Source organism: Denticeps clupeoides, chromosome 4 (genome assembly GCF_900700375.1).
Source record: "Denticeps clupeoides chromosome 4, fDenClu1.1, whole genome shotgun sequence".
Taxonomy (NCBI): Eukaryota; Metazoa; Chordata; class Actinopteri; order Clupeiformes; family Denticipitidae; genus Denticeps; species Denticeps clupeoides.
This window is the reverse complement of record NC_041710.1, coordinates 25,027,988-25,172,166: the sequence shown is the minus strand read 5'-3', so window position 1 is coordinate 25,172,166 and position 144,179 is coordinate 25,027,988. Positions and strand designations below refer to the sequence as shown.

Here is a 144,179-nt window from a genome sequence, read left to right as displayed (position 1 = left end):
TGCCACATTTGGACTACCTAAGCTTTGAAGATACTTACATTTTAAGAGCCTTTGAAATTCACTCTCATTTTTGTTTGGCCCTAATTCTAATGTCATGACAACCATACAAGTGAGGTAAGCTGATTGATCGCCTAAAAGTTCATCATCCGCCACAGGTACACGTTTCCAACATGAGGATGTCATGAGGTTGGTTTTCCTGTGTAGTCATCAGGTCTGCAAATCTGCTTGTTTTAAGGAGACCAACACCTCCTGTTATGCACAAGCTCCAAATTTACAACTCTTCAGACAACAATTCTTCAGCTGATTCAGCAAACCACATAAGCAAGATTCAACTAGAACCGCATCCATCGTCAGCCTGTCCTGCCTAATCACTGACACAGGATGTGCTTGGGCGGAGAGTCATCGTGAACATGCCCAGCCAAGAGCAGCATGACTGGGAAAACACTATTGAGTGATGTTGCTCTTTAAGGCTCAGTGATCATGTACATAAAAGACCTGCTTGTCCTTAGATAAATACCATTTTCATGTCTTATATTAAAACACTGAGCACTTGCCATCTATTGCACTCAAACATTTCCATTCCACGCTTTCAGAGACAAGAGAATTTATTGAAAGCTAATATTTGAACAGATGATGACAAAATTGTGAGCAGGTAAACGGAAATATTTTCTTAATGGACATGACCTCTCCAAAGGCATCCAGCCCGCCGGCTGAGACCATCGAACGCTCCAGTCAGCTTCCACCTGAAGTGACGTGTGAAGGTGAAACCCAAGAGAGACGGATGCACCACCGCCTGCACTCTGTTTAACCCAAACTTTGTTACGTAAACCAGCAGCTGCCGTCAGCAGCCTCGGGGTTTACATTCAAGAAGGTGAAGAAATGTTCATTGTTCCCACGTAGAAGGGCCTCCTGTAATGAAAAAACAAAAGGCGCTGGCAAATGAACAGCCAAGCTAATTGTTTTACTCAAAGGCCTAAAACGTGTAGTTTTTGATTGGCTTGTTTTGGCATGTTAGGGAATTACATAATGGATCTCCTGCTTAAGGCCCCCATATCCTGGATTTAATGTCCCAACCTCGCGAGGGTTAAGCTCTCTGACACGAGTAGGGATGATTTAATTACTACAGCATAGGTTTTTTCCCCCCACTCAGCTGCGCGTGCATTTCCATATTCATGGGCCCATTCTTCCGACTCCGAATGTTGCCGCTGCCAACGCCCGTGCCATGCTGACAGCTCTTTGGCAGGCGAAGCTGCACTGCCGCTCAGGGTTGCTGGTCAGATGTTATTAGCTGCAAATCTGTCCCCCTGGGTGAAAAGCTGCAAGGAAATGGATTTCCCTCCTGACAGAGCCGGACCTATGGGTACGATTCCTATAGAAATCTATTCTGTGTGGTGACAGGAATCTGGCAAAAAAAAGAAAAAATGAATTGCAAAAAAATCACACCTTACCACCCAGTCCTCAGATCGGGACTGGGTGACCAGCATGTATACTGAGCTATCTAGCTAATTCAGTCTGTCAGTTGGACAGAGACTCCATTAATTGGCTCACTGGCGGAGAAGTCTATTATTTTCTTGTTGAGAGAATACCACACTCGCCGCATATGAATATGCGACACTCATCATTATTCTCTCATCATCCCAATGTGAGGGGGCACGTTACGAGAAACGATTACTCTGCTCCCTTCCTAGAGTACTCGCTTGAGTACTGCTGAACCAGAAGTATTTCCTCAAGCGAAAAAAATACAAAAAATTGGCCAAAGGGCTCATTAGCGCCACAATGACACAACACATATTTTCCTTATCACATTCTGCTGCTCTCAGTTTTAATTACACACTAATGTCGACACAGGCGGAGACTGTAGAAGAGCAAACTCCGGTACGGTGATAAGGCGATGAGAAAACGAGGGTGAAAGAGGGGAAATTAGTACGAAAGACATTTCCTTCAGTTTCTGCACTGCTGGGGATCCTGCACCATTGGCGACAGAGGAAAAAAGCAAACTGGAGAAAGAGAGGGAGAGAAATGATGGAGAAAGACAGGGATCCTGTGGAGAAGAGGCACTGAGAAGGAAAGACAAATGAGTCCGAGATGGTGAAAGAAAGATTGGGAGAACTGGAGATAAATACAATGATTTTTTTTTTTCATTGAACATTGCATGCTGGTGAGCAGTGGGATGCTATCACATGGGTAAAAATAGATAATGAATCGAGAGGATAGAAACAGGTAGAAAGCAAATACAATTGTCACTTAGATGAGCATTAATGATTTCTTTATGAATACATTTAGCATTCCCAATTTACTAATAGCCTAATAATATATGAAAATTGATTACTTGTTTGTTTTGCCTTAGAGCCATATGACATCACCAGGCATTAATTCATCAAAATTTGCAAGCTCCTCTCCTCAGCCGCGGGCTGGATGGGGATATGAGTGCAGGAGCTGCACATCATGGGAAAAGGGCCTGAAAAAAAGGGAACAGAAAGCAAATAAATCAAATCCGAAGGCATGTGACAACTGTCAGGAAAGAAATAAGCACAAGGTGGGCAGTTTTTCCACGTCTATGTATTTAACAGGACCTGTTAATCAGACGTGTGAGCGGCAGCTGAGTGAGCCCAGCCCCTGAGCATCACACCTCCAGTCACTAAACACTCCAGTCACTTTAAATGCATCTTGAAAAATGTTCCAAAAATGCAATTTTTTTTTTACCAGCTTATACAGGGTTGCAGGGAGCTTTAAACCGTCCCAGAGATTTTTTTCAGGCACAAATATTTAGGTTGACCAGTTCGCCTTACCTACATGTCTCAAGACTCCTCCTCCTTCCTTCTGGCTCTCCGGTACTGTCTGTCTGCACAATTGACCCGACCTGATGCAACCCTCTAAATTTCCCCAGGCTTGGGACCAAGAAATACACGGTCACGTGCATCCCCAGCAGCAGTGGATAAAATACACAAACTATGCACTTGAGTAAAAGTAGAGTTACCCAGGGTAAATTTTTACTAGAGGAAAAGTAAAAGTCTTCCATTTCAATTTCTTCTTGAGTCTACGTACATTTGCCTTCAAATGTATTAAGTATCAAAAGTAAAATTACAGTTATTTATTGTGGCTCTAATGTCTCATTTTAATTTAATCAATTCATTTATTCGGTTTTAGTGAAATGCCATTAATTACTGATAACTTTGGAAGCTGAATCTGGGCAAACTGGTGTAGGACTGAATGCTAGTACTGATATTGAGCCGATATTAAAAACAGATGGAAAGTTTTGGTTTTCATCTAATACTATATTCACAATCTAATCATTTTGGGTGATAATTTTATTGCTTTTTATCACTTTTATTGTTAGCAACGTTTATCACTGAAAAACATAGTGTTGCCAGAAGTATGATAATTATTGTATTTGTATGATAATTTTACCCTCTGTGCAATCAATAATTTAAAAAATCCCATAATGTACATAAATGTACCCCTTCATTTCATTTATTTCTTTAGCACAAAAGGGTACAGATCTCTTTTCATCTGGCTGCACAGACATACTTGGCCTGTTTATGCACAGTCACTTGCCTTTACAGCCAATCAATGAATGATGTGACACACAGTACAATTTCATCTGGCCTGGCATACAATTACATTTGGCCTGCGAGAACATTTAATATAGATCTATTATTATGGCCTGACGATATGAAGCACTGATAAAACACAAACTACAAATCCCATAAGGCAATGCTTCAGTTGCCTTGCCAAGCATGATCCCTTCAGTAGGTAAAAATTGTATTATACACTATAATATGTACAGTCTATGAGGATATTTGTTATTGAAGTGGAGCAATGTCTGAATGGAACTTGCGTATGTACAATAATTGTCCTCAAAATCCGATGATTTTCAGCTGCTGGTGCCATACTTCAACATTTAGGATCTGTCAACAATGAAAACAAACCATATTATAGAATGATATGAAACGAGTAACACAGCCATTGGTTTGAAAATAGATAAAATATTTTTTAGGCTGTTACTCCCGTTCTGGATTGCAGCATTTTCCCAACCTGCCTAGCTAACTTTATTGAGAAACATCAGAAGTTTCCATCAGAATTAAATTGTACCTCTACCTGTTTCCTTAGATTACACAGTGAATTCTTGTGAGACAAAATTGTAATGGGTTGACGTAGGAAGTCTGTCAAATAAGTCCATGAATGTTCTGACAGACTTGACTATAGTAGGTCAAAAGCTGCGCACTGTAATTCGATTGGTGCACTTATCCATTGTTTCCTTCTGAGGCATCATGGGAGATGCAGAATGCATGCATGTCTCCCACACCACAGACATCTTAGTTTTTACCAAACAGATCAAAGGTAAGATTTTTTACATAAAGGGATGACTGCATTTCGAGAAATTAGTGAAGTAAAAAATACGATTTTTGATATTGAAATGAACGAGAGTAAAAGTAAAAAGTCTCCTTGAATATAAATACTTTTCTAAAGTACAGATACACAAAGTAATGAATTACATCCCCAGTGGTTGGGTTTGCGTGTCTCAAGACTGTAGGATGAAAATTGAGGACCACACACAAACACATTAACCCAGTACTGGCTGACCATAAAACATTTCAAACAGAATTTTCACATCTCAACCCAAAGCAAACATTTCAAGTAACTTTATCATAGACAAGCCCGTAATTCTAACTTGAAGTCTGGTCATACTAGACCTACATAGCCATGTGCAACAAATGAGTAACCATTCTACCCCTTTAAAATTGCTTTTTCCTCCTTCTGGTCTCCAAACGTTTTTCTGCCAACCATATTAAATCTAAAGACAAATTAATTGATTGGAAATCATGCATGTCATACATCTAATTTAGCTTTTAGCTTATATGCATACAGTACAGGCCAAAGGTTTGGACACACCTTCTCATTCACTGTGTTTTCTTTATTTTCATGACCATTTACATTGGTAGATTCTCACTGAAGGCATCAAAACTATGAATGAACACATTTGTTAACATGTTCACTTCAGCATGCCTTAGCGACCTTTACCTGAAAATGAAACTAATTTAATTATGTTTCCCACAAAAAAGAAGTAATTAAGAAAAGTAAAAAAAAAAAATGGTGACCTATATGCACGACTCCACTTTCACAGGGTCTCTCTATGTTGTGGTGTATTTTACCTCATTAGTCACATACGATGTCTGATTGTGGGAGCCGCCTGGGAATCAGGTGGGAGTCGGCGCTGCTCTTTACCGGCTCTAATGAATTTGCTCTCTGTGCTCCCTCGCATTCATGGGCTAATGTGGCTGGAAAATAATCCTACGTGTCTAAGCGGAGCTAGACGTCTTGCCATTGTTTTCTGACTATAGCCTGCTCAGGAAAACAAGGCGAGGGTGACTTTTTACAGCAGTGCAAGGTCTCGTGAGGCCGCTCCAGTGTTGACGGCCTTTCTTTTCATTAGGAGCACCACAAGTGATTACGGAACTTGGTGTGCTGACGGCCAAATTAAGCAGAGTTGAAAGCGCCTCTGAGGTGGGCCATCTCCCGTTGTTGGGTAAATCTTGTTTCTGCGTGAATAAATTGATTTTGAGAATGTGTTCTCATCTGCACCGCACCACCGGCGTTTGCCTTTCTCTGTTTGGCTACAATATTGGATTTTTCTTTTTTAAGACCGTCTGGTCCCCAGATTCACTCCGGAGTTCCTCCTCTCCAGACTCGGTAATTGAACAATTAGTGCTATTGATTGGCGAGTGCTAAGCAGCTTTTTCCTACGACACAGACAAGGGGTAAAATGCGTTTTTTTTTTTTTTAAGGACAAAGGAGAAAGCGTCACAAAACTCGTGCTAATCCAATTCCCAGAGGTGACTGCCTGGTCACAGTCGGTTTCATGAAACACTCACCTGATAAAAAGCCATCAGTGTCCTGACACACAGCAACAGCTAAAAAGCATTGCAAATGAAGGTGCCTGTCAAACGTAAAAAAATGGAGATGTACTATTGTATTCTACTTCAGTTCTGTCTTGTGACACATTGTAGCCTCCATGCAAAAGGATTTTGCTATTTAGGAACCGTTGCAGCAGTATCTTTGTCGGACTGTGAAATTACTGATGCAAAAAAAGAAAAAGTGAAGTGATTGTCACATGTGATACACAGCAGCACAGCACACAGTGCACACAGTGAAATTTGTCCTCTGCATTTAACCCATCACCCTGAGTGGGCAGTGGGCAACCATGACAGGTGCCCGGGGAGCAGTGTGTGGGGACGGTGCTTTGCTCAGTGGCACCTCAGTGGCACCTTGGCGTCTCGGGATTCGAACCGGCAACCTTCTGATTACGGGGCCGCTTCCTTAACCGCTATAGTTATGTTGGACACTAGCAACTATCTTACAAAAAAAGATTTTACACGTGGTTGCACGCCAAATATCTCTCTGTCCGCATAATTTTTAGCGGTTAAAATCCGGTTCTTGCCTCAGAGCTCATTCGAGTTCAGAGAGCGATAGCTTACCATCTTTAGCCACATCTTTGTTTTAAATCTCTTTTGAGAACTGGTACCCTCTTCAGAACATTCAGAAATGTTTTCTATTACAGTGCATAGCGTCATGCATTCAAAATGCTTTTAGAAAAGAAATAAAATGCGTTTGCACAACAGCTGTGCTGGGTTAATTTGCCCGATGGCTTTTTGCATATCAGCAGTAGCGCGATCATTATTTGCTTTTGATATGATATCTACACCTACAAAGCAGAAATTAAAGCACGTGACTAGCGTCTGACTAACTAAACGTCTTAGCAGAGGCGCAGTCAGAATACGCAGCAATGGAAGTCCCGTGTGCGGCTAAACGATTTAAACGAAATATAATTGTTTTTATTAACTGTTTTACACAACTGTATTCTAAAGATTTCGGTATAAAATGTAACAGACAGAATAGCTACTATTTTTTTCATTTACATTTGTTAAATCCCAACCCTGCGTATAAACTGATTACGGTTACTGTATAATGATATTCTGGCATAATCGCTGATGGTTTATCGATGCTGAGGCAAGCAGCAGAGAAACCGCAGTAGGCCGAGCCAGTTCTCTCGTTAATGAAACCCCCTAATGATAGAGACGTTTGGGGCTGTTTATTTGCCTGCTGGATTCCGAACTGACCTCGTCCTGGACTCGTGTTTGCATTGCGCTTGCCAGTCATTTGATGAAGCTCTGGTTTGTTCCTGATGGTCGAGGAACTTTTGAACTCTGGTAGACTGAGTGATGTATGTCAGGGTCGGAGGTAGACATGTCCCTGCGGGGTCTTGGCAAAGCTGGGTTGCTTCGTTTTTCTTTACTTTCAAGCACCAACTGCGTTCATCATGATCTGGCCTGCGACTTACGAATCAAATGCTGGCTAATTGCTGCCCTATATCATGATCATGTACAGCATACTTTAACAGTGTATGCAGCGAATGCAGACGCTGCACTAGCTGACCAGTTTCACTTAGGCAGTGTGCATGTGTGCATTTCTCCCCAAACCGCCTCTGCAGAACCTGTTTGTGGAGGGTTGGCGGTACGGAGAGGTCACTCTGGACTTCCGCTGGCAGCTTTTCCAGGGTAAGTTGCTTGGCTTGCAATCAAGCGCCCGGGTCCTGTCCCCTTCTCGCACAGCATGTGGGGAATTCTGAAATCTCTGCGGTGTGAGCTAAATCCCGCCTCTAAACTTGTGCTGACGACCTCCCTCTCAGGAATTTTCATATCTTTTACCCAGACAAAAAAGGCACTCAACCGAAAACCCACAGCACAAAGTGAGAGGATTCAGTCGTGGGATATCCGCGCGTCCCTTTGAATGTTTGTGAAGGCGCTCCATGCCTGCAGCCGTGAGTGACTGCGGTAACCATGGACACATGGGCTAATTACTGCTTTGGGTTGAAGCTGTTGTTCTGTGACATGGAGCGCAGCACTTTATAGCTGCGCTGTCACCCCACAGTGCAGTAAAGTCTTTTATGTGGGAGACACAATGCTCATCGGCGCAGGTCTGTCCTGCATCTCGCACAATGGCGGTCAGCCCCTTGTCTGCCAACTTCAAATTTAGACAAGATCACTCACATGCACAGGAACACACACACGCACACTCCCTGACACACGCTACTAAATGCAGATTATACACGTTATATCATACACTCTCCCACACGCATTTCAATTTACATTGATATCATACCCACATTTTTGGTGGAGACTAGAAATCCTATAGAATCTCCTTGTACAGGCTTGGGATGAAACTGAATGTAACAGGCAATCGTGTTTGTTTTATGTTCATATATATATATATATATATGTGCCCAACCATGTTCATGTGTACAGTAATATGCTACAATTGTTACTGTAGATTATTACTGCTAACTATTATAATGCTCACTAGGAATGTTCTGTCCGCACAAGTTGTAAGTGGACAAATACATATGCTGATATTCACATGTATTATATGTGTACAAAATCTCATTACAAATAAAAATATATAGAAATGTATTTCTATTCTTAGGTCCCATTCAGAAAGCTATTGTGCTAACCTTCCCGTGATATTTATCCTTATCTCCTCCAGCACATTACATGACACAATACTGAATTAGATGAAAGTCTCTAAGCTGCATCCAAACTGCTTCACGCTGGCCCAGATCCACACTCTTCCATCTCTTCCATCTCCACACACATCTCTTTACACACTGGTCTCTCCAACCCATTTCCGCACCACCACTTGGCCCCATAAGTCTGTGGAGGGTGCTGGGGAGGGACTGGAAGAGAAACATACCATTTTTTAAATCTTTGTTTTCTTTAGTTGGGGAGCAGGGGAAACTGATGAGCAAATGGGAGGCGTGCTGCAAAGAGCGATTGGGGAGGCATGTGTGTGTTTGGAAGAGCTGCTGGCTCGTCAGGGAGATGGGCTGTTTGATTACAGCGGCTACAGCTGTGGGGATATCCAATGACACACACACACACACACACACACACACATATACACAGTTCTCAGGGAGGAAATGGGAAAAGCCTGAGACCCACTGCACTCGTTGCTTGTTATTGTCCTATACATCGTGCGCCGAGTGCATCAGAACTACGTAACTCCATTAAAATATCTGCGAAATGCCTGCCACCTCGGGGGAAGGGAACAGCAGCTCCGGGGTCAGCGATCCCTGTCATAAACATAGTACAGTCGGGGGGTGCACAAGTTGGGTGGTCCCAGTGTCAACTGGTGCACTTCACCATTTAAATCTCCCTACCTATAAACACAGACTTACAAGTGGAGCAAAAAGCAGACAAAGACGAGACATAGTGATCCTAAAGAAGAAAGGGTGCTGTCAGGACTTTTTAAAACCAACCCATACCTCAACCTTCTGATGAATGATTTCCTTTAAGTCTGCATAATATGCACTATTCCTTGAACACCAATCAGCCACAAAATAGAAACCCACCGGCCAAATGTTGCACAGTTGTGACCTGGAGAGGAATGGACTTCACAAGCCCTCTGAAGGCTCCCCATGGCGTAGCAGCAACTCCCTTAATTCTTTTCATTTGCAAGGTGGATCGTCCTGTTTGTTTCCAGCACATGCACTGTTTTCTTGGTGTGATTGATATCTGAGGAATTTGGAGGGCAAGTCAAAACCTCAAGCTCTTTGTCAGGTCCATCAAAGACATTTTGCAAAATATTGTGATTAGACAGATGGTTGACATCAATTGCCATCAAATACTAAAATCAATAATAATTAAAAAAAATTATTAATCAATATTGGACATGGGAGTAAATATTAGTGTTTGATCAGACTCCAATCTATCCAACTCTGTCTAGATGGATTGCATCAGCTGCATGTATTATGACCTTTTGCGCTATTTGGACGCCAAGGGCCAATTAATTTTAATTGGATGGTCTGTGGTTCAAACACATTAGAGGGAAATGTGTTTGAACCCTCTATTCCCTCTCATTTTTCTTTTTTTGCTGGAGGTACGTTGTTGCAATATTAACTTAATCTAAATGTGTCAGGTTAAATGGTAGGACTATGATAATAATGGCACAACAATGTGTTTTTTCCACATTTGACATTGTCACTGTACACAGGTCATCAGTCTGGTTGGCACACTGTTTTCTCTATTGCAGCTGTTCAGCTGAAGATATTTTCATTTTTGGAAGAATTGTTAAAAGTTTCGTTACTATGAAAGGGCCATTGAAAGGGATGAAAGCTTTTCCCAGGCCTGGTGCCTGAGACTTGTTGACAAAAATCAATTCTATTCATTTATCTTTTTTCCAGCGCCCAGTTCTTGTATCCACATGTTTCTTATAATTACCATCTGCAGGGATCAATAGAATATAAAGCTTTCTAAATTGAAAATAGACTTATGGGACACAGAAAAACCCAGAAATGAAAGGGCCTTAAGATTAGATTATTTCTTTTCTTACTTTGTTGTTTAATGCTTGAAAAAAAAAGTTTATAATTTTTTTTCTCCTTGACAGTGTAATTGTTTGCACGGCTTGTGGGCAATTTCATTTTAGTGCAACTGGCCCTAGTCTTTCTGTTTCTCCTAAAATGGAAGGATTTTGGACTGGTTTTAATTTCAGATCCTTATCTGGGTGTTGCCAGGTTTAGAGTCTTTAATAGCTTGATCTTTCACACTACAGATAAAGCATGGACTGCACTTAGCCATCTTGATCTTGATTTAAGCTTCCACAGTAAGGATGGTGCATTTTTCCAATGGCACTTCATAAAATGCAGTTTTAACACAGGAAAAGAGTCAACACTGAGGATGGGGATGAAAGTGTATAAACCCCAATAGACATTGCAGGACTATTCTGTGTAATGAAACTGAATTACATAACTCTTACATGTCTAGGAGGACATCATGTTGTGTCTATATCACTCAAAAAACAACATGGCTGCATGAACAGTGTATCCCTATTTACTGAGTGTGCTTGTCAGTTGGCTTTGTGGAGGTTAGGTCTTTTGCTCTGGTGCAAAACCCTTTTGGTAAATACCAAAGTTTACGTTTGTCCTACATGTGAGACAGAATTTGCACTAAGCTGTTTTTAAAGAACACTTCAATTCCACATTCCACAAGTCCCTCCCGCCATGTTATGAAGCAGATGTGTACATAATTGTATTTGTTACCAAGGAACCCTTAACACTGGCTACACTTTGGTCAAGAACAAAAGGAAATAATTTTTATTATTTCTATCATGAGCCCTTACGATCATAAATCATCTCACCACAAAGAGTACGAGACACAGTGAGGGGAAAGAAAGTTGCAGTTCGCACTTTGAATAGGACATGAAGGCACATTTAGCGATGGTGCTGTAATGCTTTCTCAGTGATATATTTGGCTAAATTAAAGTATTTTCTTCACCATGGCTAATCCTGGCCAAGTTTATGCATGGTGTGGTCTATTTTCAGAAATGGATTTATTAACGATCCTTAGTTATAATGAAACCAGAAGAAGCAGTACATTATCATAATTGTCACATTTAAATTAACAAAACAAAAGTATTAAAACTATACTAGTTACTATTAATGACATAAGCAGTTAATGTACTGCTGACAGGAGCTGGGACAGGATGCAGATGAGGATGGAGAGCAGGTCATGGAAGACAGGACCGGTGAGCTGGGGGGTGTGACACGCATAATCAACAAAATTACAAACGCAGGGGTGCTAGTAGCCTAGTGGGTAACACACGCCTATGAACCAGAAGACCCAGGTTCAAATCCCACTTACTACCATTGTGTCCCTTAGCAAGACACTTAACCCTGAGTGTCTCCAGGGTACTGTCCCTGTAACTACTGATTGTATGTCACTCTGGATAAGGGCGTCTGATAAATGCTGTAAACGTAAATGTAAATGCACATTCCAGTCATGTTAAATGTTGAAATCACACATAAAATTAAGACTGAATATGAAAACAACATAAAGGTAATGAAACAGTCATGTAGAAAATTGATAAGTAGCCAGTACATGATTTCTGAAAATGTATATAATGTACATTTATTTTAGCCATTGTGAATCATTATTGAGAAACTGAAAGGTTTTTGCGAAGAAACCTGTGAACTAAACGTAAGCTTCTACTAAAGACAAGTCTTTCCTCAGGCATTCTCCTGGGACAAAAAATGCTAATTCTCCATAGCCCAGGGCAGTGGGTTCAAAGTGGTGAGAGCCAACCTCTTCCCTGACCTCGGCCCTGATATGCACTGCTGACCATAGACGCACGGAAGTTCTAGAGTTTTAAAGGAGGAGCTCGGGGCAAAGATTGATGTGTGAGTGTGTTCTTGACCCGAACAGAAGATCCCATTATCATTACTCTACTGCTAATACCCCAGGTACCAGGCTGCTTATCAGCTGTTGAGGTTTTCATCCACCAGACCGTTACTGTGTTGTCATCTGCTTCAGGCAAAGAGGCCTGAAATGATCTTTCCCAAAGTTCTCTGTCTGGGATGCTTTATACCCCTGTCTTGATTTTGCACCTCCTGAAGTGCTGTCAGTGGCACCATGGCAAATTAAAACTGTTGGGTTCTCCTTTGTGAAGCACAATGCATCATCATTGACGTTTTGTCTTTTGTCCGGATGTAAAGGATGCGTCAGATTGTCCTCACAACAAGGAAACAACGAGAAAACGCAGGAGACCATTGTCATTGTTATTTCCACCACACTGAAAGGGACAAAAAAAAAACATTGCTTTGTGAAATTGCAAGAAAAGATTAAAAAAAATCTTTTCAACCACCTGTTGTCACAACTCTTTTAAGCTCAGGCGATTAAAACACTAAATTATGCAAGTGAATTGGCCGAAGGGGGTTGCACATCTTTGCTCTATTAGCAGATAATGAAAGACTCCACAGTGGGTTTATTTTTTTATTTGCTCTGGATGTGGTCCCCACAATGACCTCAAAGTCCAGCCTTCAGTACTCGTATAAGAGCTGGATGTTTTGTGAAGCCTGGAGATGTTTTGCAGGTGAACCGACTGGGAGCCGCTGTGGCTCTACCTGCTGAAAATGTTAATGCTGGTTCTGACTGAAAGATGTCAGCAGACACTGTGCTTGATGTGTATGGGGACGTTGTGGCTGCAGACTGGTCAGGATACCCATGTTGACCCTCAAATGCTCCTACATTGGGCATTTGAGCGTCAAAGATGTAATATGTTTTTTATGTATAAGGCCGGATACACTATGGGAAGAAGACAGGTGGGCAGGGACAGTGTGATACTCAGATGTTCTACTTTTGTTTGTGCATTTGTGTGGATATTTCTTTGAAAATTGTGTTCCCTGATGGCAGGCCTCTCTTTCAGCAGGATGATGCACCTTGCCATGCTGCAGATATGGTTTTGAGGACCATAACAATAAATATGGATTTGTAGAATATGCTGGAAAACACAACTAATCCATGCATGCACCACATCACAACAGGATTTATAAGATCTTCTACTAACAGTTTGGTACCGGATTCCACAGATAACCACTCTTTTGGTGGCCTGACCTAATCAATATTAGGCAAGTGGTTATAATGTTATGTCTGTTTATTTTCACCTCCCACCTGCATGCAGTATTCTGCTCTCATCTCGCCCTTTCTCACCTCTTTTACCCCGGGGAGGTGTCTCTCATTTGAATATAATCACTGCTCCACTGGCCCCAGTCGTTTGACACCATTTCAAATGGTATATATTTTATAGCGTGCCGCTTAGCTTTGCACCAACCGCTAAACTAACCCACCCCCCCCCCAGCGAGAACACAGCGCGCAAACTAAGCTCTTACGGATATCAAGGTACCCTGCACGTACACAGCGAGTCTCCTGGGGCTTCAGCTACCGTGCCGGCAGCCCGAGCTGACACGCCGACCAACATGATTCTCACATCCTGCCACTTCCGCAGACAAACACTGCGCTGATGACAGATAAATATATCACATCCCTGGAGGAGTGAGAGCCCTTACGCACTTTAGAATAACAATGCAACGGATACGGCCGGCCTGTCAGTCAAGCGTGATGCCGTGCTGCGATACTGACACCTTAACAATTTAATTGCAACTTCAAAGGATCCTTAAGTGGGGTCATTGTTTTCTTCAGATGCCTCGCTGTGAGCCTTTTCTTCATCTTATTCTAATGGAGTCACTGTCTTCTGTAGCACTTGGGTGTGCCACCCACGTTCCCAGGTGCAGCTGTGGGTGGAACTGCCCGTCCTCCATCCGTTTTGGCGATGGGGGGGTGGGGTGAGGTCTTCTTTGCGCCGGCAAGTTCATTGCTCTTTCAAAGCAAGCCGCCGCATCATGAATCAGGCTTTGTTTGTGCCTGCCTGGCTCTCTCCTCTCTCTTTGCCGGGGCGAGAGTGCTCTCTGAACGGCCCGCTGGAGTCCAGGAAGCTGAAGCAGATGGACTTCATCGGGCCGGTTTGCACGGACCTCTGCGGTGGAGAGGCTGACGCTGGCCTCCTCACTCCCTTGCAGCCAAGGAGAATTAGTTGGCTGGCATTTAAAGCCTGCGCTGTGCTGTCGGTGCTACCATGTAAACGCCCAGTGACAGCTGCACAAGTTTGGTTTTGGGTAGTTTGGATGAAGGGGCTCTGAAGCTGCCTCTGACCTTTCTCTACCTGAATGATGTGGTGTCTTCAGCCACGTAGCGCAGAGTGTTTTGCTGCATGCCTACTGATCAAGCTTTCTTTTATAAGGTCAAGAGTTTGTCACATTTTTTCAGTTTGCTGCATTTTTTTTTTTAAATATTTCCTTCTGAAGAATAAATGCACATAAAACACATCATTATTTATTCATAGTAGCCTCTTTTGTTCTGCATTTTGTTTTCATCAAGGTCAGTGTCTGCCTTGCTGTCAGTCAGGCCTACTTACTGCTAAGTGTACAAAACCATGCCAGACAAGGAAGGAATGGGATGAGGAAAAACTCACACCGGGGGAATTGTTTATGATCCATTATGAAATATTAGGTGAGTCAGTGTATTTATTTGCCTCTGAGGCTGGGCGGGAAGTGACACTGACTTGCAGAAGAGCCAAGATTCGGTGTGGCGCTCGCTCGACGTGAGTGAGCGAGCAGAAGCTGAGCCGATGGCTGGGTTTACCCTCAGCGGAGTTTAATTGGATTTGTGCTCCTGCATCATAATGGCTGCTGATTCTCTTGCTGCAGTCGGGATTGATCCCCTCACTGTGCTCTGTGGGCCGAGCACTGGCCAGGGCCTGCATCAGAGCACGAGCAGAATATTCATGGCGTCTCCGGGACAGGTGGCCAGGAACGGTGCAGAACTGTGCCGAATGACCCAGGCGCCCAGAGGATACAGTTGGACTGACCTGAATACCACTTAGAGTGGTTGCACGGACATCCCTTTGACTTCAGTGAAAAAAAAAAACTGCGTCATAAAAACTAGCCACTGATATTTTCCTAGATAAGAGACAAAGACATTGTTACATCTGGGTAGTGTCCTCTCAACATTTTAGTCCCTGCCTATTGTATGCCATACAGCATGATTGCTCCGTTGCATCAGTAATACTGATTCACAACTCGTTCATTTCTAACCCTTAAACTTGTCAGCCATTTAAATCGTCTCAACTGCAACGTCTTAAAGCAATTTGGTGAATGTTAATTATTGTTTAGTGAGGCCTGTTTGCCCTGAATGCCTTCTTGAGTGTGTCTCATTGGCAAGATCATATCATTGAAATGGGGGGATTTGAAATATACAATGCCTTTGGGGCCATCCCTAAGCTTCCTAAATCTGACAGATGATATACGTCCATAAGATAAGCAAAAGTGTGTGTAAATGCATTATTCATACTGGCTTGAGAATCCATTCGGCAGGGTTTATGAAGGTCACACTCATCTACATGTGTGTGAAATGCAGAAAGAAATGACGCTCCCTTATTTTTGTGATACACAGCGTCTTGCTTTAAAGGCAAAATGTTGTGACAATGAAACTGGAATGCTGAAAATTCAAAACTCTCTGGATACTTTCCACTTTTTGTTTCCCTAAGCCTTGGGGATGCAGGGTGGATTTGGTGTCTACTGAGTGGAATGGATTTCTGAAGCATGCTACTTTAGTTTCTAAAGGCAGATAATTGACTTCGGCATCTGCGTCCCCAGATAGAGAAGACAGATTCTTTTTTCTACATGAGCATGAGCTAAGATCATAGTCTCACAGAGATGCCTAGTCACTGTGCTTTGTGTTGATATGTCGCTAAGAACATACGCCTCTTTTGCATAGCAATGCTAATCCAACCGTCCAAATCCATGTCAGAAATGCTGCTTTGTGCCTAATCCTGAATATGATTAAAGGAAGAGTGCTTTTGGATGGCATGGTCAATGTGTTGTGTTGGTGCCCAGACAGAAACTGATCTGGCTGATAAAAAAAAAAAAATAGGCCTATTATTATAGGCATATAAGAAGAATCCTGGTCAAAATTAATTGAAGCTTTGCATCTTTACATTTTGAATCTGAGCATGCAGGCCAAAGCTGGTATACATACAACATGTTGAACAAAATACAGTACGCAAAACCCAAATTATGTTTAATTTGTTAGGTATTTTCATGGTACCTGAGACAGACATTGAGTGATATTTCAATTGTGTTAGGTAATACATAGAGAGTGTTTGTTAACACAGTGGTGGCCTAGTGGTTAAGGAAGCGGGTCCGTAATCAGAAGGTTGCCGGTTCAAATCCCGATCCACCAAGGTGCCACTGAGGTGCCACTGAGCAAAGCGCCGTCCCCACACACTGCTCCCCGGGCGCCTGTCATGGCTGCCCACTGCTCACTCAGGGTGATGGGTTAAATGCAGAGGACAAATTTCACTGTGTGTGTCAGGATTGCCTGCAGCTGGCCTCCACACCTGACTTTAATCCTGACGCCCCATAAATGCCGGAAGTTTCCGCCCGTTCGGGGTCGCTGGCATTTTCGTGAACTCGCTGCACGAACTTGACCTAGTTTTGTTTTCATGTGTTTTGAGTTCTGGCAATCGCCACACGCCTACGGGTTTGTTTAAGTTCTTTATTTACGTTAAACTGTTTTCGGCCACCGCGCCATTGTTTCTTTGAGTTTATTGTTTATTTGTTGTAGAATAAAAACCCCTCCCCAGTATGTCAGACCTCTGCGCTTCCTTCCCTCGTAAGTCCGTAGTCGTGACAGAATGCCAGCGACCCACCCAAAAGCGCAGAGGTAAAAAACAGAGGAGAAGAAACGCCGCGAAGGACGCAGCCCGGCGCGGCGAACGCGGACGGCAGGGGAGAGACGCGCCGCCCGTTCTGGTGGAGCGTTTTCTCCCCGAGAAGCCGTGGTACGCGGCGCCGCGTGATGACGTCACCCCCGGGAAACTCCGCGAAACCCGGAAGCGACAACGTCGGCGGGTGAGTGGGCGGAGCGAGGACGTTGGCGTCGGCAGCAGCGAGGAAGTGACGTGGGCAGCGAGCGCAGAAGATGCGACCCCCACGATCTTCGGCATGTCGAGCCAAGAACTCTGCGCTCTGCTGGCAAGGCTCCCCGTGGACTGGGACGACACGGACGACGACGAGAGCACGGGAGACGAGAGTTGGGCTCCGCCCATCGCACCAGTCTGCAATCGTCGCAAGGTCCGTGGGGACCCACGTCACTTCCAGGGGGGTGAGAAGCGACAACGGCGGCGTCCCTCCAGCGAGGAGGTGGGCAGGCTCCAGCCGGAATGGCCAGAGTACTGTCCCTGGGAGTTGATCGCACCCTGGGTCCAGGATGTCCGCAGGGTGGACGACCCTCGGAGTCACAGGTGGGAGGACACGGATGACGAAAGCGACAATGACGTGGATTTTCGTTGGGCAGTCGGGGCCGGGATGGCTCCACCCAGCGCGCGCGTCCGAGATTGTCGCGACATCCGTGAAGATCCACGTGACTTCCGAGGGTATGAGGTCGACACGGACCAACACGAGGATGACGCCGATTGGGCAGTCGGTGCCGGGATGGCTCCGCCCATCGTGCCCGTCCATGATCGTTGCGAGGTCCGTGGAAACCCACGTCAGTCCCAGAGGTGCGACAACAGTGAGGAGGAGGACAGCGATGCGGGGGTAAGCTGGTGGAACAGGGCAACAGGAGGTCGCCAGCCAGCAACTGCACTGCCGGAACTGCCTCACAGGGAAGATGCCCTCCCAGCTCCAGTCGCCGACCCGCCTTCCCTCTGCTCGGACGTTCCCCAGCTGAACTGCAGCGCATCACCAGCGCCCCCGCATGCTGGAGAAGACGTCTACCACCCCCCACGCTACAACACGCCCACCACCATCTCCAGCGACGTGCCCAGCCCCGTGTGGGACAGCCAAATGGTCCCAGGACCCTTCAGTGGGGCAGCAGACACTGATGAGACCACCACCATCCTCGCGTGTCTGCTTGGGTCAGCATGGGGCTGGAGCACAGCCCTCTGGCAGCAGGGAGAGACCGACAGGAGTTTTCGGGACTTCCAGCAGAGACTGAGGGCGGAGTTTGATCGGCCAGAGCCTGAGCCAGGGATCGAACTCTGCCCCTCCACCACATCCAGCGCCAGTCAGGATCCGGGGCAAGAAGACCAAGCACTGGCGGGCGACGAAAAGGTCGCACCTCCCGAGATCCTGGCTGTTTCCCCTGAGGAGGTCCCGGAGTGCTCAGAGAGGGAACTAGACGACCCTCTCTTCTGTCTGTCTCTGTCTGTGTGTGTGTGCGTGGCATATGTGTCCGTATGTCGCCCCCACTTCCCCTCTTTGTGTCCACCAGATGGTGACCCAGCAGCAGAGCCGAACCCCAGGGAGGGAGTTCCCAACCTGACTGCACCGGTCCAAGGCGAGGTGGACGAGCCCCAAGGTACCCCTAAGTCCAGCCGGGGGGGGTGCTCCCCCAAAGAATTTTTTGGGGGGGTGCAGTTCGGGTTGGGGACTCCTCCTGAGGGGAGGGGAGGTGGGGAAGCGATGGAGCTGGGTCCTCCGGTAGCCAGTGAGGAGGGCGGGCCAGGCATGGGCCTGCGTCTGCCTCCAGAGGGGTGGAGCGCCATAGAGCCCCCGGGTAGGCATGAGGACCCAGCTGGGACAGGCAGGAAGAGGGCCTGCTTGTCCCAACGGACGCAGAAGGGGCTAGCCGGATGGTCTGGCAATGCCCCCCCCCTTGGCACCAGGGCCGTGCAGCGAGAGGGGCTGCATAGTCCCAGAAGGCACCAGCCTGGGGTGCCTGGAACAGTCGCCGGAGGCTCTGGGACAATCTCCCTGCGCGGTGCAGGGGGTGACACAAGATGTGTCAGAGGGGACATGTGGAGACAGGGCCCACACGTACCCAGATGGATCGGCCCTGATTATTGTGTGCAGGTACGGGAGTCCGGGGCCGTCATGCGGGACCACGCCGGGGAGCCAGGCCGAGGGTCCGGGGCCGCCATGCGGGACCACGCCGGGGAGCCAGGCCGAGGGTCCGGGGCCGCCAAGCGGGACCACGCCGGGGAGCCAGGCCGAGGGTCCGGGGCCGCCAAGCGGGACCACGCCGGGGAGCCAGGCCGAGGGTCCGGGGCCGCCAAGCGGGACCACGCCGGGGAGCCAGGCCGAGGGTCCGGGGCCGCCAAGCGGGACCACGCCGGGGAGCCAGGCCGAGGGTCCGGGGCCGCCAAGCGGGACCACGCCGGGGAGCCAGGCCGAGGGTCCGGGGCCGCCACGCCTGACCACGCCGGGGAGCCAGCCCGAGGGACCGGGGCCGCCACGCCTGACCACGCCGGGGAGCCAGCCCGAGGGACCGGGGCCGCCACGCCTGACCACGCCGGGGAGCCAGCCCGAGGGACCGGGGCCGCCACGCCTGACCACGCCGGGGAGCCAGCCCGAGGGACCGGGTCCTCCAAGGGGAGGATACAGCAGGGCAGGAGCCCTGTGGTTGCCGCCGTCCACCCCGCCGCCTCCACTGATGGTACTGTTGGGGCTCCGAGGACGTAGCCCTTGGAGGGGGGGCTCTGTCAGGATTGCCTGCAGCTGGCCTCCACACCTGACTTTAATCCTGACGCCCCATAAATGCCGGAAGTTTCCGCCCGTTCGGGGTCGCTGGCATTTTCGTGAACTCGCTGCACGAACTTGACCTAGTTTTGTTTTCATGTGTTTTGAGTTCTGGCAATCGCCACACGCCTACGGGTTTGTTTAAGTTCTTTATTTACGTTAAACTGTTTTCGGCCACCGCGCCATTGTTTCTTTGAGTTTATTGTTTATTTGTTGTAGAATAAAAACCCCTCCCCAGTATGTCAGACCTCTGCGCTTCCTTCCCTCGTAAGTCCGTAGTCGTGACAGTGTGCACCATGTGCTGTGCTGCTGTGTATCACATGTGACAATCACTTCACTTTAATAGGAGTAGCTAATTTTTAATCAGTGAGTAAAATATTACTTCTGCTTTTTAAATGGATTTTAAAGGAAATCTTCTCTTGTGTGGCCCAGTAATAGCCAATTCAGACATCTGCAGTGTCCAACCTCATCCAGATATTCATTTCACACAATGAGACCAGTCCTTCTCCACTTATACACATATACCAGTAACAGGCTATGCCCACTTCTCAGTTTGTTCAGATTTCTTTATTCTTAGACATAAGTTTGAGTGGATAAAAGTGTAGAACTGTACCCATATAGTTGCCAAATAATAAGCATTCAGCTTAGTGTACTGTTGTGGATTTTATCCTAAAAAGTTAATGATATTTTTTTTATCTAAAAATGAGAACATTCATATTTGAATTCATAAAAATGCTGAGCCTGTACATGAATACCTAAGCAAAACCTCACTAAAGCAATGCTATTCATAAAAGCTATATCTAATATAACTCTGACAAGCCATCATGCCTGGCTGATCCTATCAAGCCCATTCTATAAAGGTACTTTTTAGTTTGATGCATTTATTATTCAGGAACTTTTTATTATTCGCTCCATCATCCTCTTGCATTTGCTTATTTCTCTGTGCCGTGCAATTCTCATTCTCTGAAGATTACTGCTTTTCTTTCCAGAGCGCTGACTTCTGCTGCCCTATTTGTTCTGGAACCAAACTCGGCCATTCTCTGGGATCACAAGAGAAGTCTCAAACTGCACAACCCGTTCATTATCTTGTTGCAAGAATTACATTTTGAAGTCTACTTTCTGAATAAACAAATGTCTGCACTCAAGTATTCCATCCGGCCAGGGTCTGGATCTCGGTAATAGGTGGGTGACAATGAAGTCAATATGTGAGAGAACTGCTCTGGCATTGTCACAGATTTTTCCACGGATGTGAGACCAGTTTTAGAAAAAGAGCCATGACATGTGGTTGCCATTGTCACTGTATCCAGAGTCTCACTGGGCTACCACACAGGCCTTGTGGGTAAACGGCCATCTCTGCACACGGACAGCAAGGATAGCACAATAGCATGCCACAGACACTGTCATTCACCATTACACTCTTGTGAGCAGGAAAGTACTGTGTTTCCGCGTTCATGCCCTTGAGAATTTGTTCAAATGTCGCTGTAGCACTTTCCTAACATTCCAAAAATGTACTTTTAATGTTTTCACAGCAAACATTGTGCTCTTTCAATCCACATTTACTTTTGGGATTCTTTGCTCTGACCCACCTTTCCCCCAGTTTGGAGCAGTACGCAAGGGATCAAGAACTCCATGGACACCCTCTGATGCCATCTGAAATGGCACTGGTGAAAAAAAAGTAAAATATCTAAATGTGTGCGAGTGTTGTGAGGCAATGTTGTTTTGGAAGTTTTCTATAAAAAATGAGAAACCTGACTTTGATGATATTGAGTAATTATTATTCATCATCTTTATTGATAATACTGACCATGGAAACATGGCGTCCTGCAGTTCTTGGGGCTTCGGTGTTGTAATAATGCCATAATGAGTGAAAGAACATCATGTCGGTTCCAGAGGAGACCTTTGAACTATGCACAGTTTTTATGCTACATTTTACATTGTGTCACTTTGGGGACACACTTGTCTCTTACCTGCAGCACAACACACCACCCTGTCATTTCAACTAAGAATCATTAAGCTTCTGTGTAAGACTGATACATCAAAACTCCCCTATCGAAAATACAGTATAAAAGATGTATCTTCGATGCTAACTCATACTACTCTTGCGTACAACTGTTTTCAATTTACTTTGTGTCCCTAAGTGCTTCCATAAAAAGTGATTTAGAGCCTTCAGGTCTTTTAGGAAAGTGAATGTCTGCCATAAATTTGGCTCCAAAGTCAAGCCTTTGTAGGGCCGTCTATATTTTTTCATTTTTTGAGGTCGGATTGTGTTCTCTACAATCTCTATCAAATGCTATGACAACAAAATCTAGTTTCATACACCAGGGAATTTGAAGTGGTCTGTTTGGAGAACGGCATGTCGCGGTCCACGGGCGGAAGCAACGTGATACACGTCTACAGCTTCCAGGGCTTCCGAATACAGCAGCGCTGGACTTCAGTGGGACCCCGGAAGCAGATTCTTCTCGTGCCTGCACTGTCTCTGCTTTCATGTGTGGCGGCCTGCTGGAAGTGGAGAGGGAGAGAGGTGCCGGGGAAGGTGTAGGTCTTCGTCTCGGAACACGGGCCGACTGGAATGCGCGCTGCTGGGAGGAAGTGGCCTTTTTTGGTGCTGTGCAAGAACTGGGGTGGCCTGATAATAATACCCCCTCTATTTTTTTTAATGTGTTAATGTCTATAACCTATAAGGAATATTACAAAAAGTATGATGACATTAAAAATAATAACCTTGGTCAGAATTGGCCATTCGAAAATCTGGATGCGACATTTCCATCTAGACTGAGGAAATATCCAAAGACTTTTTGTTGAATTGTTGTCTTCTCAGCACTCCAGCACTGCCTCGCTGCTTCATAAAACATCGAAGCCAGACCTCTGTGGATGAAAAGGCTCAGGCCAGCCCCCTTCTGCTCTACCTGACCGGAATCCAATTAACCCTTTACGAGTGGACCAGTGGCGGGACACCTCGGCTCCATGGAGAGGTGAAGGAAATACGGTGTGTGCATGAGCGCAGAGGTGTACTCGCTCTCTATCCCTCCCCACACTGCCACTCTCTCACACACATTTACACATTTAGATTAAACCTGCCGGTGTCTGTGTAATAAATGGGTAATACACTGGCTCATACAGTAAGTTGAAATATTACACAAAATCTAAACAAAATGTTTATTATAAGAAACAAGTTTACTACTGTTGTTATTGTAATTGTGATTATAGGGACCTGCTGTCCTTGTTGCATTTTTGTAGAATCCATTTATATGTTCCCAGGAAGAGGAATGTGGTTTTAATGAGCTTAAGGCTCCAATGTACAGAGACAGCATGGAAACCCCACTCGGGGTCAAGACACGGAGCGTTATATCTATTACTAGCAGATCATCTATTAGCATGGAAACAAACTGGATCGTGGCGACCTCCGGTCTGAACCGACTGGACACCGAGCCGTGACGTCGCGAGCGTGGCGCGCATCAGCATGCGGACGCCGACTTCGTCTCGTAACCCAACACCCCCCCCCCTTCTCCCCGGAATCACGGCGTGACACGAGGCTGGTGACGTCACGACCCCCGAAAGGCGAGCATCCCGGTCGGAGGCAGAGCGCCGCCGCCGCCGCGAACCGGAGCGGAGCGTTAACGGAGACGGGCTGTGTGCGGACAAAATGCGCTGCGTGGGGACTTCCGAGTCGGCCGACCGCGGACCTACCTGCGCGCCTCCTGCATTTCGCTCTCCTGCAATGATCGCGGACGCAGTTTGCACCGATTTGTCGGGATTTACTGTCTGATCGGAACTTTGGAGCGGCAACTTTATGCAGCAGATCTGGTAAGTGCTGAACCTGAATAAAAAAAAAATACTAGAATAATTGTTAATAATATTAGTCCAATAAGTCCAACAAATGAGCCGCAGTAGTAAACGAGAAACTATGAAAGCTGGAGTTCTTTGGTCAGCTGCGTGACCACGGACGCGTTTTCACGAACTTCCAGTAGCCTGGACCGCGCAGAACCGGGACGCGGGACGCGGGCGTGAATCGCGCGGAACGGCGGAGCGGGCAGCGCGCTCCCCGGCCCAGGTAACGGCGGGGAGAGAGCGCCATCAATCGCCGTGTGCAGCAGGGACAGATTTCTTTCAATTCCAGTCTCTTTTCTGGTGGCCGCTGGCGAAAAAACGCCACGTTGCGACCGCGTGTCGCCTTCTCTCGGCGTTTTGTCGGTTGTTAATAATAAAAAGTTCCAAGTTTAAAAAGCACTTTTTTTATGTTTTTTATATATTATTGCGTGTGGGGTTTTTTTTTTTACACGTTTGCCCGAGCAGGTGTGCCGTGGAAAGTGTGTCTGTCGGCTGGATAATAATAATAAAAAAAAAAATGTTGCACGTGATAATTTGTCGCAAGTAAGTTACCAAGACAACATCAACAACAGAAACGCGGTAATAAGTACGTCTAAAGAACGTATATGTAACGTTCCGGCGCGGCTCCACGTGCCCGGCGCCGGCAGCGGTCGGTCGGACTAAGTAGATCCGGACGAGCGGAGAGATACGCGCTGAGGGAGAGAGAGAGGGAGGGAGGGAGCTGAGAGAAAAGAGGGAGAGAGAGGGGGAGGGAGAGAGAGAGAGAGAGGGAGAGAGAGCGCTGAGGGAGAAGCGCAGGCTCTCGCGGCGAGGTGAGCTCGGCGACGGTAACATGCCGACACTCGGGACCGCTAAACCGCACGGAAATCCCGCCAGACCGACGCCGCCGACGAGCGGGTAGCAGGTGAGCGCCTCCACGTTCGACAAAACACGCACTTTGCGTAGTCGCGGTTGTGTGTGCGAGTGCGTGTTCGGCTTTTCAAAGTTTAGCAGCCCGCGGGCAGGCGCTTTGTGGTGCGAATCACGGTGGCCGCACAGTTCAGTTTTTTTTTTTTTTTTTTTTTCAAAAGTTTTACTAAAAAAAAAAAAAAACTAACACAACAGCGACTTTTGGAAGTTCGCGGAAGTTTTTTGTCGCGCCGCCGAGGTTTCTGGTCACTATTCTTCTCTCCATCCGTCCGTACATCTGGCTAACGCGCGGCTGTCGCCCCGACGTGAAGTGAATAGAAATGCTGGCGGATGGGGGATGGGGGGCGTCGAAAGTTAATAAAGGAGACGCGAGGCTGTCTTTAAACGACAGAAAAGCACGAACTTGTCGTCACCGCACATAACCGCGCGACGCGAGGCCGTTTTCTCTCTCCTTTCTGCCCGCACCGACCCACGCCGCCCCGCCGTTTCCAGCGAGCGACACCGCGGGGAGAGAAGTCGTCATTTTACACAGAAACGAGTTGAAACGGCAGCGGGGAGGGATCGTCGTTTTTTTTTTCTGTCCTACCGACTCGGGATGTCGACGATTGTCGTATTTTTATGCACAAAGGTTTCAAAAAGAACTGACGATTATGGGAAGATGCCAAACCGAGTCCATACTTCATTTCACCTCTAATCAAACACTTGCTATAACAGTGTAATTCATTTCATGCATACATTAAAACTCGATTTTTTTTTTTTACTTTGCAGGTGGTTTGCTGGAGAGCACTCTGCCAACATGGGGAAACACTTGACTCTAGTGCTCACGCTGCTGCTGCAGCTCTGCCACAGCTGCAGGGGACACCAGAGGCCGGAGACGGCGTCGCCTGTGCAGTTCACCCATCACGTTTACAACGCCACCATATATGAGAACTCTGCCGCCAAGACCTTTCTGGAAAGTCCAGTCAAAATGGGCATTTACGTCACAGACCCGAGCTGGGAGATACGGTACAAGATCGTCTCTGGGGATAACGAGAACCTCTTTAAAGCGGAGAATTATGAGCTGGGAGACTTTAGTTTTCTGCGGATAAGGACCAAAGGGGGCAGCAGTTCGATTCTCAACCGGGAGGTCAGAGACCAGTACCTGCTCACAGTAAAAGCAGTCGAAAAGAACACCAATGCTGAGGCACGCACAAGAATAAATGTCCAGGTTCTCGACACAAATGACCTAAGGCCATTGTTCTCACCAACCTCGTACTCGATCTCCTTACCAGAGAACACTGCCATCAGGACCAGCGTGGCCAAGGTCACCGCTACGGATGCGGACATCGGAACCAATGGAGAGTATTACTATAGCTTTAGAGAATGGACTGATATGTTCGCAGTCCACCCCACCAGTGGTGTGGTGACGCTGACAGGCAAGCTGGATTACTCAGAGACCAAGCTGTACGAACTGGAGATCCTGGCCGTAGACCGCGGCATGAAGCTGTATGGAAGCAGCGGCTTCAGCAGCATGGCCAAGCTGACGGTCAGGGTGGAGCAGGGCAACGAGCATGCGCCTGTCATCACAGCCATCACCCTGGCGCCCTCGGACACAGACAAGGACCCCACTTACGCCATAGTGACTGTGGAGGACGGTGACCAGGGATCCAATGGCGAGATAGCCTCCTTAAGTGTGGTGGCAGGGGACCCCCTCCAGCAGTTCAAGGCTGTGAGGACCAGCCCTGGAAGCAAGGAATACAAAATGAAAGCGATCAAGGATGTAGACTGGGACAGCCAGCCCTTTGGGTACAACCTCACGCTACAGGCCAAGGACAAAGGAAACCCACCTCAGTTTTCCTCTGCTAAAGTCGTTCATGTAACATCGCCACAGTTTAAAGTGGGACCCCCCAAATTTGAGAGTGCTGTTTACCGGGTCAATGTCAGTGAGTTTGCTCCTCTGCATACGCCCGTTGTGATGGTTAAAACGGTGCCAAAGTACCCTCATTTGAAATACATTTTTAAACACAAGATGGAGAAACTTCCCTTTGTTCTTAACCCAGAGACTGGCCTTATAACTACAGCCGGACCAATTCATGCTGATTATGCTCCCAGATACGAGCTGGAAATCCTTACTAGTGACAGAAACGCTGGAACAAAAGTTCTCATTGATGTGGTCGATGTTAACGACAATTCTCCAGAGTTTAAGCAAACCTCATACAAAGCCAGCGTGGATGAAAATATGCCCATAGGTACGAGTGTGCTCACAGTCAGTGCGGCGGATCTGGACAGCGGAGAGAATGGCTATGTAACCTACAGCATTGCCAACGTGAATCCAGCGCCGTTCGCTGTCGACTACTTCTCAGGTGTCATCAGCACCTCAGAGCAACTTGATTATGAACTGATGCCTAGGATTTACAATTTAAGGGTCAGGGCATCTGACTGGGGCTCTCCTTTCCGTCGGGAGGTGGAGTCAGCTGTTACAATCACTTTAATCAATCAAAATGACAATAAGCCTCTTTTTGAGAACATTGATTGTGACGTGACCGTGCCAAGAGACCATGGCGTTGGAGAGCAGATTACAACGGTCTCTGCCATTGACGCGGATGAGCTGCAATTAGTACGGTACAAAATTAAAGCTGGTAATGAGCTGGACCTCTTTGACTTGAATCCTAACTCTGGGGTACTTTCACTGAAGCATCCTTTGACAGATGGCGAAGCAGCTAAAGTGTCTTTTCATAGTTTACAAATCATTGCTAGTGATGGCGAGCATGAAACACAGCCAATGATGATGAACGTCTCCATTATCACGGCCCGTAAACCAGTCCAAATTAAATGCGTGGACACTGGTGTGGCCACGATGCTGGCAGAGAAGCTGCTTCAGGGCAGCAAAATCCACAGCCAAGGCGAAGCTGAAGAGAACTTTTTAGACATTCACTCAGTAAACCGCTTCACTCCCCAGTTCTCCGAGTCCTTCCCGAGTTTCATTGAGGTTAAAGAGGACCTCCTTGTAGGAGCAAGGATTGTTCATTTAAATGCTTCAGACTCTGACAGTGGCTTCAATGGAAAATTGGTTTATGTCATTTCTGGGGGTGACTCTGAGAGCCGCTTTGTTGTAGAAATGGATACTGGATGGCTCAAGGTGTTTGCCCCTCTTGACCGAGAACAAACGGACCACTACACCCTCAACATCACTGTGTATGACTTAGGAATACCACAGAAGTCTTTGTCTCGTCTGTTGGATGTGAAAATCCTAGATGCAAATGACAATGCTCCACAGTTCCTTCAAGATAGCTATTCGGTTGAAGTTGGTGAGAGCACCCCAGTGGGAACTAAAATCATTCAAGTAGAAGCAAAAGATAAGGACTTTGGAGATAATGGGGTTGTCAGGTATTCCATTTTGGGTGACACCAAGCAGTTCACAATTGATGAGGAAACTGGCGTTGTTACGGTGAATAAGCCCTTGGATCGCGAAGTACATCCTAGTTTCACTCTCAGGATTGCAGCACGTGACCAATCCACCAAGGAGCCACAACTGGTTTCGAGCGTGTTACTCAAAGTTGTACTGGAGGATGTGAATGATAATCCACCAAAATTTATTCCTCATAGCTATCGGGTTAAGGTACGGGAAGACCTCCCCATTGGTACTGTCATTATGTGGCTTGAGGCCCATGACCCTGACGTGGGACCCTCCAGCCAGGTACGATACAGCCTGGTGGACAGTGGGGACGGCAAGTTCGAAGTGGACAAACTGAGCGGTGCTGTCCGCATTGTGCAGAATCTGGATTATGAGTTAAAACAGGTATATACTCTCATGGCAAGGGCAAAGGACAAAGGGAAGCCGATGTCTTTGTCATCCACTTGCCACATTGAAGTGGAGGTGGTGGATGTGAATGAGAACCTCTATCGACCCTTGTTCCCAAGATTTGACGATAAAGGATCTATTAAAGAGGACTCACCTATCGGTACGTCCGTAATGAAGGTGACGGCACAGGACGAGGATAAAGGCAGAGACGGAGAGATATGGTACTCAATAAGGGATGGCTCTGGCCATGGCGTTTTCAGCATTGATGAAGATACTGGTAAGTTTTTGCCACTTTCTGCCATATTGCAATGATTACCTGTCAAGGGGAAACATTGCCAGGTGCTTTGCCAACCTTGAAACAATTGCTTTATGCATAAGTTAAATAATAAAAAAAAACACTTTGACTTTGTGCCATCCAATATCCTCTGGAAATGAAAGTAGGATTTAGTGATTTTGTTACATCAGCTGGCACACATTTAGGGTCACAGAGGCAGCAGAGACTTCCTGAGAGCCAATCACTGACCTTTTTTGAGAGAAGAAATTGATGGAGGGAACAGATGGAGCAGCTGTCTCTTTAAACCTGTAGTAGACATTCCAAACTAGTTGCTGTGGAAGTAAGAGGATTGCCGCGTGATTTTGCCCCTACCCCCATTCCCATTCACCCACATCGCTCTCTCTTTCTGTTACGGATGCACGTAATTGGAATTAGATAAATATAGTAAATCTGCTACATGATATATGGTAGGCATGGGGGGGGGGGGGGTATATGCTAATCAGTTGGCATATTTTCATTTCACAAAATTATCTGTTATAGTCTTAGGATTGTAAATATATAATAATTTTGAACTGATTCTGTCTTTTTAACATACATTTGGACATAGGTACATGGAAAATAGCAGTGTCGGCCATGCTCCTTTGGAAGAATGCTACTCTCTTTGCTGGTAAATTTAGCGTGACAGGTGGAACCAGCATGAATCTTGGGCCCTTTAGGACCATCTGCCGGCCATCATGTCTGTCCAGTTTTATGGTGATTGTATTATACAGTCATTCATTGGACAGTGTTTTTTTTCAGCTCTTAATACATTTGAATAGTGGATAAAATTAAGGCTGAAAATTAGATAAGAATAGGAAAGTTACTGTAGAGAAGTGACGAAATGAACATTTTCTTTGGCTTACATTATCTATATGACAATTGATTTGTGCTGGTCATATAATCCATTAAAACTCCCCAGTTTGATCCACTTTAAACCAAAGGTCTCATAAGTGAGGGTCTGCCATTAATTGAAAAGGATGTAGGTCGTTGGCACCTCTGACCTGGTCTTCCGGGACTGGCTGCACCCTCCTCAGAGTGATTTATCTGTAATGGCAACGATGGGATTGCCTTGCTTTGAACTGCCATTGTTAGGGATCACAGCCAGTGTTGGTAGCAAAGCAAATATGCCTCAGGGGAAGGGGGTTCTCTTGGGAAGGCCTGGATGGGGGAGGAGGGTCGAGCGGGGGGGAAGTGGGAGGCTGAGGTTGCCACATGTGGTTCTAAGATTACATTTCTAATGGAGATCAGTTCTCTGCGTTTTTGGATTGAGTTCAAGTGCCAGCAGTGGAGTTGGGATTATAAAGACGGTGAAAGCAGTCACTGTGCGACATACAGCAACAAACATCAACAAATGAACAAAAGTGACAAAGCTAAGTGACGGAGACACTCGAGGACAGGAGACATGTGCAAATCTACCTCTGCAGATGTTTTATGAGAACTTAACCCAGAGGAAGATTCAACACATCTGTGCCCAGTTTATGTTTTACAAGCCTTTATTTATCCATTTTATTCCCTTGTTCCGTAGACCCTGGGGTTTAAGTTCGGAGGGGTGGTAAAGAGAGGAATGTGTAAATTAAAAGTTCTTCTGAGCCCATTCTGTGGGGAAGGGGGGGGGTGTCATAAAAAACCTTCACCTCCTCTGTTAGTTGGAAGAAGCAACAGCTAGTGTACATCTGTGGCCAAGGCTGTTTTTGCCTTCAACGTAGGCAACTCTTATCATTTAAATTTAGATTGGATATATATATGTACTTTATCTGGTTTTGCTAAGAAATGAAAAAGTTTCCCACTAAACCCCAGCTTCCAGAAAGAAGTCGATGATTCTGCATGTCTGAGGGAAAACACACAAGAACTAACGACAGTAATTTATCCCCGTTTGCCAGGATAAGATTAGCCTGAAAACCAAAATTGTTGCTTTGATGGATTACTTTTTCATTTTTATTTTTTTTTGCACACTTCTTTTCTGCACTTGAGAGTTGCTGACGCAGTCCGCTCCAAATCCCGGCAAACCTCAAGCTGTTGTATTTACATCTGCAGATCTCGCAAACACATTTAAAGCCAGGGGCTCTGTGGAGCCGTGGCGAGATTTAGTGAGCGGCCCAGGCTAATTCTGGCCCTGGTGTGTGCTCAGACACCGCCGCTGGGGTAATTGAGTTAATGGAGGCCTGACACAAACACGGGCCTGCTAGGTATGCCACTAACTTGATTGATGTTGCCAGAGTCAGGCGCGGAATCTGGTTTCTTTATTTAATAAACCCCTGTTGGAAAGAGGGAACAAACAGGCGGGTTTTAAAATGGTAGGTCACACAGAGAGGAGGGGGAGGGTGAGGGTGTTGGTGACTGCTGGACTTTTTCAAAAGTTGGTGGAGGGGGTTGGTGGGGGAGACTTATTGTGCGCTGGCTGGGCGGGTTGACCTACATGTAGTCGCTTGTGTTGAGAAAATCTGTACACTGCGGTCTATCTAGCTACCTATCGCTTTCTATATCTACGCCTCTCTACAGTATGTCCATCTGTGGTTTGTTTTTTTCTCAGAAGGGGTACAGTGCGGTGGGAAGGGGCATACCTCACTTCGGGATTTATTCATTAAGTCTTTATTTGCTGAGACTGATTGACTGCTGACATTTTAGGTCACGGCTTTGTGTGATCTTGTCTGTGCTCAATTAGGCATGCCTCCTTTTTCAATCCTTTATTTTTCTCCCCCGGAGTAACCTTCTTTTTACTCTCAGAAGGAGATGTGCCAGCCAGCTTCCCTCTTGCGGTCCTTCCAAGAATCGTTAATTGTCTCTTTTTTTCTGCTTTGTTCCGACACCTTAATGGAGTCAGATCCGAATTTCAACTGAGTCGAAAAGCTGTGATAGAGGAGCTTGTACCCACCTAGGGCACAAAAGCGAGAGGAGGTGAAGCGAGGGTTAATAAGAAGCCAGGCTTGCTTCAGACTCTGCGAATGCGGAAAATTGAGCAAAAGTCTTTGCAGCTTTTAATGATATCAACAGAAGGGGAACAAAGCTTCACATGGTGTAGGGTGTAATTACCCAGGGACCCATTCCTTAGGCCTCTGCTAAATCGCTCCAGCTCCTCCTGTCCAAATACTTATCGGTCAATGCATTTGCTGCCCCATACCCATTGTGTTACTCGTGAGTTGCCCATTACCTGCAACTTATATAAAGACAGTGCAGTGAAAGAAGTCTTTGTGTAGACAAAAATGTATAGCAGTTTTAGCTTGTAACGACACGGTACCACGTTTTATTTTCTCTCCACTTTGAAATGCACCTCCCTATCACGCTTCCCATTTTTCCTTTTCCCATTGCGCCCCCTGAACCCCCCATATCATGCCCTTCCTGTGCAGACTGAGGTAGGCTGATTCTCACTGATGCCAGATAAGAGAGGTATGTGCCGAATAGTTTGTCTTTTCATGTTTGGCTGCCTCTCAATCCTCATAGGGGGGATGGTGAATGTGGTTCAGTGAGGGCACGGTGGCAGAGTGAGACAGGGGCTTCCCCTGTGCCAGGGGACTGATGGACCCTAAGTACCCACCCAGCACCTCATATTCTTTCCCTCTCCATACCGTAGATGCTAGAAGTCAGAAGTGTGGCTTCTTCTTTTCCGAAAGGAGGCACATGACTCCAAATAGTCTTTGCATGAGCAGCGTTGCCCAGGCGACGGCTGCAGGAATGTGGAACAGACCAAAGTTGATTGTAGGGTGTTAAATGAAAAGCACACTTTCCCCCGTTAAAGTTTGTTTCTCTCTCAGTCCATTAAGTCTTTTTTGGGAGCAGTGTAGGTGCCTCGTGCAGATGGCATGCCCTGATTGTAAGTTAACTCTTGTTATGCTAATGTTGCCATGACAAGGGCCACGGTTCTAGTGAATGAAAAGGAATTTGCACCTCCAATGGGACAATAGAAATCGGCTAATTTGTCAAAGAGATCTTATTGCGCATTTTGTTGTATTTCCAAACTTCATGTACAGGACTTCAAGATTTCTTTAGCATGAGAGCAAAACACGAAACATTTGCACCACCTGACAGACCAGAGTTTTTTGCTATTACAATTTTACACACATCCAATAATTCTGACAGAATCAGGACAAGAACTTAGTGGCACAAAATTTACCAGATGACAGTGAAGTTCTGGGAGCAAGTTTTTAAAAGTTTTTTTTAAGGCTTTTGGCTTAGAAGGGTTAAATATAGAGATGTAATGTAAATTAGAAAAATGTTGAGCATGACCAAAAGTTTAGGTGGGGTCTAAATATACGCATCGAAATAAACACTTGTTTTTGCTTCGTGAACACTCGCCTCTCTCGTGGCATCATTATCTCACTGCAAAGATGGACAACACAATTATTAGATGACCGATTGTCATTTCCAAAAGGCAGATATTCCCCTCAGAGTCACATACGGCAAATCGGCCTAGTGGGTAACACTCAGAAGACCAGAAGACCCAGGTTCAAATCCCACATACTACCATTGTGTCCATGAGCAAGACACTTAACCCTGAGTGTCTCCAGGGGGGGGGGGACTGTCCCCTGTAAATACTGATTGTAAGTCGCTCTGGATAAGGGCGTCTGATAAATGTTGTAAATGTAAATAACATTCGTAACCCATCAATGCGTCCCTTAACTGCAATTCTGAGGCGTTAGTGCTGAAAGGGTTTTTTTGACATTGTTTTAGTGTTAGGTGTCAGCTGCCAACCGTGCAGATTTTCAAGTTAATATCCATATAGACACCATGGAGCACAGCCCTGGTCTCAGCACAGTATTACAACGTGGCCCCTGATGTGCACAGTAGGTTGAAAATTAGAGGAAGAAGTGGTGTGTTCTTGGTTCATGGCTTTTTATTATGCCACATCATCATTGTGATTGGCCTCCTGTTGGTTTACAAAGTCAATGTGACGCTAATATGGAACAAATCAAATAGAGTGTGGCAGACTGTCAGGCTGTGCGTGGTGGGACGGTGAGGCGGTGAGGGGGTAGAAGGTGTGCACCACACTCACGCTGAGTGGGCCATTGATGCGAAACAAACTGTATGATGCATTGCTTCTAAAAATGTATCTGACTGAACATCAGGGCCAAATGCTATTAGCTTTGATACGTGGCGAGGCGCCATGCGATTCAGTTGACAGCCACAAAGCTTAAAAGAGAATGATGAGTGATGAAGACAAATCGTCTGCATTTTCTCCATTGTTGTCCTCTAAAGAAACGGGACTGGCTGCACAAGCATCAGCTCGATGCACATAAGGAGGACGAGGCCGGTGCACCAGGGTGTCATTCAGTGTACGTACCCAGAGAGCTGCAATTAGCCTGTCGGAGCGTTTTAAGCGTCGAGCAAAGGTTAGCATTGTCTTCCTATTTAGGAGACGATGCCAGAACCTCGCCCTGTGTCCGTGTGATACGATGCAGCCGTTGCAGAGCACCGGCAAATTCTGTGCGCCTTTTGATCAGAGCCACGTGAAAGATTATAAATAGCATGTTGGCAGGAAGGAAAAAAAGCTGGGGCTTTCGAAATGTCAGCGGCATTGCCTCTTTGAAACACACACTCGCACTTATAAATCTTATCAAGTTCCGTCCCTAAAAAAAGGTGCGCGACAGACGAAAAGGGACATTCACTTGAGATGCCACTTTCACAGCGAGATAGCGTAGTGGCACAGACTATTTAATGCAGCACAAAGACAAGCTGCGAGAGCAGGAAGACGGACAGGGCGAGTGATATTAAAACAGGCAAGCCCGCCCGCCCGCCAGCTCCGCTGCGAGGCCCCTTCAACAACACTGGGATTGGGTGACAATGGGAGATGTCTGGGCTCGTCCCAGTGGGTTCCCTTGACTGGAATTAAGGGCTCAAAGTCAGCAGAAATGCGAGAGAGCGTCCCATCAGGCGTGTTCTAATTTCATAACGCCTCTCAAATTCTTTGATTCTATTTTATTTCACGCTGTGAGTACCTTTACCGTCAATGTTGTTTTTCTCTGGGTCAAGATCAGATTTTGTGTCCTTTATTTCAAACGCTTTAGCCAAAAGAACCAGCCTGCTAATGCCCGTTTATTTGATAATGCAAATGGAAGTTTTTAGGGCATTTTACCCACTCCCTTTTTAAAGCGATAAGATTAGGGTGATACACAGAGCGCAAGGGCCCTGGATGGCGCATTGTTAAGCCGCTGAAATGATGCAGGGTTTGTCGTAAAGTCCCACTTCCCATGGGCCAGCTGTTTCCAAAGGAGGCTGTGCACACTGATGCATGAAGCGGAAATGGCCGTTGTTGAGATTCCAGAGGCTTGCCGAGTGATAATCTTGCATCTGGCCGTCCCGAAAGATAAGATGGGGGCGAGACATGGCTTTTGTGTGGCAGACTGTTTGTGAAAGTCATCAGACAACTACTTGGTAATTGGTTTCCGCAGCTTACCCTTTTGGAGCGATATCACACCTAAAAGTTTTTTTTTTATCTTTACTACCATATAAAGCCCACCAATAGGATACAGATTTATTACGATACTAATAAATCATATATGGAACATGAGAATCTTATGTTATCTTACGTTGGGGTATTTTTTAAAGGGAACAGACGTTACAATCATATGTGCCAGATATACAAGTTATATGAAAATTTGTAATAGGAGATAAAATGTCATGGTCTTGTTGTTTTGTCATGAACAAAGTTGCTCATGAGATTTTTTTTATGGATATGACAAAGCGGGGGGGGGGGGGGGGGGGGGGGGGCTGCATGTTCATTCACTTCAATGAATTTTAAGCATTTTAAGCATTAATAGTTAAGCGGAAATACAGGAGATACTTTTGATCTTCTGCAAAGTCTGGGAACCGAGTGAACAATGTGACTTAAGCAGTGAGGGCAAGGGGAGCTTAGCTCTGGACCTGCTCTAATACACCAGGCCTCTCCACGAGGAAGGAATTTCAAATATGTTGCCGGCGTTGTGGAAAAGAGAGAGGGGCAGGAGGGGAGAGGAGAAGGAAAATGCTGAGAAAGTTTATGTAAGCATGTGAGCAGAAGGAGGCCTAAGAAGGTTGAGGAATGCTGGGACCAGGGACCAGAATTAGCTAGTGCTGTTCTAACTTATTTTTCTAGAAGCAAGGTCCAACGCAGAAACGGTTACTTTAGGTACCTGTCTTCTTCTGATGTGTGAGACGTTTATTTAACTGTAGAGAACGTAGTCGTCGTTATAGACCCTCCATTTGCTACCTTATTGCGTATTACGTTCTTTTATTGCAAGGGGAAAATGTGATATTGACTTTTGGAAGCAGACTCATTGCCGTATGAAAATGAGTACAGGGGATAAACAGGATTTTGTGGATCGTAATCCTCTTTTGACAAGCAGTAATCTTTTTGGCTTTCTAATTTGTCTCAATTGCCAGCTTTTAATATGCATACACTGTGCTGTTTTTTCACAGTAAAGCACTTCCACACCACTTCAAGGTCTTCTTTTCACGTCACTGTCCTCCCCTGATGCTGACATTGTCTTAATACCTGTTGCTGGAGCAGAGTTCAGCCTGTCAGGTCCCCACACATCCAGCCGAAACACATGAGCCCATGCTGTGAGGTGAAGCGGAAGGATGGCACGGTTCATCCTGTGGCTCCAAATCCACTTTGCATTCTCATTATAGAGGCCGTCGAGGCCCTGTCTCTTACCATTTAGCACTGCCAACTTTCTGAATGCAACACGGCTTCCTTTTTAACCCCTTTCAGCAGCGTGCCAGCGATGGGTCTGTCTGCTGCGGCTCCTCACTTCTGAACAATTAAGAGTGCCAGCAAACTCAATTTTCACCATGCGGCCGTCTCGTTTACGTGTACGCCCTTGTCCAGCACGACTTAAAACGTCCTTTCAGGTTATTATTTCTGGCTCACTTGGACCCAGACTGTTAATACAATAATTTTGTGCACTCTGTTATTTCCCGTACATAAATCAGGATACAAGAAAGAGTTTAAGTTAGTCTAAGTATTGTCTCAACCACCACCATGAGAGTGTGTGTATTATACACCCTTTTAGCTATTGTGAAGTGTGTATCAAGTCACATCACGGCACAAATCCCAAAGTAGAAAATCCTTCCATCTGCAGCCACTTTCTTCACAATCAATCTGAATGAGTGCAGTAATGACAATGACTGCGCTACGCTACTGTTTCATCGGGTGTGTGTCTCAGTGGAGGCAGTGATTACAGAGCAAAGTCTCAGATGCACAGAGACACATGCAACCACGTGCAGTAAAAGTACACAACACCTGCGCGAGAGGTCAGCTGCATCCAATCGCGGCAAACTGCCTCCAATTGTTTGGCAAACGAGGATGTGTGGCTGTGAAAAATCAAGCCCGGGGGCGAAAAGGAACACATCCACACATGGGCAGGCCTCTCCGGTGCTTTCTTCAGCCCGGAGACACGTTTCGCAACTTCCTCACTGAATGGAGGCTTGCAGGTGTGGCTACATACCTCTGAATCCGAAACTTTTATGTGGTTTATGAATCATTGGCCGGTGCGCCACGCCCGGGGGCGATCACCGAGACGAGCCTGGTTAATTTTTAGCGATGGTCAGCAGTCTTCAGACTGTTTCGACCGGGCATTTTGGTTCTTAGTCACGGCCATGAAAGGAGTCAAGGAAGAAAAAACATCCATGTCTGTTTGAACAATGGAAAGATTTTATATATGGCTGCTGTGTCCAAACAACAGTTTGCATGCATTGTATTCAAACCTGTGGTTTTGTAAGGGTCGGGAAAAATGAATAGATTGTATGTTGTGCAATCCAAAATCAATTCTGTGAGAAAAACCGGGGGAGTTCTGAAGATTTCAAAATGCAATGATTGATTTAAAATGCGTTTCGAGCCATACAGTGCTATGTATTGTAGAACGTCACGTGACCTGTACATGTGTAGAAAGTGTGTTGCATCCACTATGCTAGCGTCCAGTATCAGGATATTGAGGTTTAAGTTTAATACTCTTTAAGTTGCACTGAACTGGCATACCAGGACTCTAGAGTACGACCAATTTGGGTGCACATGCAACCTAATTTCTAAATGGTGCAACAAAAAAAAATTGGGAGGTTTGGGGAAGAAACTATCCTTAAACTCCCTGTGGTTTATGCAACATAAAAGTGTATGGCGCACTAATGCAACCAGTGCAGAAAAGTTAACCTGGAACCCTGCATACATATATACTTGAACAGGGTTTAAAACACCCTTAAATGCACAGTCATGATGTCATTCTCACTGCTGGATATCTTACCGGAATATCAAATTGTAAGCTATTCTGCGATTCCCAGCATTACTGGGGTTGGGAAAATTCTCCAAATTCTCCTTCTTACTCAGTACCCTCCTCTAGCATGCTCTCACCCTACCTTTCCTTACAGATTGTATCTGTCTGTTTTAATCTCCCTGTGCTCTCACACTGTTTCCTCCACTCTCCACCATCCTCCATCTCGCTTCGCTCCTGCATGTCCTCCCCAGCTGCTCTCTCACTGTATATTTCCACTCCTCACACATTCAAATGTGTGAACACACACACACACACACACACACACACACACACACACACACGCGCACTCTTTCTCACAGTTGTGCACTCCAGCCTATCACTTGCTTGCTGCTAACTCTGATGCTGTGTATTTATTTTTCAATTGCACCTCTTCCCAGAATCCCTCTGAATAGACCAGATGAGGCATTCAGGGACATGCACCGTGAGGTGTTTCTTTCTTGTTTTTTTTTTTTAGAGAAAGCCACATGTTTTTGTGGGTGTCACATTTCATTCTTCTGGGGCATTCACGTGCATGTGTTCCCCCGAAACATCAACAGTATCACTGCAAAGATATATGAGGCATCCTATACCACCTCCATGCCTCCCCATAAGGAAGTGTGGTGGGAGCTACGTATCCATTTTCCCAGACCCACCACATCTCCTGTTGAAGGCCTGCAGCGAACCTCGCTTAGCTGTAATGAAGAGCAGTGACCACGCAAAGAGATGATTAAAACCCAGGAACCTCAGAGCAAAGCTGGGACGTTGGCAGAAATGGAGAGAGAGAACACGAGATGTTACTGACAGCCCTTTGCAGCAGTTTTTTTGACACCCCAAGGCTGAATTTGGGTCTGTGGGTTAGTTACAGTGCAAGTCCTAGAGTTACAGAGGGGAAACAAAAGACTCTGGGAGGAGGCTTCGGGCTTTGTGGCACATATGTGACAGAGGCGGATTGTTCCGGAGCTAGTGAGATGCCTGTTATCTTCGTTATTATGGCACCCGGGGCAGAAATGATTCCCTATCCAGGTCAGGGTAAACTTTTTACTGCCTCCCTGGCCAGGTCTCCCACACCCCACTGGACGTCATGATTACCGCATTAAATGATTATATTACCTACAGCAGGAGACGAGGCTGATTTACACGTCCCGAATCAACTTTTCGTAATATTTTGCCCTCGATTCATGGAGCAGGAAAGAAATAAACAAGTTATGCTTGATGACAAATGCGGTACCCGTCCTTCCGAAGAAAAAAACAAAGAGCGCAGTGTGCTTCGCGCTTTAGACGTAACGGGCCATGGCGCGGCCTCATGTTTGCTCTGCACTCTCCCGCACCTCTCCCGTCCGCCGGGCCACGGCTGAGAGACAATGCAGCTCGCAGATCCGCGACGGCGCCCTGTTTACTCAGCTGTGGGTTTTAGAGGCCACATGGCCACAGACACGCAGCTCTGAGCCGTTAATTACCCAAGATTCACTGCTGCCGGCGAATGCGGCGAACGACTAAACCAAATGACACCGCCGCCTTAATATTTGTGTGGGATTGGGATTGTGAAGAGATAAACTTGCTTTCCATCATGACATTTGTGTTTTTTTTTTTGTTTTGAACCTTAGGCATCATCAGGACTCAGGAACTGTTGGACCACGAGACCACGCCACACTACTGGCTCACGGTGTACGCCACCGACCGCGGCGTGGTGCCCCTCTCGTCTTTCGTAGAGGTCTACATCAAGGTGGAGGACGTCAACGACAACGCACCGCAGACCTCGGAGCCCGTCTATTACCCCACCATCGTGGAGAACTCGGCCAAGGACGTGTCAATCATTCAGATTCAGGCCTTCGACCCGGACACGGGCTCCAGCGACAAACTGTCCTACAGGATCACCAGCGGCAACCCTCAGGGCTTCTTCGCCATCCACGCCAAGACAGGTAGGCTTTAATTCACTCTCCCTAGTTTCCCTTTCAGAAACCCCCCTCATCCTGCCCCCGTCCCGCAGCAAGCTTAGTCCCCCCCAGCGAATCTGAATCTCTGTTCTACTTTACGTTTTCATGCCAGATTGAAGGCCATTAATAAAGAATGAAGGGGGGGATTTATCAGCCTGTCTATTTCGCTTCGACACGGGCAGCAACGCTCACCCACCAGCTGGCCCATAAAAGCAGGGGCACAATGAATGCATGTAAACTCATCTGCCGAGAAGCGTGGAACGTTCAGGGCCGCTCCTCTCATCCTGGGAGCAGTTTGGCGAGAAAAGAAATAAACAAGACAACAATGGCGTGCACTTGCTTTCTTTACCCAGCTCTGCCTCAGGAACACTGCGCACACAGTACATCATTCCGCAAGCGGAGCCGCGTTGAATATTTCATACATTTTTCCATGTTGTGTGGAGGCTTGCAGGCGGACGAGGGAAACACTCGTAAGAGGTGCAAACGGAACATTTTGTATACCGACGGGAAGCTCCCCTGCTCCACCCAGACTCCACGCACCCCTGCGCAGCTCATTGTATCGCTTTACCGCGCATTCTTTTCCGCTCTTTTCTCTTCGTCTCTTTGTCATTTTCCCATCAAGCACTGCTTGAGTTGACACTGGAGATTACAGAGATGCTCATTTTTCCATTCCATGATGCAGTTTATCGGGTTCTGATTACAAAGCCCAGACGTCTAAGGCTTTGGTTTCTGCAGCCTGCCCTCTTATTGCACCGCATTAGGCTTCCATTAAAATGAATTTTCTGTCCAGAGTGCCGACCCTTCACTTGTGTGGTCCGTCCTCCCTTCAGAAAGCAACGTTTATTTTCGCTCGGCGCAGCCATCAAGAGTTTTGTGGCCAAATAAGGGTTTGTCGTGTCATGTGCTCTGCTGTCCTTTTTTTCTGAACCTGGCAGTGCACGAGAGCGAGCGAGCGACTAGGAGGATGGGACTGAAGCAGCCCTGACAGCTGATTTGTTGAAGGACTGTTGTTTGTTGCTGTTCAACTCATCTCTGAGTTTTTTTTTTTTTTGTCATTCATCCTTACTCACAGTACATGGTTGAGTGAAATTTCAGACACTATTTTTGAATTGTTGCTATGCGAAGTGCACATATTTGCTAAATCTCCAAATTAAGCCCGCACAGGCCAACACATCACATAGGCAAAATTCGACGTTGTTTTATTTTTTATGACTTATTTGTCTAAATTTTGAGGATGCTTTGAAAAGGAAGTGATTGTCATTGTGAACGAAATGTGTCCTCTGCTTTTAACCCATCATGCTTAGTGAGCAGTGGGCAGCCATGAAAGGTGCCCAGGGAGCAGTGTGTGGGGACGGTGCTTTGCTCAGTGGCACCCTGGTCACTAATGGGGCCACTTCTTACCCGCTAGGCCGCCACTGACCCTACACTAGTGTACTAACTAGTGTAGCATGCTTAGCCTGTAGCGCAGTTTGAAAGTACATTCCCATGTGCAGGACAAATGACTCTCATGTTACAGCATTGAGCACGTAAACCAACAGCCACCTTCAATTCTGCCAAAAAACAGGTCTATTTGGTGGAGCACATGAATGACTGTCAGTGGATCTTTGAGATCAATAACCTGATCAATTTTTGACCCCTATGATTTAGAAGCAACCCTCTTGTGGCTTACGGTCGATACAAGAAATGGAACGCCTCATCGCTTTAAAAGCAAAGTGGGTGAAGATGAAACGCTGGCTTTTCTTCTGACTGTGAGAGGCTGTAGCCACTTGGGCCAGTAGGGATTCCTTGATTTCCATCTCACTGTGCCATGTCTCTGGTGGCCTCTGGCAATACAGATCTTGATGTTTAGGCACTCTCCTACACACACACACACACACACACACACACACACACACACACACACGCCAAAGAAGACCTGTTCGGTTCCAAGGTTTTCTTTTTCTCCCCCTTGCTGGGCACATCTCTCCCCACACCCTGTCCAGGGTGGATTACGGTTGTTTGGGAGACTGGAGGTTTTAAGAAGTTTTTAATGACCTGTTTATGTCTTGTTTATCATCCTGATGGGAGAGGTGCGGAAGAAAGAGAGACAAAGAGGAACAGGAATGTTACACACCGGCCGATACGGTCTGAAAAATGGATTACTGTATTTGTCATACGGCGCGCGAAACAGGAGAACGTGACATCTGGTCCAGACATCAACTCACGTTTAAAAGCTTTCTTTCACCACAGTGATGGTGAGATTTCTGCTTTTTCATTTTTATTTTCTGCTGCTCGCCGCCTCATGCAGGCTTGTGGTTTTACGCGGCTGGAAGGTGATCTGGAAATAGACCATGCACCGCATCACCTCGCTAGGCCGAGTAGAAAACGCACTGGAAGGAAAAAGTCGATTTCCTCATTTCCCCCACGATATCAGCTTCCATCTGCGAACTGACTCCGTAAGCAGCCTCGGTGCGCTACACGATTGTAAAAGGTCTCAAAATTACACCGGGCGAGCCTACTTAATTATATGTGCCTCAGAATGGCAACACAAGCAAACCTCTGTTTTGGCTGGTCTACAAAGCCCTGCACAGGGAGGGAAGAAACAAGTGGCTGAAGAAAAGACGCTTTTTTTTTTTGTGCCACTGGCCCAGGAACATCTGCTGCTGAGGCTTTGTGATGCTGTGTGACGGCTTCAGACCCATAGACGAAGATAAACTCACTCACCCAGGGGGTTTGGGTCTCTCTCACACACACACACACACACACACACACACACACACACACACACACACACACACAGCAGCCTTATCAGTTTGGTAAACCACATGAGTGAAAAGCTTCTTTCTTAAGCGCTTTTTATATTTGAATTTATTTCATTTTCCTCACGAGTGAAGAAGTTTCATTTCACACTCAGGTTGGGTTTTTTTTAATGACAGTACAACAGTGCAGCCATGCCCATGTAGGCCTGTCCACCAGGCAATCTGGCCTTAATCCCCCTTGTGTGTATGTGTGTGAGAGAGCGTATGTTCACAGGTAGTTTGGTGTATGTACTCAATGCCCCTCTCTCCCACCTGCTGTGGTGGTAACCCACCCATGGGATAAGGACTATCAGGTTTATAATGCTGCATTCCTTTTCTCTCTCCCTCTATCCCCCTTGCTCGTTTCCTTCTCTCTCTCTCTCTGTCCTGGGTGTCCTTTTAAGCATGCTTCAGCACAGCTCGGCTTTGTTTCCTGACCCCATTCATATGCTCCGGGTGAGCTGTGTAGGAGTCGAGCTGGCAACCCCAGCTTGGGGCCGTATGGTGCCGCCTGCTACAAAAAATTAATAAGTAACAGCTTTTTATTCTCCGCTGAAAAGAGAAGTATGTGGCGGTTTCAGCGTCTTTTTAAAGTGGTCTCTGTGGCAGGAAGAGAGCAGAATGGCTGCTTGGGGGTGGCTACCTGGTTTAAAATGCAGGGAGTCCACCACAAGAGGACTTTGAACAGTGTGTGTGATGGGGAGTGTGTGTGTTAAAAGCATGACTAAAAAACTACTGTAGTGTAAAGGATCTTATTAGGGGCGTACAATATGTATAGTTTATGACCATGTCGTAATCGTTGCTTTTACAATGTGCCTATATTACCAAACCCAATGTGAGTGTATAGATGGCAGTGCACTGCAAAATGAAGTTAGCATGGCTGCGTAAAAGTGAGTCAGCAAAGAGGGGTGAAGCAGCTCGTGCAGCTCGTGATGTTAGGTTTAACTGCCATATGTTGACCATCCTCACGTCTGCGCCTCTCCTTGTGAGCTACGAAGTGATGTCAAATAAAATGGACGGAAACAAAGGATGTGACTCACTGATTGAAGGGAGCAAATTGTGGAGCAGTTAAAATAAAATACCAGTGGATATCGAGCCACAAGAAGCAAGAAGTGTGGTCAGGTTATGCACTGAATTAAATTATGATCAGCTTCATGACAATATCCTGCAGTTTATATTGCATAGGGAGATAATTGAAAGATACTAGTCACTTTTGCTCAGTTTTTTAAACAAATGATCATTATTGCCCCAAAAAGTAGAACACATCCCTAGTTTTAGTTATTTTCCAGACATAATGAGTTATTTGTCATAATTGTAGCCCAGATCCATGAAAATCTACTTGTCAAGTGTAATTGCATAACTCCTCTGATAACAAAATGCATTGTTATCATGAAATGGATATAAAACATGTACACACCCCACAAGGAAGTGTGTATGGGGATAAACAAAAAAAAAAAGTACAATATGCTAGTTGCATAAGGGTGTACACACCCTTAAACTAATACGTTGTTGAAGCACTTTAGATTTAATTACAGTTGTGTGAACTCTTTTTATTTCCTCTCTAAATGGGCAGTTTATTGAAGGAGCAGCTACAACAGAACAGGAAATATAAATATTCCACCACTCACAGCAAACCGGATTATACAGCCAGCACAATGCACCACCCAAACAAGGCTGTCTATTCACTCACATCAGGGTCTGTGACATATTGTTCCCAATAATGCTCAGAGCATTGCAACATAAAAAAAAATACAGCAGTGCCCAGGTTCAAATAGGAAGGTTTTTTTTTCCCTCATCCCTGTTAAGAGCCACTGAGACCAAAGAGCTCCTCAAATGCCATCAGAGAAACCTTACAAAGACAAGCTCGCATTATATGTAGTTGGCTGCACAGCATTGTTTCTCACCCTGTAATGGCAGCCGTGCTCAGACTAGAGCCGGAATTGAAAGGGAAAGGTAAACCCACATGATTTTTATGTCTATTCAAACAGGAGGAAAAAAAGCAAACTCATAATACTCACACTCTCTCTCACACACACACACACACTGTACCTGCGAGGCACAGGTAGGCATTGTTAGGCATCGTAAACGAATATGCCTTCTTGGTCATGGAGTCTTCTGACAGGTTTTATATGCATTACTAATCCCCAAAGTTGCCTGAAAGGCCGGTGATGGGGTGGGGCAGGGGGACAGGAGGGGAAATTATGGTGGGGTCTTTGCAGCAAATCATCCGCTCACTGGCTCTGGTGTCAGCTTTCAACAACGCCTCCTCTGAGAGAGGGAGCGAGAAAAGAAAAACACAATGTCAGCTGCACTTTTTCAAAGGCTCGGGCTTGAGAGCAAAAGGAAGCCAGATAGGAAATGGATACGACCTCCAACAACTTCCTGCCATTTCCTGTGATTTTTGGGGGGCCGAACCTCTGGCATGAGACACAAAAGGTTATTAAGAGGGGGAGACAAGAGGAATGAAAAATGTCCTGGCGTTCGCTCCCGGCCTGCTTTTGAGCGGCGCTGTAATGGATGGGGATTGCGTTGCAGGGGTGGGTTTTCGGCTCATTACGGTCACTGCGCACACACACCTGTCGCTCCTGTTCGCCTACGACCTCTGGCGCCCCGGCATGTGCACGGAAGTCCGACAGCCTGCTGGACAGGTTTGGAGCAGCTGAATCCACATGCCCACAGCTCCTGGACACCAGAAAGCAGAACTGAATGGTGCGGCCATTTTCTTTTCAATCGACCCAATAGCACTATTCTTGATCAGGAGGAAATACTTTTAATACAACAAGAACCCAAAAGGGACATTTTGTGCGCTTTTATCCTACCAGCAAATAACAGTGTAGGTCTAATTAATTGGTTAAAAATAATAATATAGTGTCACAGAAATGATGATTGTTGGTGCAGTGTATCACTCAGCTTCTTAAGGGATGGGAAATTACCGTGGAACTTTTTAAACCTTGCTTCGTTGGTGACCGGCGATGATAATAACAATTAGTAATTTCCATCATTAGTTTTGTTGATGACTTTTAGATTAGATCAGGGAGCGAGTCTTTCCCGAGAGCTCGTCCAGAGGCAGCTCATTACGCTATTTATTTAGATTTCCTCCCATGAAAATGTCTTTGAACGGGGTACAGTGTGCTAAAGGAAAAGCTCAGCCTCACACGCTCTCCCACCTTAACCCCATATGCCAGTGACCACCACACAAAGAGCCTCTCTCAGAAAGTAGCCGGGCAGTGTGGGCGGGGGGCCGCAGGCCGGCCCCTCGCCTGCGCCGCGTGCGTCTATCTGTATACGTGTCCCGCTCAAGTGTGTGTCTGTTAAAATGATCTGTCTGCGGAGCACCATCGGAAGGCCCGCAGTGCGGCTGGAGTCCAGAGTCAGCCTCCCCCACCGCAGAAGGAGGAGGCTTACCAGACGTGCGTCGTACCGACCGCGCTGGCTGCTCACATGGATGCGGTGCTTAAAGAAACGAGATTAATTAACTTCTTCTTGCTTTTGTCTTCTCTCTCTCTTTTTGATCTCTTTCATTTCCGTGGAGACCAGCCTATATCTGCTCGTGAGCTTGCGCACAATTTAAAGTGTGAATATTGAAGCAGTTTATTGCATCTCTCACTCTCTCTCTTACTTGCCTGGGGTCATTTCCCCTCATTTGTCCTCTGGAAGCTATGGAGGAAGACAATGTTGATTGACGAACAGATCTGACCCATAGCAGGCGGACTGGCCCTAAACTGCGGGAGAACACGACTAATTCCTCCCCGGGAGCAGGCTTCATCCAAACAAGCCGTCAGCACCGAGTCCAGTTCCATGACTGTCACATCCCGACAGTGTTTTTTTTTTGCTCGGCACCCTGTCCGCCTTCGTGCTTGGGACCGCTTTTCTGGAAGTGTTATGTATCATCTATGTGTCAAAAGTTTGTTTGACTGTAATTACTGTTGGTCGCACTGAAACCAGCCTTTTTTTTGTAAATGAGATGACCTTGCATGCTCCCCCCTGTTTAAAGCTCATGTCTGCTGTGGGTTTGTGGGTTTCTTTCTTCTGCCAAAAAGATCGGGAGCACCTTGATTTCAGTGTTCTTTGCTGACTTCCACATTTCTACCAGAACGTCAGGCTCCATTGAAATCTCTGTCTCCCCACACAATTCACAATTCAGTCACTTGCATTTATGGCGTCACCCAGCCTCAATGGTACTTTGATTGTTGGTGGATTCAAACCCCTTGACCCTCTGCTTACAAGTTCCATAACAAAAGTAACACATTGTGCTGTGCATATCTAAGAATAATCCTGTATAGTAAAGCTATGAATGGTATTAAATATTTAACCAAATTGCTTACCGAAGTTAAAGTTGTTGAGGGAGATGTGAACTGGGTTTTGACTTTTGGAAGTTAGGCCTACTTGTAAGACACTGGGTCATTCTGGACAGCCTGTGTGTGTGTGTTTTAAGCATTGGGATCAATTTAGAGCAACCTTTAACCCCTTTGTACATCGCCCCCTGGTGATAGGCACCGGCGCTTAAACAGTAGTCAGTTGTTCTAATCACTTTTACAAAAAAAATTGTATTTCACAAAACTCGAATGCCAAACTTTATAGAACTAATATCACTGCCTGCACAAAAAAATGAATCTCTTCCTCAGAATCATGCACTTCTCTACTCCTTTCAGCTCGTCAGCAATAGCGGTCATTTAACCATGTTTACAATCGCATAATCCAACAACATCAAGGTCATATATAAAAAACAAAAAACTTCTCACATTCATACTGAGGCTAAAGGATTTATTTTTTCCAAAGTCACCAATGTCCTCTATAAGATTCCATGGTTAATTTTCCTTAGCGATTGCTTTATTCCGACATAAGCCATTTTGGCAGGCTCCAAAAAAATCCAATTTGCGCCTAAAAACGCACTTGAGATGACAGCTCTCTCAGCCAGTCTTAAGGCAGAAATGCAAAGTTGCATTGTTAATGTTTGTGTCCATAGTGTGTCCATAGTGTGCATCGTGTGTCCATAGAGTGCATCGTAATCTGTAGTGTGTACTCCTTACGACCAGGGCCGCAAACCAAATATTTGTCCATGTTCTCAAACATGGACATCTTGACTGTTACACTGCCCCTATAAATAACGCAGGTATACGCAGGTATAGGTATTCCGTGAATTTTTGAGTACTTTCAGGAAGCGGCCCCGTAATCAGAAGGTTGCCGGTTCGAATCCCGATCCGCCAAGGTGCCACTGAGGTGCCACTGAGCAAAGCACCGTCCCCACACACTGCTCCCCGGGCGCCTGGCATGGCTGCCCACTGCTCACTCAGGGTGATGGGTTAAATGCAGAGGACAAATTTCACTGTGTGCACCGTTTGCTGTGCTGCGGTGTATCACATGTGACAATCACTTCACTTTAAGTAAGCTGCGTTTTTCATGCAAAATGTGTCCAATAAATATCTGTGTTTAATGACAACCTCTAGCAGGAAAGAGTAATGGTGCCAAGCTAGTGTTATAGTTTTGTATGAATTTCTGTAACAAAATGGCAAAAAGCAGTTTCAGATTTTCATATTGCTCCAGGCTTCTACTTTTGGAAATCAAAATAACAACTGTGTGTGTGACTTCTGTCTACCATAATGGAGGGTGTACGAAGCAGAAAGTGTGTGGCGTCTGGCTCATTTGCTGTGGGGTAAAGCTATTTTTGAAAGGGGGGTTGTAAGTTGTGGCTTGCTATTCCTGGTGGAGCATATGTGCCATTGAAGGGCTTGGGTTTCGGAAATGCTTTTTCTATGCTAATCAGATGCGGCGCGGTCAGCAGCCGTCTCTTGTGTGGTTCACACTGGCACATCTACTCTAACATTCAGCCTACTGCAGGGTTACAATTAAACTGGGAATGAGAATATTGCACTTATTATTTGGAATTGAGACTGCTTGTAAAATAAACCATCTGTTTTTTCTCTCGTCTTTCCTGGCCTTGTGTTGTATGTCCATCTTTCTTAAGTTGGTCTGATGCAGTTGTCTTAACAGCTTCTTTTTTCTTTTTAAATGTGAAAACATGAGTAGTGGACCCAATTTAAGTAAGTTTTTGCCCACTGTTGAATGAAAAGCCCCTAAAACAAAAGGCACGGCCAGCGGGTGAAGCCCCTGCACCCCTATGAGTTCAGACGAAGCGTCTCAGGCCCTGCCTTATTTATTCAGCTTGTTGCAAGCCTGCATGATGGGGAAAAAAAACGCCGTTCCCTTCCAGCCATGTTCGCACCATGCCGAGACATTTGGCAAGGTCGACTCGTGGAAGGTTCTCCCCCAGACTAAAGGGGTGGTCTGGGCGTGGCCCGCTGCAAGGTCATCTTCTTGCAGGCCTCTTCCTGGTCTCCCTGAAGTCAGGGCCCACCGTCTCTGTGTGAGAACATAATAAAGTGTGTTTTATAAACCACTCAATATATTACAGGAGTTTGGCTCTCATGTCCAGTGAAACATTAGTCATCAGAATTGCATAAATAATAGTGCTTTAAGATACATCCTAATGCAAAATCATGCAAATCTGTGATTCAATTGAACACGAGAATACAATAGAAAACTGAGTAACCATTTAGTGCACATACAGTGAAGTAAACTGACATCTCATTCATTGACAAAAATTGTTAAAATGCTGGTTTCTGCATTTAGAGAAATGTTAAAGTACATAATAATTGTAGTTATATATACCTTAAACAAAAAAAATGGTGTCATCATATTAACGTACTAAACCACACTTAAAAAGTGTTTTCTATAAAAACACAAATTCATTGTGATTCATTGAGAATTGTTACATGTAGAATCTCAATCAGATCACGTGAACACAAGATCTATGTGCAGGAACGTTCATGATGTTAAAAGGCATTTCTGCTCTTCTCTTCACAGGCCTGGTGACTACAACCTCAAGAAAGCTTGACCGAGAGCAGCAGGACGAGCACATCCTTGAGGTAAATACCATCCAGCTCATGTCTTTTACAGGTACAAAGCATCCCTTTTAAAACAATCTCTGAAGAGCACCAAAGAAGAGCAAGTTCTTGCTGTAGCTTGCATTATGAAATCTCCCAAAGACACGAGTCAAAGGTGTGAAAAGGCAAAGATTAACCGTTTAACCCCTTGTGTCACCTCAGCCTCGACTTTCGCAACATGTGGCTTGTTGCCAGCAGGGGCCTTTAAACATGAAAGCAGAAATGCATGTGAGCGCTGCAGATGTTCTTTTTTTATTTTCTTTCCTCCTCTTTTGCAATAAATGCGGAGTATTTTGACCGATCCTCCTGCGTGGATATCCGGGGGGGAATCGGGTGACTGTTCTTTTGTTCTTTCTCAGCGTTCCATCTTGGGATAAGGCACGCCAGGGCAGGAAGCTGCAGTCCACGATCTGCCAGTGTTTAAACTTGTGGATTTTAATTGACTGCCTCCCCTCGACCGCCACCCCCCGCCACATTCCCACAACCCTTACTGCTGCCTCTCCCACTTTTTCTAGCCATCTATAGTAAACTCAGTCTGTCTACGTAGCACATTTGTTTGTGTGCCAGGGCCAGTGAGCAGATTGTCTGTCTTTAATTACGGTTATGAATTGTGCAATTTGAGCTTCATTGGATGTCGATTAATACTGATGCATCGGGTGCCAGCCGCCACCACGTTTTCATACTCAATTTGCTTGGGTTTAGAGACTGTAATTGCATCCTGGGCCGTGGAGTAAATGATGTCAGTGGGGAGAGACTGATGACACTGTTCCCTCGAGGGACACACTTTTAGTGGGCAGCATGTATCTCCACCACGTTGGTGTGTGCAGGTTGAACACTACTGTAAAGATGAGCTCTGCACGAGCATTTACGGTTTCGGTGAGATTAGCAAAATAAGTCTCAACCCAAAGAGTCAGCTATTACAAAAATAGTACAGAATGGAACCCAATTCTGACATTTGTCTAATAAAGAGGTGCTTATGCTTTTGTGTTAAATTAGAGTGCTTAATGTCGCAGACCTTCACACTGGGCTTAAATACCATAAGATTTTCTTCACTGATAATTAACCACTTAAGTCAGCAGGCACAGTAAGGGTAGCACCTTGAGAAATGCTCAGGAACATTAACTCGCCCATTTTCATGCCTCACCCCAGACCAGCAGGAAGGGAGGTATAATGTGGGTAATTTAAATCCACTCACTTTTGACCCAAATTCTTCTGTACTATGTAAAGTGAGAGGAGACTAGATTTTTATTTCATTTTTTTTTTTTTACTTCTTCTCACTCTCTGGCTACCTCATTCTGATGCACAGTAACCATGGCGACTTCAGAACTGCCGTGCTAGTTAGCGTAATGTTTTTGGTTGGGGGTATTGACCTGTTTTTCCCCTGAGGGGGTTCCAGCACCAGCTAACCCCACCTCCTCTCGTTGCTCCTTCCTACTGAGGGAGCCTCCTTGTGGATAATGATTCTCAGAGAGAGGGGGGCAGGGGTTTGTGGAAGGTCAGGGGTCACAGTGGAGCCAGAAGGCCTGGCAGTTTTATGTGGCTCCTTAGCACCGGATGACATGGGGGTGTTTAGGGGGCTGGAGGTATTGGCTAAGATTGGACAACACAGGCCAGAATCTCAAAAGTATATGTTTTTAATAGCAACCATTTAACAAATTTTTTTGCTTCAGAAGAGTTCTTAATTTAACTGTAAAGCAACAACTGCAATCAGTGACACCATTATTTCTCCATTTGAATGTATACAACTAGCGGTTTTGCTACATTAAACGTTAACAATGTCAAAAAGTTAACTTGTTCATGTCTTTCATTGTTAAATTTGTCATTGCCATTTTACATTAGATGTAATCGACATAATTCAGGATATTTCTACTCAGCTTTTAATAATCCCAGTAATGTACTTTGTTCAATCATACTCTCTGCCCTCTTGTTCGTGCCCAAACAAAAAGCACTCATAGGAGAGTGTTACTTGCTGTAGTTGCTGTAAACAGCTGAAGCATGATAGTTGTCCATTTGTCCGATGATCTTATATGCTTTTGATGGCATGTTCAGTTTAAGGCATTAACCTCTTCTTTGATAGTGTGCAGTGTTTGCCTGTAGGCTCTGGTGGAGGCTACAACAGGCTCTCAGTCCTGCCCCCTACCCTCCTGGTGAGCATGTGTTGACTTCAGCAGCAGGGTGAGAGACAGACAGGGAGGGGGAGAGCGCGGACGCGGTTAGAGAGTAAACATTTTGGCTTGCAGGACATGTCAGGACCTGCCAAACAGTCCAGGGCCAACGTATTCAAAAGAGCTGGAGTCGTGTTAAAGGAACAGTTTGGTCTCTGTTAGCACTTGCCTTATTAAAAAGGTCTACAAATTTACGTAATCTGTAATTTGGATAGTCAGGCCAGGTTTCAAGGATTATTTGTCCAATATAACATACAGCGTACCATTATTAGAATATTAGAAAATCAGTATGTTTAGTAGAACGGATAAAGTGTTTAGTAAAACTCTATAAAGTGCTGAGCATGGAAGGCATCTGTACTACAAAGTAATATAATATTAAATACTGAATTGCTTTATGAAGGGCAAATAGTCACTTTAGTATTTACATTTCGTAAAGAATTGCTATTTGGCAGGGATTATAAAATGTAGACAGCAGCCAGCAGTTTCTTGCACACTTGAATTTTCCTCTTAATTCCATGTTTGCAAACTTGACGTTCCCTGTGGTAATTTACTAATTTACATGGCTGATATCAGGCTGGATCATCTAGTTAAGATGATTTTTCTCATGCATTAAATGTTATAAGCCTTCTGTTGGTTTGAACTGGATGTTTTTGCCTGATTAATAATTGCCTGGCAACTCCTTTTTTTTTGTTCCATGGCTCAAACAAATAATTGGCAAATCCCTGTAAGTTAGGTACAACAAAAACTGACCCATTTGATTACATTCATTGTAACACAGCAATTTCTGATCAGGCTAATGCATATGTGAGTGTGAGTAGATACACAAAAGCAAGAATGATCATGTAAAGCATTCAGCTAGCTGACAAAAATGTTAATAAAGTTGATTTACTTTCAATGCAAACAATTACATGTGGTGATTATAATTCATGTGGCTCAGGTCCTGCTCAGTTGTAACTCAAGTTAACGCAGACTCATTACAATGCCTATATTTGACAGAATGGCTGTTTGTTGGATGGCTTTTCACTGCAGTCGAAACAAATGCATCAAGTCAAACAGGCTCCGTGATAAAAAAAAAAGTCGTGAACTGCTCTGCACAGCACTGATGGAAGGTGTTGTTTTCCAAGCAAGAGTGTGCTGAGGAACGAGTCTCCGGTGCTGCCTTTGCATGCACTTTCATTCCCCTCACATCCATACCTCCCCCAAAGTCACATCGTCTGTCGAACTAATTGGTGCATTGTGGAGTTTGCAGGGTTTGTTTTCATAATTGATGCTTCCCATCTTGCCATTCCTGGCATAATTACTGCTCAGAAGTCACTGTTTACATAGCGCCGGCCTCTTCTTCAGCTTCCTCACTGTCTGTTAACGCAGCAAGGAAGATGGTACGGCAGACAAGATAGTTTTTTTATTTTTTTTTTTCGCCTAGTTGCACCAAAAGTGTGCGCTAACAAACCCTTTCCCACGAGAAAGAGATGGAGAGAGTTGCCAGTGATGGGAGGGGGGTCCTTGTCATCCTGTTTAATTAATTCTGTTCGGGCAGATAGCTTGGTTAACTTTGGACAGTTTTGCAAAATACAAAACACACATAATAGTCCTAATCGCACATGGTACCAAATGGCTTATGACTGAAAGTGTTTGCAGAAAACATTGAGCAGATGGTTTTCGATGGGCCTGTGATATTTTTTTTTCTCCGTGTTCATTTTCATACGCCAAAGCCATTCACATCTCCCAGTTCTTGAAAATGGCACCAGTGGGTCGCTCTATTGCTTGGGGTGTTTTCTGCCTTTGATTGTCATCACGCTGCTCACACCATGTACTTCACTGCTTATATGTACAACAAGCTCAGAGGCTCTGGGACATACTAATGGTGCTTTGAGTAGCTGTTAGTGCTGCTTGATGGGACAGGACGCCGGTGAATCAGTCGGTGGTACACAGCTTCAGTTATACGCCATCTGCAGACTGCGATTTCATCAGCTTCATCAAGAATCCTTACAAATCCGTAGAAATCACACCGTGCAATACGGATCAAGGTTCAATAGCAGTTATATAAACAAAATAAAAGTCATCTGCATCCACTATGGGTAAAGCATGTAAAATAAAATATATTTACTGTGCTCTGGCCAAGTGTGCCACAAGTTCATTTTAGAAACATGAATTGGCCGCAATATCATGATGCGTTATTTTATGAGTCTTGTCACTATATGTAACTAATGCACTGACTCTGGAATGCTTGTAAGCCCATGCTATTGGCCTTCTTTGATCTTCAGTCACAGTATGATGTAGGACCACAGTTTTGGAGTCACGATTTTTCTCTGAACAACCCAAACTGAACAACACCAGTTCTTACTTTTTGAAGTATAAAAATGAGCAAGTCTGCGCCTCAGTGTGACTTCATTTGGATCTAATCATTTTCAGCCCCATCATTTGAACTCAAGGAAGTGACTTCTTCCTACAGTGAGCTTGGCATGGGGTATGTGAATGAGAGGAGCCACTTTCCCCACACCCTCTCGCGTCTGGAAAAAGGCAAAATTGTGTGACAACTGTCACAGAATCCAAGAGTCGCTGCTTGTTTTGAGTTTATTCTGTGTGAAACGAGTGAAAAGAAGAGAAAGAAAGTCATTTAGGCTCTTCATTCGAGGGAGCATAACAGCCCTGTTGCCTGCATGTTTGTTCCCGGAGACGCAGCATGTGTCTTTGAAAAGATGACTTGACAGCTTATCAGAGAGCGAATTGCTTCAATTTTGGCAGTCATTTGACTGCTTTTGAGGCAGCTTTGAAAAAGAGACAAAAAAATAATGGATGGAAAAAAGTTTGCCTAATCTGGTAAATTTGATTAATTCAGGCCCTGGGAATAAACGTCTTCAAGAATGGCGGCCTTATGCATTTTCTAGACATACACCAGTTTATTACTTTGTCCTTCCTATGCGTGGTACCATTCAACATTGCTGGCTTAATTGAAAGGGTTTTTTATTGTGACACTGCGTTTCCTTATCTACCTCTTATTTCGGCACGAAAGGCTGCTAAGAAAAGTGGAACGAGTCCATTCGTGATGGAATATGACACCTCAGCTGAATTTAAAACTCACTGCCAAGTAGCACTGACATTTTTCCTTAATGTCTTTTAACAGATCACAGTCACAGACAGTGGCACGCCGCCCAGGTCCACGGTGGTGCGTGTGATTGTGAAAGTATTGGACGAGAATGACAACAAACCGCAGTTCCTGGAGAAGATCTACAAGATCAAACTTCCGGAAAGGGAGAAACCAGAGAAAGAGAGGTTTTCTAAAAGAGACCCTGTTTATCGGGTTATTGCCTCGGACCGGGATGAGGGCCCCAATGCAGAGATCTCCTACAGCATCGAAGAAGGCGATGAGCTTGGAAAGTTCTTCATTGAGCCGAAAACGGGCCTGGTCTCCTCCAAGAAGTTTTCCTCAGCTGGAGAATATGACATCCTAACAGTGAGTAAAATTGGCAAATCTTGGAAAGCATTATATTGTACTATAGCATGCTATCTTCTCCGTCTTGGCCCCTCGGTGGTGGAATGAACTTCCCCCTCGAGGTCAGAACAGCTCAGTCACTGAGCACCTTCAAACGACAGCTCAAGACCTTCCTCTTTAAAGAATATTTAGATTAAATTGTAATTTTCTTGTTGTCGAACTTTGTGTACAGAATCTACAACAGAGTGAATTAAATAGATGTATTCATAGTTGGGGTCCTAGTGAACCGGAATTGATCTCTTCATCGATGGTAACTTGAAAGCACGTTGTAAGTCGCTCTGGATAAGGGCGTCTGCCAAATGCCGTAAATGTAAATGTAAATCTAGCCGGCTATACCTCTCTAGGACCTAGAATCGAGTGCTGTAATTCCAAGTGTAACCAGCAGAGTATCTGAATTGTGGACTCTGTCACTCATAGATCAAAGCTGTAGACAACGGCCGCCCGCAGAAATCTTCCACCTGTCGGCTGCACATCGAGTGGATCCCCAAGCCGGAGCAGTCACCCACTCCATTATCTTTTGAAGAGCAAACGTTCTCCTTCAACGTCATGGAGAGCGACCCCGTGGCCCATGTGGTAGGGTTCGTCACCATGGAGAACGCAGAAGTGCCTGTCTGGTTTGAGATCACAGGTAAATTGTGCCAGTATCTTGACCCCTTTATCTGACCATTTTTTTATGTGTGTGCAACTACAAGCAAATTTGTTTTCCTAGCATTTGACACACTGGTGTAATGTGTTAATGACTGAAATGGCTAAAAAAATGGCTAAATGCTAGCTGAACCTTCGCATGATGTAGCCTCACTTTGCATGTCCTTCGTTGAAACTCAGTTGAAGCATTTCTCTTAAGCTCTGTCACTTTTTCTTCCTCTTATCAATGCTAATCAATGAATGCTAACCTTTTTAACGTTCTTTCTCTCCCTCTGTCTCTTTTCTTTTCTGCTTATCTTTTTTCTGGGAATGGTTTGTTTTTAATTGGATGTGCAAGGCGACATAGAGGCTAAAGAAGTTTTTTACATCGTTCAGATGGCTTGTGACCTGAACTGTACAGCAGAAGGTATCTGCTGGGATCTCTTAATGGACCCTCATTAAGAGATCAGTTATTTGTGGTGCTTGTGTGTTGTGTTACGTTGTCCCTTTCAGAGGTACTGATGGTTACTTCATCTTTTCCCTATTTGACGTATGGGTCTGTGTTTTAACGTAGTTATGCATGGTGCAGGCAACTCAAAAAGGGGAGGGATAGCTTTTCATTGCATCTTAATCTTTTCAAATGCCTACAGAACATGATTTGCTTTCAAGAAAATGAACAGTGAAGTGCTGCCTGTGCTTTGCAGCTTTCCATCCCTCTCAGTTCCAACTAATTGTCAAGCCAGACTTTTCTTGTTTTTCTTGTTTAGCATGGCATGCTTGATTTGATGTTGGTAATTGTGTCGCGTTAAAACTTTTTGCTCTGCACTTTTAAATACAGCCTGCATGCTAAACTCATGCACTACATCACCGTTTTTTAAAAAAAATCTTATTATCTTCATATTTGTCAACAGAGGCACTTAGATCATACATTTCAGGGAAAGGGGGGAATAAACAACACCAGGTGTAACTTTCAAGCAGTGGCAGGCAGGTGTAGCAGCCTGTTTCTTTTCATCACCATCTCACCTCAACCACTGTTAAACAAGCGATGATGAGAATTTAATCCTCTGTCAATTTTCATCTTGTCCAAAAATGTACAGGTGGGAACTATGACAGTCGTTTTGACATCGGCAAGGCGAGCGGGACCATCATCGTAGCCAGACCCCTTGACGCCGAGCAGAAATCAAATTACAACCTGACGGTGGAGGCAACAGATGGAACCACATCTATCAGCACCCAGGTAATTGAGTCGCTAATGAAATGTTTATGGAAAGAGGAATTTGCCATGGATCCATTCTTCCATTTTTTTTTCCCTAACCAAATTTGACAGGGATGACATTGGGTTTGATCACTGTTGTTCACATATTGACAGAATGTTTCAAAGCAACTTTTGAACAAATGACCATGAAGCTGCATTATTTCATGTATTGTTGCTTTCAATCGTATTGGATTAGAGTACAGAACAGAAGCAGGAAAGCAGGTGAGAAGTGAGTTTTTCAAGTAGGCTTACCACCATGGTCAGGCTCTGTTGTGATTCGATATGTGTGAGATGTCTCCCGAGTGGCTATATGTCACCACATGTGCTGGCAAAAATCGCTCTGCTCTTGGCCGCCACTCATGGAATCTTCCACTGTCTCATTCCTAAAGTGTCTGAAGAGGATGGTGCTGTCTGGACACAACTTCTGAAAGCATTCATTCCTTAGCTGGTTATTTTTTTTTTTTATAGCAGTACATTGGATATTATCTTTTACTGATTATCACAATTTTCTTTTATTACCGGACCTGAGGATTGTATAGCTTCTTCTGTAAGATGGCATTTTACCAGCAATGCTTACATAGCAGCAAACTGAAAGACATCTGTTAGCTTTGCAATACTCAACAGTGAATGGTGCTCTGTAGGGGGCCTATGCTCTTAAACAGATCTTAAACCGGAAGGGAAGCCATAGCGTGTTGCCATTTCCTGGCAAAGGGTCCTTTTATGTGTGCTGGAACCTCTTAGACGTAGCCGAGTGTTTTCCATTCGGCAGAAGAGAAGCCGCATTTATGGGCCCATGATGTTCGAAGCAGTGACAGAGTACTTATTGTGACGGGTCAGAGTTAAATTTTTTCCCTTCATGTCGAACACCCCCGCTCCCCCCCTCTTCTCTTTGGCAGGAGACTCAGGAACTCAGGATTGAGTTCAAAAACCCCGCTGTGATCAATAGACTCTGCATTCCCCACGCAATTACATTGTTCTTCAAGTTTGCGGATGAAACCGTCTAGCAAACTGAAACAATTCAGACAAGGCTGATCTGTTGATTATTCTTCCCCACTCTGCCTCTCCGTTTTCTTTATGCAGGCTTGTGGTGGTGGTGGTGGGGGGGTTACCAGACACAAATAAGGTGACATAACGCAATTAGTCACAGTGCTACCATGGTTCAAAAACCCTCCCGTTTTTCTTGTCCAAGCTTGTTAATTTGAGTGCCATTGTGGTGCGGCAGAGCTATCACAAATAATCAGTTACAGCCAACGGGCACGCCTGCTCAAAGGGTTCTTGCCGCTCACCCCGGGTTCCTACTTTGTTGGGGATGGGGTAGGACCAGTGATTGTCACTGGGTCGATGTACGTTTAACTTCGGGGTTGTTCTGTGTGCAACCTGCACACTTGAAGGAGCCAAAGGCTAAAAACTATCCAAATTAGTGGGTGAGAATGCTGTTTGGTCCTATCAGCACTTTCAAATAGCTCACAAATAGGCAGGTGTTCTGTGGGGGTAAAGACTGGGTCAAATGGACAAATTAGGCAGATATTTGCCCTTATAACTACTCTCAAGCAGAGCTGCTTTCATCATCCGAATTTATTGCACAGCTGGATGTTTCATCCTCCGAAAACACAAAGCGAGCACATTCATGATCGCTGTTTGATCCCAGGTTGCCCTTTGTTCTCGGAGTAACTGGGTTGGCGCGGTTTTCAATTGCAAACGCTAATCTACAAACTTAGCTCATACATTCCTTTTGTAGCTTTTGAAGGCTTTGGGACGATGCCTTGTTTACCGGGTTAGTACACGATTGTTAAAAACGTTTAGGGCTATTTAGAGATATCTTTGCTTTTCATATAAAACAATTGGATTGTTCATTAAAATGCCATATTATAGAGTGGTGGTAGTAGCCTAGTGGGTTGCCTATGAACCAGAAGACCACAAAGTCCCACTCACTTACCCCTGAGCAATATACTTAACCCTGAGTGTCTCCAGGGAGACTGTCCTGGATAAGGTAATCTAATAAATGCTGTATATGAAAATGTATCAGATTGTTCCCAAATTCTATCCAGAGACTCTTCATGCTGTAAATGACTGGTAGCTGGAAATGGCTGATATTGAGTGGAATGACTTCATAAATACAGAGCAGCCCATTATCAGCAATCATCAGTCTTGAGTTCCAGTGGAATGTTGTGTTCACTAATGCAAGTCCGTCACTTTTATTATTAGACAATCCTTTTTCTGTGGTTTTAGTACATTTCAAAGAAGCAATATCTTCTGGTGCATCAGCAATATTTATCTGGTGCATCAACATGCATAATTTTTCCATGCATATCTGGTGAATTTCATGTGTTTAGAAATATAAGGCTGTGCATTTTGCAACTGGAAGCAGACTGAAACTCAATAAAAGTGGATTTGTAGCTGTTTTAATATTGCTTGTGTTTACCTCTGTGCCAATATGCATGATGTATAATCAAACTTCGCAAAACAGTAATCTCAACACCACGCTCACAATTTCCTCCAAACACTCCCGGTGATTCACTTATCTTCTCCTCAAAACGAAGTCATGCGTCATCTATGCTGCCTGTTTCTTTTGTATTTTTTCCCAGTTTATGCAATGCACGTTTTTTGTTGCTTAACCTAAAGTACCACGCTTTGAAATGGCATGGGGAGGATTAAGAATATTTTGAACAAAAAAAGAATATGCATTGAAGGAGAAAAAAAAATCTGACCATCTGTTTTAATCCTATTTTGGGAATTCTTGGAGCATGGTTACCCTGTGGCGTGTGTGTGTGTGTGTGTGTGTCTCTGCTCACATGCCAATGTCACCAACCCTAAAACCTGCCACCTGGCAGGAAGCATCCCTCACCCTGCGTCTCAGCCAGCAGTGCTCTGTCTTTCACGTGTTCTCAGAGAGATGATAGACTTTTGCTCTCTCCCTCTCTCTCCCTGCTCTGGTGATGGATGTGGTGCAGGTTTTTTGTCTTGGCACCACCTTGTCCCACTCCATCTCTAGAAAGTCAAACGGCTCGCCCTTCACCCCCTTCACCTCACCCCTTACTCTCCCTTTTCTCAGCTGCTATGCACCAAGGTTTATTTGTATTGAAGGTGTATGTGTGTGTGTGTGTGTGTGTGTGTGTGCAGTGCGTGTTAGTAAAGGGTTTGTTTATAGAAGCTTTCCGGCAGCGCTTTTATTTGCCTGTGCCTTTTCACCGACGGTGGGCCTCTGGCTCCAGGAAGGCGCCCATCAGGGATCAGCTGATCCAGCCAAGCTGCATTCCAGCATGGAATGGGCATCTCATAGCCAGGAGTGGTGCCAGGCTGCCCAAACCCTCCTCACCCAGACCCAAGTCCACGTTCCAGCACAATCTGCTGGTGCTTAGTCTGTCCGCTTCTATTATTTATATACTTCTAATTTTTTTACACATGCTATTAGCACATCCACTCAATTTTATGCATAATTTGCAGTTTCTGTTTTACGTGTATGACATTTTTACATGCAGAGAGAACTGCAGAAAGTTCAGCCGGAGTTTAGGATTCACATTCACTTTATTTGATGGTTGTTATTGAGCTGCACCAATGTGATAGATGGTTAACAAGGGAGACGCATGGGATATATCAAGACGAAGAAGGTTGTGAGAGCGTGACCCATGCACATTTCTGCTGTCCACACAGTGATTCGCTTGAACAATATGGAAATGAGTTAACACCTCCAGCGTTTTTCCAGGCTTGATGCCTAGTGTTAAATTTCTCAATTTATTAATAACTGCAGCAGAACCCTGTAGTTCAGAGTGAAGTGCAGCAATTGTTAAATTACATTTACTTTTTCACATTTATGATATTTGGCAGATGCCCCTATGCAGAACATGGCAGGTTGTCAAATGACAATTATTGAATTATATTATAGATAGATATAGATATATATAATTTCTTGTTAATATTCTGTAGTACACTAGAAAATATCTACAAATGGGGAATTGTTTTATTCTTTCATTTAACAATATAAATCTTTCATTTTCTTTAAACATGATTGAGCTACTGTCAGTGATGGATTTTTATGCTTGGTAAAAATTTAGTCTTTCCTTTTCTCTTTTTCGCTCATACATCTCTCATTTTTTGTGACCTGAATGACACAGAGACCCGCTGAGAGCTCGTTTCACAGGAGCGCTGACACGTCTCAACTCCCAAATGCCATAGAGGTCCAGCAGAACAGAGGCCACTTTCAAATCATTCACTCACTCCCACCCATACACACAAGTACATGCAAGCTTGCATGTCGGATGCTAGCAGTGACATTCGTCCACTATTGTCATGTTTTTGAGCCTGTCTGTTGTGTCTGCCTGGCCCTGCCTGAATAGCGGGCGTCCTTTTTGAATGGGTCGCTATCTGCTGCTGCCCAGACATCTCTGCATTATTGTGTTGTGAAGGGCTGAGCCAGCCCTCCACTAACTCCATCCAGCGTACGGTTGCTGGCCAGTCAGTGGCCCAGCTCTCCGGTTTGGGGTCTGGGCACAACTCATTAAATGGGCCTATACCCACTGTTCTCCTCAGGGACCTATGCACATCTGTTTCCCTGACAGCCATTTTAGTGTGAAACCTTTTAGAACCTTACACCAATCAGAAAAAATATATCGTTTTGTCTCATTTAATGTAATCTTATGACTTGAAATATGTGCAACAATGTTAAAAAAATTACCTTAGCAGTGTTTAAGCAGCCATTGAGAACTGTTTGTGTAGTGCTTTTGTGGGTTATGTGGAACAGTGCCCCCTGGTGGCCGGTATTTACAGAACTAATCTGACTTTTTCTTTTGTTCTTGGTTTTTGGCTGTGGAAAAAAAAGGTTGCTCTTGATGTATGAGCAGGCTGTTTGCCGGGCTCTGTAATCCTCTGTCGGAAGTTCAGTAGACGGATGGATCACATTGATTAAACAGGCAGCCAGTGGGACTGAACTCCATGTGGATACTGTACATCTCAGATCTTTTTTATAATTGGTTCTCTGCAAATCTCTAGGACAACAGATTTGGGTCTCTTTGCACCAGTTGGTTGAGCTGTTGATTTGTTTTTTTTCCATGTGTACATGACAAGACTTTGAAGCTTTTTGCTTCCATTTCAAACTAGTCGTGATCAAAAGTTGTAATTTGTTGGAGGCTGTTATCTTTTTAATAGATATTTAAAGCACAGCACACTAGTGTTTGGAAATCAAACATTTTAAATTGAACATTTATGTGCATCAGTTACTCACCGAGGACCTTGTCGGCTTGGTATTTACTGGAGAAAATGTCATTCACTACTACATCAACCCACAATTCAATTAGGCATGTGAAGGTTAGCCAACATTGATTCTCTTTTTCTAAATGACAAGAAACCAAACATTTAGATGATGGCTCTGCGTGCTGCTATATAGTAGTTTCAGAGAAAACATCAAGAAATTGTGGCAGCCATGTGATATTTACAAATTTTCCATTATCTTTGCGCATGATTCAGTTCAGAATAGACATAATGACACATTGTCTTCACATTCGATAATCGCCATTACACAATGACACAGTTGCATTGCCAAAATGTGTGGTAATGACGTTGTCATTTTTTTTTCTTTTCTTAGGTACTCATCAAGGTTATTGATACCAATAACCACCGACCTCAGTTTTCACAACCAAAGTATGAGGTGAGTGTGCTGGAGGACACACCGCCTGAGACAGAAGTCTTGCAAATCAGCGCCACTGATGAGGACGAGAAGAACAAGTTGACCTACACTCTCCTGAGTAGCACTGACCCCTTCAGCTTACGCAAGTTCCGTTTGGACCCTGGCACCGGCATGCTGTACACTGCTGAGAGGCTGGATCATGAGACCATGCGCAAACACACGCTCACTGTTATGGTATGCAAAACACTTCGGAATTATGAAGATTCTGTAGATATTGACTGAATAAAAGTATCCAATGTACTTCAAATCCTTCAAATGCTTGTTCATGGTTATTTTTCACAGAGGGAACACCCAGTAAAGCAGCCATAAAATACAGTCTGCAATGTTAATTATAGGGGTGACAGTATATAATATACGATACAGATAGTCCGTGTAAATATACACTGTGTGCTGTTTTCTGTGTCGGTATCCTTAATATATAATTAGTTATTTTGATGAAGAGTATTTAAAGGAGGGACAATGATGTCTCCAGTTTAAGTTTTAAGTATTTGAATTATGTGTTAATGATTTAATAGCTGCCATTGTCAGTGGTGAATAGCAGAATCGTTTCATTGCACCACTTTTATTGTGTTTAGTCTTTGATGCTTAAGAGTTTGTTGCTGAAGACTTTTTATTTAACTCACTGGTTTACATATTTCTCATACCTCTTCTCTTTCAAACATGAAATTTCTTGCACTGTCAATCTAAGCATGAACCAAAGAAATTAGGAAATTGACTTCAGCTATAATTGTGTTTCTTGTCATAATTAAATTACAGTTTAAATGATTACTCTGAGCTTGGGTAATGTTGCTGTTACTTCCCTCCCTGTCTCTGTCTCTGGTTGACTTTGGCAATGTCAATGCTTGCAGGTTCGTGATCAGGACATCCCAGTAAAGCGGAACCTGGTACGCGTGATTGTCAGCGTTGTGGATACAAATGACAACGCTCCTTGGTTTCTGGGTGGGCCTTTCACAGGCAACGCGTTTGAGTCTGCAGCGGTGGGCTCTGCCGTGCTGCAGGTCACTGCCCTGGACAAAGACAAAGGGCAGAACTCGGAGATTGTCTACAGCATTGAATCAGGTAGCTGAACTACAGACACTGATTGCTCTAATGCATCATCCATTGCTTCAAATAGTACAGTCCAGTGTGGGAAATGAATGTGTGACATCCAGAGATCCTCCGCCTACTGAACGTCGGTTATGAATGACGTATTTGAAGCAGAATAAGGACATAATGAGTCAGAGGCCGAGAGAACTTGATAGCTAGAGGGATAGAAAAACAGACAGAAGGAGGTCGGTTTCCAAGTGTGTGGGCTATTGGGTGCCTTCTCTGCTTTTCCCACCATTGTTGTACAAATAAATAGTGTGTGTCTGGGCGTGGAGCTTCATATACTTCAAAGGGCCTTGTTCAGCATGCACATTTTTAAAATAGTTGGAATGACTAATGAAAATGTCATTTATTTGACTGCAGAGCATGTGCATTAGAAACAGCAATGCAAGTGACTGGATGGCCAGGGATTGAATTGGGTGGGATGGAAAAATTATTATAATTGCTTTACAGTAGTCATGTTTATGTTGCCCTAAATCTGCCTGCCTGTCTGACATAGCCAATATGGCACATTAAGTCATTTTCCTTTATTTCTGGAATATAGGCAGCTCTTCTCTAGCTATGCACCTCATGTTAACATTTTAAGTAATTACAAGGTTCGGATTGCCCAGTCATTTCTAGGCTTGTAAACCTTCTAGAGAAGCTGAAGGAGCTCATTTTATTTTGCTTTGTCTTGCTTGAGGTTGGCACAAGTAGATGTAAATTCATGTTTTATTAAAACTTTTTAATAAATCTTTTTTCCTTTTCAGGAAACGTTGGAAATTCCTTTGCCATCAACCCAGTTCTTGGAACCATTACTGTTGCAAAGGAGCTTGACCGAAGCAGTAAGACCCATTTTGAACTCACAATAAAGGCCTGTGACAAGGGAATACCTCCACTGAGTGCCACAGCAGCAGCTGTAATTACTGTTACAGTGTCAGATAATGCTGTGCCAAAGTTCACTGACAAAGTTTTCTCCGCGGAGGTGACAGAGCTGGCCGTGCCTGGCACATTTGTAAGCCTGGTCACTGCAGTAAGCCAGTCATCAGTCTTCTACCAGATCAAAGACGGCAACGTGAATGGAGCGTTTGACATTAACCCCAACTCTGGTGTGGTTGTAACGCAGAGGTTTTTGGATTATGAAACCGTGCCCTCTTACAAACTGACAATACAAGGAACCAATATGGCTGGAATGGCCAGCAATGCCACTCTTTTCGTCCATCTCAGGGATGAGAATGATAATCCACCCATCTTCATCCAGAATGAGTTTAAAGGGATGGTCAGTGAATCATCACCTATAAACAGTGTGGTTCTAACTAAGGACAATGCACCATTAGTCATCCGAGCCTTGGATGCCGACCAAGATGTTAACTCACACTTAGTCTATCAAATTGTTGAACCATTTGCCCATAATTACTTTGCTATTGACTCTAGCACAGGAGCCATAAGATCCACTACTGAGCTGGATTATGAGCAGAGGAGTCTTTTTCAGTTCACTGTTCAAGTCCATGACATGGGTTTGCCACGATTGTTTGCAGAGGCAGCAGCTAATGTCACAATTGAAATCATAGATGTTAATGACTGTTCACCAAGGTTCAACCAGGAGTTTTATGAGACCACAGTCTCAGTCCCGACCTACAAAGGAGTCAGCGTGGTTGTTGTCAGTGCCACTGATGCGGACTCAGGGCCAAACTCCAGACTAATCTACTCCATCTCTGATGGTAACATTGGAGAGAAGTTCAAAATGGACCCAGTTTCAGGAGTCATCTCAATACAGAATGTAACCCAGCTCAGGAGTAGATATGAACTGAGGGTAAGGGTATCTGATGGCAGGTTTGCCAGCATGGCTGCAGTGAAGATCAATGTCAGGGAAAACAAGGAAAGCAGTCTGAAGATTAAGCAGAGCTCTTATAAGGCCTCTATTCAAGAGAATTCCTCAGAGAAGAAAACCTTAGCTGTAATTTCCACAATAGGAAATCAAGTCAATGAACCTCTTTTTTACAGTATACTGAACACTGATAAGCGGTTTGAAATCAGTCGCACCTCAGGAGTTCTTTCAACTTCAGGCATACCTTTTGATCGTGAAGAACAAGATAAATATGATGTGGTAGTTGAAGTCACCAGGGAAGACCAGGCAGATATGGCCCATGTTCTGGTCTCTGTTACAGTCGAGGATGTCAATGACAATGCCCCTGTGTTTGTTAACCTGCCCTACCATGCCCTTGTGCAGATGGATGCTGAGGTAGGCCAAGTCATCAAGCAGGTGACAGCAGTTGATGCAGACACTGGCAGCAATGCTGAAATCCATTTTCACCTGCAGGAACATCATGACCACATAGAGATTAGCCCGTCTGGGGAAATCTCTTTGAAAAAGAAACTTGATATGGAATCTCTGAATACAGAATTTGTGGTGACAGTTATAGCCAAAGATGGTGGGATGCCAGCTCTCTCTGCCTCTGTGGAAGTGCCTATAAATGTGGTGAATAAAGCCACACCAGTGTTCGAAAAGCCATTCTACAGTCTTGAGATCCCAGAGAACATCCAGCTGCACACTCCCATAGTGCACGTTCAGGCCAGTGAATCAGAAGGCCCACGCATTGTTTACACAATCTCTGAAGGTGACCCGCTCTCTCAGTTCTCTGTCAGCTTCAACACTGGTGTTATTCATGTGATACAAGCACTGGACTTTGAAACACATCCTGCTTATAAATTAAGCGTAAGAGCAACAGACTCTCTGACTGGGGCCCACTCAGAAGTGTTTGTAGATATTATTCTCGAAGACATAAATGACAATCCCCCAGCATTTCAAGCAAAGGCTTACAACACAAGCTTGTCTGAAGCATCAGCAATTGGCTCTTTTGTATTGCAAGTTTTTGCTACAGATGCAGACAGTGGCAACAATAAAGATGTATTTTACCAGATAGTGGAGGACAAGGAAAAGAGCTCAGATTATTTCAGCATCGACCGTGACACAGGGGTCATCTGGACGACTAATTCGTTTGACCACGAGACAAAAAGCCAGCACAGGCTGACAGTTCGAGCTCTGGATGGAGGGGTTCCTGCCCTTACCAGTGAGGTCACCGTTACCATCGACATCCTGGACTTGAATGACAACATTCCTCTTTTCACACACAGTCATTATGATGCTACTGTCAGTGAGTTGGCTCCTCGAGAGCATTTGGTAACCCAAGTGCAAGCCTCAGATGCTGACAGCTCAGATGCTGGAAAACTGGAGTTCTCCATCACATCTGGAAATGAGAGGCAGAATTTTGCCATAGACAAATCCACTGGGGCTATATTAATTTCAAACCACAGGAAACCACACATGGAGCCAGTCTACAACCTCAACGTCTCCGTGTCAGATGGAGTATTTCACAGCTCGACAATTGTCAGAGTGAATGTCATCAGTGCCAACTTCAATAATCCCACATTTCCTCAGGTTGATTATGTCGTTGAGCTCCTTGAAAATTCCCCGCCTGGAACGCTAGTGGCCGAGGCTCAAGCAATAGATGAAGATGCAGGTATATATGGACAACTGACATACCATATTATCAATGCCTTTGCGAAAGAGAAATTTTCTGTCAATGAGAAAGGAGAGATCGTTGCTTTGGAGAGCCTAGATCGTGAGAATGCTCTTGAAAAGGTGATCCAGATTTCCCTCATGGCGAAAGATGGGGGTGGTAAAGTGGGCTTCTGCACCATCAACGTGATCCTAACAGACGTCAATGATAATGCCCCTCAGTTTAGGGCTGCAGAATACAGACTGAATGTTGCCTCAGATGTGCCAACTGGAACTACTGTCATTAAAATTGCTGCATCAGACATGGATGAAGGAAGTAACGCTGACATTACTTATGCCATAGAAGCAGATGTAGATAATGTCAAAGAAAACTTTGAAATCCACCACCTAACTGGTGTCATTGTGACAAAGGAGAAACTCATAGGCCTGGAAAATGACCTTTATGCTTTCTTTGTAAGAGCAAAGGATGCTGGGAATCCTTCAAAGCAGTCTATCATTCCAGTTTACGTCCGGATTCTGGCACCAGAGGTCCCTGTGCCTAAGTTTACTGAACCCTACTACAGGGTTGCGGTTGACGAGGACCTTCCTATTGGCTCTGAAATTGACACTTTTCAGGCTGAAAGTGAACAAAATGTTGTCTACAATTTGGTGAAAGGAAAAAGCCCAGAGAGCAACCAGGACAACATCTTTGTTGTGGAACCAGAAACAGGTACACTTAAGCTGGAGAAGACTCTGGACCATGAGACCACAAAGTGGTACCAACTCACTTTGCAGGCCAAGAGCAAGCAAGAGTTTGGTGATGTCATTGCTTCCGTTGAAATCAATATCCAAGTTAAGGACGTCAATGATAACCAACCACTCTTTGAGTCAGACCCCTATGAGGCTTTTGTAGTCGAAAACAGTCCAACTGGAACATCTGTGATCCAGGTGAGAGCAACAGACCAGGACTCAGGCACTAATGGTCAGGTTGTCTACAGCCTTGATCATAACCAAGATTCAGAAGATATTGTGGAGCTGTTTTCAGTAAACGGTGAAACTGGCTGGGTAACCACACTGAAGGAACTGGACCGTGAGAAGAAGAATAAACACACAGTGGCAATTCTAGCAACTGACCGTGGGGACAAGGTGCAGCTGGTTGCCAGGACTAAGGTTGAAGTAACCGTGGAAGATGTGAATGACAACCCGCCCCGCTTCACAGCTGAAATCTACAAGGGCACAGTGAGTGAAGATGATCCTCCACCCAGTGGTGTCATTGCAATCCTCAGCACGACTGACGCAGACTCTGAAGACATGAACAAACAGGTCAACTACTTCATCACAGGTGAGCATGGAAAGGAAAATGCTTAAAGCGTATTCCTAATTCTTGCAATAATGCTGGATTTTGTAACTGTAAACTGTGCCGGGTTTAGTATACAAAGAAATGCAAACAAGATCTCACACTGATGTAACAAGCTGACAAGCTGGGGTATTTATTTTATGCATCAAGAGATCATATCTTTCATCATTTGATATCCACTGATTTCAACACACAATATTCACGCCAAATTATGCCAAGTTATCTCTTTGTTAAAGTATGCAATAAAGACTAATGCATACCTCTATAATTTATGTGCTTAGTCAATACACCATATTTTCTAGTTAATTACAAATTATTTCCTAAAAGAAGATTTTTTTTACTCCCATAAGCCCACGTAAACAGAAGCACAGGAATTCATATGCGTTTACAACCTTTAGCGGCACATGCATTCAACACAAGCACTGTGCAAAGAGCAGCAGCTCATGATGTTTATTATTTTGACTGACATGTGGATTCTCTGAAGGAGGAGACCCCCTGGGACAATTTGCCATTGAGCATATCCAGAATGAATGGAAAGTCTCCGTTAGGAAGCCCCTTGACAGAGAGGAACGGGACAATTACCTCCTAAATATCACTGCCACCGATGGCACTTTTGTGACTAAGGCTGTGGTGGAGGTCAAGGTGCTGGACGCCAATGACAACAGCCCCGTTTGTGAGAAGGTAAGTCTTTGACAGCTGGAAAATGTTATCTGGTCCATGGGTGTCAGCCAGTCAGGAAGTTTCAGATTCAAAGTCATGCATTCTATGCATAACGTAGTGATTAAATAGAAGTTAATTCCGTTTTTGAAAAGGTCTCCCTGTGCAATATAGCATTTTGGAAGTCAAAAGAGGGTAACTGTGCACAAGTGCTTCTGTCAAGAGGTATCTTTCGATTGCATATATTATGTTTTTCTCTCTTTTTTTATTTAAGTGCACTGATTATATTAGCAGAGTTCCTGCAGTGTCTGTGAATAACAATAATCCCCCTGTTTCCGCCTCTAGCCCCATTTACCCACTCCTCCTCCACCCTGCATTTTTACATTTCTTTACTGAAATTTTGACAAGTGCCTTTCGCTCCTCTCTTACCCTGCAGTCTTTCTACACTGAGTCTGTCCCAGAAGATTCAGCTCCTGGCAGACTGATCTTGCAAGTGTCAGCCAAGGATGCTGACATCCGCTCCAATGCACAGATCACCTTTGAACTGGTGGGACCCGGGGTGGACCACTTCACCATTGATCCAGACACAGGTACAAACCCTCATTGAACTAATGTCAGTATTTATTGCAGTTGTCCTTGCCATTGAATTCCAGGGTTTAGTGACTAGGCAACTCATTACGACATTATACATGTATGCACAAATCTCCCACAAATGTATTTTTTATTCTTTTTCATAGATTTCCCAGCTTCTAAAGAGGCAACATGTCCATATTTAGGGGCTCTTGCATTCTCTGCCTACTCTCCCTCCTACAGTGCACACAGTAAAGAAGTGCAATTCCCTATGAGGCCAACAGTCATGTGCGGTGCACACTTCCAGCATGAATTGTAATCCCTTCTTAAGGGTGTGTGTGGTTGTGTGGAGCCATTGTTTATCGAGCTCTGTCATTATTTTTCATTTAATTTGCCATAGAAGGATCCCCCATGAGGCCCGTCCACCATGGAACTTAGGATCATAGTTCTCATAGCCCAGTTCTCAAAGCCCAGCCCATTACTCTCCTCTAAAAGCTCCCAACCCCTGCTTGGAAGAGGGAAAAAAGAGCAGGAATATTCCCACAGTGAACAAATGAGGGAGACCTGCCATGGCTGTGACTGCATCACTATGCTGCCTACAAAAAGCTGTTAATATACGCTTTGATTTGATAGAGAGTAATCACTAGGAAGGTAGTGTGAAAGCCTGACCTACTATTCTGCTATGACTTTTCTTTTTAGGTTAGCTCTAGTGTATAATTAAGACATTTTTTTATGCTCTCAGGAAAGGAACAATGCATTATTGTTTGTTAATAATGCCAAGTTTTTGAGCTGTCTATAGAGGCTTCTCAAAGTTGGCAGATCGTTTTCCCAGGACACCTCAACAGTTCAAAGCTTCTCTCAAATAGCTGCAGACACTTCGTCCAGCAGTTGCTTAGCCAAGACTCATAGACTTTCAAGCACACACGTATCTGTTTAGCTTCTGAAAGCCATTCATTGTCTCTCCAATTTGTGTTAACTTTTGTCAAATGGATTTTATGCTGGAATTGTTCATTGTGATTTAGCATGTTTTGATATTGGCAGGGTCACATTTCAGTTGTTATAATCTATTCTGTGTGAAAATGGAACCTTATTTACTTGCAGGGGAAGTGAAGACCTTTTTGCCATTGGACCGCGAGAAGCAGGCGGTGCACAAGATGAAGGTGCACGCTCTGGATGGAGGTGGCCGCTACTGCGAGGCTGACGTGGAAATCGTGGTGGAGGACATAAATGATAACGCTCCAGAGTTCAGCATGGACCCCTACACCATCACCGTCTTTGAGAACACAGAGATGAAGACCTATGTGGCACGTCTTCAGGCTACTGATGCTGACACAGGTATAAACCTGAAGCTTTATAATGAGCCATTACTGCTGTTCCCATGAGCTCATCCATTGCTAGTTTAGGGTAGAGGAGTGACCTTATCCAGAACATACAGAGAGAAAGAAGTGAGGGGTCTTACTGCTGTTAATGAACATGCTTATCAGCATCAGCATGTGGGAGTGCAGCTTCACAGCTTTAACTGACAGGAGCTGTTATTAAAGAGGATTTTGTTTCCTGCTTCCTGCTGCCTGGTGAAACACAAACATGAAAAAATATGGCTTTATAAGTTAACATGGCTTTATAGGTTAATGAACATCTTATTAACTACTGTTATTACCAAGTTTGGTGGTTGCCACAGCAAAGCTTCTTACGCAGATCTGTTCCCAGCATAATAATAGCTCTGTTTCCTTCGATTCCCCTCTCCTCTAGTGCACTTCAGTCAGCACACATTGGTGATTTACTTTGGCATTATTTAAATAAACTGTGCATAAGTGATGAATATTTCTTTTTTAGAAATAGCCCCTAACTGATACCATCTAGCGTGCTCCACATTCACAGTGCCTCTTGCAGGCAACTCTATTGAATACAGTTGTTTAAGAAAGGCTCCCCTCCCCAAAAGATTTTTGTGTTAGGCCGGGCTGTTTCATCTTACAGCAGAACAGAAACTTTGACAGATTAAATGGGATTGTGGAACTAGGCCGGCATGGGTAAAGCTTCAGCTTCAAAGCTGCCTCGTCATCACCCGAGGCTCATACCTTTCACACCTCGAGCATCAAAGAGGGGGAATAACAAATACAAGTCAGACCTCTGCTCCGTCTGTTCCCTTTAGCAGCGCGTCACCGTTTCTGCCAAGTGGGCATGATCAACGTGATGTGCAGAGGCAGGGAATAGCAGGTTCGACACTGTTTATCATCTGTGGAATTTGAAGAATGCTATTCTGTGTGCATGTTTGTGTGTGTGTGTGTGTGTGTGTGTGTGAGAGAGACAGAGAGTTTTGAAGATGATTGGTCTTGCTTTGCATCATTGCCCCTCTGTGCCAGGCAGCCGTCGTAGCAGCCAGCTGGCTGTGCCTTATCGGTGCCCACGGTAAGGAAAGAGGTTGGCAGACGTTAGCCATGCCCTTGATCCGTGATAAGGGGAAGTTAAGAGGGTACATTCCATTCCTGGCCCACTTCCTGCCCTTCTGACGACATAACATCATCTAATCTTAACACCCGTTGTTTCAACAATACACACAGCGCAGGCATCGGCGTGTCCTGGCCGAAGAGCTTGACAAATCGAAGAAGACAAGCGCAAAATTATAAATGTTTACTGATGAGGGTGAAGATTGCCAAGTGGTTGGGCACAATCCACTTAGCCGTCATTAAGCAATTTCACAGAAGTAATTTTGTCTCATAAATGTGCCATAGTCTGCAGGCGGATTTTGTGCAGTTCTTTGTGTGTGTGTGTGTGTTTGGGTGAGAGAAAAGAGGGAGATTGTGATCAGGGTTGCATGCTTTAGGGGATGCAAGGCTGATAAATGCAAATATAATGACCCAACCACCTGCATTACGACTGTTATCGTAATCCGTCTCTCTCCGTTACCCCTGGCCGCAAGTTCTGATGAGCAATGAGGACGATATTGACTGTTGTTGCCACCTGCTCTCTCACTCTTTACTCGCAATTATCCAGCCTTCTCATTTGATTTGAATGCTTATGTGTTGCATACAGGGACGAACGCGGACATCCTGTACTCTCTGGCAGACTCGGCCGACGACACCTTCTCCATTAACGAGCAGACCGGAATTCTGAGTCTGGAGAAGCCTCTGGATAGGGAGCTCCAGGCGGTCTATACGCTGAAGACCCGCGCCACGGACCAGGGCTCAACTCGCCGATTGTCCTCAGTGTGCATCGTCACAGTCTCCGTGCTGGACATCAACGACAACCCGCCCGTGTTCGAGCACCGCGAGTATGTGGCCACCATCACAGAAGATGTCACCAAGGGCACACAAGTGCTGCAGGTGCACGCCGCTAGCCGCGATGCAGATGCAAACGGCGAGATCACATATGCTATTGTCAGCGGCAACGAGCGCGGCATGTTCAGTGTGGACTCCAAGACAGGTGTGTGTGTGTGTGTGGGTAAAGTACATCATAAGTCGACACATACAGTATCCGGTGTCCATCATTTGGCTGAGTTTTCATTCTTGCTGTTGTGTTCAGTTTTGCTGTTATGATTACACTGCAGAGCAAAAGCAGCTCTTTCTTTTAACAGAATACATACAGATCGAAATATATAAAATAATAGTAAATACATACATCCTCTTATTAACGGTGAAACCGACTTGCAGTATTTTCAATATGGTACAGTTGCTAACCCTCTCTGCTGTGAGGGTTTCATGCTGTACAGGGGTAATTATGGGCAAATATTATTAAATAATGAAATGCAGTACATTTGTTTTTTATTATCACGTCAAGGACAGTTATTCAAAATAATATTCATTAAAACAAATTAAATAGAAAGATAGGTCTATAGATTCAAATTGCGACTAATGTAAATCATTATGTTAAATTAGGCTACACTGCTGTTTTTAATGTTATTAATAATGGTGGAACTTGTGGTGCTTTTGAAGAAGCAAGTCTGACGGCCTCTTGTCTACCTCATTCTGTCATTGTCACTCTCTGTAATGACGTCCAAACTTGTTTTTGCCATAGGTGACATCTTTGTGATTGAAAATCTGGATTATGAGACGTCCCACGAGTACTATCTGACAGTGGAGGCCACGGATGGTGGCTCGCCGCCGCTCAGTGACATGGCGACAGTCAATATCAACCTGACTGATGTAAATGACAACAGCCCAACTTTCAGCCAGCTGGTCTACACCGCTGTTGTCAGCGAGGACTCGGAACTTGGGAGGACCATTGTGGCAGTGAGTCCCTGTTCATTTTTGATTGCCACCTTCTTAAGACAAATGTGTCTACAGCAATCTACTTTTAAGGCTAGGGCACTGTGTAATTATGACTGTTGTTGGCTGTGTTCGCTTCATTGGGGCAGTGGTTGCCTAGCGGTTAAGGAAGCGGCCCCGTAATCAGAAGGTTGCAGGTTCGAATCCCGATCCGCCAGGGTGCCACTGAGGTGCCATTGAGCAAAGTACCGTCCCCTCACACTGATCCCTGGGCACCTGTCATGGCTGCCCATTTCTCACCAAGGGTGATGGTTAAAAGCAGAGGACACATTTCGCTGTGTGCACCGTGTGCTGTGCTGCAGTGTATCACAATCACTTCACTTTCACTTCATTTTAATTAAAGACAAGTGACTCATTACAATCTGAATGAACTGTCTACCACTCGCTCCCTTTGTACACATGTCCTCCCTTCGTCCCTCCACACTGACCTTTTCCCTCTCCCATTCGTGTGTGCTCCTCCCTCTCTCACTTTCTCTAGTCCCTTTGAGTAATTTTTCACGTCTAATGGCGCAGCATATAAATGCTAGGTGTTAAAATGCGAGTGTAGTACTTGGTGACGTTACACTTCTGTGCACTTTGATTTCCCTGAGGATCCCACAGCCGTATTTAGAGTGCAGTCTGGCAACACAGTGAGTTCCACAACACCTGTGTCCTTGGCTAATCTATTAAGCGGCAGTGTGTGTGTGGGGGTATATGTTGTGCCCAGATTATAGCACTGTCTATCTCTTTCACTCAGGTTGTGGCGGATGATGCCGACGGTCCCTCCTTCAACCAGGTGCGCTACTCCATCATCGACGGCAACCTGGGCAGCCCGTTCACGGTCGACGCCGTGCGAGGGGAGATTAAAGTGGCACGTCCATTGGACAGGGAGAAGGTGGGGCGGCCGTGAGGATAGACTCATTTCCCAGTAGTCCTTGGTCCAGGCGCAATGCCAAGTCTTTGTTTTTCATGTTCACAGACACTTCAGCATACTTCTAATGCTCTTTTATCTCCTTCCACTCCTTTGTTGTCTGCATGTCTCCGAACCAGACATCTGGATATACGCTGACCGTGCTGGCCTTGGATAATGGCAGTCCACCCAAGTCCAGCAGTGCCACAGTAAACGTGGATGTGTCGGATGTGAACGACAACCCACCTGTCTTCTTTCAGGCCAACTACAGCCTCATCATCCAGGTGAGATAGAAAAGGACAGATGTGGGAGGAAAGAGAGAAGCAGGGAAAATTAGCCATTGTCCCAGTCTTGCCCTGCCAAAGTCTCTGGCAATAAGGGGGAACAGAATTGGATTTGGCAGCATTTGCTGGAATGACCCATAAGTTTATAGTGAACCACTGTGAAAAACAGAATATGCTGAAATATATATCTGCATACATACAATATATCTAAATATAAATGGGGCTGCTGTATATCACTGACATCACTTCACTTTCACTTTAAATAGATATTTTTCAATAATAAGGGTTATAATGGGGTGCTTGTCGACTTTCTGGGCAATTTCATTCTTACAAAACCGGCTGCTACACACTTTTCAATTCAGTAATTTAAGCACATCAGATTAATTAATAAAGTATATTAAATGTTTGTTGTATTATAATGGTAGTACTTATGCAATATAGTATGTATGCAGTATGAATTGAAAACCTGATCGGAAGTTTGTGGATGCCCAACAGGAGAACAGGCCAGTGGGGACCAGTGTGCTGCAGCTCAGCGTGACAGATCGTGACGCTACCCACAATGGCCCGCCCTTTACTTTCACCATCATCAGCGGGAATGAGGCCGACGCCTTCCAAATCAATCCCCAGGGGGAGCTGCTGGCTGCTTCACAGCTTAGTCGACACAAAAAGGACCAATACCTGCTCCATGTTCAGGTGAGTCTTGCTGATCCTTGAACGTGGGGACATTTTAAAACTTACCCTGTAGCAAGCAGTGTAACTTATTATTATCACAGTACAGTATCACATACTATTACAAAAGACACCACAGAAAATCACTATGAGTTTAAACAAGAAGTCTTGAGCTCAGGCCTCATCCTGATGTCTCATTTTCTGATGTCCGTCCATAGACAGAGATACATAATTTTGTCCATGCAACACCGTTAAAACAAGTGAACAGTTCTGCATCAGATGTTCTCACTTCTTGATGTAGAGTCTCATAACCTCTTTTGTCTGACAGTGCAGTTGCCGGGCACAGATAAAATAATTTTTTCAGATGTCTGTTAATGACCTGAGTTTGAAGTGGGCCCTGGAAAGTGGAAGAAGTGGAGACAGGGAGGGTGAGAGAGGGAGTTGAGAAATGGTTAATATTTATGTGGAAAGCAGGATTTTTAATAGCCATGGAAGCAAATAACAACACTTAAACCCGATCAAGATTCATTGCAGATTAATAAATACCTCAAAATGTTTGCTAAATAATTTCTAAATGAGATTAGACGGTAATAGGAAGGAAAGAAATGTGTTAAATAAATATACTTAGGACAGGGCAGTCAACACAAATCCAGATCACAATTCACCATTCAAATTTTGACCTCCTTTACATAATTATGTATTTTTACCTCATAGTTCACTACAAGGTTTTGTGTAACTGTTGAGACTGCCATCTTAAAGGACTTTGTCGCATAGGATGAGAGCGTCTGACAAATTCTATAAATGTAAATTTATATTTTTCCTCATAAATAAAATAGTGATTAGAAAATTTGAATATTGGTTGTTAATATGGCAGATTTTTGTCAATAGAAATAGTTATGTCTTTAAAGCGAAAGCTATGTTTATTACAATTTTGGTGAATCCTGACTGTGTGAAACTGGCCCCAGGTCAGTTTGGATCAGCACTGGGATGGCACTGCCTATATTTGCCTTGATTGCTTTATCTGTTCTTCATCCAGGTCTCAGATAGTGGGAAGCCCCAGCTTTACTCTTCAGCCTTCATCAGCATACAGGTCATCGAGGAGAGCATCTACCCTCCTGCCATCCTGCCCCTGGATATCTTTGTCACCATGGCGGGTGACGAGTACCCAGGTGGAGTGTTGGGCAAGATCCATGCTACTGACCAGGACATCTACGATACACTCACCTATAGTCTGGTACCCTCCTCTGACTCCCCTGCCTCGGTCGATGCCCTGTTCTCAGTCTTGCCCTCTGATGGCAAGATTATCGCCCGGGGAAGCTTGGATTCTGGCCAGTATGCACTTAATGTCACCGTCAGCGATGGTCGATTCATCTCAGCGGCACGTGTGAATATTCACGTGCGTCCAGCGTCACCCCAGGCCCTCGAGAATGCCATTGCAGTGCGCTTTGCTTCCATAGCCCCAGAGGAGTTCATTGGTGACTACTGGCGCAATTTCCTGCGTGCTCTCCGTAACATGGCGGGTGTCCGGCGCAGTGAGGTGCAGCTGGTCAGTCTTCAGCCAGCTGCCGATGCCTCAGGTGACCTGGAAGTTCTCCTGGCCTTGGAGAGGTCAGGGAGCCCTTACCAGCCACAGGAGGTGGTGTTCCGCAAGCTCAACTCCTCTAAAGCCGTGATGGAGGACATGACGGGCGTGCACATCGTGAGAGTCATTAAGAAGCTGTGTGCCGGCCTGGACGACTGTCCACTGCCCTTCTGCCAGGAGAACATCTCCCTGGAATCCACTGGTTTGTCCACCTACAGCACAGCCCGCCTGAGCTTCGTCACACCCCGACACCAGCGCCACGCGGAGTGCCTCTGCAAGGGTATGAATATTCAAACCTGCAGTCATACTCATTTATAAACTAGCCTTACTATCTCTTACAATAGACACCAGATGTATACACATGATCCGGATGATGCTGGGCATGAGAAAATATCAGAAAATTAAAAATTCATTCGTGTCAAATGAGCTAGATAAGATTAAGATAAGATTTTAATACGACAACAACATTTAAAAGTGTTTAAAGATGAATAAATTTACTGCTAGTTTGGACAGGATTATTGACAGCTTTCACCCACGCTACTTCTAAGTAATTTAAACATAACAAACACTGTAGACACCTATCTATACCTCTCTGTACTATAGCCCCTTACCACACAGATAGAATATACACTTATATATATGTATTGTGATCTCTAAACAGATGTATCATTTTAACTAACTTCCTAACTTAACACGATAATTATTTAATTTATTTACATGTAGCATTAACTGTGAAGTGAGAATGGGGCGTTGTCAAAAATACAATTGTTGGTGGTGTTATACTACTTTCCTCAGTGTTATGTGAACAGGTCTGAACAGGTGTAGCTGAATCTTTTCGTTCTGCTCCACCAGGTGGCAAATGCCCCGTACTGAACAGGCTATGTGAGGAGAACTCCTGCCCAGAGGGCATGGAGTGTGTGCCCGACCAGAAGGAGGGCAAGTTCAGCTGTGTGTGTCCAGATGGTAAACAGGGCAAGTGCTCAGGTATGACTGGCCTCCTCTCTCACCTTCTGTTGTTCCTCTGCCATAAATTACAGCCGTTTTTTTTTGCAGACAGGCTTAGTCTCTCTTTTTTTCCCTTATTTTTCATTTGAGCCTGTAAATTTTTTCATTTTTTCATTTTGAGCCCGTAAATTTGGCTAAATTCTTTTCAACATTTATATGAATGTCCTTTAAACATGTCTCTCTCACAGATTCTCCATCGTTGACGTTCAGCGGGAATGGCTATGCCCGCTACCGGCTGATGGAGAATGAGAACAAGGAAGAGCTGAAGCTGTCACTGCGACTTCGGACTTTCTCCAGTCATGCCACTGTCATGTACGCAAAGGGAACGGACTTTAGCATCTTGGAGGTAAGTCCAGAGCCTAACAGAAATGCATCAAACACTATAGATTGCTGAAAGACCGCAATGCACCAGGATGAAGACCCACCAGAATGACCCACAAACCCTGCATAGGGTTCATGGCCATGAGAGTGGCTCATTTAGTGCTTCTCTTAGCAAAAAATAGTATATGGGTATGTCTGAGAGCACTGGGGAGAGCTCAGCCAAAAAGCTAAGATTGTAAAATAAATAAATACATAATTTCCTACAAATTTTTTTTACATAGTCGCCTATTTTAGGATGGGAGGGAAATGGAAAAGTTTTTCACACACTTTCTTCCCTTAGAAGGTCAGACCACAATAAGGAAGGCCCCTGAGAGAGAGAGAGAGAGAGAGAGAGAGAGGGCGGGGGGATCACCATGTCTGGAACACACCGTTAAATTATCGTCTGTTAATCTTGCCGTCTGGACCGCCTCTTGTTTCTACTTATACTTACTTTAGCAGAGCGAGTAGTGCTGGGTGGCCCATGCAGCGTCTCTGTTCATGCTTTACAAACTAATATTGCTTTATCTCCTTCACTAGTCATTGAAAAGGGGGGTTATAATTATGTTTAATGAAACGATGTTGCAGTTTGCTAATTGTGTCATTTAGCCTAAATTGAGCTATGGACCACATTTAAATTCCATTAATTAGCAAAATGTTTTGAGTAGGAGAAGTTTTAATATGATTGTTTTTTTTTTTAATAGTGCACTGCTTCCAGCCTCATTTTTCTAATCTTGTCACTCCCTCCTAGATTGTGAATGGCCGTCTGCAGTATAAGTTTGACTGTGGCAGTGGGCCTGGCATCGTATTGGTGCAGAGCACTCAGGTGAATGACGGCGAGTGGCACAGTGTTTCGTTGGAGGTGGATGGCAACTACGCCAAGCTGGTGCTGGACCAGGTACATGCTGCCTCAGGGACCGCCCCCGGCACCCTCCGCACCCTCAACCTGGATAGCAACATGTTCTTTGGTGGGCATGTGCGACAGCACAACGCCAGACATGGCCGTAGTCTGCCCATCACCAACGGTTTGCGGGGCTGCATTGAGGCCATTGTGTTTAATGGCCGGGAGCTGCCTCTGCAGGCCCATGACCGTGCCCCTCATGCTGTGCTTGAGGAACTGGTGGATGTAGCTTCTGGGTGCAACCTGGCGCCAGCTGAAGGATGCTCCAGCAACCCCTGCACCAATGGAGGGAGCTGCTCCTCGCTGCCGAATGGAGGTACAGTTTTCCATCCCTCACAATCCAAAACAGTGTGTTCCATTTTCTGCACAGGATGTCTCCAAAACATGAACTTTTTTCTCCTTCCAGGTTATTTCTGCAAGTGCACTGCCTCCTTCATGGGTACTCACTGTGAAATTGGCATTAGCCCTTGCTCCTCTAACCCATGTCTCTACGGAGGAACCTGTATCCCACGAGGGGAGGACTTTTACTGCCAGTGTAGAGGACAATACTCTGGTCAACGGTATGTTCAACTATCTGTTAATAAGTATGGTGACAATGGTGTGTAAAAAGTAAAGCGAAAGTGAAACGGTTGTCATAGTGAAACACTGCAGCACACAACAAAATGTGTCCTCTATATTTAACCCGTCACCTTTGGTGAGCAGTGGGCAGCCATGAAAGGTACCAGGGAGCAGTGTGCGGGAACGGTACTTTGCTCAGTGGCACCTTGGCAGGTCGATAATAGGGCCGCTTCTTTACCCACTGGATGTCATCTATGCTTATTCTATCATTTCCATGTAAAGATCTTAAGAGTTTGCAGATTTTTCAAAAAGCATCTGCTGCAAGATTCACAGACTTCCATTATTTCTCTATGTAACAGTGAGCTGCTCGTACCCTTGCTATTATTTATTGATGATTTTTTATAATCTATAGTTTTGCTCTGTGAATAGATGGACTTGTTCCAAAAGCAGTGATCACTGCTCATGTAAAATAAAAAAATATCTTTAATGGTCCAGTTTGGATTTAAATTTGTACTGTTTACACCCACCAGGTGTCAACTGGGTCCATACTGCAAAGACAACCCCTGCAAGAACAGCGGCAAGTGTATTGACAGTCTGGATGGGCCTGTATGCGAGTGCGAACCTGGTTTCCAGGGAGACCGGTAAGATGGCATTGGACCAAACCCTAGCTGTCAATAATTTCATCTGTTTCGTGCTTGCTCATCTCTGTTGCTTGCTTCCTCAGGTGCCTCAGTGACGTGGATGAATGTGTGAAAAATCCATGTGCCAATGGCGGGCACTGCCAGAACACCTATGGCTCGTACAACTGCAACTGCTCTCGAGGTTTCAGCGGACATCTGTGTGAGGCGTCAGTGGAGATCCGAAATGAATTTGTCTCTACCTCTTGGAACATTGGGCTTGAGGAGGTCATCGGCATTGTTGTCTTTGTGGCCTGCATCTTCATCCTGGTTCTTCTCTTTGTCGTGGTTCGCAAGCGTGTTTGTAGACGGGGGAAGTCGACAGATGAGGACAAGCAGCTTGGTGGCTCGGCCCCACACTCTTTCCTCCAGCGGCCATACTTTGACTCAAAGCTAAGCAAGAACATCTACTCAGACATCCCACCGCAGGTCCCTGTGAGGCCCATTTCCTACACGCCCAGCATTCCTAGCGACTCCCGGAACAACCTGGACCGCAACTCATTCGAGGGATCCACTATTCCGGAACATCCAGAGTTCAGTACGTTCAATCCCGACGCGGTGCACGGCCACCGCAAAACAGTAGCAGTCTGCAGCGTCGCCCCAAACCTGCCCCCACCTCCCCCATCCAACTCCGTCTCAGACAGCGACTCGATTCAGAAACCCAGCTGGGACTACGACTACGACGGTAACAAGCGATTACCGCTGCAGCATTTTAATCATCACTTGTGGTTGGTAATGTTTTTAATGCATCGCTTTATTTTGCTAACAGCCAAAGTGGTAGATCTGGACTCCTGCCTCACCAAGAAACCAGTGGAGGACAGCGCCTGCCATCCATACAACACCAGAGGCAGTATGTCGGAAGTCCAGTCCCTCAGCTCTTTCCAGTCCGAGTCCTGTGACGATAATGGTGTGTGTGCAGCGCTGTTTCTACAAAATAGTACTAGCTGTACTTACTACTGTAATAGGAAACAATTACTATTAACTTAATTTAGACTAAAATCTGAGATTGTAGCATGCGTTGACTTTTTGAGACGTTTGCATACTAACCCTCTCTTTTTGTGGGTGGTCTTGGGCGCATTCGCGTCGTGTGGCACTGGGTCATGTGTTCTTTTCTCTCCTGTTGCTGCTGGGACTCAGCTCCCATATGGATCAAATCTGTCCACAGAAGCAGAGCAGGGTTTTGACTAGGGGCCAGCTTGTAAGTCTTCCACCCTACTGGTACTGAAGGAAGTGATCGCAAGCACCTTGCAAGATTCTCCTGGCATAAAAAAAACACAGCTATCCCTCACCTTTCCATGACACGCCGTTCAATCCGCAGCATGCTAAGCTCAGCTTTGACTGATAAAAACATCGGATTTGACTTGCACGCATGTTGAACTAAAATGCTTTTTTTAATATATTTCTTTTCTGTCTCTCATCATAACAAAATCAAGCCTCAAAGGGATGGTTGAAGGAAACTGGACGGAATATTACCCAAGGGTACACAGTGCACATAACTGTTTCCTGAGCTCACTGCAATGCCCTTGCCATCAGCCACCCTGACCTTCATCTCTGCCTACCTTTTATCCCACCAAAATACCACCAGATTTCCTAATGCATTTTCCAGCATGATATAATCCTCCTCAGTAAAGAAATCGCAGCAGACCTCAAGGAACCTATATCAGGGATAGAAAAGGCATTTTTTTATCCTTGAGAATTTCAGCTGATCCTTCCTTCCGTACTCAGTGAAAACCCTCAGCATCACCAGTACTGTTGTTGTCGCCATCCTGTTATCTCGCACAAAGCCCAAACTCCACCCCCCCAACCCCTCCGTTTACCTCTCCACAGTCCTGTGTTGTGACCAGTCGTGAGACGTTTGGTGTAGTGGCAGTCAGAACAACCCTCAATTTACACCCCACTCCAACTACCAAACAAAGCCATTATTTCTGTGCAGACGCATCTCCTTGATGTTGATATTTACCTCACAATCTTGCAGCCATTCCATGGCATTTGCACTAATGCTGGATCTCTTTTTATTTGCTCCTCCTCCCTCTGCTTTTCACAAGCCTCCATAGTGACTGTAATCCACCTAGTCAACTCTGCTGTTGACTCGGTGGAAAGAGAAGGTATTCTTTTTCCATTACCTACTTTTTTAACTTACGATATATTTCTTGTCTGTAGCTTCTGTCTGCAGTGTTGGGTGTGAGTGTCAGTCTTCAGAAATGCCATTTTCCTTCTTCATTGACACACATCATTTGACTGCAATTTGCACCGTCATTTGAATTTTGCAGCTGACTTGAGCCGCAAAATTGAAATCTTGTCAGACTCAATTGAGAATCAAATCGCGCATAAAATGTATCTATTAATTTGTCCCCCCCTTACCCCCCATGCACAGATTGATGGCATTTTTTGTCTCTTAAATGGCATGACTGTTGTCTGTAGTATTTTCCTGCCCGATGAGGGTTTGGCTTTGACTACGTTATGCCCTCTTGGTGCCCTCTCTCTCATCCTTTCTCTCACCTTTTGAAATGAAACATGTCTTCTCTCTTTTGTTTTGCATTTGTCTAAAGAGTCTTTCTCGGCTCATGATCTCAAGAACCCAAGAGGTGATTTTTTTTGTTTCTGTTTTGCCTGAAGCCCTGTTTTCCCTGCTCACTGACTCATGTGGTGTTCGTGGTGTGACAGAAATGGCTTTTATGTTAAAATGACTGTTCACTTGACTGACAAGAAAATAATTGGATATGTGTAAAAACCTGGATGTGTACCTCTTAAAGCCAATACCGTACAATACACTTGGTCATTTAGTCTGTCTTTGAAATGCTATTTCTGTCCCAGTACTGACATAATTACCTATCACGCTTTGAGTTTGGTGTTATGCCTAGACATAATTTGCATTATATGTATGTGTATCTATTTTTTTCAGCATTTAAGATCATAAAATTCAGACTAAATGTTAAAAAACAAAACACTAATTGTGCATATTATGTTATGTGGACCTGCTTTAACCTTGAGTGTCTTTACATTTTGTGGAATTCACAGTGAAATTCACCCATAATCCTTTTTGTCTCTGTGTGACCCGTGCATGTTCTTTTTTGTTGTTGTTGAACTGCTTGATGTGGATAACATGTTGTGCATCTAACTGGCACTACCCATAAATTGCTAAGAGACGCTAGGTGCTAACTGTTTCTTGTTATGGCATCTAGGATACCATTGGGACACGTCTGACTGGATGCCAAGTGTTCAGCTTCCTGGAATCCAGGAATTTCCGCAGTACGAGGTCGTGGAATCTCCAGCCACTCTGTACAACGACCCCAATGTCATCGACACAGACTACTACCCCGGGGGCTATGACATTGAGAGCGACTTCCCACCACCGCCCGACGACTTTCCTGCCCAAGAGGACCTGCCCCCTCCACCTGTGCCAGAGTTTGGGGACCGCTACGACACCCTGCAGCCGCCCAACAGAGCGGTGGTCGCCCCTTCCAGCCCCGGCTCGTCGGGGGTCCGCAAGCGGCCCCCACTCCCGCAGCTCTACAGTCTCAACCAGTACCTGCCCCATCACCATTACCCGTCAGACTCCCCCGAGATGGGCGGTGCCGCCACCAACACTGCCAGTAACACCCTGACCTCAACCACCACCACAGGGACAGGCGGTTATCGGGGCGCGTTCCCCATGGGCTTCGGGCACAGCGACTTCGAGGCGCCCATCGTCGACAACATGTCCATGTCCCTTTACACGTCCACGGCCTCCTGCTCGGACATGTCAGCGTGCTGTGAGGAGTCCGAGGTAATGATGAGCGACTACGAGAGTGGGGACGAGGGCCACTTCGAACGACTGACCATCCCGGCGCTGGACTCCCAGCAGCACACTGAAGTCTGACACTGGATCCAAACTCAAAAGTGCCTGAACTCTAAACCAACAACAGAAAGCCGCCGCCAGCACACGTCGACCCCAACTACACACAGTCCTGCAGATACAGAGACTTTACATGTTGTGGAATCTGACTGGTCTGAAGGTGTCTGCCAGTAGCTGGAGAGTGGGCAGCACCAGACTCTTCTTCTACCCTCTCCATCTTCTGCATTACTGGAAAAGCGTCATTTCAGTTGGCTGTGCCATTGCTTTAAGTAATTGTCATCATGTACATGTTTGAAGGAACCTTGCTAAGATGTACAAATTAAGAAGAAGAAGAAGAAAATCAGCGATTAGGACGGACATTTCAAGGTGATATCTGTATTTGTATAGATAAAACCACGCAAAGTGATTTTTTATAAAACACTTCATTTGTAATGTAAATTTTATTGTACAGTTTTGATTTCAAGGTTTACTAGGTTTTGTAGATATTTTAATGCGTTTAATTTTCATAAGAGAAGACAAAAAAAGTTGAAAATGTTGTCAGCCTTACTGTATTTTCATTTCACCAAAAAAAAGAAGTTGTCGCAAGACAGTAAAAAGCATTGTCTTAACACAACTGTAACATTTCCTGCTCATTTCATGAAAGAGTCTTTAGTGGACGACTGCATATTCTTGTGTTGTTCCTTTTTTTATTATTGTCCGTTGTTTTGTAAATTGTGAACCTCTTGATTTATTCATCATGATAACGGGACCCAAGATATTTATATATTTGGAGTTGATCCATGGACACATGTCTCTTTCAGGTGTCTGTGCGTGTGTGTGAGCGATGCTATGGTCTTGTTATGGTTTTTATTGAATACTGCCACTAGCTCACGCTTTCCTACTGGCAATAAATTATTCATAAAAATAATTTGTGGTGATTTTTGTGTATGGTTTGTGTGTAGGTGCATCACCACATGTTGTGCAGACATGTCAAGTATGCCTGCCATCGTCTGGCCTGTGTCCACCAGAGGGCAGACTTTGCCCGCAAACTGGCCCAGTGGCTGGTGAGTGAGGATGTGGAGGAGATGTTGTACAAAGAGTCACACTTAACAACGATAAAAACAATTCAGTTATAATTACTAAAAACAATATACATTTGGATCTTTTTCCATTCTCGAGTAATGCCTCTGCTGTCCATTAATTGTAAAAGTTTGAGATTGTCTTTCGTTATTAAATCCTTGCCTGTTGCTCCTTCTCGTTTGCACAATAAAAACCGGTGGTATTTTAATGTGTGATTTTCCATACATCAACCGTTTAAAATAATGCTTTTCCCTTGCATTGCCCAGTTAAAACATGCATATTATGTTTACCTGAGACCAGCGACGGGATGCCATCATTTATTTTTCCACAATGCACAAACAATATCATACTATTGCATATTATAATGTGGTAACAATCATCGCACGCTGAACATTATTCCACGCTCTCAACATTTTCAAGACAAAGCAGGGAGTAAAATGATGGTGAATATAGCTGCATTACATCAATTATAATTACTGCTTAGTTAACACATTAAAAAGTGCAATATGATTGGACTTGGGTGCAGTTGGTCTTATCCGTGTGTTAAACGTATTCTACGTATTGTGTTCATGTTAACATGCTTATTTTCCGTCATGCCCAGGTCTCAGTCTGTGCAACCACCTCTTCTTCTTTCAGGAAAAAGCGCAGCTGGATTCCTGGCACTATGTACATCCAAGACTCGTACTCATAAACGTCAAAGTCCTCAAACTCGCCAGACGGCTGCTTTCTGAAGCTTACCGCCCACTGGTAGTCCAGGTAGTCCTCCATGTCCTCAGACGGCCCGGAATAGAACCCCACCCAGGAGTAGTAGAAATCTTCCCGCCACTGGGTGAAGGATCTTCGGACGTAGAGGCGGGCGGCGGCGTAGCCATCTTTGGTGAAGAGCTGGAAGCTGGCCTCGCCGCCTCTCACCGCGGCGGGGATCCTCCCGGCGGCGTCGTCGAACTCGTGGCTCCTCCAGATCAGGGTGTCGCCCACCTCTTCCTTGAGGAGGCGGATCTGAAGTCCGGGGTTCAGAGGAACGCTGGTTTCCGCGCTGCCGGAGAGCCTGCCGTTGACCCTCACCTCGGTCAGCGGCACTTTGCCGTCGCAGCTCTTGAAGAGGGCCAGCTTGGAGTGCATGGTCTGGATGCTGTTGGGCAGGCCGCTCCAGCTGACGATGGCGTGTCCTTTTTGCGCCGTCGTCAGCGTCATCTCCACGGCGCCCGTCGTGCACAGGTTCTCGGCGGACTGGGCGGGCGGCATGTTCGGGCAGGACCACATTTTGACCGAGACGCCGTACCTGCTCCTGAGATCGTAGCCGGCCGTGGTGAGGAAACGCGCCAGGCCGGGCTCGCTGAACATGTTCTCGGCGATGGTGAGGCTCTGATTGGTGTTGGGGTGGATCTCTCTGTGCGGCGTTTTACTCAGTGATATGATCTGCCGGAGCAGATTGACGGTGATTTGGTACGGAGGAGGAGGGTCGGCGGTGGGAACGCTGGGAGCCGCTTTCGCGTAGTTGCTCTCTCTTGCGATGTAGATGCGGTCTATCCGGACTGGATCGTACCACTTATCCACCCGTAGAATGATCCGGTCTCTGTTCCTGGTTGGGAAATTGAAGGAGTTGTAAAAGTCTTGTGTGACGTAGGTGGGGAAGCGGTGTGCGGTGCCCTCCAGGAAATTACCCGCTGAATAGTAGGAGGTGGTGGGTTCCAGGTCAGGTAAAAAATGATTATCGTTGGGATACATGCTGAAAGGGTAACCCGTGGTAACATCGAAATGTTGCTCTTTGAACCGAACAATGTCATTCTGGTCAATGTCGATTATGGAAGCAAACCAATACAGGAGCATGAGGCCATGTTGTGGGAAGTTCTGCCCGAAGCCTTTGTTGTCCAGGTCCTTTATGGAATTGATGACATGGATATCTGCTAAAAGACCCAGAGGCCAGCAGACAAGCAGGCCAGAAAAACATCTTTTCCAGTCCATGGTTCTAGGATGGGAAACCAGAGCTCATCAGTCATCATAAATCAATATCCAATCGTCCTTATGTGGGTAATGTGGCACACCCACGATCATGAAATCCTAGCTAGATTACCCAGATTTCCCCTCTCTGCTGGAATTCATCAGGTGATTTATTGTGTTTCTGTCACGTGTGCATGCTGTGGCGTCGCAATAATTATGACAATCTACTTGTTTATTTGCCCTACATGTGGCATGAAAGAGGCAAAACCACCCAAGGATGGATCACGGATAATAATAATAATAATAATAATAATAATCCACATGTGAATTATTTAATGAAATTGTTACTAAAGAAAACGTAAACCCATTCATTTTAATCCCCTTCACATAACTGGATTACATTTAATTCAAGGAAGTAAAGATGCATCTGCATCATTTATACTTGATGAAAACAAGACGAACACGGAAAACCTATTTTATTCTATTTATTCGGTTATTTTATTCTTTCTTCTGTGCCTCCCGGACCAGCTATAGTCAAACCTCTTTATGCAAATACACACTGATATTTAAAGGTAAAGCTTATGTCAGTACGGAGAGATCTTACCTTCTCGCACAGGTTTGATGAGTTTGCAGTGACAGTGACACTGCCACACGATATTTTTATAGTGGAATCCCAGCTGAATAAATCTGCGTCACTGTTTGCTTTTGTGTTTTTGGTCTCATTCATCTTTATATCTTATCTGAAAGGAATTTCAGCATTTCCCAAAATGTGGATGTTTTGTCAGCACATGTGCTTGTTTTTTCTTCAGAAAGACTTCCTGGTTGATGCCCATTGCCCTCTGCTGGGTTAAACCAGGGCCAGTGTGTTGCTGTTGTCATGACGATGAATCCGCTTTAATGCTATACATCCCTGCATGTATGAGGGTTGAATAAAACAATGTTTTTTTTTTTAAATGTGTCTAAATGTCCAGAGGCGTTCAGAAATTTCATAAAGCGAATATTTTATGGGGCTGGATATTTCAGTTATGTGAGTTATGTTATGAGCAGTTTATTCCAGATCATGAACTGTGTGTCCACGCCCTGCTACGCGCCTGCTGAACTCATGACTTTAGGCCTGATAAATGCATGGTATGTGAAAGGACTGAAGTCATTCCCGTTTAAATGCGTTCTGTTACCAGTTGCTGAATTTTCCATGTGATTCCTCCACAATCCAGCTGCAGGGATGAATTCTTCCCACATTCTCCAAACATCTTCATCTGAAAAATGCTGTGTGTGACCTTGTGTCCTCTCGTCCAGCACTTTAATAAATAAATATTAAAAAACATAAAATACTAACCTAATAAAATGAAGGTGTGTAAGAAATTCTCTTAAATTCACTTCTAAAACATTTATGGACGGTCACTTGTACTGTATGCACAGCAGTTAAATAATTTATGGTGATTCTACATGTAATCTATAAAATGATCATTGATAGCATTAATAAAAGCAGTGAACCATGTATGCTTTCAGCTATTTTATTGTGCTTAATAGTTAATAGCTATGCTTCACTGTTACTCACAGTCCCAAGCGGCATACTGCTTTATAACCTGACCTCAATGGCTCCATGATAAAATACTCTAATATTGCTGAAAAATATTTAAGAATAATTTTAATCAGTATAAATCATTCTTTCATCTGCAAAGGCAACATGAAAGCACCTCACATGATAATGCTGTGTAAAGTGCTGTGTGATCACAGGTGTGGGCTTATCAAGAGTTTCACCACAAAGGTGAGACTGGTTCAGCCAATGAGCTTTCAGGGAACACACAGAGAACTAAACCAGCAACAACTCTGGGAGAGACCTCACACATAAAGCCAAGGCCTGGATTCAAATCTGCAACATCAACCGTGTGTTGCCACAGTGCTTAAATAGGTCACATCCTGACCCTGGTGGGCTTTTGGCCACTAGAGGGTGCTATTTGAACAGTTATTATCAATTTGTGTTTATTCTTGCCAATTCCTCTGCATCCTCCAATCCATGCAGAGTGGCAATCGAATAATAAAGGGAAAATGTGATGTTCTTGTATTTACCAGTGAGGGGATGTGTCACAAAACTGGATTAATAACTTGACTGTAATGTCCTAAACAAAATTCCTTTCCTGGTTTACTGAGAAATCCTGCAGAACACTCACTTTATAGTGCTGATGTCACACTATATTGTTGTATTTATTTAGCAAATCAAATGCATTTTACTACATTTAAACCAAATCCCCAATAAAAATTTGCTAGGTCCTTGGTTCTCAAACTGTGGTAGACGTACTGATGATTGACGATGGTATTGACAGTCACTGACAATCATTAGCAAATAATATTCTGGTTAATAGCTAGTGTGTTACCAAGTAAGTTGTGAGGACTTAATGTGTGTAGAGATTTACTCATTTGAAGAAAGTGAAGTGATTGTCACATGTGATACACAGCAGCACAGCACACGATGCACACAGTGAAATTTGTCCTCTGCATTTAACCCATCACCCTGAGTGAGCAGTGGGCAGCCATGACCAGCGCCCGGGGAGCAGTGTTTGGGGACGGTGCTTTGCTCAGTGGCACCTCAGTGGCACCTTGGCAGATTGGGATTCGAACTGGCAACCTTCTGATTACGAGGCCGCTTCCTTAACCGCTAGGCATAAACAGTCACAGAGAGGGTGGTTAAAAACATTATATTACAGTTTTACCACTTTTTTGTGTTAATATTTGATGGCAATCACATTGCAGTTATACTTTTAGGTGGAAAAAGTAAAGTAAAAGTGAAGTGATTGTCACTTGTGATACACAGCAGCACACAGTGCACACAGTGAAATTTGTCCTCTGCATTTAAGCCATCACCCTGAGTGAGCAGTGGGCAGCCATGACAGGCGCCCGGGGAGCAGTGTGTGGGGACTGTGACTTGCTCAGTGGCACCTCAGTGGCACCTTGGCGGATCGGGATTCGAACCGACAACCTTCTGATTATGGGGCCACTAGGCTACCACTGTCCCGTTCAGTACAGCCAAACCTGTCAGGTTCACAATAACCTACAGTTCACACTCTAACAACATTTGACACACACACACAAAATCAGTCCACACTTTCCATTTTAATGTAAATTACAAAATGATGAACATATATTTACATGTATCTATACTTGATTTAACTCTAGAAGGTGCAATGAAGCCTAATACGACACAGTTCTCTCTGATCAAAAAAGGAGTTCAAAGAAGTACAAGCATGAAAGAGCCTTAAACTAATAACAGATGGTCTTTAGAGGAGGATATTAATTGATTATTTTCTCCCCTTTCATTAATTTATCAAAAACATGACATGAATTTCCTACCCGACTGAAACTCAGTCTCGAATCTCACTATGAGTGATTATATGATTAGTCAGGATTGTGTGATTGATGTACACATATGGTAGTGATTTTATAATCTACATATTATCCTGGTAATGAGAGGTTTTCTGAGGTGTCACTCCCACGGCAGCGTGCGGGCTCCCTCGTCATAATCTCTCAGGAAAAAACGCAGCTGGACCCCGGGAGCAATAGACGTTCCAGACGCGTATTCATAAATGTAGAACTTGCTGAACAGATCCGGCGACACTTTGCTGAATTTGGTCACCCACTGCCATTGACCAGACAAGTAGTTTTCGTTGCAGTCCGCCGCACTGGAGTAAAAGCCAACCCACGCATTGAAAAACTCTTCCTTCCACTGAGTGAAAGTCTTCTTGATGTAAACCCGGGCGTGGGCGTAGCCGTCCCTGGCAAAGAGCTGCAAGCTGGCGTCCTTGTCTTTGATCTGAACAGGAACCCGCCCGTCTGCGTCATCTACTTCCGGACCCCACCAGATGACCGTGTCTCCAAGATCTTGCTTGATGAGTCGGACTTGAAGGCCAGGATTGAAGGGCACCGTGGTTTCCCTGGTTCCAGCCACTTCCCCGTCGATCCGTACTTCGGTCAGGGGCCCGTTGCAGCCTTCCCTCTGGAAAAGGGCCACCGTTGTGTGGGTTTTCAGGATGCTACTGGGCAAGCCTCTCCAGCTGATTAAGGCTTTGCCTTGCTGTGACGTTTTCACTTCCAGGTCTTGCCTGCTGGTGTCACACAGGGCTTTCCGCTCTTGGAGGCTCTGGGATGTTGGACAGTACCAGGTTTCCATGGAGATATTGTATCTGCCCTGGAGATTGTAGCCTGCCAGTGCAAGGAATAAAGCGAGGCCGGGCTCACTGAACATGTTCTCGGCGATAGTGAGGCTGAAGTCGAGGTGCGGGAAGATCTCTTTGAGAAACGTGTTCCTGCAGTCCAGAGGGTTCCTCAGCGTAGCGATTTGTCTGAGCAACTGTGGGCTGGCTTGATACGTAGGATGGGAATCGCCTTCAGTTCCGTTGGGGTGGCTGTTGATGGAATCCTGTGTGATGTACACCTGATCTATTCTGACAGGAGCGTACCAGGCGTCTATCACAACCACGATTCTGTCCCTGTTCCTGTCCTCGTAGCTCTGTGAATTGTAAAACTCTTGAGTGACGTAAGAAGGCAGCTGACCCACTAATCCGTTTTTCAAATTGCCCACGGAGAAGTAAGCCCTTTTTCTTGTTTGAATGATTTTAGGGAGGCTTTTGGCGTCATTCTCATACGGGTGAAAAGGGAAGTTTGTGACGGGATCGAAGCTCTGCTTTTTAAACCGGATTATGTTGTTCTCGTCAATGTCGATTAACGAGGCGAACCAGTGCAGGAGCATGAGGCCATGATGCGGAAAGTGCTGGCCAAACGCCTTGCCTTCCAGATCCTTGATGGAGCCAAGGGTCTGGATGTCTGCTGCAATAACCAGGGACAGGCTGAGCAGGAGGCACCACAATGACTTCATGTTCCTTAAAAGAAGACGACAGCATTAAGCAAAACTGATAACATCTCCCAGAAATGCAACCATGTAAGTACATTCAAGATTCAAGATTGTCAGTACAACAGTATACACAGTATATTGTGTATTGAAATACTGTTTCACACAGACCCCCCCATAGTGCAATTGTAAAAGAAAAAAAAAAAAAAAAAAATTTTTTTAAAAAAGCCCTGTTTCTATGGTGATCTTCATTGTGGTAAATGTACATTGTGCTTACTTATCATTTTCTGTAAACCCACAACAACTAACCTTGACCAACATTGTTAGCATCTGCAAAATTGTTACTAATTAATGTACACGTACATGTGGCTGTGAGCACAAATCCAGAGTCTTACCTTCTCCAGACCCAGACGACGTTCCTCACTATAGCATGCAGCAAGTGGATGTGACTCGAACATGAAAATGTCTGCGGTGTTTTTTGTAAAAGAGTACAGAATACTTGTTTACCTTCTTGAGCTGAATGGAAGTTTCTTATCTTAGTTTTGAAAAGCTGGTGAAAAAACATGATCCCTTGTGGGTGGTTTGAGTTCCTGGCTTTGTTCAAGTGATTAAAAAAAATACTTCCTTGTCTAATATTTGGTCAGGCTCAGCAGAAACTACATTTTTCAACTCAGTTTCAGGGTTGGGTTACTTTCACAACTGTTTATGGTTACATTTGAATGATCCTTTTTACTATATATGTTCTTGGAATTGGGGAATTTGGGAAACTACATTTGGGGAATTGTTGGCCAAATGGAATTATGTCTTCAGTAATCTGTTGAAACCAGTTAAGCATGATTACTCAGGACTCCTGAAGAGCAGGTCTGCAGCACCCAGTAGGTGCTGCGACATTACTGTGGATGCCTGTGAGACTCGCCTTGTGTTTTAGTCAACTGCAGCCCAATTTTTAATGTCTTCCTTTTTGTTCTTGTCTTTTGGCCCTTGTGCCTTTTTATTATCCTTTTGAATAAAGTCCTTTTTTCCAAATGTCCCAAATATGAGGGGCCGTAGTGAGCGTACAACCTCCATGACACCCGGAAGCGTCAAGGTCAGCGGGTGAGTGGGTATGGTGAAGACGAGGACGACAGCAGTGAGGAAGCATCATGGGCCTTTTGCAATGTCAAGCCAGGAAGTTTAAAAAAATCCACAAATAAATGTAAGGGTGTTCACAAATATATACGGTGTTTTATAAATGCACGTTTATCAGTTTGTGAATAAATGTAACTGCACTGACATTAGTCAGTGAAATGTGTCCTCTGCTTTAACCATCACCCTTGGTGAGCAGTGGGCAGCCATGACAGGCGCCCTGGGAGCAGTGTGTGGGGACGGTGCTTTGCTCAGTGGCACCTCAGTGGCATTCGAACCTTCTGATTCTGGGAATCTTGTTACATTTGTTGCTGAATCAAGAAATATATTTGTGAGTGGTGTGATATTTATTCGTGAATTTCTCCATATGCCCATTCTCCAGACCTGAATCCAATTGAGCACCAACGCCACGTTGCACCACAGACACGGATCCCTCAGGAGACCATCCGCCACCTCATCAGGAGCATGCCCAGGCATTGTAGGGAGGTCATACAGGCACGTGGAGGCAACACATTACTGAGACGCATTTTGACTTGTTTTAAGTACATTACATGTCCTTATTAGGATTAATCCCAATCTGAATTCTGTGTGTAAAACTGATACTATTCAGTTCAACCAATACATGGTGAAAAGAACCATGGAGCAGCACAAAACAACACAGTGCTGAAACATTGTTAGCAGAAAAGTTAAAGGTATAAAAATCAGCATTGTAGACAGGACAGCTTACAATGTTGTTCACACAATATAGCAGCGGTACTAATCAATGTGCAACGATAGAGGGCAGAACTGATTTATTGCAAACTGGCACGATCAAACCAAAATACTGTGCGTTTACGAGGATTTTAGAATACAGTTCCTATGGCCTGTGGAAAGAAAATAAAAGTACAAAAAAACTGTACCAGCCTTCAATGCTAGGGTGATTACTTTTTCCAGATGTCAGGTCGGAGACGACGGTGTGGGACAGGTGAGTGGAGTCATCCGCTATGCTGATGTTGAATCATCTTGGGGAAATAGCGACACACCATTTCTCAGCTTCTGTTCCACACGGAACATAAAAATGTATATTTATGTGCGCATGTGTAGCATGAACTGCGTGTGGTCGATCTGGACCACTGGCTGTGGTTCTGCATCAGCTGGCCCTCTATGCTTGAAAAGCGTACCTTTTGATGTCCTGCTGGGCTCTCTGCAGACCTGACTGCACAATCCCGCTGTGGCACTGGGCAGTCCTCAGATACCCAGGCAGCAGAACCAGCCTCCCCTGGAGGATTGACTTGCTCATTGCACGGATCAGCTGAGCACTTATGTCCATTTCCATGTGAGCTGCCTCTTCCTTCAACATCTGGTCTTTATTATTTTGAAGACTCTGTTTTTTTGCATTCACATGGCTGGACAAAACAGAACCCCACCTGATTCTTTTTTTTTTTTTAATCCAGCTTCCTCCAGCCCCTTCAGCATGGCCAGAAGGTTCGTTCAGCTGTGCTTTTGAAATCGCTGTCTGCCTTAAAGTCTTTTGATGTGCTGCTGGACACTTTCCAATGTTCCTGTTCTTGGTTTGCCCACTTTTCACTCAAATGTGTTTCAGTTTGATGCAATAGGACCTTAGGAAGCCACTTGTTTTTCTTTGGACTGTGTCATTGATGGATGGGTGAGCGTTAGAAAAACAAGAACGCTCATGCTTCGCACTGTTCTGATCTGGGACAGAAATTTGGCACAAATGCACTTCACACTTCTTGCAATGGTGCAGAAACTGAGACATGCAAATTATCATGGGAGGTGAAGTTGGCGCAGGCACTGCAGCAGGAAGGAAGATGCAGAACAGCAGGAAGTAAGGCAAACAACATGCTGTTCTTTCCTCATGACACTTTGTTACAGCCTTATTCCAAAATGGCTTAAATACTTTTTTTTTTCTCAGAATTCAACGCAGAGTTGTCCTGAAGCCACTCCTTTGATATCTTGGCCATGTGCTTTGGGTCGTCCTGCTGAAAGATGAACCTGAATTCAAGATTGTTCTGGAGCAGGTTTTCATCCAGAATGTCTCTATACATTACTGCAGTCAACTTTGCCTCCATCCTGACTGGTCTTCCAGTTCCTGCAGCTGAACAACATCCCCACAGCATGATGCTGCCACCACCATGCTTCACTGTAGGGATGGTATTGGCCTCGTGATGATCAGTGTCTGTTTTCCTCTAAACGTGACACCTGGAATTCAAACCAAAGAGTTTAATCTTTGTCTCATCAGACCAAATAATTTTGTTTCTCATGGTCTGAGAGACCTTCAGGTGCCTTTTGGAGCTCTGACAGAGTGACCATTGGGTTCTCTTGCTCACCACCCTGACTGAGGTTCTCCCCCCCCAGTCCCTCAGATTAGGTGGCAGGCCAGCTCTAGGAAGTGTCCTGGTATTTTTGATAGAGGCCACTGTGCTCATTTTCATCTTCAAAACAGCAGAAATGTTTTTGTAACCTTCCCCAGATTTGTACCTCAAGACAAATTTGTCTCGGAGGCCTACAGACCTTGATTTCCATCTTAGTTTTTGCTCTGACAGGAACAGCGAACTGTGGTGTGTGCTTTTCCAAATCATGTCCAGACAACTGTTCTTTCCACAGGTGGACTCCAGTTAAGTTGGATGAGCAGGGGAAACAGGAGGCATCTGAGCTAAACGTTTCCTAGCAAAGACTGTGAATACTTATATACATGTTTAATCAAATTTGGAATATGGCTGTAGCATAACAACATGTGGAAAAGCGATGCGCTATGAATAGTTTCTGAATGCATTGTATAGTTATAGCTTAATAAGTCATACCTTTTATTTCTATATACAAAATATGTTCTGTATTTGGCACCATCTACTGGTACTGACCTTTCTTCAAAACCACAAATATAAAATGACTTTAAAGTTCTGGCCAAAAGGATGTATGTAGGTGGGTTATGCAAATGTAGTAGTAGTCTACAGTTGATTGTAGGTCCTCAACATCCTGAAGTACCTGCTACACATGTTTCTTTTTTTCTTGCGTTGCCTTTGTCTAAATTTGTGCCCATTTTTTTGCAGTAATTTTATAGATATACTGGCCAATTATCTGATGAATGCCAGTTTCTTTTACACTTTCCTGTGGAGTCTTCTGAAACAGGCCAAGGCCAATGATGTGCAAATTTCTAAAAAATATAAAAAAATCTAATACACCAAAAAAAACAAAAAAACAGTCGCAATCAAATCTTACCATCTGTCAAGACACATGGAGGGAGGAACCAGACAACGCACACACACACAGATTAAGAATAAGAACAGTGCACAGACTAATTGGACAGTGACAAAACACATGAATATCACAAAAATAAATCCCAGAATAATGTAAAGAGGAGTCAGAGAGAGCAAATATAGACTGTCTGAGACAGGTTACCATTTTCTGAAGGACCATTCCATCATTTTTGTAACTATTATGAGCTTGTAATGATTGCAGTAAGCATACAGAGTGTCACTTTATTTAAAAACTTCACCATTGGTGTTTTCTTTACTTGTGGACAACTGCAGACTGAGTAAACCTTGCTGAGGACTTTGATATGATCGCCTCATATTGTTGACACTGCCAGGGGTGCACAAAGTTCTACCACCTGATACCACAACTTTCCTGAGCCACAAAACCTTCAGGCATGTGAGGTCGGTAGGGAATAAGCAAACTCTGACATTGAATTAATCAAACATTGACAAGAATTCATCATTCACAATTAATGCTTTAGATGGCATTGAAATTTAAGGGAAAAAATGAGTTGATATAACTAGCAGCAAATCTGGCTATTTTCTATCTCACTGTAATATGCTTAATGTCAAAATAAAATTGCATAAATGTAAAAGTATTCAATGATTAGTGAATGAACATAAAAAAGTCACTACTCTATATTAATTTGCTGAGTTTGAATTAAATGTGCTTTCAATTTCCTGGCTTTCAGTTTAAGTCAGTCCAGTGATAATTTTTTTTTTATGTTATTTTTAAGATTTTCTGAACTAGAACAGTTACTTCTGACCTCACAAATTGATTGAATGAGTGACGTTTAAGGACCATCCCAGGACTGTTTGACGTTTAAGGACCATCCCAGGACTGTTTCCTTTCAATCTTAAAGTACCAACTCATAAACTCACTCACCCACTATCCATAACTGGATTTAATCCAGATCATGGTCATGGTTTTCTGAGCCCATCTTGGGACACCGGGCACATGGCAGGGACCAACCCAGCCCACCGCAGAGCCTTAAAATAGTTAAATGTAATATAAAATCCATTTAATTTCCAGGAGAAAAAAAGGTTGTTTATTTAACAGTGTAGGATTAGAGCATTTAACCCTTCATGCCTATTTTTCTTAAATCAATTAGCCACTCTAAATAAAATTAGTTTAACACATTACTTCTTGTGGCTTTTTGCCTTGGTTATACAGTACTGGCCAAAAGTTTGGACACCTTCTCATTCAATGTGTTTTCTTTATTTTCATGACCATTTACATTGATAGATTCTCACTGAAGGCATCAAAACTATGAATGAACACATGTGGAGACCTGGCCTCCACAGTCACCGGACCTGAACCCAATCGAGATGGTTTGGTGTTGCAGAGTGAAGGCAAAGTGGCCAACAAGTGCTAAACAGTGCTTAGGGTGGTAGTAGCCTTGTGGGAAACACCCTCGCCTATTTACCAGAAGAGGTTCAAACCCCATCTTACTACCATTGTGTCCCTGAGCAAGACACTTAACCCTAAGTTGCTCCAGGGGGACTGTACCTGTAACTACTGATTGTAAGTCGCTCTGGATAAGGGCATCTGATAAATGCTGTAAATGTAAATGTCTATGCACCTAAACACATGTCTGAACTCCTTCAAGACTGTTGGAGAACTATTTAAGGTGATGACCTCTTGAAGCTCATCGAGAGAATGCCCAGAGTGTGCAAAGCAGTAATCAGAGCAGATGGTGGATATTTTGAAGAAACTAGAAAATAAAACATGTTTTCAGTTATTCCACCTTTTTGTGTTAAGTACATAACTCCACATGAGTTCATTCAGTTTTGATGCCTTCAGTGAAAATCTACCAATGTAAATTGTCATGAAAATAAAGAAAACTCATTGAATGAAAAGGTGTGTCCAAACCTTTGCCTGTACTGTATATTCAAAAGATCTTTTTACTTTAATTACAAATTGTACAGTTTTCTGTCTTGTCACAAAAAAATATATATATTTTTTTCCAATTTACCCCATGGAACTATGCTATTATTGATCTTGCTTATTGTAACAGTGAAAAAAATAACTACATATCCTCCTTAATTAAACCCAGACCTAAACTAGTGGCTCTGAATGTGATACAGGATCATCCAAATTTTATATTCTCTTTCATATGTAGTGTTTGGTCTCATTGCAAACCATTAATCTAAAGGGGCTTTAATCTCATGCTTCATGGATCCAATTAATGTAAAAAAAAATGGCATCAGACCAGATTTGATTAAGCCAAGTTGTCTTGATAATTGAGTAAAGAATCCTCATGAATATTAATAAAGGTCTTGTCATAATTTATTAAGGATGGCATAACCCAATGGCTTTCCATAAGATTCACTTTACTCTTTGAATGTTTGTGTGGTCATTGCCGTGTTTCTTTGGCATTCTCACCTTTTGCCAGAGGGTGGCAGTATAGCAATGTGCAGTGCAATATAGCAAGGTCCGATGTGAAATATTTGCCACTTTAGGCAATTACAAAAATCATACTCTTACAGAACAACTATTCATGATGTTCATTAAGCTGCTTTGTATGTTACAAGTAACATATAAAAAGTCTGCACAACACCATCAGCGTTACCTTGTTCTTATAAACACATGCACTGTGCCATGCACCATGTGCCTCATGTGCTTGTTGGTGATTGAGGGAATTCTTCTTCTTTTTTTTACTCCAAGGGAATTAAATTTTGATGCAAAGAAACCATGTCTAAATATAGCTTGTGTTGAGTCGTGTTATATGGTTCAAGGCATTTACTGTCCAGCTGGACACTCTAAAAGAGTAGAAGGTTGGGCGGATGGATGGAAGAATGGATAAATGTTTGTGTGATTTTGGTGCTCATATACTTCATGCTTGAAATTATGCCATATACATTTAAAAAAATATGAAAATATTGAATGGTCTTAAAAATCTAATTACAGGGTTGGATTCAGATATAAAGATACTGTACAGATACAGATACAGAAAAGAAATATTTGCAAAAACAAATTTAAGTTGGGTCAAATACAGCATTCAAAAAAGGCTACTGTCAATTTGCAAGTTATTTATAATGAACCAGGGTTCATAATAGGCCTATATAGAAGCCTCTGGTGCCCTGAAAAAATCTATTTTTAAAAACCTGGAAGGTTTGCTGCAATAAATGTGTGTTTTAAATGCAGAAAAGCAAATCAGAAGAACTCTTCCATCCCTCTTTTCATTAATAAATAAACATTTGTTCCCTGCTCACACAGATAAAGAGAGAGAATCTATGTCTTGCAGGTTTCACTGAGCTTTAATTGATTACAGAGCTTTGCCAGTGCAGGTAAGCACATGAACCAGATCAGCACAGACCTCTCATGCCTCCAGCAATGAAATAGTGAGCAGTGAAGAAGAGGAATGGATGGAGAGGAGAGGTGGGGGCCGGGGGTCACCATCTTCTGCTACCGCTTGCACACAGAAGGCTGCACCTCAGCAAAATGCCTCATTATGGCTGTCACCTGAATCTGCATTGTCATGGATGCTGGGCACCTGACAGGAGCTTCCCTCCAGCACGCTCCTGCCTTGGTCATTACTTCATCCGTCTTTCCCTCTCCCAGCCAATAGCATGCCCCCTCCTGTGAATAGAATGAAAAAAAAAATCTATGGATCAAACTGAGAGACATCTCCACCCCAAACAGTAAGGATGTGTCCCTGTAAAAAGTGAGAATGAAAGCCTCTGTTCAGTGGGGAGAAAACTTCGGCCAGCCTTGGTGAGACAAAGGAGCCTTTCAGAGGCCCTAGGATCTTCTTAGACTGATGTGACAAGGCCACATGTAATGTGAGGCATTCACGTTACAAGTGCTTTCGGTTTCACTCAGTGGAGCTGTGATCGTACTAGAGCTACTTCTTCTGTCCCACATGCTTTCATGGGGTTGATGTTGTCAAATGCTGAACCGAAGTCTTTGAACAGCCTTCACGCATGTGAGTTATTATTGTCAGCCATGACAGGCGCCCGGGGAGCAGCGTGTGGGGACGGTGCTTTGCTCAGTGGCACCTTGACGGATGGGGATTCGGCAACTGTCACGACTACGGACTTACGGGGGAAGGAAGAGCAGAGGTTTGACATGTTGGGAAGGGGTTTTATTAATAAACAAACAATAAACTCAAAGAAACAATGGCGCGGTGGCCGAAAACAGTTTAACGTAAATAAAGAACTGAAACAAACCCGTAGGCGTGTGGCGATTGCCAGAACTGAAACTACGAACACCTACACAATTACAATGTCAAGTTCACGAAAATGCCGGAGATCTGGAAGGGGCGGAAACATCCCGCATTTAAGCACTGTCAGGATTGGCCACCGGTAACCACTAGGCCACCACTGCCCCCAGTCTTCTGGACTTCTCTACCTCTAAAGCTGTAACTTTTTCTCTTATTGGACAAACCCTGTACTGACACCACTTGCAGGCTCACTCTACCCTGGAAGGGGGTCCCTCTCCAATAACTATGTGACCTATAATCTCACAGCAATAAAAACCGATCAAGGAAGCATATATAACCCATAAAAAAACATCATCTGAAATCCTGGCTGCTTGACATAATTTCAGACGAACTATGATATAATTTATTCTCTTTCACAGGTTGATTTCCTCCACTGCAGTGTGGGTCTGCAATGACAGTAAGTGGGTACGCACTTCTGCATATCGTACACTCACATTGAAATGTAATTAATCATGAAAATGGGCATTTTCTGCCATACACAGAGGGGAAAAAACCTGTTGACCCTTCTCAGGGGGCATCGACTTCTGATGTTGATGCATTGACACAATGTCTTTTCTGTTAATACCCTATTCAGATCACAGTCTAACTACGCATATGTGGTATGACATAACATCCCACAACAGACCATGATTGCAGACACAATGCAAGTGTATGGGACATGGAGTAATGGGACACATGTGAGACCAGTCAGCAAATAAAGTGACATAGAACAGGTGCCCTCTGCATGCTGTAAAGTGCCACATCATTCCAGTAACATTGCTGACAGCTTCTTAAATGTCTGTGCTGTATGCATGAAACACTGTAAGATTAATTTGCACAAATTTGTTTTTAAGTAAATTTATAAAATAATTAATCTATTTAGGTGTATTTGATTGATCACACAGCACAATGCACTGATGTCACAACTTTTGAGGGAGCGTGCAATTGGCATGGTGACTGCAGGACGATCTTCCAGAGATGATTTCTCTACCACAAGTCGTCTCCAAAGGCGTCTTCAAAGAGAATTTGGCAGAATTTGACACCAGCCCAGGACCTCCTCATCCAGTTCACCTTCATGACCATCTGAGACCAGCCACCCGAACATCTGCAGCAACAATCAGTTTCAGAATTTCTGCACAAACTGTCATGAACCGTGTCAGGGTAGCCCATCATCTGCATGCTCATAGTCCTCATCAAGGTCTGGACCTGACTGCAGCTCGTTGTCATAACCGACTTGTTTGTGCAAATACTCACATTCAGTGCCGTCTGGTACGTTGGAGAGACTGAATATACAGAGATACCGAGATGAGATCCTGAGGCTCATTGTTGTGCCATTCATCAACAACCACACGGGCCCATATTGCAAGGATCTGTCCCAGTTCTTGTATGGCCAGCATACTCACTGGTCATGTCACCCATTGAGCATGTTTGGGATGCTCTGGATTGGCGTGTTCCAGTTCCTGCCAATATTCAGCACAGCGGTGCAATATTCATGCTGTCTAATCAGAACATTGGCATGCCCCGCCTGTGAGGTGGGATGGATTATCTCAGCAAAGGGAGAAGTGCTCACTAACACGGATGTGTGAGCAATATTAGAGATTAATGGATCTTTTGTGTATGTAGAAAAAGTTCAGCTCATGAAAAATGGGAGGAAAAACAATAGCGTTGCGTTTCTATTTTTGTTCAGTGTATGTCATTGTTACTCATCGGGTTGGCAGTTCGTTGAGGATAGTTCAAGCGATGTCAAGCCCTATTTGAGACTTTTCTGATCTTTAATCAAATTTAGAATCTGCAAAAAAAATAACGTCTTAAAGTCCTCTTACCACATTGTCATGTCTTTGTTCAAAGCATACCGTTTTTTAACTCAGAATTATTTATGATTAATCTCAGTTAATTATTTGATTTATTACTTGAATAATTTTTTATGCAATTGGATAAACCATGTCAGTTGTGAGAGTTGCCCAGTGGTGTGAGGTGTTATTTGTTAATGTAGGATGTCATTGGATAATGTGCTGTTGCATGGGTGATTGTGCAGTTTTATAGACTATGGTAAGCAGCCAATGAGGGTGGTGCGTTGTTCTCTGTTGGTGCTCAGATGACTCCCTTGTGCTTGAGCACCAGCAGCATAGCCTTTTTTCTCTCCCTCCTTCCATTATTGTTCCCTTTCTTCCATCCCCCTCTGGTCCTCCTGTCCAGTCTGTTGGCGTGTGATTCTAGCCATGGCGCCCTCGGTATTCATCTTTAATGTCATCTTTCCACAAATAATTATCTTGGAAATGAGAGAAAACAACAGCTGGTTTATACTGCATGATCAAAAATCCCCTCAGTTTCTGAAACAGAGTGTTTCATTTTGTTTCATTCTGGCCGCCTCTTAGGCTTTTTATCTGACTTCTAAACACTGTACCATTGACATCGCTTTTAATTACAATTTGCTTTGGATTCTGTACAAAATATTTTATGACTTAAAACTGCCCCTGTTTTATTACCAGTCTCTCTCTCTTTCTCTCTGGTCTGGCAGTGATTATGTAATTTAACATTCAAGCCAAAAGCTATTATCAAATTGTTTATGTGGAGCACCTAAATCCCGCTGATATTTTATTATTATTATTGTTGCTATTCTCCGGAAGACAGATGGCTTGGGGCAGCGGTTTGTGCTCTCTCTTAAAGAACATCACTGACAACACTGGCTGTGTCATCTAGCTCAGTAGTTGCCCTGAAGCCTGTGTCCAAGATGAGCCAGGACCCCCCAACCTCAGTTCCTTCCCGCATACACGCATTAAAAGAATAAAATTATAAAAAAAAATAAAAATGAACAGCAGTTGTAGGTTTTTGTTCTTATTCCCCTTGTTTTACACTGTAGGCTATATAGAGTCTATATTAGAGCTGTAATTGTGACTAAAACAGAATTCGGCTCAAGGCTCATGCATTTAAATACATGTCAGTCACAGAGTCAGTGTTTTTACTGCACCATTTCGATACAGCCAGGATCTTTGTAATGTAAGGCTTTTCAAAAGTCTGGTTTTATTTTGAACACTGTTAGCAGGAAATTTGTGGGTTATAAATATTATAACCAGCTGCTTGAAACAAATTTATGAGCAGTAATACAGAAATCATAGGTACTATAGACCGGAAGTTTGTGTTTGCTGACTGAGCCGAGCTGACCCGAGCCCAACTAAAATGAACGAAATTTAGTATGAACCCAATCTTATCTATATAGCATTCAGGATTATAGAGAGTTTTTGTTATTGTTTATACATGTAATTTTTACAAATATTATTTTGGTAACCTCAGCGCAGATTCAATTCAAGCTCCCCATTGACTTAACACAAACACACAGAAGCAGGTAGAGCCAAACGGGGGCTTGTCAGGATTGCCTGCAGCTGGGCTCCACACCTGACTCCAATCCTGACGCCCCATAAATGCCGGAAGTTTCCGCCCCTTCTGGGTCTCTGGCATTCTGTCACGACTACAGGCTTACGGGGGAAGGAAGCGCAGAGGTCTGACATGTTGGGAAGGGGATTTATTAGAACAAACAATAAAGAAATACAAATAAACAGCGGCGCGGTGGCCGAAAACAATTTAACTACAATCAAAAACACAAACTAACCCGTAGGCGTGTGGCGATTGCCAGAACTCAAAACACATGAAACTAAACCAGGTCAAGTTCGGGCAGAGAGTTCACGAAAATGCCAGAGACCCAGAAGGGGTGGAAACTTCCGGCATTTATGGGGCGTCAGGATTGGAGTCAGGTGTGGAGCCCAGCTGCAGGCAATCCTGACAGGGCTTGTGAATATTTTTTAAATAAAAAAAAAAAGAATACGGTTTTGTCTCAGTACACATACTGCCATTCACGTGTTAAAAGAAATTTGTTTTAGATAGTGATAGTGGTGGCCACTGTATTTTGCATGCTACCATTGGCACTAAATCATTTATTTATATATACCTACATGTGCCACCAATTGGGGGAGTGCTTAATTTTCTGAGCATCCATTGATTTCACAAGTTTGCCCCATTAAAACAGGCTGAGTCGATGTTCTATGTATTTCAGCTGTCAAGTTTGATTCTCCGCATGATGATAGGCACAGGCCAGAATCTTCACTTCAAGCACCAGAACACTGTCGGCCATTAGTGATCTGAATATTTCCCTCTTGAAGGGATCTAAACCTCTTTATCTCGAGATTAAGCTCTCCACACTTAGCCCTGTCTGTCCAGCAATGCTTGATTAAACATCAAAGGAGGGACGCAGACTGCTTATCCATATGACGTTCCATGTGTCCCTCGGTCTGTCTGAGCCGGTGGTAGGGACACAGAAATGGCGTGTGTTGAAGTCGAGTCAGTGCTACATCCTGATGTCATGACCTTGTTTAAAATGACCTGAAGCCATGTCCATCACTGGGCTACTTCCCAGTCAATTTCTCAGAGAAGAGTACAGTACTCAGGGTCCAACTGCATGAATCTTGCATGAATGCACCAGTGACCAGCCTATTAGGCTGCTTGATGGGTCCCAAGTGCAAAAAACACATGATGGTGTATATCCTGTGCTTGAGAGATCGCATTGATCTTCATCCATGAAATTTAGCTCTTTTGAATTTTATATACATGTTACATTATATACCATGTTTTAAATGACATCTAATTAAAAAGAGGTAAGTGTTTCAGAATGGTAAAATTAGGGGTTAGTATCAAGCATGTTAAACAGAAAATTATGTCTGAGGCATTGTTAAAATTTGGAACTGTCTGAGGCATGGTTAAAATTTGAAAAAAGAAAGTGGAGAGGTCTGAAAGTAATTATGAATGACCATAGATGACTAGAAAGGTGACAGCTGACCATTGAACACATTATGCAACAAGATCACTTGTCAATGAGCCTAATGAGTCAAAAAAGGTTTCAATTTGCTAAGAAGCACAAATATTGGACTGGAATCGAAGAAGGTCATGTGGTCTGATGGGTCCCGATTTACCATTTTCCAGGGTGATGGACTCATCAGGGTAAGAAGGCAAATAAATGAAGTCAGCTGAGCACCTAAATATACTGAATGACCCTGCGTTTCCATCAATGGATTTTTTTTTCTATCTTGAAGGCACAGGCATTTTTAATGAGAACAATGCCACGATTCATCAGGGTCTAATTGTGAAAGAATTGTTTCTCTTTATATATATGCTGCCTTTTATTAGAGATGACAGGACGTCGGTTTCAAAATTTTTATGTGACTCCATCCACACTTTGACGCCATTTCATCCTGCTGTTGATGGCAGGCAATATGTCCACTAGAGGGCAGTTCAGAGTGTTTCTGACAACAACAAACATGATAATAGCGAAGGGGGGTGGTCCTAACAATTATGAATAGAGACAGAAGTGGTCTGACAGGTTATTGAACATGTAGATGGTTTCTAACTTTTGACCATGTCACATATCTTCCAGAAGTTCTGCTAATTCTTCTTCCCCTTATGATGTTCAGCGTGTTAGCTGCGTTCTGTTCACATCTCCAAGCTGGCACAGATGTGAACTAAATGAATGCATAATGCCGACAGAAGGCTGCCTCCTTCGCTGAAATTGAATAAATTGGCCTTGAGACATTTTCACACATGGATTGGCCACCACTTAGTCGAGACCTTAATCCCATGGAGAATCTTTGGGACGTGCTGGAGAAGACTTTACAGTGTGGTCTGAGTCTGACTCCCATGCTCAGACCCAAAATCTCACACAAATCTGGACCATAAAAGATGTGACATTGCATTAGATGACATGGCACATGAAATGCTGCATTCCAAGCTAAACAAAGTGTGCATTTTATTTGATTTTAATGAAAGACGTCAAGGTAGACAGCAGAGCAGGATGCCCAAGAGAAGAGATCAAAAGCCGCATGGCCACATTCTTACCCGAAAGTGTTGCCACAGACCAATCAGATACTTCAGCCTTGTCCAGACAGAACCTCAGCGTGGGGGGCAGTCATCCACCTCTCACATGACACTGCCCTTCTACCACCTCAGGCCTGTTATTGACCCATTTGCTGAATTATATTTACTTCGGAAGTCTGTCTGGGAATGATGTCACATCCAAATTGACCTTGAACAAGTACAACAAGACGAAAAAATACAGACAGAACACATACAAATGGCACCATGTCCATGGTTTCTGCAGCTCTGCGTGTTCGACAGGTGGGATAAACAGGATATGAATGCAGTTTTAGCTCAGAGCATCCGCCACTGATTCAGACGAGGGGCTGGGACTTTGTGTCCAACTCTCCAATGTCCAATTCTGACATAAAAAGGGGGTTAAGAGGAGTTAAGACTGGTTTAGAAGAGAAGATGGAGACCTTCATTTAGCAGGTCAAGGGATTTTCTCCGTCACACACGCACTGTCCTTCTAAACGGTTTATTCTGAAAAAAGACATGAAAAAATGACCTAATTAAGGCCACATTACACACTTACGATTACGGAGCAAGATGTCTAGATGAAGGTCAATAAATAATCGGCGACAGACCCAGCTGGCTGCTTGCCTAATCAGGGCGGAATTCTTTGAATAAAAAATGCAGAGGGGAATAATATCATTATGCTGCATCGTATGGCTGAAACAGGAGAGTCGCAGGCCATCTGAGCATCTGAGGCGACGTTTTTTATCTTTAGCCATGATGTTAGCCATCTTTAGTGGGACAAAGATAAGATTCTGGCCTCAGAGCACAGTGATGCCAGTGATGTCCTCTGCAGATCACTGACTCAGAAACTCTAGAGAGGCTGATGTTAAGGAAAATTTTACTCTGGATTCTATTGCGTATATGTTTTTCAAATATTGCATATATGTGTTTATCATAATAAAGTATGTCTCTGACAGTCTAATACACAGTGACTTACATGGTTTTACAGACTTACAGAAACACAACAGGGAACACTCACTGGGTGACAGGACAAATGCACAAGGACTAGACACATTCGGGTTATACTCATACTAGCAACACAGGTGAAAACACAAAAAGGTCAGGAAAACCTGGCCCGGAATGCCAGGGACAGTTCAACTTGTGACATTTTCATATATGCACTTGTACAAGACCGAATCAGACCCACTCATAACTAAGTGAGCATAACAAGCATGCAAGAGCACTGCAGTGAGCACCAACACTAGAGCTTAAGAACAGGTCGGAAGTGCATTTTCTGAACATGAATGGCAGGTGGAAATGTTCTTATTAAGGAGATACTAGGAGTGAAGGCGATAAACACGTACAAGGAATTGAGACCCGAGGGAGCGGAGGATATGGAGAGAAGCGAGATGTGGTAAGAGAGCGCAAATTCCCTCATTAACTCTCTTTTGTGCAGTTCTACAGCAGCTTGGGCTAAAGGCTGCACATGGATTGTGAGGCTGTGTAGATGATGGAGAAGATTGGAAGACTGTTAGTTGGGCCAGGAAGATGTTAGTTAACATCCAGAACTATGAAAGAACCAAAACTGTAATGTTGCTTATATGGTGTAAACATCATATTATGTAAAAAAAAAATACATAACAATATGGGATAATGGATAAAAATATAAAAATCATTTTTATTTACTGCATTTATTTTATTTTATGAACGGTATTAACACTGAACCAGGCCTGATATCCTTACAGTTGGTGTGCAGACTCTGTTGTTCGGGTTTTAATTTCACCGTTTTCTCGTTTTTAAAATGTTGCATTAACCGGATGTTATGAAACATGTTTATTTTCTTTTTCTTTTTTCTTTTATATCTTCTGTTCAGATTAATTACATGGCAAGTAGCACCAAAAAATGGTTTTAGCATTCTTTGGAGTGTAGTGTCTTGTTCCACGGAGAAAAATCACTGGACGTTTAGTCGCCAGAGGAATCGCGCTCTTGTCTCCCACCCAACGACTTACACGACAAACTGTTAGGTGTGTACCCCCCCCCCCCCCCCCCCTCACAATACCGTTTCAGCAACAACAACAACAACAACAACAATAATAATAATAATAATAATAATAACGTCCACTTTTCCCGTCTTCGGGGGAAATTGTGTATCAGAATCAATGAATGAGTCGATGTATGCGTGAAGAAAGCATGAATGATGAATAACGGAGCGCAGGGACGACTTGGCATGAATGAATTCCCGACAGGCGCAATACCCCTAGCGGCCGCCAGGCGGCGCCGTGCGCGGCGGCCGAACACCCCGCCGCCGCCTCCGCCTCCGCCGCCGCCGCTCGGCTCCATCACATGTCGGGGGGGGCCCGAAGTTGCCTGTGCATGTCACATACCAACAATGTGATGCGCGCACACGCACACGCGCGCGCGCCGCCATAAAAGTGTAGACCCCCCGACAGGAGCGCGGCGCGCCATGGAGACGCGGAGGCGCGCAGGAGAGCCCGCGGCGTGACGCCGTTCGCCGAGCGACAAAAAGTTCCGCGACGTTGTACAATGATCATAAATGGGAGTCACCTGAACAGTTCCGCGACAGGCCGCGCCGAGCCGAACCGGCCCCCGTGGGTCACCACGACTCTGGGCTTCCTGCTCATCTTCACGATAGTGGTGGACATCCTGGGCAACCTGCTGGTGATCTTCTCCGTGTACAGAAACAAGAAGCTGAGGAACGCAGGTGAGCGACGCGGAGAGAGACGCGGGGGACACCGGCGCGCAACCGGTACGCGTTATTCACCGCGGTAATAACGCGCGTGTGCGCGGTGACGTGAACTTGTCGGCTCCTCCACGACGCGATCTGATGGCATCTTAATTGTTCACGTGTGGCACCGCGTTATTCGGCGACGAGCAACGTCACGGAGCGACAGGCAACAGTTCGGGTGGCCGTGGGTGGCACTTCGGTGCGCCGCGCCGCGACCGTGATCGTGATCGAGCGTGGAGCGGTGGCCACCTGAAGCCCGCACCGGCCAGCTCCATTCCGGGTCCATTCCGGTTCGATTGTTTCCATCCGTTCACGGAATGGAAGTAAATTACAGAAGTAAATTCCCCGAAACGGGAAAAAACGTGTTAATTGAATCATGGGGGCAGAACATCAGAATTTATTTACGTGGAACCGAACTTGAGAGTAAGAAAAAGAGCTTTTTAGTTGTAATACCTTCACACGAACTAAGAATTGAAGTTTGCTGAATAAAACGTGGACAACGTTTACGTGGAGGTGGCCTGAAGTCGCAGGAATTTCTACAGAACGAGGAGATGATGTGGAAATGGAAGTTGAATCGTGGGTCACGCCATCGTAAGCCGCCGGGCGCCATCAGGCCCCGGCAACACATCGGCCACGTCACGTCACCGTCCCCACGCGGCTTAGAACTTCAGTTTGAGGTCAGCTCTGGCCCGTCACTAAATGTCCCCGACGCTGCTGTGGCTCTGAGGAAACCTGAAGCTCCACAAGTGGGCTGAGAGAGTTCTAGCCGCCAGATGGTTTTCTGGGAGTCGTCCTGAATGTCCCGAGGACGCCGCTTTAGACACTCCTTGGCAGATTTGTCCCATCACCAAATCCAGGCTTAGCACTTCGGTGTTATTTGTGTAATAAATTTAATGGCGGACCGGAAAAAAAAAAAAAAATGGACCTGATTATGCCGGGTTGATGTGCGCCCCCACTTTCCTTGGCACTTTGGTCAATGGACCCTCCCCCCCCACCCATTCACAGCGAGATGTTTCTGTCTTCGCACCGCATCTCACTCTTGGGCGCAGCGCTTACTTCTGAGAAGCCGAGCATTGCGGGACACCGGGGGTCATTTTGTCCAGTTTCCCGTCGGCATGCATCATAATCCCTCCATTAAGAAATGTATGCTGAATTATGCAACCTCCCCCCCCTGTCCCCCCCCCCGTCCTGGATTTAAGTCTTTTATTAGAATATACAGATATAACTGTTACATAAATAGAATGCCTGGGCGGGGCCGACAAGATTACATCTTTTGTGATTCGCCGGTGCTCAGCACTAACAAGGAGGCACTTGAGTAAAGAGGCTCTGCTCTCTCTCTCTCTCTCTCTCTCTCTCTCTCTCTCTGGCAGAACGTATTATTTTTTCATGCTGTGGGGCGAGTTAGGAGTGTCTCCGGTGAAGCCGGGCGTTAAAGCCAATTCACCTCATGATTCACGACCGAGCGTAAGAGTCGTGTTAACATGAAGGGTGGGTCATCTGCATAGTTCCTGTCGGATCAGCATCGTTCCACCAAGCTGTTCAGAAGGAAGCTGACTAAATTAGACAATCTTAAGGCAATCAGGGTGGCAGAAGAGCCGGGTTCAAACCCCACTTACTGCCACTTCGTCGCTGAGCAAGACACTCAACCCTGAGTGTCTTCAGGGGGGACTGTCCCTGTAAATACTGAATGTAAGTCGCTCCGGGAAATGCCGTACATGTAAATGTACAATGAGGCGTCTCGTTGAAGACGGTGTTGACTGATGTGGGAACATTTCTGTCAGAAGCCATATTTGTCTCATGTGCCGCGTTTGTTGCAGACTGGTGCTTTGCCTCATCCCATTTTCAACGTTCTTTTTTAATGAAATGATATTTCCAGAAATAATTACACACCAACAAAAGAAGTATTTCGTTTCTTTAACTCAATGCACAGGTACCCGCCCCGCAGTCCTTGTTTTATCTATTTCCGTGAGTCCTGAGGATGTCTCACCTACGTCCTGAGATCGTGACCGTTAATATATTGTCGAAATGATACGGCATCTGTTTCATCGAGCCTTTCAGTCTGCCCTCCATTTCTAGCTTTGAAGTGTGGTCAGTTCATAATGCATCAAGCCCCGGTGTGCAGGCCAGTGCAGTTCTGGGGCACGAAACAAAGTCCTCGTCCCTTCAGGGGTACCTGCACCTGGTGGCTTGGCCTTGCATCAAACGGAACTGGAGCCAAACAAACAAAACGTGAGAAAAAGCAACCGAGAGCATTTAAATAGCGAATAAAAAGCCTTCATCATAACCAGTCGTGACAGGCTTTATGTCCCCCAACCCCCCAGTGACAGTCGTCACTCGCTGCCCAGATCCTGTCAGCGGACGCAGAGAGGGGACCAAGCCGTGCTCCGGTTTTGTAGGTCAGAGAACGCGCGGGGCGGAAAATGAATAGCCCGGCGTCCAGCCGCGGATCCTGGCGGGCCGAGGCCTCTTAATGTCTGCGGCCCCCTCCTTCCGTGGCGGAGGACAGCGCGGCGGTGGCGGCAGGTGTGTGTGCACTCCAGCACACTCAGGGTCATCGGTACGGCTGGGTTTCGGCCCCGCCCCACGGGGCATCTTCGTGTTCTGTAATGACTGGGAGCACCGCAACAAATATCCAGAGTAACGTATGGCACGCTTTTACGTTACGTCTCATGTGGCGCTAAATCCTGCTCGTCAGTATCTTATATTAGACAATCTTAAGAGACCAGATTATCTACGTTCATTACTGAAATCTGCCCACTCAGCACAGGTTACAACACGTACAACACGTAACAACAGTTACTGAATTGAAATAAATAAGCGTGGACTTTCTCCTTCTGGTGCCTAAATCTTGTGGAAGAGGCAGTTTAGGGGCAGTGGTGGCCTAGCGGTTACGGAAGCGGCCCCGTAATCAGAAGGTCTGGCGGTTCGAATCCCGAACTGAGCAAAGCAGCGTCCCCACACACTGCTCCCCGGGCGCCTGTCATGGCCGCACACTGCTCACTCAGGGTGATGGGTTAAATGCAGAGGACAAATTTCACTGCGTGCACCGTGTGCTGTGCTGCTGTGTATCACATGTGACAATCACTTCACTTTCTCACTTCTCATAAAGTGGGCAAAGCTACAGTTGACGCATGTTAAGTTGACATCGTCATCGGAAGGAGAATGTAAATCCTGCAAATGAAGATCAAAACATGTCTGACACTTTTGGACTAATTTAGTCAAATAGACGTTTTCAGCCTCAATTTGCAGAGGAATGTTTGAAGGGAAAAATATGGTGCTGAATTCCAGGGAAAGAAACTCTTAATCCGTCCAGTCTGTTGGAGGGAAATGCTGTTACAAGGTGTGTTTTTTTCATGTCATTGTGACATCTGGTCGTGACAAATGTACTTGTGACTTTGTGCGTTTTGTTAATAGCATTTTTGGGCTGGTGGCGGGACAACGTGGGGCCAGCAACCTAAACTCTGAACATAGATGGACAGAATCTGCCGAGAGACAGAAAGCGTACAGGTTACGTGGTCCTGCGGTCCAGCGGGCCGCGTTACGCCTGTCTGCGCTGTTACATGACCCGGCGCGCTGAAACGGCGGTTGGTTGATGCTTGTTTGGCGTCCCGCAAGCCGCGAGGACGTCTCAGAAGAAACAAGCGCGGGGGGACATGAGTTCTGGGACGAGCTCCCCCGGCTGGTCGGATGCACCTAGCCAGAGCTATGAAATAATACGGCAACTCGCTGGGGAGTCGGGAACGTCCGGAACTCTGGTCTGTAGCGCGGTTTCGGCCTCTTGTTTTGTGCGCTTGTCACAGTTCCGATGCGTGAACCTCAGTTCCCACCCTGACGCGCTAAACTCTGGGACGTTACAGAGCGAACGTAGAAAGCTTCCTGTAGAAGGCCGCGTTTATTTGCTTTGGACGTATTCGGCACGCCGGTTGACCCTGGTGTCCGCGGTTGGCCGGAGGGTTTGGGAGTGACCCTCCACCGTGTTTTCAGCCGCATTCAGCATTCATGTCGGATCCCGCGGTTTATTGGTCTTTGCGTCATGCGAAGTAAACACATCTTTATTAGGATGTTAAAGGACGCTGGGGACTTGTATCGTTGCTAAACCTCTGCTGAGTTATAAAAAGTACGACTTACACATGCTGGGTGAAGACCGGAAGGAAGTGTTTGAAATGGACTGGACATGGACAGATTAGTTTTATAAGTTTCATAAAGATTTCAGCAGAACGAATGAAACGATGTCTTCACAATCTGAATGCTTATGGCAAACTGTCGCAGGAGTGAGAAACATCACTGTTTTTACATTTACATTTAAGGCATTTGGCAGACGTCCTTATCCAGAGCGACTTACAATCAGTAGTTACAGGCACAGTCCCCCCTGGAGCAACTTAGGGTTAAGTGTCTTGCTCAGGGACACAATGGTAGTAAGTGGGATTCGAACCCGGGTCTTCTGGTTCATAGGCGAGTGTGTTACCCACTAGGCTACTACCACCCCACTGTGCCGGAACAAAATGGCGTGTTCTGTGTGTTTCACTCTCTTAAAAAGAAAAATACAAAATGAAAAGAGCAAAAGGTATTTGAAGTGTGACGGCGTGTGTGAGCAGCGGGACACCTCGCTCTTTCAAGCTGGACGGCCTCGACCACGCTTTACTCCTCGTCCTGGCCGCCGGCCGCTCAGGGGCACCAGGTCTGGGCCGAAAAGCAGTTTCGGCCGAGCGGAGAAGAGCTGGCGAGTCGGCCGATGTTTGTGCTGACGGAGCAGCGGTGGTTACGGGCTGGGTCTTTCGCGGAGAAACCGGTTTGTTTTCCGCTGTGGGCCGGCTGTAGCGGCCGCACATTTCCCGCACACCTCTGGTACGTCAGCTGAGCTTGTCAGATCAGCTCAGAGCTGAAGAGAGCAACCGGACGTTCTGTAAATCCATTTTTAATCGAGCACTTACAAGCTGTGTCACTGCATATCATGCGGCTGCCTCAGGTCGAGTAGATCCCTACCCGTGACGTTCCCGGGCGGATTCAGGAATGCCACGGGAATGTGGAATTAAGCAGGGTGTAGAAGAAGGGCCATCTGGAGGTGCAGATGCAGTAAGAGTGCAGCCAGAGAACCCCCACACAGCACTGCATCTGTATATGATGTTAATTCTGTATGTACCTGAGTGTGTGGTGTCGTGGACGTACACAGGGCCACAACATTAAAACCAAGTTTCTCTCTTGGGGTGGAGTGAGTTCCATGAGTTCCAACATATCTCACAGATGCTGGATCCGATTGAGACCTGGTGAGTTTAGAGACCAAGTCAACAGCCTGAATTCTTTCATGTTTATGAAAAAAAAAAAAATATATATATATATATATTTTTTTTTATATATATATAGGCCAGTCACATGATCTAAAAGAAAACCGTGATTCTTCAGTGGAGGCCAAGACCTCCATAGTTTCTCCATACTCCAGATTTCAGCAGTGCACAGCGGACAGCATGGGTGCTCCCACCAGTCTGTGGCAGTAAAGCCAACTTTACTCAGATCCCAACTGTAACCAGTTCAAAGGTCATCCGTCATTGATTGACTTTAATAATTCCTAACCGCTGCATGTCCCAACAAGTCTCGTCACCTTGGTCTCTCAGACCTTCTCTGTTGCCATGCTTCCATCATTTTCGAGACCTGACTGTTCATTGAGGTCCCACCCCCATTGTTATAGATGTTATAGACATGCTTTTCACTTCATCTGCCAGGTTTAATGTCGGGGCTGATTTGTTCATGTTATAAATTGAATAACCCGTCAGGTTTTGATTAGTGGCCGTTTGCATGGTGATGCGTTCACGGTGTGGCAGCACATTTGCCTGGAACGGGGCGCCATGCACCTTCCTGCCCGGGGCGCCACATAGCTGTGAAGCGTGCCTAACGAGAGGTTAGTGAGTGGTCAGTCGGAGCTGGCCTCTGTCAGTCAGGCTGTTGGCCTGGTGCCTGGCCCCAGCCTGCTCCACCATTTGACTGACTGTGCAAAGTGAAGTCGCGGTCCCGTGGGTCCATTATTTACATCTCGAACTGGGGTGATTCTCATGAACGTGGCTAGTCTCAGTCCTTTTCCCACACCACTCAGTAGAATATAACAACATTATAATGTTTATGTTTATTTATTATCCATTGGACACATTTCTTGATATTTGATCCAGAAATGGGTATGGATATTTTTGTCCAGAAGTCTCAATTACGAGTCAATTATGTGGGTTATGACTTTCGTGAGAATCACCCCCTCTGCTGCGGACAGGGCCGAGAGACACTCTCGGTAAAATGTTCCCATAGTAAAACTATAAATTAAGTTTATGGGCTGGTTAGGGGAAAGTTTATAATGCATTTTTCCTTCCCACAAACACTGCAAATACTAACAGCGGATCGATTTATTATTTTGGTACTTTATTGTCCCCGTCGCTCTGGCTCTTCCTCCAACGTTTTCCCATCCTTCTTTTATTCAGCATGTTCCTCAGGCAGGTGGCTCGCATGAATTCAATTTAATTATGTGGATCTATCTGCTTATTCGGGGCACTTATCAAAGATGGGTCGCTGGGCTGCTCTGTACCTCATGTTGGATTCCATTGTGCTTTTTTTGTTTTGTTTTAATCTCCCCTTCACCGGCGAGTCCGCTAAATGCTTTGCGTGGATTCATTTGCACATGAACATGATCTCTTTTTTTTTATGATAAAATTAAGGCCGAGTCTGGCCCTCTCAAATCTATTATATGGCGCTTCTTTTCATTTTCCCCTCCCTTTTACCAGCCAAGCGCTGCTTTTGTTCACTTAATGAAGCAATCATGCGAGATTGAATGCGAGGTCAGAATGGTACTGTTTCCCCCCCTCCCCGTCTCCCGTCTCTCCATTCCCCCCCCCCTCTGTACCTTTTCGGGGTTCTCCTGCTGTTCGCAGGTGGCCGCCTCCCTCCCGCGGGGCAGCGCTGCTGTGGGCAGCATGCTGATCGGGCCCCGCCTCCGCTCGGCGGCGGTGGAGAGGGTGCGAGTCGAATCTCCCGCGGCCGTGCGAAAGCCACTGACCCGCGAGGGCCATGTCGAGACCCCCACCAGAGGCGGCGAATCAAATCACTCGTCCCTCTCTGGCGGAGAGATCACGCAAAAACACGCTTATTCTGTCCTGCCCGGGATTCATCTCGTCCCCGTGGCCCCTCCGCGCTTCCCTGCCCAGTTTGCACCCGGCATCAAACCTTAAATTCCAGACTTTTCACCTTCTCCCTCTCTCTTTACACCCCTCCCTGGCTCTTTGGTTACTTTCATCAAACATGTTTCGCTTGTGCGGCCTCATTGTTTGTGACACTCCTGTCCGTACACATCACTCCCGAAGCGATGCGAGGATGTCCTCAGCGCACACACCTGTAGAGGAGCCCCGCCGACAGCCAGGCGGCCCGGGGCCCGGGGCCCGGGGCCCGGAGCCCGGCGCCACGCAACGCCGACAGGTTCGTCCTGATAATGTCTGCATTTATTTTTTTTTTTATTCATCAAGTGGCTTTTTAAACTCATTTGGCTGAAGTGGGCATCTGCTCTCTCCTGACCCTCGCTCTCCCTCGTTCGCGCCACGCCCTGGCCCCCTTTTCTCGGCTATTTTTAACCATTTACAGTATGTTGCAGCGTGCTTCTTACACTACTGAACATGAATGCAGATGATGCACATGGTGCGCTGGGGGCAGTGAGATCAAGTAAAGTGTAATGCTTGCTCGTGCACAGCATGTGCATACAGCATGCGGTTAAATGCTGCCGTTTTCACTCTGAGAGAAATGACTAGACATACAAAAAACAAAAATAATAATTCACATGCATTCCATGCAAGTCAGATGTGACATGATTTGAATGGAAATGGCAAGAAACAAGGGGTAAAGGACATTGCTTGAACCAGAACCACAAAGTGAATGATGTGACGATAATATTTTGCTGCATAACCTGTTTTTTTTTTTTTATCTTTATCGTCAGGCTTTTTTGAAAAGCATATTAAACTGCAAAAACACATACAGATCCTCACAATGAACTCATGTATGATTACTGAGCAATGACAGTGGGATTCATTAATAAAAAAGGCTCAGTGCATTTGGCGGCACAAAGTGGGCCAGATGCTAAGAAGCGTGTGTGTGTGTGTGTGCGAGGGTGTGCGAGGGTGTGTGTTTGTACATGTGCAAGCAAGAAAAAAAAAAAAAAAATCACCTCATTGGGGAAAGAATAACCCTGATGCTTCGGTAGGAAGCAGTGTAGTAAACATCTCTGAGAGAGAGAGCTGAGATTGGATTTATATTTTGCAGCTTATGAAATTGCAATTGAACTCCATGATACTCCAGAATAGATCATAAAGTGCAGCATTAAAGTATATTGCATCCATTTATGGAGTCATGCTTCGCCAGTCAGTGTTTTTTAGTGGCTTCCCTGCCCTGTTTTAAGGGGATGAAAAATATATCGGGGGATGACAGTCAGAGTTGTTGAGTTGTTCCCAGGATTTTTTTCACCCTTATAATTAATCTTCCTCACAAGTGAAGACAAATGTGTTTTCTTTTTGTCAGAACCATGAACCGATTTGTCAACCTTGCCGTCTGATGCTATTCTACTTTGTATCCAGACAGATGTAAAGCCAAACCGACATCACTGTTTTAAGCAATTTATTGTGAGTTTGTGCTTCGTTAAGTCTGAAAACGAATGCCCTGTGATTGCAGGTCACTTTTGTTCCCCAGTCCCAGTGGACGTTTGGCCGCTCTCATTTCCCTGGTATTAGCCTTGCTGCACCCAGTAATGAAGTCAGGGTAGGCTTGGAAAGGCTACCTAATTTATTTCCTAATTCCCTAACGCTATTGCACAAAAAAAAAAAAATCCAGTTTCTTATAACAGTGATAACGATAAAGGGTTTATACCATTTCCCCCCGGTTGCCATGCTGTTAATTAGCCGTAGAATCCTCATTTTTCCCACTGACTGAATCAATATGAGTCAATGGAAATGCGGGCAAGTTGGTAACGAGCACTTCCTCCTACATAAACTCGAATTAAGATCCAGTCCTCGCCCATTTCCCCGCTCCACTGAAGTGAGCTGAAAACTTTCTGCTGAGCTTCAGCTTGAGGTGCCCTTTCGCATCGACATCCCCATAAACAATGGCTGCTTGATTGCGGTGGAAATTGGTGATTCCAAACAGTTTGGACCTATAGACGCCCCTGAGTGTTTGAGCCACATCCAAAAGCAATAGGAAGAGGTCCAGGAGGAAATAAGATGTTTGAATGGATAACCAACTCGCACACCAAGGCCAACTGATCACTGATCTCTGGCTGTGTTATTTTTTTAAACAGTAGGAATTTCCAATTATTTTGGGGCCCACACAGGGAAATTGGATCGGTATGACGAATGAAACATTGGCAAGGGCGCTTTTTTGGGCAAAATGTTTTGTGCTGATTGAAGGTACTGTATGTACATTGAAAAGAGTGGGGTTCTCGGTGGTGGGGAAATTGGGAACAAATGAACAGAGATGGTAAATAGAGACAGGCACAGGCAGTTCGTTTGTGCGGCCCACATTTGCACAAAAAACATCTCTCCCCGAATCAAATGCCAAATCATACAGGCATGCCTTATTTGGTGAGGTGAAGGTGTGTGTGTTTTTTTTTGTTTTTTTTTTATGACACCACAGGAAACAAAAGAGACAGAATGTCTCCAGTATGTGGGAGAGAGTGATCAAGGAAAGGAGTGTAGGAGCGAAACACCATTGCAAGGTTATTGTCTCCCTTTAGTCCCTGTATATCTTGTATGATTTGACAGGTGCATCACTGTTTTTACTTTTCCGCCACGAAAGAACAAAAATCACCTTGTTTTTTTATTTGTTTGTTTGTTCATCTTTTGTTTCAATGGTGCCATTGCACTGGATCTGAGATCGTTTCATATTCATGTTGAGTTTATTCAAACTGGAAAAAAACTGAATATTTGTTCTGGTTATGCTCAGAATTTGATTGTAACCCTTAGACATGTGTGGGTGTTTGTAGTTGAGGTCTTTGTGCCATGAATCCGTGGGCATGTGTTGTAAAAGTGGTGGCAAGTGTCATTTTAGCACAAACGTGTGATCTGTGTAATCTGAGTAATCTGAGTGTACATCTCTTACCGCATGTGTGTGTGTGTGTGTGTGTGTGTGTGTGTGTGTGTGTGTGTAACATTAGCCTGCCTTGATTGGACCAGTGTAGATGGTCCAGAAAATGAATAAAAGATAAGGCCGAGGCACCAGGCGCATTGCTCCACAGAAGCAGGACATTCGTGTTTATTGCAGGCCAGGCCCAGTCTCATCAACGCAGGGTTCTTAAAAATGGCTATCTGCCAAATTCCAAGCACCTTCACGGTTCCTGGCCAAAGCCGGCAGGGTAAAGAGATTTTACTGAGCTGCGGGGACACTGGGAAGAGAGTTAATGTGGCCATTAACTTAAAATGAGAGGCGCTCTTCCACACACCGTACTTTCGCCCACTTCAGTCTTTGTAGAAATCTTTGCTAAGAGAGACCACAGTCATGGTTATTCATGACAACAAACCAGTGGAGCACCCAGTACCAGTGGAGCACCCAGTGTGATGTAGTCATGTGTAATGAAAAACATCCTGGAACAATACAAAGCATTTTAACATTTACACACGTGAAGTAACTGAGATCTTATATAACCTGATATAAACGTATTCAGCAACAACTAACATCTGTAACAGAAATGTAACCTGGCATGACAATTGCATGGTGAATGTGGCATGGCAGGTGGAAAGTTTCCTGTGTGAGTTTTGGAAGCACTTGTGAAGCAAATTTGACAAACATATAAATAGGTTGAAGGAAGTGGCGTTTGCATTTTTTTTTGCCCACTTGTCAGAAATGCAGATATAACTGAAAAAACCTGATCACCTGATATTAAAAAAATTACATTTACATTTACAGCATTTATCAGACGCCCTTATCCAGAGCGACTTACAATCAGTAGTTACAGGGACAGTCCCCCCCTGGAGCAACTTAGGGGTTAAGTGTCTTGCTCAGGGACACAATGGTAATAAGTGGGATTTGAACCTGGGTCTTCTGGTTCATAGGTGAGTGTGTTACCCACTAGGCTACTACCACCAGCCAAAATTTTTATAATTTAGCTGATGTAAGGTAATGTAATGCTGTAAGATTATTGCAGGAAGTGCAAAAACAGACAACAATATTTTTTAGGTTATTTGGTTATTTAAATAAATGCAGACTAGCAACTGACAACACTAGTTTTATGTTTCCTGAGTGTGGTGTAAGACCTCTTAGTATTTTTTTCCAATCTTCAACTTAAATAAATGCTTGGGAGAGCACACTTGAACTGTAAGTGTCTAGTAACCGTTCTAATAGTGATGTTCATATGTATAATAACAGGAGCTTGATGACAGTATTGTGAATCTCCACTAGCAGCGAGCGAGGGGAGGGGCTGTATATTCAGCTGTGTGACGTGTTTGAGTGCTATTGGAAATATTAGAATTCGAAATTCCAAGCCCAAGAACAGTAAAAGAATGTCCTATTGGAAATGAGGGTGTTGCTGATTCAGCTGTTATAAAAACATGGCACAGAGCGAGATAATATCAGTGTTAGTGCTATCGTGTTGTATGTTAGATTACATAATTATAATAAGAAAAATAATTACAATACACTTAATAAGTTGCGCAAAACTCTTATCTTCATCCTGTAGGCTCTCTTAAGATGTATTTGTTCCAATTAATATTTTTTTGTGAAGAATTGGCATTTTTTTCAGGTTATCCATATTTTTTTTAAAGTCTATGTCCTCATTGGTGAATATTTCCCAGTTAAGTTGTAATTACAATAAGGAACGATAAGACTTGACCTTTAATATCTCATACCTGATACTTGTCTGCTTAAATAAATATTTTGCACACCTGCCACACCTGTTTTGTAGATCTAATTCATATAATGCATGTGAGAGATTTTTATAAGCCACATGCTGATAGCACAGCTCCTGCTGATGGATCTCTTTACATAAAGAGGGCAGAGAGAAACTGAATGAGTTCAGGCCGAGTACAGTATAACATAGTGAGGGAGAAAGTCTGCAGAACATGTGAATGTTATTCATACAACACATTGCATTTTCAGTGTAAGCTGATTAAATCGAGCTTGTTCGGTCACCTGGGGTGAGAGCATCTGCTTTATAAAGAAACTGAGACAAAAATAACTACTGTCACTTCCACCAGTGAATAATGCAATACTTTTCACTTTCTAAACCATGCCTAGACCTCAGGCTGCATTCAGATTTAACTGAGGAGTTCCCCTATGACCCCTGTAATATAATATGGTCTTAGAAAATTCAAAACTACTTTGAAATAGAAATTGACCAAAAAAAGTTTCATTCTCAAGCTCGGGTGATAATTTAACCCAAACCTCGAAATGAGCATTGCATATGCATGCTGCACAGGTTCTTATCCCACCACTGCAAAACTCATATCATTTTCTAGGGGATTAAAAGGCTGCATAGTTTAAATCCATCATTCTGCATGAATTGGAATGCTTTCTGGGCAATGCCATTTATGGTGGGGATAGATGATGGAGATAACTCCGGCCACAAGAGACTTGTCTTGCCAGAGTAATAAAGCTCTGGATCTTTTTTGCTAGCTTCCAGTATTAGTTGCCATCCTGCAGCCTGTATGGAAGCTAATGCGGAAAGGCTCTATTAATACACAGTGTTTATTTTATGGAAAATGAAGACCATTCATTAAATTATTTTTAAGGTGCAGTTGGTTGCTAATAGGCCACCCATATAATTGCTGGCCAAACATTTAATTTAGTTTTATAAAAGTGCAGATAGTATGATGGTAAATATTTGCTTGTATCTGTGTGTATAATTTGCACTGTGAGTTTTAAACAAAGGTTTAATCTTAATATAACAAAAATTTTATTCTCACTCAATAGTGTTAAAGCCTGAGTAGGCTGACCAAAATGTTTCAACAATTCTTGTGATATGAATATTAATATGGTTGAATTACAATACATTAAGTTACTATACACTCATTTTGTATCACAAAATTTTAGTTATACTATTATTTACTATTATTATTATTACTGTTGCTGTTGTTGTTTTTAATCTTTAATTCTCATATTTAGAAATAAGGTCTGTATCACTCATTATGTGAATATAAAATGTAGTGATTATCTCAGAATGTTGAGATGTGAATTATTTTGTTTAAGCTTAGAATTGGTTGACTTAATGGCTACATTCTCCCTAAATTAGATCCGTCCATTTTTATCTGGGTTCGGCTTGCCTGGTAATTGCAAATTGGGGCCCGAGCTCTGATAATTGGATGGAGGAAGGGAAAGTGGGGAAAATCCTTTTCTTCAGAGAGCGTCCATCTCCTCCTCGTAGTCTTCAGTCCCTCCCTGCCCCATTTCTAAGCCTGTGTGCATGTCTATGTGTTTGCTCATTCTTAATCATCATGTGCATTCCCTCAGTAATGGGATTTGACCGCTGCCAACGGGTGAATGGGCCACCTAGCGAAAGACGACCGTTAAACTGCACTCCACGTTAAGGCTATCGTCCATCTCCACGAACAGGCAGATGAGCGGGAGGTATCAGACAGGATTTCTTCAGCTTCAACAATTCTGTTGATTAGGAACCATGTAGAAAACAGGAACTCCTAAATTGTCCTTTAATCATCCATGTTTTTTAATTCCCTCCCATCGGAGAGCAGTTGGTATTTCTTCTGTTTCAGACTGTATGACTTTCAAAGTCCTCAGATCTCTTTTCAGTGTACAATACACAGCTTTGTAACTTGTGATCAGAAAAAGATATTACCCTCTCTCATAACAGTTTAAAAAACACTGTGAGTTGTTTGTACAATGATCAGTTCTGAGAAAAAAAGGGTCAAAAAATGGACTGGCACTGTGCAATGTGATTGGCCCTCTGAATCAGACCTAAAATCATGTATTTTAAACTAGTCTTAATGCCCTAAATAACTGTTACTTGCTAAAACACATACTAGGTGTTACATAGGTTTACCCCCTTATCCAGAGCGACTTACAACGTGCTCGATTCCGGTTCACTAGGACCCCAACTATGCAAGTTAATCTAAATATTCTCTAAAGAGGAAGGTCTTGAGCTGCCGTTTGAAAGTGCTCAGTGACTGAGCTGTTCTGACCTCGAGGGGAAGTTGATTCCAACACCGAGGGGCCAAGACGTAGAGAAGAGTCTAGATGAATGTCTTCCGTTTACCTTACCTGGAGGGACCAGGCGAGCAGTACTGGAGGCTCTGAGTATACGAGGTGCAGTGCGAGGTGTAATAAGGGCTGTGAGGTAGGATGGTGCTACTCCATGTTTGGCTTTGTAGGCCAGCATCAGTATTTTGAACCTGATGCGTGCAGCTACTGGGAGCCAGTGGAGGGAACGTAGCAGAGGGGTGGGAATATATTTTTTTTCTCTAGAAACAGTTTGAAGAGTATGAATGAAGTGTTCTAATGCTCCGCCCTGAGGGGGCAGCACTCCTTCAGGTCAGGGTTCAAAGTGAAAGGTCACCCTGTGACCCATGGCTCCTTTTCCTCCCCTTTAGTGCGCTGCTGTATCTTGGCTGAACACAATATGCGATAGGTCTTGCTAAGTGCATCTGTCTGTGGGTGAGTCTCCACTGTTTGATCACACACCAAAGACAACAGACAGGACAGCAGGGATGAAGAAGGCGGGATAGAGGATTGGGCCTACATGGTTAGGTGAGTTAAAGGTGATCCGAGTCGTTGTCAGGATGACGAACAATGACTGAGCACCGGACAGCTATCAGAATGCTGATTATATAGGAAAAGAGTCACCCAGGCCAGCGGGCGTCCTGTTTCCTGTGCATGCTGAGTTTCCATAAGGTTGGATTAAAGTGCAACTCTCTGCCAGTGATTCTCCCCACTGTGTCCCTTCGCTTTCAGTGGTCCCTGCACCTTTTTCCATCACCACAGTCTCATCAGCTTGCATGTTTTTTCCAGGTTGAAATCACGAGAAACAATTATCGATGGGACTTCCTGTCTCCAGGGTCCAGCATCGACATGGAGTGAGCTCCCTCACGCTGTGTCATAGCTGGAGTCTGAGGGCACATGACTGAAGTCCATGTTGGAGCGGGGGAATTCATGTGTTTGACACGGCGGATGCGTTGGAATGAAAGCGCCGGTGGAGAAGCGGCATGAGATCCGTTCAGTGTGGCGCTTGTTCTGCCAGCATTGTTGGACAGGGGAGCGTTCAAGTGCATTGCTAGATTCAGGCGGTAGGGAGTCTGAGAAAGTACAAAGATGAACGTTTAGATGGGTCGGTCAGGTTGGGGCAGATGATCCAGCGGCGTGTGTCAAAAAGGCAAAAAGTTTTTTTTCAAGGTTTCGTCAGGCAATTCAAAGGCTTGCAACAGCATTGGTTACAATATCGAGAATGTTGAGTGGGCGGGGATCCAAGATGGCAGCCAGGCTTTATAACCCACGCTGACCCCGCCTCCCCCGGGCGACGTGTGACTCAGTAGACACCTTGAATCACTGTGATGGCTTGTGTGGTATGACATGCATGTCATAATTATTCATGGACTTTTCGATGGCTGGATGGGCTCCTCTCCCTTGGGTGTTGGTGTATGTATGTGGAACGAGAGCGTGCACATGTGTTGCTCATGTGCACATTTGACTTTGTGAGCAGCTAAATTAGTGTGCTGTGCTGCGTTGGCTTCGTGTGCATGTATGTGCATGCACATGCTTATGATAGAAGAATTGTCACATGTAACCATGATCCACATATTGTGGTCGATCTGTTGTTAAAACAGGGGGCTTTATAGTACACTTCCCTGCGTGTCTTAGTTCTCAAACACATGCTGTGGTGTGTGTTTAACAAAATACTGTGTCAGGTCTGCAAGGCCGTAGAAATACTACATATGTGGGCGTTGTCTGGATTAAATCCAGCAGTGTGGAACCACTCTACTAGAACTCATTGTTGATTGATCATTCATTTATGGATATTTATTCCATATCAACATTTTTTTCCTACAGTGCAAAAAAAAAGTATGCAAATAGACTTTTCTAGTGTCACTCCCCCCTCCTTTGTACCTTGTTCCATGCCACCGGTATTCAGATCACAGGCCACACCCCTTGTTCACATGCTGTACCTTGTTCCCCTGGGACCCAAAACATAGCAGATTGCCTCATCATAGCATTAAAGAGCCATGAAAATGCACCTGACTGCCAGCATGCACCTACATGTGTTCTGTTCTGCTTCGTGCTCTTTGTAGCATGGAAGGAGAGCCTCCTTAACTACAGGAAGGGTCTTAGTGTGGCTCGATTGACATATCTCTCCTTGTTAATAGACAAGAACAAAAATATCCCCAGAATCCTGTTTAACACTATAACCAAACTAACCAGGAATAAGACAGAAATTGATATTATCACTCAATATCATCATATGAAATGATTTAATGCTAAAATGGTCACAAATATAGAGATAAATGTTAAAAGCATAACAAACAGCTCTGTCGATAGTACTATGGAAAATAATCTTCATATAGCGGATCACTGATTAGAACACTTCAACCTTCTTAAAGAACATGAATTAATTAAACTAATTTCATCGTCAAATCAATGTCCACTTCCTACAAATTTCCTTAAAAAAGTAGCACCCGATCCTTAAAATTATTAACACGTCACACCGGCCACATACCAAGTTCGTTCAAGGTAGCAGTCATTAGACCCCTGATTAAAAAACCTGATCACAGTCAGCTTTCAAATTATAGACCGAAATCCAACCTTCCATTTATTAGAGAATGTTGAATGTTTAGAGAATGTTGTTGGGATTAAGGGAATAGCCCTTGTATGGTTCAGATCATATCTGACCGATCTGTATCAGTTAGTGGACATCAATGGTGATTCATCTTCACATAGTAAAGTAGAGTTTGGTGTTCCACAGGGTTCTGTCCTAGGTCCGTTGCTATTTTCCTTATACATGTTAGCTTTAGGTGACGTAATTCACAAACACGGTATTAGCTTTCATTGCTATGCTGACGACTCACAGTTATATCTATCAACAATGCCACAATGCCTCACCATCTTTCTGAAGTAAAGGATCTAGGTGTCTTCATTGATGCAGGTCTCTCATTCGATTCACATGTAGATAATATCACTAGGATTGCATTCTTTCACCTTAGAAATATTGCAAAAATAAGAAAAATCATCTCAATGTACAATGCAGAAAAGTTGGTCCATGCCTTTATTACATCAAGGATAGATTAATGTAACGCACTACTGTCTGGATTCTCTAGTAGGTGCTTGAGTAAACTTGAGCTGATTTAAGTCTTAGTTATTTACGACCCGCCATGCCCCCTGCAATCAACGGGTGTGGGGTGACTACTGGTACCCAAAGTACAGAGGTTCACAGCTGGGAGCAGATCCTCATATAGAGCTCCGCAGTTGTGGAACAGCTTGCCGGTCAGTTTCCAGGACTCACACACAGTCTCAGTGTTTAAATCTAAACTGAAAACACATCTGTTTTCTCTGTTCCAGACACAGTGTCGATTATGAAGTCCACTTTATCACAGTCACCCTGTTAAGCACAGACAGTGTTAAATTCACCTTAGTTAGTTTGTCCTATTTAGGATTACCGGGCCACTGTTGCACAAATATATCATTATAACCACATATTTCAGCATCAGTCGTACGATGCCACCGTCTGCCGCTTTTTGTTCTCTCCAAGACACTGATTCAAGTGCACAGACTACTGGCAGACCGCAGTGAAGAGACCTGGTTCCAGAAAACTGCTAAATGTTGACTTAGCATGAAACAAACCAGAGTGTCACCACAGCCACTGTAATAACAAAAGCTTCAGGGATTTTCATAATGGACACGCAATGGACACGTAATGTACACAATGACATTGGACTACTCTTTGAAAGTGAAGTGATTGTCATTGTGTCCCGGGGAGCAGTGTGTGGGGATGGTACATTCCTCAGTGGCACCTCAGTGGCACCTTGGCGGATCGGGATTCGAACCGGCAACCTTTGGATTATGGGGCCACTTCCTTAACCGCTAGGCCACCACTGCCCCCTGTCTTCTGGACTTCTCCACCTCTAAAACAGTGGGGGGTGTCAACTGTAGGGCCTGTCAGAGCCCATTGAGACATACTGCATGTGATTGTGGGCTATATAAGACATAAATGTTGTTGTAAATGTTGTTTACGCATTTGGGTCTTGTGTCCTGTTGTATTGCTAACATGAACGCACCTTGCATGCAAACATGAAATATATATATTTTTTATTGGCTGACAGAAATCATTAGTGCTGCCACCTCTTTAGATATTGCAGATAATTTGCGAATTGTATGTGGCAGGTAATTGATATTGAAAAATCCATGGTTGACCCATTCCTGATTAGGGGGTGAGTAAGAAAGCTGTCCGTTTTTTAGTGATTTGGGGATCACCTCAGTGACTTCACTTGACAGACAATTACACCATCTTCTCTAAGCATTTCCCCATCATTATTAGGGGCAGGAAATGGCTAGATATGGCTAGAATCCAGAGTATTCACAGCCACAGTTTGTCAAATGAATGAGCTGATGTAGCTGTCTTCATCCGAGGCAGGACAGGAAAGGGGTAGCTAGGATTCGCACGTCTGTGGAGATGTCTGGTTGTACTCGACTTCTCTTCAGCCCTAGAGCCAGGAACAACTCCCCTGGCAACTGGGAGTGTGACTCCACCTGTAGTGTTTTGTCACTTTATCTTCCTCTGGCGAGACGGTGAGTTTGGCCGACAGGTGTCATCGCTTTGTGTGAGCCTCAACGTTCAGGAGCCCTGCTCTTAAGGGTATGGGAGGGGGGGCGCGGCCCAGCGGCAGCCTCATGCGATCAGTCAGTTTAAGCAGTGTGCCGTAGCCCTGGCTCTTACTGATGGGAGTTACCAAAAGACCATCAGTCTGATTTCCTTCGGAACGACAGTGCAGCTGAAGCCACTGCTCAGGCTCTACTGTCATTATCCTGTCTTTAGATGCCCCCACCCTGGACCTTGATTGGTTCAGTAGTATTTACAGATGGAATGTCTGCTTTGGGTGTCTGGCCAGATTGAACCTTAAATAATCCACACATTAGCATTGCAATCAAAGGATGTGACTTCAGGGAACGTTATTCACCACCATCTAATGATTAAAGCCTAAAGTCAAGGATCAAGACTTATACGAGTGTAATTTAGCACTAGTGCTATTTTCATGCATATAAAACAGCTTGTGTACCAGGCATCTTGGGCTGAAATATATGCATGCATCAAGATACTAACGCACCTCCTTGATCTCTCTGGCAAGACTGGTGACACTAGCACCAAGTAAATAAGACAGCATGTGGTCAGTGTAAGCTTGCAGCTTTTTATCCCGGCACTGTTGCATCCATCCCATTTGTCCAGGAGCAACACTGTTACAAATCCAGCTTTAAGAAGTAGCATCTCAAAGACCTCCTGCTTCTTCCGCAAGAAGTGTTTTCTTTGACTGGTAGAAAATTGTCACAGTTTGCTGAAAGAGAGGCAAGGAATAAATCAATGGCATCTGGAGAGCACAGGTTGAATGGCCAATGATCACTGCCTGTTGGTTGAGAGGCTTCCATCATGTTCCCCTTTTGTATGAAAACAAGATGCGGTGTTCCTGTTCTTGGCAGTGTGTTCTAAGTAAGTAATTTTAGCAAATAAAGTGCTTGTTGTGTTACCCCAGAAAAAAGACTAGACCCTATCACAACAGTTAAATAAAGATTGGCTCTTGTATCTAGATGATCTAACACAAACGTATGTGGATTAAAGTATGTATTAAAGTAATAAAGTATTTTTTTAATACAGTCATTAAAATACAGGCACATCACAGACACATGAGTTCATGATTTAATTTTTTAATTGCAAAAGAATGAAATTACAAATACTGTGTAAGAAATAGTGGTAAATAATGCACAGCTACTGCACGAGGATTGGCTAATTAAGTACTATATTTTTATTGTTATTCTTTTTAGTAGTACTAGTATGGGAACAAACTTACCTTTACTCTCAGCGTCCTGCCTCTGGTTTTGTTCTTATGCTGGGTCACAGGTCACAAATAGAAGTAAAAGAGGGCCATTGTGAACATTTCGCTACTGTTCCCCTTTTCCATTACAAGTTATTTTAGCAAACCAATACAAAATGATGATATGTGAGACATTATATTGAGTTTTTTTTACCCTTATCTTCCCATATCTATGTGAAATATATGTGATTCATCAATAATTTGTTGCTTGGACCGAAGTCATGTGTCACACACTATACAGTATAGTTTTTATACAGAAGCATTAAATAATCATTTTCATTTCAGCCATGTCAGCTCTATCATGCTTTCAGTTTCTTAGTATATTTAGCACTGCCAGTCAAAGTTGTTACTGTCAAAACCTTGTATGCTCTCCTTGTCAGGTGCTCTTGTAGAATCTCCTTTCTCTGTCTGAAAAGTTCTCCATCTACTCAATTAATGCCCCTGCATTCATGTAGACATAATACCATAATTGCACGATAACAGACTGAGCACTCATGCCTGAAGGACTACTGTATCTTTAGTTCATAAACCATAACCATCATTAAAATGTATAGGTAGTATTGATTTTATGTTCTTCAAGTCATAAAAAAAATATTTTCTTACGCAGCAGATATGCTGCTCAGCAGATTACATATGTGTGCATACTCTCCTATATGTGTACATAATATATAGTTTACATTTACAGCATTTATCAGAGTGACTTATAATCAGCAGTTACACTCTGGAGACACTCAGGGTTAAGTCTCTTGCTCAGGGACACAATGGTAGTAAGTGGGGTTTGAACCTGTGACTTTCTTCTGTTTTCTTCTGGTTCATAGCCGAGTGTGTCACCCACTTTAATGCTTTTATTCACATCATGCATCAATACAAATAAAGCAAAGTACAAAAACCAACTTGGAAAGCTCTACTTGGAAAGCAGTAAGGGCCCAGACTGTCCATGTGTTTTGAGAGAACTCTACAGCTTGTAACCCAAGCTGGCAGCCCTTATTTATATCTGCATTTGTCTGGTGCTTATATGCTTATGCACTTGGCTTCTGGGTTAGAAATGGCTTTTCAAGGTCAAGGACTGGACAAAAAACCTCATTAGACCCGGACTGCACTTTTCTAAGTTTATCATTCGTAAATGCCACACACTTCAATCCAAGAAAGCTTGGCTGCACACACCTGTATGATTTCTGAGGCCTCCAGACTAGGCAGTTTCTCCCTACAATTTAGTGTTCTATGAGTATTATTGTAAAAGCTATCAGAACTAAAACAATTTCAAATTGAAACTCTGAAACTCAAATTGAAACTCCTCTGTTTCACAATGACAATAACTTCCCTTTCAGTTTCACTTCAAATGCAGGAGAGAAAAAAAACATAATTTAATATTTAATTAAAATACCAAACCGTTGTTTATTCCATGTTCATTGTACCTAAAGTAGTTTGTTTGGTTTAGTGTTTTTTTTGTTCAAATCACAAATCCTGAATATTACGTTCAATCAATCAAAAATAATTCAGAATACAGAAATGTCCAGCTTCTGAAGGTTGTGTTTATTTAAACATTTAATAAGGATTTATGGTTTTCACTTTTTATAAAAGCAAAATGCATGATGCATTCCATTTTGCATGACATTTTTGATATTTTTTTATAAATGCCACCAATAAAGCTTCAGCTGTCCTCTTGTAACTATGCAGTATTGTGTGCTATATTTAAACACATGGATATGCTTGCGAATAAAGTAATAGCGACATCACCAATAATGCAATTAGTGCCAGAACAAAATGAATTTTTCATAAATGTACAACACAGCACAGTGTAGTGTGCCATGTTAACAGTTCCAGAATAAAGCAAAAACTAGTCCTCATATGCAACATGCTTTGCACAAGAAAAAAACTGTTTTCCTGCGTCTGCCATTAGCAGTATAGGAGAGGGTTGCATGGGCAGATTATATTAGACCAAGTGGCCGTGACCATACCAAACGCAATTTGAGTGCAAACGCGGCTCATCATCTGGGCTTGCCCTACATGGAGTGGCGTGCGGAAAGCTTTGCTGGCATTTCCTTCACAGAGCCGAGGTGATTATTGGCAGTTATGCAAATGTAATGGTGCCTTAAGAACAGCATGCCAGATGCTAATTGCCAAACTGGTGGTAGGAATATATGTATATATTTCTGGTGTCCTTCTCATCTCTTATGCACACGACTTGGAATATAGAAATGTATTCATATTGCAGTGATGATTTAACATATATTAACATTGATTATAAGGAAGGTTATGCATAAGTAGAGTTGGGGTACAGAGTCAAGTTACACTCTTGCCGAAACACCCTCAGCGATGCAACTCTTTTTTTTTTTGCCCTCATGCGCTTACAATTTGACCTTACCAACCTTCCAACACATAGTTTGGCTACTCTGACCCAGGGCATTCGTGTCTATTGAAGCCAACTTGCACTATCCAGTCAGCTGACTCTCTGGTCAGCCCCATCAGAACGCCTGGATGTGATGGGGCTGGCATTGTTTCTTTGACCTTTAAGTTGAACTTCTGCATTCGTTCACATGAACAACCTTAGGCTATGATTATGCTCACTTTTTTATATATATATGTTAGTAGGCACTGGTTTCAGATGTTTTTTTCATTTGCTTCCAAAAACAGAATACAACATTTACAGGAAAAATGATCAATCCAGGATGCAGGTAATTGAATTTGTGTGGAAGATAAAACATAAAATTTGGAAAACATAAAAGAGCATATTTTCCTGGACTTATAAGATGCATGGTCTGTGCCAGTTACACAATAAAGATATTAAACATCTGTATCATGGAGACAAGAAATATACCATAATATGCCTTGATCACGGGGTGTGTCAGCAGTCATCGTGCACTTGATCTTTGCTGTGGACATCTCGGGACCACAGCTGCTACCAAACCAAGCATGAAGATTGATTGTCAGTGCTTTAAATCAAGTATTCTGATTGGTGAACTAGTGAAGCAGACATTAGCAGACACTCACCCATGCATTGTGTCTTATACAGCAGCCGGAGAGAGCAATATGTATGGAGTGTGTCGAGGGAGATAAGCTCCGAGGTAGAGCTGACACCCTGTCTAAAAGAAACCTGTCTGGCAATAGCCATCTGAGCGATCGTCAGTCTAATTCTCTGTCCCTTGCGAGACATATTCAAGCCACATTTTCTTTGTTGTGATCAAACCCATCAGATGTGAAGAATATGTGACGACAACGTGGAACATTATTCAGGTAACAGAAATAGAGTTGTTTCAGGTGCAAAGTGACCTGGTAATACCCTGTCAGGATTTCAAATATTATCTTTACCTATTTCTGTCTCAGAAATATGACATTGTTGTCTGCAACTCTAATGATCTTATCCACAAGTCTCATGTGTGCATCATCTCGTCTCTTAAGTCAGCCAAGTTTTACAAATGCATGGGTGAGGAACCACTAGGTGGCAACTGTACTGTATTTATCATTTTGTATAATGACCACCACATTTCTGTCCTAAACCTGGCTTCCAATATACTCTTCATGCAGAGTCTGTGGAAAATACACAGTTATACACACTGACTACCACATATGGGCAAATTTCTACTTCCCCAAGGTACAAGATTTTATCACATAGGCAGAATTATTAGGGCTCCAGGTTTGTGAACATTTCAGAGGTTCAAAGGTAGAAAGGTATAAAACACTTAAAAGTAGCTGAAGGTACACTTTACCCTTAAAAGCTCAAGGATGTTCTTTATTTTTCAACCATGGCATGGTTGAGCTTTGGGGACACACATAGGCCTGAACCGGCCTTTGCTCTGCAAGGTAGTCATAGCCTTGGATTGTAAAGACCGGGAGAGGAAATCACCATGGAGATGGCCTCTTCTGTCACCACACATCGCCTATGCCTACACGTGAACTATCGCAGGCTCCTGAGCGGCCTGGAATTGTCCCGCAATGATAGCAGGTGTTCCTTATCTGTACGTTTATAGGGTGACACGACGACAGATCCCACAGGAAGCTGCTTAATTAATAACCTTCAAGGCTGCTCTTTCTGAAAGAAAGTCTAGGATGCATGAGCTTAAAAAAGCCACGCGTTACAGTTTGATGTTCCACCGGCGTCTTTGTGAGTGACAGCCGAGCCTGAGGCGCCAGAGCTAAGCGTTGCGACGGAACGTTGCCAGAGATGCGTTTCTGCGGCATTTCTGAAACGTTTCTGAAACAGCACCATGGCATCGCAAGGGGATTGAGAGGCACTTTGTTACCCCAACAGGAAAACATTCATCGCGAGTTCGCCTTGTTTCTCACCAATTCCTAGTTGTCACCAAGTCTGCAAGTCTGAACCTTTGGCAGCCACCGTGAAATGGGACAGTCCGTGTGGAGTAATCAGAAATCAGACTTTTCCTATGCAAATTTCCCCAAATCCGCAGAGAGCTTATGTTTGCGAGTGCGCTCCTATTGTGCGTGTAAACAGCGAATTGCTTCTTCCCAGAAGAGCAGCAAGGCCCCTCCCCTCACCTGCCCGCCTGTCGGAGTGAGTTAACCCTGGGGCGCGTGCGTGCGTGCGCAAGGCTGCATGATCAATGTTAATCACTTCGGCCTCGTACGTCCTTTGCCTCCGCCGCAATTAGAGATGCGCGTTCATTTACAATGTGCAATTCGCCGCGCATGCAAACGCAATGGCGTGGGTGCAGCAGGCCGCCAGAGAGCGCGATGGCTACAACCCACTGGGTTTCCTTACAGAGGTTCAGAAGACTGTGTGAGACCGCAGCTCAGCTGGCGTACGCAAATGCAATAAAAAGCTGCGCGGCTAATGCACATCCTTCATAATTCTCACGTCGCCTCACGAGATTAAAGTGACAGACACTCTCATTACTGATCATAACAATTCTCTCTTCTGTTCCTTCCCTCAGGCAACATCTTTGTGGTGAGTCTGGCTGTGGCCGATCTGGTGGTGGCCATCTACCCCTACCCTCTGGTGCTGACCTCCATCTTCCACAATGGCTGGAACCTGGGCTACATGCACTGCCAGATCAGCGGGTTCCTCATGGGCGTGAGCGTGATCGGCTCCATCTTCAACATCACCGGCATCGCCATCAACCGATACTGTTACATCTGCCACAGCCTCAAATATGACAAGCTCTACAGCGACAAAAACTCGGTGTGCTACGTGCTGCTGATCTGGGCACTCACCGTGGTGGCCATCGTGCCCAACCTCTTCGTGGGCTCGCTGCAGTACGACCCGCGGGTTTACTCCTGCACCTTCGAGCAGTCGGCAAGCTCGGCCTACACCATCGCGGTGGTCTTTTTCCACTTCATCCTGCCCATGATGATCGTCACCTACTGCTACCTGCGTATCTGGATCCTGGTCATCCAGGTGCGCCGGCGGGTCAAGCCTGACAACCGGCCCAAGCTGACGCCTCACGACGTGCGCAACTTCGTTACCATGTTCGTCGTCTTTGTGCTCTTCGCAGTTTGCTGGGCGCCCCTCAACTTCATCGGCCTGGCGGTGGCCATCGACCCGGACACGGTGGTGCCGCTCATTCCTGAGTGGCTTTTCGTGGCCAGCTATTTCATGGCTTACTTCAACAGCTGCCTTAATGCCATCGTCTATGGGGTGCTGAACCAGAACTTCCGCCGCGAGTACAAGCGCATCGTTGTGTCGGTGTGCACAGCGCGCATCTTCTTCCAAGACAGCTCCAACGATGCAGCCGAGAGATTGAAGAGCAAGCCATCGCCGCTAATGACTAACAACAACCAGGTCAAAGTGGACTCTGTGTGAGAGGGAGGAGCCTAAAGCAGAAGAGGATGCCATGGAACTCCGAGTTAGTTATTAAGAAGTGATCACAAACGTGTACCAAATAAACGATAAATATAGCAGCTTCGACTTTCCAAACTGTGCTCATTACGCCTCTATACAATCAATGTAAAGCAGGGCAAAAACAGATCATGTCTTTTTTATGAAGCACTTTCACTTTTTTTATTCATCACTTTTGTTCCAAGGTACCTGAAGAATTACAATGTCCTTTTGATTTATTGTTTACAGTGATCATATGGAGAATTGTTGACGTATGTTGTGTTATATGTATTTTATATGACTACAGACAAAAATTATATATATACTTTTGAATGAATATATATGAAAATGAAGTGATATATATATATATATATATATACATACATATATATATATATATATATATATATATATATATATATATATATATAGAGAGAGAGAGAGAGAGAGAGAGAGAGAGAGAGTGAGAGAGAGAGTCAATTTCACTTGCTGTGAGGGTTCAGTGAACAAAAACCTCTTGTTTTCTTTGTCAGTCTTATGCCATGGAAGCCAGAACCTTTCTACAAATGGCTGGTAATGAACATTCAACCAAAAGAGTTTGTTTGAGTTTTTCCGATTCAAAAATGACCTCGTTTGGTGTGACAGTTACACTCCTTTTTGGAGGAAGCAATACATCTGGGTCGTTGCTCTAACCCCGTCCTGCAAAACAACGTCACATCAATGTGTGGAGAAAATGTCAGAACTTGTGGGGAGTATCTTCTTCTTCTCTCTGTTCCCCTTCCTTCTCCCTCCTCCTTTTCTGTCCTCTGGCTCTTTCCTTTCTCCTCCCTCCGGCCTCCTTTGTTTCCTCTCGACCTCTTGTGTGCATGGAACTGGTGGCTCGTTCATATGCAAACTAAATTATAATTAATAAAAGCAAACATGTTTGAGTATGAAACTAGTGTGTACTCATACATACACTACCACACATGCACACTACAGAAGAAGCCTCAGTATACCTTCTTTCTCATTGTTCTTTCATACTAATCAAGCAATATATTTACTGTGCCAGGAATGTAAGACCTCCAGTCAGGTCCTTATCGATGCTTGATGGAGGGATTTGTTTAGCTCACCCACATATATGTCAGTGAGATGTGTGTGTGGGACGCAAAACAGACGCAAAGTACCAGATGTTCCCTTTGCGATGTATATTAATGCTGGTGTGTCAGTGGCAGCCACCGCTGTAGCATTATTGATGCGGTGCTTACTTATGAAAAGCCGCTTTCCCATTGCCCATTCCCATTCATCCAGTAAGGGCCCCACCCCCCTCTACTCATCCGTGCCACCAGGCCCTTAATCCATCAACACCATCTAGCAGCACACGAGCAAATGGAACGGTTTCAAGCAGTGCAGAAAATAAAGATATCAGATGGATTTACACCATCCTCAAACAAAATCTTGCAGTAATCTGGGTCGTGCGGCAACTTTTGAACTCCTTCCCACGCAACTCCTACCACCCTCCCAGCGAGCGGTTAATAGTGGGGAAGAAAACAGACCTGTAATCAGAAGGTTGTCGGTTCAAAACCCAAACCAACATAGTGCCACTGAGCAAGGTACCGTCCCCACACACTGCCCACTGCTGACTAAGGTGATGAATTAAACGCAGTGGACACATTTTGTTGTGTGCACCATGTACTGTGCTTGCTGCGCATCATAACGACAATCACTTCATGTTCATAAACAAGGTGCCCCATGTTATAGTAGATCTCCTGTAAAAACTAATTGCATTCAGCAATTAGCAAAAACTGTGATATAAGGAAATGTCAGGCTCTTCTCAGAAGAACCAAGCTAATGACGCCATAAAACTAGCAAAGAAAGTTACTTTTAAGCACTTTTTATGATATTTATATGTTATAATGCAATATTTTAAGCACTAGTAACTAGTTTTGTAATTGCTATCATTAGGGCTTCTGGTATATTGGTCATTGGCATATTTCATGATAAAAATTCTATTATTTAGTATACATATTTGATGCTGTGCAATATGCTATTTTTTTACTGGAAAAGATGATAAAAGGCGGCGTCCTCATGCTGCACTGCAGAGCTGATCTAACGGTGCCGGCATCTGTGGCTGTTAATGAACAGGCCGGGAGAGTTTGACTGGAGCGCGGTTCGTGGGCAGATTAGCTGATGAAGTGTTTGATTGGTTTGGTCAGCTGCTGGCCGTTTGGCTGAGTGTCCTGGCTGGCTGCTCGCTCTTGCTGAGGTAGCCCCAACATGGGACCTCCGTGTCTGGGAAGACAATGCGCCTCTGTCATGGCCCTGATAACTGGTGCTCCGGGTGCGTGAGACAAACAAAGCTCATTAATTATAGTGCCACATCGAGGTGAAATGTGTGTTTTCTGAAGGGCACTGCGGAAAAATGTGCGCTTGTCCCACTTTGAGCTCTTTTACTCCTGCATCATTTAGCCTGCTAAGGAAAAAAGCTTTATAAATAATATTACACACACATATATTACACATGAAGAATCCGGCACTACACAATGTCATTCAACCACTCAAAATTAAATATTTAATTTAAAATTAAATATTAAATATATTAACTCCAAATAAACATTTATGAAATGCTGCATGCATGTTAGCATTGAATAATATAATATTAATAGAGTCGGTCAGAATACAGTTTCAATTGTTAGCACAAATCATTTCAATATTAAAAATAACATTAAGCTTTCTTTTTCCCCAGTACAAACAACCATTAATGCCCAAAGGTAATTCTAAACCACATATCTCACAGTGCAGCATGCACCTCATATGAATTATTGCTATTTTGCTTAATGTCACATCAAGAATGACTCAAAACTGTCACAAAAATGATCTTATATGTATTTAATTGCTATTAATTTCCTAACATAATTGAACTGTCATTGTTCACAGATGAAGGAGTGATGAACTGCAGAAGCTCAACATGATGAAATTATCTTTATTTAAACATTAATTACACAATGCACAATAGCCAAAAACGAACAGGAATAAACACAAAAAAATCCGACACTGTGTGACTTAGTTGTCAGAAAAACACGTGAACGTGTATCCACATTAATGTGTGATTGCTGCATGCACTCTTTTAACGGGTCCATAACAAACATGCTACAGATAGATTATAAACACATTCATTCAGAAATTCAATCTTTGAGTTTTTATTTATTCTATATAGCACAACAACATTATAAACCAAAAACAACCTGTTACTAATACTGGCAACAGGTCCTATGAAAACCAATCAATCAATCAATCACTTGGTCTGTCAGTCAGTCAGTCACAATTTTGACTTTCATGGCTGCCCACTGCTCACTAAGGGTGATAGGTTAAATGCTGAGGACACATTTTTGTCGTGTACACCGCGTGCTGCTGCTGTGTATCAGTTTTTACACACAGCACGCATAAACCAAGTGCCGGAAGCGTTTTATATTTTTAGACAACAGGAATATTACAATTGTGCTGTATGTACTATATGTACTATACAGAAATTATTAATAGTGAAAGCTTGTATTTCATTATTTCTCAGTAAAATATTCATGAAGGAAACAGCAGGTCGGATGCAGACTGCTCTTCTGAGGTTGTGGCTAACATGGACGGCCCTCTAAAAAAAGATGACAGCAGGACGATGTGACAACAGAAAACATCTGCGTATCTCAGCAGCCGTCCAAATTTGCTAAACGGCTTAACTGCATTTTATCAGGTGCTCTGCATTCATCTGCCAAGGAGAGGAATTTAGAGATACTGGACTGAGACCTTTTTGCATTTCCCTGGTGTTTGTTTAATTCACACGACGTGAACTATCAGTGGTGGCCTAGTGGTTAAGGAAGTGGCCCCGTAATCAGAAGTTGCCGGTCCGCCAAGGTGCCACTGAGCAAAGCACCGTCCCCACACACCGCACCCCGGGTGCCTGTCATGGCTGCCCACTGCTCACCAGGGGTGATGGTTAAAAGCAGAGGACACATTTCGTTGTGTCACCGTGTGCTGAGCTGCAGTGTTTCACAATGACAATCACTTCACGTTCACATTCATCCGGACCATGTGAGCCTGTGCTGCACCCAGGTTTGTAGTCGTGCACGTTCCTTCTGAGCGGTGGAGAGAGTAAAGTAAAGATTTACCTGTCCCCGGCATGGCAACAAACAGAATTCGAGGGTTTGTTTCATTAATTCTTCTTTCTTCCATGAAAGCAACTTTTTTGGTGAAAAAAAAGTATTTCATTCCCCACATAAAAAAGTCCCAGTCTGACCAGATCCTCAAAGGGAACCAAATATATTGGGTCCCTTAAAAAAGCCAGACACAGAGGAAACTGTTACAAAGGAAGGCGGACGGAATGATGAAAAAAAAAAAAAAAACGCACAGAATGTGAAGGAGAAAGTGAGAGCAGGGCATGGGAGGGGGCTGGGGGAAATGGGAGACTGAAGTTTGAATGTCAAAGAGGACACTCTGTAATTATCCTGTCTCTTCCCTTAATTTGACATGAAAAGAGTTCCCTTAGACCCATCTTGAAACTGGTTTAAAGGCCCCTGCCTCATTGCCGTGACGCTTTTAGGATGGTGTCACCTTAAAAGCCCGCTTGCAGAAAAGTTTGTGGCAGCCACATTCTCGGGGACCATTATCTGTTTGAACTGATAATCAGTGCACCTGATCGGTGCTTTGTGTACGTGCGAAAGCGTGTTTTGGGTACGATAAAGCTCTGAGGAAGTTTCCACGGCAATAGAATTGACTTCGGCACGGGTCAGGGAGCTTCGAGCGGATGCTTCGAGGAGCCCCTATCAGCGAGGGCAACACCGCTGCCGGTGCCCCCTTTGTTCTGTTAAGACTCTATTCCGTCTCGCCCGCCTCCCCTGCCACCATGTGAGCGCACTTCATGACACGAACTTTTATGAATATGCAACAATGATCTCATTCATTATTTAGACAAAAGAACAGCGCTCGACTCAACAGGCCCGGGGAGATGGGGGGGGGCATGAACGGGGAAAAGAAAAAACACGCCAGCTTGTTTTTCTCGCCAATCAGCGCCTCATTCATATTCTGCGCCAAATCCCTCCCACCTGTACCGCGGGTCATGCTGAACACACTCCCATCCGGGGCGTATGAATATGCAGCAGTGGAGATCTGGCGAGGGCCAGCGGCCCGGCTTCCAAAGTGGGCCAGGCCACCGAAGCCTAAACAAATATTTTCACACGTATAAATATTTCAGCCGTGACCCAGAATGTGGCTTCATATGAATTAACAGGCTTGGGGGGGCAGGGTTACCACAGGTACCGTGATTGTACATGAACAAAAACATGGGACTTCATTAATAATTAAAAGCAAGAAGAAAAAAAAAATGAAAGAAGACAGAAAACACAGTCCCGCTTTTGGATTTGAACCCTGCTGCTCCCCTTGCTTCTCATGAACGAGCATGACGAGACAGACATGGATCATCCATCACAGAGAGAAAAGCGCAGTGTCCCACATTCAGATTAGGATTACCCAATCTGGGTGTAAGGGATATTAATCCATTCTCCGTTAATCATTTATCAAGTCGGCAAGTGATGTACTGTACTGAAAGACGGCTCAGGCAGAAATGGACACGAGTTGCGCGTTTGACCTACTTCCCGACCCTCCACAGTGCTAATGGTCGACGTTCACTGACACTGTCCTTCAAACAGCCTCCACGTTTTGCTGTGATCTGCGTGCGCAGGTAGATTGCTGCCGTGCCCCAGATGTGCACGTAAACCATTCAAGGTAATTTGTTTTATCCCCCCCTTCCCCACTGATAATCTGTATTCAGTGCAGATGGCGCGCTTTGCTCATCCGTCCCATTGTCTCATCTGAACATGTAGCCTTGTTGCTTCTCCCATGTGGTGTACTTTGCGTAAACTCTAAAACCACACACACACACACACACACACACATAGCATGGACTTGGTTCAAACAAAGCTTTGGTGCCAAAAGTTATGACTTGTTTACAATCTCAGTCCTCGAGGTGGCAGATAATGCAGCCCAGGACGCAATTTGTTGAAAAATGATTACGCATTTAACTTGTTAATGCACAACCGATGTGAATATGTGCCAAATTGCACCGTGGTTTTCAAAACGACGGAAGATGGATGATGCACATCATCCAGTACAAAAAGTGTCACCTCAGAGCCATTAGGCAAATGGTTGTTCATTCACATCTGAAGCCTACATCCTCTTAATAGAGTATTCATTTGTAAATGAGGAAAACCGGGAAGTTACTTCCTGTTCCAGATTTAATCATCAACATTACACAATTACCTCATCTCTCATTACAATCCATTATGTTCTATCATCTTAAAAACCATTCAGACCAGAGTAAAATAAAACAACAATAGCTGTGCTGATGAAAGAGAGCGAAGAATGACCACATTTGTTCAACTAAGTAGGCATAAAGAAGGTCTGAAGGTCTTGTTAAATGTTTTCATCAAAAAGATAATTGTTGACTAATGGGTAAGAATAAAATGTTTCTCTGCTGAAAATATATATTTCAATCTGTTTACTGTCGGAAAAACTAGTAATACATTTCCAGAAAACCATTCTGCCGACTGAATAAATGGGCATGTGCATGAACTGCTGCAGGTTTTTATATCTGGAGATTATTACACGTCCAGTATCTGCATTCATTTTCTCAGGTACAGTGCAAGGAAATAGCTCACCAGCCCTGCCTCTTTTGAAAAGAAATGAACAGGGGCCTATCTGAGTTAAACTTGTGGTAGGCATTCATTCAACTAACTTTGGGTACAGCAAAAAATTGGCAAAAATGGAAAATAGTTTTCTAGATTCAGTTAAATTCTTATTATAATCCCAACAGAATTTAGCACACTTTAAGAATAAATTTGCAATAAACTGCATGTTATGTATTTTATTTGGAAAAAAAACTTAAGGCGTAGTCCACCCACCACCGTAGTTTCTTGACATGGTTCATTGTTACTGCCAAACAAATACATACAGAAATTTGATGCACTGATAATCTTTTTTATTCTGTTCTTAAATGTTCTTCGGCTTCTATTGCCAAATAATTGAAACAATTTAACTAAAATCATGTAATTAGCTGGTGTGAAGACAAACGTAATTTATACAAATTAATTACATTCAATTAGAAAACTGTGGAACCAGACTTGGTTTTTTATTTTCTTTTGACTGGAGCCACAAGAATGCCTCAAAAATACCAAAATCACTTCAATACAACAGTCAGAACCCATTCTAGATAGGCCTGCAGTGGGTACGGAAACCTTTTAAACTTTTCACTCTTTTTTTATTTTGCAGCCATTTGCTAAATTTTTCATTTTTTTCCTCATTAATCTACACACAGCACCCCAAATCACCCCATTTTTGCAGATTTATTAATAAAGAAAAACTGAAATATCACATATTGAATAAGCCGAGATTCCATGTGCTGCAACTTCAACTTCAGTTCTGTGTTTGCACATGAACAGTGAGGACAAACCTCATGACGCGAGACAAATTTCAAACAGGTTTGATATTCTTAAGGTGGATCTGTGATCGTAGATCATGTACACTGTACAATGCATGATGTGGGTAATCTGTTATTTTCTTTCTCAATTTCTAAAAAAAGTTCTTTAAGGGAGCATTGCCCCCTATAGCTGCAGCATAGCGCTGGCCTGACAAGAGTTGATGTCTATATTGTCAATTCTTAATTTTCAACAACATTATTTCATGTAAATCTGTCGAATGCAACACCATGCAAAAAAGCTGGGTGGCCAGTCTTGTCACTCGTGCCATTTGACCTGATAAAGTGAAAGTGAAGTGATTGCGAGACACTGCAGCACAGCACATGGAACACAATGAAAAGTGTCCTCTGCTTTTAACCATCACCCTTAGTGATAGGTGGGCAGCAATAAAAGGCACCCGGTGTGCAGTGCGTGGGGACGGTGCTTTGCTCAGTGGCACCTCAGTGGCACCTTGGCAGATCGGAATTTGACCGGCAACTTCTGATTACATGGCCGCGTCCTTAACGCTAGGCCACCACTGCTACATAAAGATAACATTCCACAAAGACCTTAATAATAATAATTTTCACCCCAAACTGTTCATCTCAAAAGAGTCTGTGCCTGACCCATTTCAGTGATTACTACAAAATACATTTAGCAAATTATCATAATGTAAGGGGCTGCAAGGTGCCATGGCGTTTAGCAATGGCATTTAGTATCTTGAAGTCTTGAAGTTGGTATCTCCAGATCTCTGGTTTCCTCCCACCATTCCAAGGTGTTTACACTAGGTGAACTGGTGATTCTAAATTGTCTGTAGGTGTGAAGAGATGTTTTGTGTGTGTGTGTGTGGGTGTGTGTGCAGAGGACTACAGAGGACTGGCCCAGTCCTT

General features: G+C 44.3%; 4 protein-coding genes across 18 annotated transcripts; 2 read left to right on the top strand and 2 right to left on the bottom strand.

Annotated features, from left to right (window-relative positions):
- The first annotated feature begins 23,449 nt into the window (after positions 1-23,449).
- On the top strand, positions 23,450-85,901 carry fat1a (FAT atypical cadherin 1a). Of its 12 annotated transcripts, none has more exons than XR_003749464.1 (31): positions 23,450-23,710; positions 25,412-28,701; positions 39,560-39,874; positions 49,531-49,592; positions 54,900-55,229; positions 55,686-55,896; positions 56,251-56,319; positions 56,990-57,129; positions 62,726-63,001; positions 63,676-63,886; positions 64,663-68,733; positions 69,233-69,429; positions 69,842-69,995; positions 71,077-71,310; positions 73,006-73,395; positions 73,987-74,201; positions 74,974-75,111; positions 75,267-75,410; positions 75,906-76,103; positions 77,116-77,941; positions 78,514-78,645; positions 78,855-79,012; positions 79,775-80,240; positions 80,331-80,484; positions 81,013-81,123; positions 81,207-81,844; positions 81,929-82,066; positions 82,593-82,638; positions 83,205-83,264; positions 83,709-83,744; positions 84,342-84,447. XR_003749464.1 is itself a non-coding variant. In XM_028975757.1 (30 exons), exons 1-29 carry the CDS (start codon positions 23,697-23,699, stop codon positions 83,245-83,247), a joined length of 13,371 nt encoding a protein of 4,456 aa, XP_028831590.1. In that variant the 5' UTR covers positions 23,450-23,696; the 3' UTR covers positions 83,248-83,264; positions 84,342-84,478. The 12 variants fall into 12 exon arrangements, 7 of the variants coding, with proteins under 7 accessions (XP_028831590.1, XP_028831591.1, XP_028831585.1 ...); XR_003749465.1 differs by lacking the exon at positions 82,593-82,638 and adding an exon at positions 82,297-82,357 and having other exon boundaries at positions 84,342-84,387; XR_003749467.1 differs by lacking the exons at positions 82,593-82,638; positions 83,205-83,264 and adding an exon at positions 82,297-82,357 and having other exon boundaries at positions 84,342-84,434.
- A 743-nt stretch (positions 85,902-86,644) lies between these two features.
- On the bottom strand, positions 86,645-88,690 carry LOC114787877 (uncharacterized). Its single transcript, XM_028975784.1, has 2 exons — positions 88,599-88,690; positions 86,645-88,022 (listed from the first exon to the last, which is right to left on the bottom strand). The coding sequence occupies exon 2, from the start codon at positions 88,016-88,018 to the stop codon at positions 86,645-86,647; it is 1,374 nt and encodes a 457-aa protein (XP_028831617.1). The 5' UTR covers positions 88,019-88,022; positions 88,599-88,690.
- Positions 88,691-91,176: 2,486 nt separating this feature from the next.
- On the bottom strand, positions 91,177-116,929 carry LOC114788715 (uncharacterized). Of its 4 annotated transcripts, none has more exons than XM_028977556.1 (3): positions 116,898-116,929; positions 100,680-100,796; positions 91,177-92,868 (listed from the first exon to the last, which is right to left on the bottom strand). In XM_028977556.1, the coding sequence occupies exon 3, from the start codon at positions 92,862-92,864 to the stop codon at positions 91,476-91,478; it is 1,389 nt and encodes a 462-aa protein (XP_028833389.1). In that variant the 5' UTR covers positions 92,865-92,868; positions 100,680-100,796; positions 116,898-116,929; the 3' UTR covers positions 91,177-91,475. The 4 variants fall into 4 exon arrangements, with proteins under 4 accessions (XP_028833389.1, XP_028833388.1, XP_028833387.1 ...); XM_028977555.1 differs by lacking the exon at positions 116,898-116,929 and adding an exon at positions 109,840-110,139; XM_028977554.1 differs by lacking the exons at positions 100,680-100,796; positions 116,898-116,929 and adding exons at positions 93,233-94,963; positions 95,123-97,270.
- On the top strand, positions 109,639-136,117 carry mtnr1aa (melatonin receptor 1A a). The gene is made up of 2 exons (XM_028977557.1): positions 109,639-109,996; positions 134,931-136,117. The coding sequence occupies exons 1-2, from the start codon at positions 109,819-109,821 to the stop codon at positions 135,797-135,799; spliced, it is 1,047 nt and encodes a 348-aa protein (XP_028833390.1). The 5' UTR covers positions 109,639-109,818; the 3' UTR covers positions 135,800-136,117.
- The last annotated feature ends 8,062 nt before the right edge of the window (positions 136,118-144,179 follow it).

Coding starts and splice junctions, on each gene's coding strand:
- fat1a (XM_028975752.1), top strand. Junction 28,702..39,559: donor CAGCATTGATGAAGATACTG/GTAAGTTTTTGC, acceptor TTTGAACCTTAG/GCATCATCAGGACTCAGGAA. Junction 56,320..56,989: donor CCTGAACTGTACAGCAGAAG/GTATCTGCTGGG, acceptor AAAAATGTACAG/GTGGGAACTATGACAGTCGT.
- LOC114787877 (XM_028975784.1), bottom strand. CDS start 88,018: ATGGACTGGAAAAGATGTTTTTCTGGCCTGCTTGTCTGCTGGCCTCTG.
- LOC114788715 (XM_028977553.1), bottom strand. CDS start 93,402: ATGTTTTTTCACCAGCTTTTCAAAACTAAGATAAGAAACTTCCATTCA. Junction 92,869..93,232: donor GTCGTCTGGGTCTGGAGAAG/GTAAGACTCTGG, acceptor TCTTCTTTTAAG/GAACATGAAGTCATTGTGGT.
- mtnr1aa (XM_028977557.1), top strand. CDS start 109,819: ATGATCATAAATGGGAGTCACCTGAACAGTTCCGCGACAGGCCGCGCC. Junction 109,997..134,930: donor CAAGAAGCTGAGGAACGCAG/GTGAGCGACGCG, acceptor TCCTTCCCTCAG/GCAACATCTTTGTGGTGAGT.